The following is a 144179-nucleotide window of genomic DNA, read 5'->3' on the forward strand; positions in this document are numbered from 1 at the left end:
TGTGGAATGGTGATAATGGACCTTCTCAGCCCCATAAAGATTCTGTAAAGATAAACTCTGTAAAAAAGGATAAGGACATTGGATAATTCAGTGAGAACACTAAAAATAAGGTTTCCCCCTGCAGATATGGAGTGGCTGGAGGAAGCTGGCAGAACTGCTTTTAGATGCAGCTTGTACTTCCTAAATTAAAATAGGCAATCAAGTTCTGTTTCCAGCACTCAATTTGGCTTACTTTCAAGAAAATAAGATCCATTAGTTAGGATTTGCACAAATGTGTTTTCACACATAGTAAAAATGGGTGCCTATCCAAAAGCTGCTAGGTGCTCCACTACCACTTACTGAAATGAAAGGAGCAGAATTAGCCAGCAGCAGTTTACTGCCAGCTGCCAACAAAAACAAACCTGCTACAGGAGCTAATGCAAGCATCTGCTCCCCTATGGCTTCTATGTGGTTTCACCCTGTCCAGCTGCACCTCCAGCTGACACCTTCCTGAAGAAAGGCATAGTACTGCATAATACGTGTGCCCTGAAAATCAGCAGGTCAGGGCACTTGCGCACTGGGACAAGGAGGAGTGCTTTGTTCTTGTATATTTATAGCCTTGTCTTAATAGGCTCTCTAAGAAAACAGGAGAACCTTTTAGGATCGTAATTGTGGTAGTGTCAGTTGGAGCACGGGAGCCAAGACTCAGGCATCCAAACTCCTTATGAAATTATCATCTGGAAAAGGAGTGGAAAGGCTCAAAAACTGCTGGTGAATTAGTTGCTTTTAGCATTTGTGTGCATGTGAGAGAAGAAGAAAATAACCAGCAGCCTTAATTCACACGTAAATTACAGTATATTTTATTTTGAAAAGCAAAGCCCTTTTCTGATTTACAGCTATTTTAAATAATTACTTAGGCATAGTGGCTTAGCCTATTAAGATCCAGCTTTATGTGTCGACTCTCTCTCTTCTCAGTGCCACAAGCTTGAGTCCTCAGCAGGGACTTTGGCTGATGAAGTGATAGCAGCAGGTTTCCAGCTCTTAAGCCTGCTGTGTGGGCTACTCCTCCTGATGAGGGCAGCTGCCCTGGGAAACTGGATTTTCATGGATGTGAAAGCCAGAAAGGAACAGTCTAATCATACAGCCTGACTTCATTCTACTTGTAATTCCTGCCTAAAGCCCTGTCATTTGTGGCTGAAATTGAACATGCCTTTTTGCCTTATTTTAAAGACCATAAGTGACAGAAAATGCATTCTATCCCATGTCATGACATTGCAATTGTTCTTGCTATTTGCATCTTGTTTGCAGCTTGAGCTCTTCTAACAGGCTTTCAGCTTTCAGCCGCTGTATTTTGGCTTGCTGGCACCAGCAGTGCTTTGCACAGTGTTCGGCAATGTTAACATCAGCTAACTGACATCCCTGAGGGGAAATCTGGGAAGAGTGAATTCAGAACAATCCTCTACTGGATGATTTCTTATGTATTCAGATATGGTTGTAATCATTTTGTTTTGCTTGCTCTCAGCCAACTCTTGTTTTCCAAAGCTTCAAAGTTTAGAGAGAAAGATTTTGGAAGTGTAGGAAATGCCATGGTTTCGTATTCTGTAGATGCAGAATAACTTTCCTAACGCTGCATCCCTGAGTTAAGAGGCTTCATCTAGATGAAAATTATCTGTGGATTTAGAGCTCCTGCAACTGCATCTGGTCACTGCATACTTCTCGTATCATCTGCAGTTCAGACAAACATATCAGATAACAGAATTTGGTCCTGTTTTGTTTCTAACATCTGTTCTTATACGCACACGGAATTTAACTACTGGATCTGACTGCAAGTTGTGATCTATTATTGTGTGAGAAGAGTTGATTCTATAGATAATTTTATACATTTTGTGTGAAAACTCAACACAGTAGTCAAGGGAGGTATTTTATTAAGAGAGTATTAAATCCAACCTGGAACTATGTTTTATCAAGCTTTCTGGAGCTCACCTCTGAGCTGGAGAGAGACCACTAAGCTCTTGATTCAGTGGTGGCAAGCAGATGGCAAAAGACAGCTTTATGTGAATGTAACCCAGTGTAGGGGGAAGTTCTTTTGTGTTTATTTCTGTCCCAAAAGGGTGAACCATTTGCTGTCTTAAAGGGATTGTTTCAAATCTGCATCAGCTTGTCAGAATGATAGATAGCAAAAGAAAGAAGTCTTTTTGTTTTGTTTTAAAGATGTGTTTTGTTTTAAAGATATGTTTTGTTTTAAAGATATGTTTTAAAGATAAATTCACAATATGTGAATAGTGATATAGATTGCAAATCACATGAGGAAGTCAACAGCAATCAAAAACAGGGTTTTCTACTTTTGTATAAATCCCATTGCTAGAGTAGTAAGATCTGTGGCTAAGTTCACAAACTAAATGTAAATATGTATTTAAAAATGGTTAGAATGTCAAAATCTGAATGCACACCTATTATAGAATCATAAAATCACAGAATCATAGAATCATAGAACAGTTAGGGTTGGAAAGGACCTTAAGATCATCTAGTTCCAACCCCCCTGCATTGTCAGAGACACCTCACTCTAAAGTATAAATAGAATGGTTTGAGTTGGAAGGGACTTTAAAGCTCATCTAGTTCCAAACCCTCTGCCCTGGGCAGGGACGCCTTCCACTAATCAAGGTAGCTCAAAAGCCCTATCTTATCTAGTAGTATCTAATTAAATTCTGTTAACATTTATTTTCGTATTTTATTTGATATTTTCTAGAAACTTTATCCATAAAAAGTTATCAGGTTTGTTTTATGCATAACAAGAAATGTCTTCAACCTGCAGGGGATAGTGGGATTAAAATGACATGAGTTAAAGAACATATTCAAATTTTCCAGGCAGATACAAATATATTTGAGTAGTCATCCGGACAAGTGATGTGACACTCAGTTTGAAGCTAAACAGAGTTGACGGCAAAGAGACTAATGAAGATCCACAAGGCAGAAGCACAACATCAGGACAGATGATTAGGCCTGGGTGATAGCATATGAGATAAGTGAACTAGAAATAAGGTTAATCTGAAAGTATTGATCTGGGTAGCCCTACTTAGGCAGTTATATCTGAGCAACAAATTCTGAAATGATTACCCACAGAAAGCAGCAGCAAAATCCACTCCACAGGAGGGGCAAAAGCATCCAAAATACATCTAGAACAAAAGGAAAAAGAAGCCACTATTACTACCTGTCCCATAGCTTCATAACTTTCAAACCAGTCTTTTCTGGAAGTCTTTCCTACCTTTCAGGACAGACTCAGTACATTATTTCCAGCCAGATTCTAGCAATAATATGATTCTTCATCAGTGAAGGCCAAGCATCTGTTCCACAGCAAAATGAGTTCTGCAAACTACTTTGTGATCAAGAGTGAAGGGGATGGCTACCAGAAAAAAACAAACAAAAACGAACAAAAAAACCTCTACATCTCACTGCATCTATAAGGAAACCAGTCCTACGCATAGCTTTCTATTATAGCAACTGTGACCAGGCTTCATTGGGTCACCAGCAAATCTTTTGTGCAGCTGACACTCCTTCAAAGAGGTGTTGCTGAAATCAATATACGTGTGCCTGGGGAGCTATAAATAACGAAACACCTGATGCTCTGCAAAGTTAACGCTTTCTCCATACATCATATATTCCAGGCTGAATATATGTTGTGACCCCAACCAGTAAGGCTGTAGGCAGACGTCGTTTCTTAGATCCAGCTGCAATAGTTGAAGATATTAGTGTTTCCTCACCCCACAGTTTTGCCAGAAAACTGATTTATATGGGATCTCTGTAATCCAGCACAGGGGAAAAAAAAATCACTGGGTTTAACAGAAATAATTGTTTCAGTGTTGCTTAAACTAATCTTTGACCCTACAAGTAAACCCAAGGAAGATCAGGGAACACCACCTGGCAGGCAGAAATGGAACCATGGTGCCTGCTGGCTGAAAGGCAGTAACTAGCAGCTGAGCCCATACTGCCTTCAAACAGCACAGGAAATAACTTCATGGAAAGACTTATTTATTTCATGTTATTTGCTTCAGCTCTATCTGGAGCAGTTTAGCCACTCTCTGCCCTCAGCTGGCTGCTACCGCCCATCCGATGAGTGCTGGAATGGATCCTGTCTCTCTCCCACCCTGCGTCAAACCCGAGTCAGCTGGTTTGGCTTGAACTACTACTGCTGCTGCTGCTGAAGACGATGTGCAGCGAGCCAGGGAGCTGCAGAAGAAGGAAGCAGTCATGCTGCTTTACCACCTCTGCCATCTCTGTCTTCAGTGCGGGAAGGTCACATCTTAAGCTGCCACAGCTGTTGCGTGGGCAAGGCAATGTTTGTAGGTAGAATTAACTGGAATTATGATGCACCTTCATGGTAAGAACAACACTATCTCTGTTTCAGTAATTTTTTGTGTGCTAGAATTGTACCACAGCTTTAGTTTGCTACAGTTTAATTCTCCTTAAAGGAAAAAATTTCCTGTTAATCCAGGGAGGATCAAGCTACAGAAAATATTGATTTACAAATACAGGATGATTAAAATTGAGCAGCTGATGCAGTTATCGCCTTCCAGCTTCCTGCCTTTCTCCTTTCCTAGAGGTTGGGTCTGTGCCACAAGGACAGCTGAATTGGCATTCAGAGCTGCTTGGGGAGCATCAGTTCTCTGCCTTGCACATGGAGAACAGCAAAGAGGAAGGGCTGGAAACTTCAGTGTTTTGAAAGTGGATCCACATGTTGTTCACCTGCCTACCAAGTCAGAGGTGGCCATCTTTAGGAAAGGGATGGGAGAAGAGATGGGTGACTGCTATCTGACTGAGCATGCTGGCTCACAGATGGTCCCTTCTAAACTGTAGTGGACAGGCATTTAGCACACTCTAACACACATCCTCTTCCTTCAAACAAGGCTGTGCTCCTGTCCGCTTTTTACACTAAAAGGCTTGGTAGATCTGAGGAGTTAGCAAGTGTCTTCACTAAGAGAGACCGCTTGAGGATGCAAGGAGGTAGCTAGTGCACTAGAACTTTGCACCCTTGCTTCCTTTGTTATAATGTCATTGCGGCAGCTTCCCTTCAAGTCTTACGTGATGGGACTTGTCTTTTTTGTGTAGGTCACCATGTCACAGAGAAAAAAGGGAACAGCAGGGGTAGCTAAATATATCCAGGAGACCGCAAACATCTCCTCAAGATTTAAAAACTTCTGGTGGTGATTTGTGGAAGAAATGAGGTCATGAACATGGTAAAAGAGAGGGAGAGAAAAAGCTTAAGAAGGGAACAATAGAAAGAAGAAAAGGCTCAGAGAAGGCAGAAAAACGAAGAAGGTGGAAGAACACTTACAAGGCAAGGCTCATATGCGCAGTAGAAAGAACATCTATAGTGTCCCAAAGATGTGGTATTTCTGGAAACATCTTGTAGCTGGACAGTGCTTTTGACTTCCCATGTTACAAAACTGCTAAAGCACCCTGGTCTCACAAAACACATGAGTGAGTACTGCCAGAACCACAGATAACTGCATTCATCTTACTTTTTCCCCCCTATCTCGATGCATGCTGTATCTGAATACAGAACTTTGCTCTTTAGGCACTGCCTGACCTTGGCAACAGAAGGTTTTGCTTAGTGTTGCAGTGAATGTGCCTGATTGAACATGATTCACATGTTTTCTTAGTGACTGCATGGGCTGCATGGGACATGGCTGTTTTTCCAAACTTGCTGTGATTCAATGGAATTCAGGCATTTTCATGCTGAACATCTGTGACTTGGGGAGGATCCATGTGTTTTCTCAATGAATATGAATGAAACTGGCAAGGTCCTCAGTGTTTCCTTCTTGCTTCTATGCTTGTAATTATCATAGTATATAAATATACAGAGACTTTCTCAGAATGTGTCTAAGAAGGTTTTACAAAAGCTATCTTTTGCTCAGCCCTATCTCTCTTGCAAGGGAGGCAAGTCAGAGACAGTGGATAACATCTTGTGTCTCCCCTTCCATGCATGCAGACACACACATGCGCTAAGACTTCCTGCCTTACTTCAGAACCCAGATCTCCTGCTTACTTGGATACGTGGAATTGTTGGGTCCCAGCAGTGTCGGAAAAAACACTTCTCCCCTGTGTGGATACATCAAGGGCTGTTACAGTGGCTTTGTCCCCTCCTCGGGAAACCAGTGCTCTGGCAGTGGGACTTGGGTAGATCTTCCATGACTTGAAAAACGGCAAACAGCAAACCAGCTGCCCTCCCTAGTGCCCCTTTGTAAGAGAGGAGCAAGCTACAGCAACTTCTCCTGCTACATTATTGTCTTTGCCCTGATTTTCCTTGTCTGTCCTAGGATGAATTTACTTTTTTTTCTATGACCAACTGTCAGACTTTTGCCATAAAGGTGAAATTAAGTTTGGCAAAGGACCAGTGGGAACAGCAAGAGACTGGTAAATGCTGAAGTATTTTACTAAGCTTTCATGGAAAGATGGATGGTTGGTACTTAGCGTTTATATGATGCTGTATATTCTCACTGTCACTGGAGAAACAATAATTCATCCTCAGACCATTCCCAATTAGATATGAGAGTCAGGAACAGTGAAAAGGGAAAGAAATTCTGGTCTCCCTGAAGCTGATGAAGTTTCTACTTAAAGCTTATTTATAGTAAATGCTTCCCTGCCATGCCAAGCACCATTTACTGACCTAATGCTAGGATAGCAAGCAAGCCTTTACATGGAAAGCGAGGACAACGTTATTAAGGTGAGAAAATTCCTTGCTCAATTGGGCATCCCCGTTAATCCTCGCACATTTCTGTCCCATTTAAAGTCCCTACCTTCATGCGGCATGTCACCTGCGCTGGCCACCGCTTTCCCACCCTCAGCAGCTGATTCCCCGAGGAATCAGTATCGGCGAAGCCTCCTCCGAGTCTTCCAAACGCTGCTCGACACGTGCACGCGGGGGTCGCCAGCCCCGGGCGCGGGGAAGGGGCGGGACGGGCGATGTCCCGGCAGCGCAGCGGGGGCGGCGGGGCGGGGGCTGCGCCGGGCGGTAGCGGTGGGAGCCGCCCTCCCCGCCTCCTCGCACAGGCTTGTCCTTCCCGGCACCAGCGGCGGCCTGTAGGATTTCCTCGCGCGGCAGCGGGGCGAAGCCACCTGCCCTGCTGAGGGGAGCGGCGCGGCGCGGGCTGCCCGCGATGCCGGCTTAGCTACGAGGCATGGCGCGGCGGCAGCGGGGCGGCAGGTGCCGGGGCGGCGGTCCCCCGACGGGGCGGGCGCTGGCGCTGCTGGTACCTCTGTGGCTGTGCGCGGCGTGCGGCGGTACGGCGCCGGTGTACAACCTCAGCCTGACAGTGGACGAGGGGCTGCCGGCCGAGACGCTGGTGGGGGACATTCGCGCGGGGCTGCCGCCAGGCGCGGGACCGCCGGGCGGGTTCTTGCTCTCGGAGGGGAGCGGCGAGTCGGCGGTACTAGCGGACTTCCACGTCCAGCCGGAGACGGGAGTTATCCGCACTGCTCGGCGGCTGGACCGGGAGCGGCGGGCGCGTTATAGCTTCGCGGCGGCTACGCTGCGCGGCGAGGTGGTGCAGGTGGAGATTGCGGTCACTGACGTGAACGACCACCCGCCGCGCTTCCCGCGGGACTACCTGCAGCTCAACATTTCAGAGCTCAGCCCGCCCGGCACCGCCTTCCGCCTCCCGGCAGCCCGCGACCCCGACGCCGGCCGCTTCGGTACTCAGGGCTATGCCCTGCTGGAGGAGGGCAGCGCGGCGGGGGAGCCGCCGCTCTTCCAGCTGCGCTACGGGCGGCCGGAGCCGCTGGAGCTGGTGCTGCTGCAGCGGCTGGACCGGGAGCGGGCGGACGCGCACCGGTTGGTAGTGGAGGCGTGGGATGGAGGCAGCCCGCGGCGCCGCGGCCGCCTGCGGGTGTCCGTGCGGGTGCTGGACGAGAACGACAACGCGCCCGCTTTCAGCCGCAGCGAGTACTGGGCGCGGCTGCGGGAGGACGCGCCGCCGGGCACCTCGGTCTGCCGCCTGAGGGCCACGGACCCCGACCTGGGCCCCAACGGCGAGGTGCGCTACTCCATCAACCGCCGGCAGAGCGACCCCGACGGCTACTTCGCGGTGGAGGAGCGCAGCGGCGTGCTGCGCCTCCGCCGCCCGCTGGACCGCGAGGCGCGGGCCCTGCACCGCCTGGTCCTGGAGGCACGGGACGGCGGCGCCCAGCCCGAGGTCTCCAGCGCGCTCGTCTCCGTGTCCGTGTTGGACGTGAACGACAACCGCCCTGCCATCCGCCTGCTCTACCTCACCGAGAGCGGCGGCCCGTGGGTCTCCGAGGGGGCGCGCCCCGGCGACTATGTGGCCCGCGTCTCCGTCTCGGACGCGGACGAGGAGGGCGCGGAAGAGGGCGGCGGCGGCGGCATCGCGCTGGCCCTGCTGGGCGGCGACGGCGCCTTCGCGCTGCGGCCGTCGGGCGTCGGCATCTTCTTCCTCTGCGTTGCGGGGCCGCTGGACCGCGAGACCCGCGACCTGTACGAGCTTCGACTGGTGGCCACGGACGGCGGCGCCCCGCCGCTCTCGGCCGAGGAGCCGCTGCTGCTGCGCGTCGCCGACCTCAACGACGAGGCGCCCGCCTTCCCGCAGCCCCACTACCGAGCCGCCGTCTCCGAAGCCGCCTCCCCCGGCACCGCCGTGCTGCGCCTCAGCGCCTCTGACGCGGACGAGCCGGGCTCGCCCAACGCGGAGGTGCGGTACGCGTTGGAGGGGGACCCGGCCGCGTTGGCCCTGCTGCGCATCGACGCGCGGAGCGGCGCCGTCAGCACGCGCGCCCGCCTGGACCGGGAGCGGCAGGCGGCGCTGGAGGTGCGCGTGGTGGCGCGGGACGGCGGGCATCCGCAGCGCGCCGCCGCCTGCCGCCTCAGCGTCCGGGTCGAGGACGCCAACGACAACGAGCCGCGCTTCGAGCGCCAGGTCTACCGCGGGAGGCTGCCCGAACACGCCGCGCCCGGCCGCTGCCTCCTCCAGGTGAGCTCCTCCCCGGGCCCGGCGGGGTGGCACGGAGCCTTCGTGTGGTGCGGGGTGGCGACCTCGGCGCCCCGCGCGGCTGGTGAGCGCAGTCGGTGCGCAGTCGCTGCCGTAACCTCCGGGAGTGCCACTAAACCCTCGTTCCGTGTCCCGGAGAACTTGTTGAGCGGGCAGTGGGCACAGAAGCTAGGCCTTCAGAGGGACTCAAGCGTTTGCTCTCAAAGAGTGTTAAATTCCTGTGCTCCTCAGGGTTTGAGGACCTGAGGTAGTCCTCGGAGCAAAACCAGTAAGACCCATCTCTGAGGGTCAGTGTGATCCACACGGGAACAGAGAGGAGGCCAGGCAAGTTAACACAGACAGACCTGGATGGGCTTTTTTGGTTGGTTGGTTGGGATTTCTTTTTCCTAAATTTTAAGTGCTTCTGGGACTTGCAGTATTTCAAGAGCTTTCTGCTAATCGTAGAATCATAGAACAGTTAGAGTTGGGAGGGATCTTAAAATTCACCTGGTTCCAACCGCCCTACCATGGTCAAGGACACCTTCCGGTCGACCAGGTTGCTCAAAGCCCAGTCCAGCCTGGCCTTGAACACTTGCAGGGGTGGGGCATCCACAATTTCTCTGGGCAACCTGTGCCAGTGCCTCACCACCCACACAGTGAAGAACTTCTTATTGATAATCAATTCACTCCACCTTCACAGCAATTGATTAATAGAAAAGCTTCCTACTTGTACGTTAAAAAAAAACAACAACAAAAAACCTTTATTCTTTGCAGGTGCAGTTGAATAGAGGCTTTGCAGAGCTAGGAGTTGCCAGATAGCCCTGTTGCTTTTACCTTGTGAGGGCATTTTGGAACTTATACCTGTAAACTGAGCAAAGTCTTTTCCACTCGTAGCAAATTCTCAGCAGTTGATCCTAGGAGGAGGTACCAGTGTTTCAGAGTTCGTGCAGAAATGTACACAGATCTGGGGGAAAAGCATGTTTAACGAGACCTCGGGAGAGCTGCACTGTGTTTTCTCAGTGCTTTTGAAGAAAACTCATTCTCTCTTTAGCTCTGGGTGGCCAGCTTCATTTGTTTTAGATAAGGGTGGTGTGGGTGTAAACATGCGCTCAGGCGTGAATGTCCGTGGTGCTGAAATGCAGCAGGATGGAAGCTATGGGGGTGCATTGCCACAGCCTGATGCATGGCTGGGGTTGGTGAATAGTGATTTCTTTTGATTTAATCAGATGGAAGCATCCTGAAGGATTCCTAGAGCATTTTAAAGAAAATAAACGGTGATTGTGGCTTTACTTTTTCTTGTAGGTTTTGGTACATTAATAATGCAGATTGTCTATCAGGTTAAAGGTGTCATAAACTATGGATATCATCCGTTATGTACTGGATTTTGAAAGTGTCACTGTGCTGCTGTAATCCTGTTTAGAGAGTAGAAAGAAATAGTTAGGTCCTGGTGGCTGAATGAATTAAGGCCAAAGGTGAACAAAATGAGACACTGGAGACGTGCGTAGACAAAGAGTGAATGAGCACCCCATGGACTGACAGGGAAGGAAACTGGTGTTTTTACTTGCAGGTTAATCCTGGATCATCAGAGTAATATCCAGGTTTTATACTGCATGATATAGTAGGGTTAAGTTTTAAACAAACCCACCTTTTTAGATTTAAATGTATAATAGGATCATATGCCAGGTTGGAAGGGACCTTGAGCGTCATCTAGTCCAACCTTTCTAGGCAAAGCACGACCTAAACTAGATATCCCAGCATGCTGTCCTGCTGAATTTAAAAGTGTCCAGTGTTGGGGAATACGCCTGGATAATCTCCACTTCCCTGGAGAGATTATTCCAATGGTTGATTGCTCTCACTGTAAGCAAGAAAAGCTATCATGAAGCAGGTTGTCTTCATTTATTTATCATTCTATATATTCATTTAGCTTCAGGAGCTGCAGCTAATGATAAGAATGAAGAGAATAAGTTTTGGTCCTGCCAAGTCATACTCAGAGTCTGTGGTATGAGTCCTGTCTCTAACTGGGCTCTTGAACTTAAAAGCTAGCATGGAGAGGAGGTAATCACAGACTGTGTTAATGTTGCTCCTAGAGAACTGGAAATAATCCAAGACACCAAAGGAGGCTATTCATGTCTCTTAGCTTCCTCTGCTCCACAACCTGGAGGGTGTTGGAAGAGGTCTGAGGTTGTTATCACATATTTGTGAGAAACATTTCTGTTCTGTTCAGTGCTTTGGTTGCAATCATAGTAGCTGGATGTCTTCTAAAGCTTCCAGTCTTTCCCCTCCGTAAGCAGAGGGACTCTTGCACTAGTGCATTGCTGGGCTCTTGCTCATGAATAACCTTTGCTTGGGGACCAGCTAGTGACAAACCAATGCTTCATAGGTGGTGTGTCCAGAGCTTTCTGTACTAGTGCTTTTGCTGTAGCTTTGCCCAGCCACAGTTTATTCACTCATGTTCTTGACTGCATATTTATAATAGATTTCTTTCCTTCTGGGAAATCTTTTACTCCTGCTGTGATTATTATTTAGTTTACCTCCCCATCCCCCCCCCAGTATAGTCCATAATGTGGACTAGATCTGTGAAGTGGATTAGCTTGCATTTGTCTGTCTTTTACCAGTTTCTCCTAATCTGTAGGAATTCACCTTTGAGAAACATTAGCTGTGCACTTAGGAGATATAGTTTTCAGCACTTCTGGAAATACTACTTCATTCCAGGCATATACGTGTGTTTTTCTGTGTTGACAAAAGCTCTTCTTTCCAGTGCAGATTGACCAGTAAGTGAGAATATGCATCCTGAGAAATAGGTGTAATTTGTTTGGATCAGCTAATACAAGGAAGACATGTGGCAATATAATAATTGCATTAGTGGGGAAAATAATGCAGGTGGAGATCAGAAATCTGAGCAGAAAAATGGGAGAAAGTCTAAATGAAGAAAAGGGAAAATCAATGGGAAAGTAATGAGTTATCGAATATTAGAAACTGGAGCACAGGTGTGAAACACATAAGCAGATTTTTGAAGACACGGACAGCATTTTTCATGTTTTTGTCCATTTTTGGATGCTAAACTTGTGGTTTATTACTGGTCGTTACAGACACACCTTTGTTAAAATTTAGGCTTTACTGCTGGGAGGATTAAAAAGCAGCAAATGAGAAAAAGATACAGGCACAGGGAGGAAAAGATGAACACAGTTGGAAAGAAATTGTAGACCAAGGCAATTTGCAGTAACTAAAGTGGAAGCAGCAGAAGCACTCTGTGTGATGTGATGTTAGCAGATGTTTTATTAACTCTTTGATTTTTGCAGGTACATCAACATCCTGTTTCTTCATGTAAGAGATACTGTATGTTGGTTTTGAGTGGTCATTGGCCTTACGGATGAATTAGTTATTCAATTGTTATAATGAACTTTCATCATAATATGTATCTGTTTCCTGAAGATCTTCAGCATGACCTAGAAAGGCAATAAGCTAGAGGAATGTGTGAGAGCACCTTGGGCTTTCTCCTGTTTTTCTCACTACACCTTTCACCCCATTCTCAAGGACAAACATGATTACAAATGCCTGTGGACTGTTGATCAATGTTATGTCCTATTTCTGCACTCCTTGCTGTCAGCTTGGGAAATCCAGCTGCATTTAGCATCTGATGATGTATACCTCTGTGATGATTGCACCTCTATGACCCAAGAGTGAGGAGTGTGACAGTGTCTCTTTTCTGAGCCATTCCCTTAATCGTATGAGTAAATTAAGGAATAAAGCTTTTCTGTAGACCTGCCTTGATAACATACGTTGAATTCAATAGATTGATTACAAATTTTATTTTCAAGCTTTTTTGGTGATAGCAGTGCTGCTTAATACTCACTGTATAATATGTCTCCAAATTATAGTATTGAGTAGCCAGGTTTGTCAGGATTTTCGGTATTCTACCTAAAGCGGCAATATATTGTATTTCTATCCTCCTCCCTCCCCCCACCTCCCCATTGCAGCAGGCTAAAACTTGCCATAAAGAGAAATAATTCAGCACATAGGTTGGCACCAGTTTTCCTTGTGTGGCAGCTTTCACCCTGATGGGGTGAAACCCCATTCTATTTTGTATCCTCCAGGGATTCCTGAATGAAAGAGTTTTTCTCCCTTACTGGGCTGTGCAGAGTTCATAGTTAGAGATTTGGTGACTGAGGCAGCTCTCAGGTGAACTCAGATTTTAAACTTAATGAAAGTGCCTATTTTGTGTTATACAGTATAGTACTCCTATATCTGTCTGGGGCTTGTAGGTTAAACTTACTTCCACTGCTGGGGTATGCTGCTGTAGCGTGTAAGGTATTCTGTGGTATAAATGTCATTCACTTTATCCTCTGCATGGGTTCTTACGAAAACTATAACAACTTATGTACCTGTAACTGCAACTTGGAAGAGAACTTTAATCCTCATGAATTAGTAACAGTCATGTCTGTAGTTTTTTACTAAATTTATTTTATGGTTTATTAGAAAATACATGTTTATTTGCTTTAGAGTCATCTCTGACAGAGCAGAGGAAGTGGAAAAGCATATGTTCTCTCTCAAATGATAAAGACCCATATGAATTTCACTGTTAGGATAACTTGCACTTTTCAGGTCTGTTAAGGAGGCTGTTTTAACTCACTGGTTAGAGCTCCTCAGTTCCTTTTATTTTAAAATAACAGACTTTCTGATGCTAAGATTGTGGGGCGTTTGAAAATGCAATGCCAGCAAAGAAACATTTTGTTTAAAGCTCTTAAAGCTAACTTAGGTATATCAGAAATCATGGAATAATAGACCTGTGTGGGTTTAGAAGGTAATATTTAAAGGTATAACATATGTAAGAAAAATGCATGGGTTCTGAGGACTTTGTAAGTGCTTAGCATATTTGAGAGAAGTTGTTCATTCTTACATGAAATTCACATTTCCAAGAGGTACTTGCAGCACGAGAGTGTTCTAAATAAGACATTTTAAAATACATATTTTCTGAATTATTCTCTGCCTTCTGCAGCAGTAAAAAGAAAACTAAGAGGATAAAAAGTGATGGAGAATACTGCTGATACTGATGTCCCTACTGTGAGGGATGGAAACTCAGAGACTCATTTGTTATTGAGCTGCTGAGCAGGAAGCAGCATTGGTTGGAGACTGCATTTTCCTTCCTTTTCTCTCACTAAAAGTTGAAGCAATGAGCTAAAAGGATAGTCCTTTCTCTGATGGCTATGGTACTGGATCATTTAGTTCACACTGCAATTTCTGAAATCAGAAATGAAGCCAGCAAACTAGGTTCACGTAAGTTATAGAAAGCTATAAAATCCAACTCATCCTACTTAGAATTAAAACAGGAAGCCAGAAGAGATCAATCCATGCATTCCTCTGTTGTCTTGACATTTCCAGGTCTAATGTTCACTGCATCTGATTTAAAGAAGTCAGCTGCAGAAAAGACACATTTTGTTTGTTGACTTAGAATGCTACCGTGTTTTAAAGCTAATTCAATTGACAACAGGAAGACCAAACACCAGGCTGAACTACAGTTACAGCAAAGAAATTTATCATCTAACCTGTAACTATAATGCAGAGCTATTTATTTGTTCATCCAATTCATGTTATTATTTTACTGAGCCTGAAAGCATTTAACATGTCATCATTTATCTGTTAGGTATATGTATATATTTATAATTTTGTAACAATTATTTCTTTCTAAATTCACAACTAATTTCCCTTTTCACTCCAGAAGCCATTCAGTAGATTCTCAGTAGATTCTAATACCTTTGTGGCTATCAAATTACTTGTTATGGCTGTGCACAACTTTTTGCAATCTGTTAATATGTAGTTTTGGAAGTGTGGATGGTCTGGGCTCAGATATAAATAAATGTCTCTTTGAATGTGTGCAGTAGCTGCTGATTGCATGACAGGAGGAAAATTGAAAAAAAGAATCAGAAAAGGAAATATATTATTTTAATAATTATTTTTTAGTAGCTTTACATGAATGGAATTTCTACATATTCTTTTGCTTAAGAATACTAATTGTGGTGTCCTTCTAGGTTTTTAACAATAGGAAAACCCTTCCGTTTAATAATTGAAATGTTTCTAAGAGTGAGAGTCTGTTCTTTGATGGAATCCTTTCAATACCAGCATCCAACAGTGAATGGATGCTTGCAGATGTAAACACTCTGATCCTGAAAGTGAAAGGATGTGATAAATGGGAGGTGGAAGCCTCTGACATTTGCTGCTTTTAGTTTGTAGTTACTCTTAAACATGGCAAGTGTTAAATTTTCAGTATTCAACACCCGGAAAAAACCCAGATCTCTGGAGGTAAGTAATTCCTCCTCTTCCATGTACTGAATGTACAGTTGTTTGCTAAGTAACCCACCACTTAGAGAACACATGAAACATGGAAACATCAAAAACATTGACATGGAAACATTTGGTTTTTATTTGATGATTAAAAATCATGTGAAAGTTTGAGAACAAAAACATTTTTAAAATTACTGCAGAAAATGACCTTTTTTTCCCCAGTTCTCAGGGAAGTCTTTTAATTGATGTCAGCAAGCTGGGTCTGGGAAGAGGGAAAGTTTGAAGGCTTGTGCGTGACCGAGTCTGAAATTCTGTGTATACTTTGATCTGTAGCCATGATGAGAAAAGAGACATGCATGATAAAGGTATTGTTGTTAGAGAAATCAGATGTATCCCTAGCTTTGGAGTAGTGGAAGAGGAGTAATAATATTAAATAGTCTTAATCATGTGCTTTATATCACGGAGATCTCTGCATTAAAATATAAGCTGGAAGACCAGGGGCAAACAGAGTCCTCGAATACCTTTGGCTGCTAATTTTGTAGAATTTTATGCAGCATAACAAATTCAGTTATGTGTCCAGCAAAAGTTCCTTTATAGAGACTGACCTTCTGGAATAATGATTGTGAACAACCCTTTCAGATGGAAAGCATTCCAATGCAGAAATGCAGGGGTTTTGCTGGTGTTCACCTTTATATAAAAAATGCTGACTTTGGCACTTGTCTTATTAGTAATTTGCTCAAGTGTATTATAAGCTGTAAATGGCTGGGTATAGCCTGTCTGTTCATTTATCAAATATTAATGTCAGTTTATCATATGTATAGATTTTCATAAATTGCTAGATAAGCAGAATACTTAGTCTTTCCTGGAAGGCTTCAAAGCATTGGGAAACAGATGAGTTACGAATCTTTTAACTTCTAGCCTACTGTGCAAACAGATTGACACGCTGCAGAATGAGCCCTTTATTTTACTTTGCTGTTCAATTCATTCTTGAAAACAAGCTTCTAATTGCATGCTGAAAAAACATCAATGATTTACACACTCTTCATTTCTCTTTTAAAATCATGGATTTGATTTAGAACCAAGTCAGGAGCTTTATGGGCTTCAATGTGCATTTAGATAGCTTGGAAAACTTGTGCAGTGCATTAAGGATAGAGTTTGTCTGAGCAATCCTTACTCCACATTCAGTGCAAAACGGTAAGTAATATGAACACTGCTGTAGCAAGCAGTGGGGCTGTCTGTCAAACTGACTATCCAAATCCTGCTGCAGGTGCCAACAGTACGAAGTCACAGATATCAGCTAACAAAACACTTGGGGGAAAATACCACACAACTCACTTGGCACAGCTGTTACATGTAAGAGCCTTTGTACGTATTGTGTCACACCAATATTCCTCCTACTCCCATATCTTTTTTCTCATAGGTGCTAACACTGTATGCAGAAGAGTGTAAGAACAAGGCAAACATGTAAGTCTTTCCCTCATGGATTCTTGGTGTTAAGCTGTTTTCAGCTCAAGGACACCCCAAGCAAGACAGATTCTATGTATTTGCAACCCCAAATGATTTTTTTTTTTTTCAGTGAATACATACCTAGCCCTCAGCTTTTCTCAAATATCATCAGCCACAACATAATGTGGCAAGGGGTGTGCTGATCAGCTACCTGCTCCATGACAAATTGCCCTTTTGCTTTGAACCTGAAGAAAGAAGAGTGATCAGTCCCGACTACTAATAATTTCACACATTTGTTATATCACTTCTCCACCTCATTTCCAGGATTCATTCTTGTTAGCTGAAAAATAAAAAAATAGCATTTGGACAGCAGCAGCTCTTGAATGCCAAATGCTGAAATGTGCCACTGGTGAAAACAGAAAATTAAGCTTTGTTTGCAAAGGTGGTGCAGCAGAAGAAAGTTCACATTTTATAGAATTGATAGAAAACAGTATCCTAGCTCTCAGTCTATGAAGAAAGTTTACCAATCTGTGTAAAAAGGTATTTGTTTTGGGAGAAGTAATAGATTTTTAAGGTACTACTTATAAATCACAGTTCATGCAGTCAGTTTTAAGCTCTTTGAGACTCCTCTCTAAAAAATTGTACAAAATCAGGAGCATTGACACTTAGGTGAAATCATTCCTCTCTGTTGAATGCTGAATTGCAAGGGATTTACGTCATGCCTGGAGACCATGGTCAGCAGTGGTATATTTAACATTGCAACAGAAGTTGTGCAGCTGTTTCTCACCTTTTTGTACTGAACTGCTGTCCTGTATAAATTTGTCTATATAATTTTATATATATATAAAATGTGCAGCAGATTAAACTGTTGTATTCTGTCACATACATGGCCAAATGTAGTAACTGTCAGCATTTACAGTAACTGCTAATGCAGAGAGAAAGTTTGTAAAGACCTGTGTGCTGGCTGGCCATTCTTGGATGCAAACCCTCTGCCTAATCTTCTTGATAATTACTTGGTGTCGTGGTTTAAGCCCAACCTGTCACTCAGAAACCACGCAGCTGTTCGCTCACTCCCCCCACTTCCTCCCCCAGCTCCCAGAGGGATGGGGAGGAGAATGGAAAGAATGTAACTCCCACGGGTTGAGCTAAGAACAGCCCAGTAACTAAGGTATAACACAAACTACTACTGCTACCACCAATAATAATTAATGATGAGGAAAGTAACAAGGGAAGAGAATACAACTGCTCACCACCCACTGGCCGATACCCAGCCTGACCTGAGAAGTGGTCTAGCCCTTCTGGGTAACTGCCCCCAGTTTATATGCTGGGCATGACGTGCTGTGGTATGGAATACCTCTTTGGCTAGTTTGGGTCAGGTGTCCTGTCTCTGCTTCCTCCCAGCTTCCGCTCCTCCCTGGCAGAGCATGAAACTGACGAAGTCCTATGGCCAGTCTAAACATTACTGAGCAATAACTAAAAACATTGGTGTTATCAGCACTGTTCCCACACCGAAAGTCAAAGCCACAGCACTGCCCCAGCTACCAAGAAGGAGGAAAATGCTGCTGCTGAACACAGGACACTTGGTTATGGTTTTCAGGGTAGGTGCAGGAACTATTTTTGAAAGTAGAATGATTAGTGATGAAATTGTGCTGTGGATGAAGTCAGTTCCTATTCCTTACTTAGTCCCATTTAAATGAAGCAGTGTAAAGAAAATTTTAACTAGGCTTTTTTTTTATGTGGGTAAACTTGAGAGTGCAACTCAAAGCCTCACTCATCTGGCAGTGAGAGTTAGCCACACATGGTTTAAGGGACAAAGCTTTTGTTGCAATCTCGTCTTGTGCCTATTTCCTTACTTCCTTCACTTCCCTTGTTATGTTGGTTACTTTAAATGGGTCAAATCTATAGACTTTGAAATAGTGCTTTGTTTGGAAACACTGTTGTACAGAACAGGTTTTTGTTCTGTAACTGAAAGTACAGCATTAGAGAGGCAGCTTTAGGTTCTGTCTCTTCCTCTCCTTTGCAGTGAACGAAAAACAAGCATTACATTTATGCCAGACTTTACTAGCTCGATTTCCTGCTGGATATGACTTAAAATAAAAATCAGGATACTGTCATGCCTATTTACTTGTGCTCACAGGCTGCAGTGCTTTAAGCATTAAACTGTTGCATTACCAGCAATATTTGCTGTAATAAAAGCAAATGTACTAACTTCCAGCCTTGACAGATGTCTCAATCCCCTGCACTGATCTTGTGTAAAGTGTTTATGTCTCCCCTTCCCCCTCCCTGTCCTCAGCTACCTCCCTCATGCAGAGAATTAGGTTGTCATGCTTATGTCTGCTCCACTTCCACTAGCTTGTGCCTACATCTGGTACTGGAAAAGGAGTAACAGGAAGGGTGATTTTTTAACTAATGCCCGACTAAACATATGCGAGACAACTTGTGTATGCCCTGATTTTTTAGCAGCTATAAGCAAACACATATGGTTTAATACAGTCCAAGGAGCTGATGTGTCTTACCAGTCAGAGTAATTGCTGGCAATTGCTGCATTCAGCTTCTGGTACATTACCTTCTATGTGACCTTTTGTTTTCAAACGTGTAAAACCCCAATAAATACAATTTTTTACTACACATTCAGTTTTTTCCTGCTATGTTTTGTAGGTGCTTTGAATTCTGAACTTATGTGCAGGCATACCAGAGTAGTGACTTACAAAGCCTTTTCTCCCAGGTGTCCTTCTGTGGTGTGGCAGCATTGATAATAGACCTGTTGTTTGTATGAAACTGTGTTTTCTGTTAGACTGTTGTCAGTCACAGTTATATTGACATCTTTATCTCTGCTTCCGTACACAAATGGAGTTAGGTATTAAACATTTTCCATAGATGCATAGGCACCTGATTATTTTTACTTAGGGATACATTATTCTTCTTTTGATAGGCTATTGCCTTGGATATTTACCCAGTTTGATTCTGTGAGAAATCCCAACATTTTTAATTAGCTAATTTTATGGATACATTTCAGTTTGGTACTTTTATCAGTATGGTGCTTAAAAAGATTTCTGTAGGAATGATGTTCACTTACGTGGGCATGGACTCAATAAAACGTGTGTTGTGCTGAAAAGATTTTCAGTTGTCTTAAGATGCTTTGGAATGAAGGTGAATAAGCTCTTTGAGGCAAGGATCCCTTTGTTAATGCTGATGCTGTACATTGTATCATAAGTGCATGCTCTATAGATTTTTTTTTTTGCTGTACTATTAGAAAATATTAGAAACATTCTCAAGAATATATCAACACAGAATTTAAACCTAAAAATGTGCAGTGACATTGAGGGGAAGGGGAGCAGTAACCTGAATGTGCCACCTCAGTGCTTGCTCAGTTTTCAGCAGGTTGGTTCCTGTTTCGAGTGTTTTGTGTGTGTACTCTTGCTCATGAAGACATCAACTGGAATTTGATTTTACAGCACATTGAGAAATGAAATCACTGAGAGAACTTCAGATTTCTTGGGGCAGGCTGTGCTCCGTTTGTAGTTACTCTAGTGTGGCTGCGGGGTAGCTTTTTAGCACCTTTAGTAACAAGGGTCAGTTGATGTTTGGAGCCCCATCAGAATCCAGTCTCCAGTGCAGGGTGCAAAATTAGGATGGGGCAAAAGTTGCTTAAATTGAAGATTGGCTTGGAATACAAGATTCAGTAATGCTGGATTTTAAAAGTGACCAAACCTGGTAATTCCTGCCTGCTTTCTGCTTTGTGTAGATCTATAGGAGGGCTATACAACAACATCACACCAGTTGATGGCTGCAGAAGTTGTGAGGCAGTGGGGAACTGGGAAGGTCTTTTCAGAAAAGCTTTTGTTGCACAAGTGTGCAGGGAGCTTAGGAACCCAAGCTGCAATGAAATCAGCCATGACTTGTTCTCTGGGGGGCTTTCACGTTCTCTGGATTTTGAAAATCCCAACTAATTTAATGTGTGTCTGTGGGTTTCTGAGGGGAAGAGAGGTCACGGTGTACATGATGCTGTAGGAGCAAGGGAATGAAATGAAATAAACTCCAATACAAATGTGACCTGCTTTCCCAGAGCACAGAACTTTTTAATGTAACATATTTTAAAACAATATATGCTGCCATCAGTAGTAATACTATAGTCATTATTTCCACCACAAGTTTAATTTGATAACAAAGTCACAACTTAGAAAATTCTTTCTCCTTTAGACTTACATTTGTATACTTTCTAAAGGACCTAAGAGCATTTCATGCTGGTTTTAAAAAGAAAAAAGGAAGGCAAACCTCATATATTTGGCCTCTCTTGTTTGTTTGTTTGCTCTCTTTTGTTACTATAAAGTAAAACTCCGTATTTTGGAATTTGTTTCTTCTTTTCTTTTTTTAGTGTCTTTGAAGTTGATGTCTTTAGCAAGAATTTTGGCAGTGCTGCAGCCTTACAATGATTTTGCTCTGATACAAGGCTGCTTTTGTGTTCCCTTTCCATTGAAAAAGCCCAAAATCTCTTAGGTTTGTAATTCATAGTTCAAGAAGTAAGGTTTGAATTTCATGGAACTAATCAATAATTACTGTCCTCCTTTTTTTTTTGGTTTAATTTTAATCTCCATTTGTGCCTGTAATCTGAGGAGGGGGAAAAGACCTGACAGCAGTCGAAACACACTTTTTGAAAGGCTGACTGCTTTTAATTGTCAGAAATGTTTGTCTGGAGAGAGAACCCAAGCCAATATTTGGGAGATAGACCAGAGCATGTGATATATTTGCAAAATCCTGTGGTCATGGGACACAAGTTTTCCTGCAGTTTCTGAAACTGTTGTTGAAATGCTGTGTTGAAAAAAAGTTTGTTTCCTGGAAGGTTTCTGTTGTCTGCTGTATCTTACGGGAGGCAACTTAAAGCATGCTTTTTGAGACTTCAATTTTTTGCTATGGTATTATTCTTACTAATTGCTCATAACAGAAGCCATGTTTTAGGCCTGTGAGCATGCACTAAACTGTGGTTGTTCTTCCTAGAAAGCGTGGATGAAAGTTAGAAACATTGCTGGGCATTACCAGGTACAAATCTCAATAACGCCATCCCCAAGGGCTCCCAGTGACTGCACCTCCCCTCACAAACACCACATCTCCAGGAAGCAGAGCAGAACTGCTGCACCTTCTAAAACACATGGGCAGGCAGGCGGGCGTTACCATCAAGTTTCTGGCTCTAGCTAGACCACTGGTCCTCTCTACTCCATCATTTGTGCTCAGTATTTTCCAAATGGGAACTGAGAAGTTGTTTGCACAGGAATATTAATATTTAGCTAGTAATATCTCACCTAAATCAGTTTGCACTTGTCTTTGTTTTAGGCTGGATCACTTTGACTCATAGTCATCCATGTATTTTTTATTTTTTTAATCCTCTTCAGTTTCCAAGGAATACATTCCCAGATTACAGAAAAAATACTACTTTGTTTGTATGTAATTTCATATTTTGTCATTCTACATTTATTACTTCAGTCTTCTAGCTTTTCTGTATAAAGATCCTCTTGATCTGCTACATCGACAGTGCTTTCTAGTTTCAAGAACTGGTGAATGTTGAAGGGCTTATGCTATTTTTTTTTCTGGTTAATGAATAGAATTAACAAGCTGGTTATCAATACAACCAAACTATTTGTTACTTCCCTAGGCATGTTTTAATTTCTTCTTTACCTAGTTTCTTACCATATGATCTTTTGACTAAGAGATGCATTGTCTACTAAATAAAATGTAAAGAACTGTGATTTCCATTGGTCGCTTTACTAAATCCAGATTGACTGACTTGTGCATCTAGAAATATCCATTATTGGAAGGATACTGAGGTACTTTGCAAAATGTTTTATTTTATCTTCTTTTCTGTCTTCTCTTTATTTTGTATCTGTTTCAGTCAGGCTGCTAGGATTGTAGTGTTCACATTCAGTTGTTCTCCTTTTCTAAATGTAGTCCCTTCATTTTATATTTTCAAGACAGATGGTTTTGTTAAGGTCTAGAGTGGTTGTGGCTGCAAACTTGCAGTTTTGTTTGTCAGTTCTTTAATAGTTCTAGGTTTGTTCCTCCCACTTTGAATGCTGTTTGAGTTTTAACTATAAGGTGCATAACTTCCATTCCTGTACTGTTTAGTTATGATGGCAACTATCATTGCTGATGGAAGAAGTGAGGAAGGTACCCCAATTTTAACAGTGCGCTACCTTCTCAGCACGCTGATTTCTGCTTATATTCTTCTGTTCATAAACACCTATATATCTTTATCATGATTGACTAAAGTCCCAGACTTCTTTCATTTCCAACCCCCTTTTTTCATGTACAGTCTTTGTTAATGGTTCATTTTTAACAGTATGTATTTATCACTTTAAAATACTGAGATGCAGACTGTTGTTTATTCTTTTTTTTTTTTATTATTATTATTCCTTGTTATGTATTCCTATTTGTCATTTAATTTAAGTTATAATTATATGGTCTGAACTATTCGTCTCAAATGGCTTTGTTACTTTCATTGATTGGTGAGTCTCTGAGAAGTTAAAGCCCCACATAAATAAATGATTCCAGGTGATATTCCTTCTCCAAGAACATTATAATTATCTCTGTCTATCTTAAAGTGTGACCCTGGTGCCAGGGAGGCCTATAGCAGGTACTTGGCTTTATTCCATGTGATTCTTGGAAAAAAAAAATTTCCACTGAACAATGTAGCCTCTGAGCACTTAACAGCACTTAACGGCTGTTAAAATTTGATCTTCTTGCTCTTGAGGACCAACCATCTCTGTTTCTCTTGGCTTACAGGCTTGCATGAGAATTCATTCTGTGTTTTTGGTTTTTTTGTGGAGTTTTTTTCATAACATGCAGGTTAACTGGGGTTGCAAATAGAGTTCCTCCTCTGATAGGACATTTTGCTGGCTGATATGTTAGGGATTTATTTTGTTAGGCCATTCATTCTTTAGCCCCCTGGAATCTGAACCTCTGTGGGGTCTCTAAGTACCTTCTGGAGATACCATAAATCTTCCAAGTGATTGTTGGGATTCAGCCCAGCTCCTCTTGGCTTCTGCACCTTCCAGCTCTTCATAACAAAGCTTTTCTCACATTTTGTTCTCAGCGAATCTTACATGTCTCCATCTAAGTAAGAGCCCATCTTCTTTCTTCTCTCAGAAAATTAATGAGATTGTCTCCTGTGAAGGCCCTTCTTTCAAGTCTTTTTGAGCTCATGTTTTATCCACTTTCAGTGAATTTTTCTTGCTTAGATGTCCTCTGCTCTCTACACTTTCTCCTTGTGGATAAGCAGGAGAAAACTCATTCCTGGCTTTAATCAGCCTCACCCAATGAAGCCATAGTTATTCTTAACGGCCAGCTATTCTGTCTGGTTGGAGTGGTGTGGCTGGAAATGGTGTGTGTGAGGGTTACTCATTGAATAAACAATATTTATAAAACAATTTCCAAATGTCAGACAACGCTCATGGGTAATTTACAGTAAAGATTCCTGGATATTCTCACTGTGCAGTACCAAAACTGCTCTTCTGTGGAATTGTTAATGAAGCCTTCAGAGAGCTTCAAGAGGCATACAGTTGTTTGTTGTATTCCTCATCCTATTTTTAAAAATTTTTTAGAAAATTCAGGACTTCTGAATATTTAGAATATCTGTAATCCCTTTTAGAGGTAACAATTATTGAATTAAATAAAATGCATCCCTAAAAAGCAAGAAATAAAAACTGTGATTGGGGAAAATAATCATCGTCGTTCTATTCCTCTTGTGTCTGTGAAGTTCCTAAGTATGAGTATGAGATCTTTGGTGGCCGTAACTCAGCCTACTTTCATTGATAACTTTGCTGTTGCATATACCAAATGGGAGGAAAGAAGAATACCCAAGTCATTAAAGTATTGATGAATGATAGAAACAGTTGTAAAGTATAAGAGGGAGGCAGACTAATAGAGACAGAGATGAGACTGGAATACTAAGCTGTCATCAGCCAGGGAAAAAAAAAAAGGTATTTTGTCTTTATCATGACTTGGTATTCAGAAGAGAAAGATGACAAGAGCCAAAGGGAATGTGCTGAATTGTCTCTGAAAAGAGTCCTGCAGAGTCTTTAGGTTTGTGTGGGTAGTGTTGCAAATGTGTTGTGATTACTGTGCTTAGAATACTTGAAAGCAAAAAAGAAAGCATTTTAGTGTGGGGATGAATGCTGTTGTGCAAGTTTCACATGGTTCATGATAGGATTGAAGTAGAGCTCTAGAAACTGCCAGAAATTCACTTAAGCTTTCAGAGCAAAACAATGTGTCAGTTTTCCTTTTGTATGTAATAGAACACGGTCAAAGTTGTGTTACAAATAGAACAGTTGTGTTACAAAGTTAAGGATTTGTGCAAATAGTTTTGTAATGAGGTGAAGCTGCATATGTTTAGCGTTAAATATGCTGGTCTCCATACCGATCTACAGGAATAGCCTCCTAGCTGTGAGACAGGGACTGAGCATTGGTTGCAGCATCATCTTTTGGAGAGAGTCACAGTTACAGGCACTTTGTGTGCTCAGTATTTTCTGGTCGTTTAAAACACAATAATATAAGAGCGTAGGTATATGAGACTTCTGTTTGATACAAATTTCCATTGTGGAATTAACTATCATCTAAAAAACAAATTCTTCAGGGAGAAGGAGAATTTAGGGAAGAGATTTCCTCTAAGGTAGTACATATTTTTTGTCGCAAATCATAGAAGGGGATGTGCTGATAAAGTGATAGGCAGGCTGGCCTATTTTTGTTTCTTGCTGTAAAAAGGCCTATTTCCAGAGGTAGATGTTAAGCTGATAGCCCCATTCAATACCATATACATCTAGAACAATTTCTTCTGTTTAAATATCTCTGTGCTTTTTACCAAGTATACAGTAATTTGTCCATTCAAGACTCTTGTCATATCCTTTTGAAAAAATAAAAATAAAGTGGTAGTGTTACTTCTTTAAAAGATAATGAAAATGGGGTTCAGTCAGGTAGAGAAGCATAAGTTGAGCTCTAGTCATTTGGATACTCTTGTTTAAAAAGTAACTTCAAGAATACTTTTGCATGTAACTCCTCTACAATTATTCAGCTTTCTGGAATAGTGCATGTCCTCCTCATATGTATAGTTGTTGTAGACCTTCTTACAAACTGTAATGTACTACACAGATTTAGATACTAGGAACATGATGTGTATTTGTGACAATTCCAGGAGGATTTTATGTCTTCAGCGAGTTAGTAGGCTGTAAGGATATTAATCTCTTCTAGCTACAGCATTGATAACATGGATAATCTCTATGTGATAGATTATTCAAAGACTTCAAATACAAACATTAATTTGGTAGAGCCATCATTAATTTGTTTTTTAGTCTATGTGTTTTGGGATTATTTATCAATTTTCAGTAACTCTAGCACCATCAGTCAGAATGGTGAATTTTTTGGATCATCAATATGGTTTTGACGTTTCAACTAGCAGCACAGAATAAGTAGTAGCAAGATTAAGCTGTTATTGATATCTTCTCTGGGTCACATCCCCAGAGGTTTGGCTTCTGATAGCTCTTTTATCACACTTGTTCTGATTCAGTGCTTTAGATCTTATCATGCCTTGTCTGAGCTGAAAAATGAATACAGGCTTTCAATCAGAATGAATCTGAAATTCATTTTATTGCCTTTTCCTATTTCAAATTAAATATGAAATTAACAAGGTGTTGCAGGCAGAATGAAGCATTGACATTCTTTGGCAATAAAGCAGATTTTTTTGATTCTTCAAGGTAAGCAAAGAAATTAACAAAGTAAATGTTCTCTCATTTTCGTCTCAGTTGTAAACTCACTCAATACAGGGCCTGAGGCAGAAATCAAGCTCCCCTTTCCCATTTTCTGGAAGGAGGTGTGTGATATCTATAAGTGAAGGCTTTTCCTGATTATTGAAAATAGTCACAATTCAGACTGTATTTTCCACAATAACAGATGTAGATGTATGTTTGGAAAACATTTCTAGTCTTGAAGGTGCTCTTAATCACTGTGATATTATTCTGGTGAGATGCTATAGCATACCAGGATGTTTCCCAGGGAACTGATGATAAGAAAACCAGAACATGGAATTCATCTTGCAGAAATGAGACATAAGAAAGGAAAGAGAAAGAAAAGTCCTGGAAACTATGGCAAGGTTCTCTTTCAGGAAGGAGAGGTTGCCATGAATTTTCAGTTTTCTTTGTTTTCACTCCCACTCTGGCATTGCTGTTGGTTTATTTTCCCCAGAGGTCTCTTTGATACTGAAAGCCTGACTTAATTATCTGGAATTAATGAGTTAAATAGAAAGCAGAGGAGATGGGAATGACCTCCAGTGAAGTTGTAGAAATGGCATAAAAGTGAGTCTTCAGGAATGCTTCTGCAGCAGTACTTGCTGGGAATGGTAATGAGTTACTTTGGAGCTTAATTGCTTTGTACAGGTGTTAATAAAGGGGAAAGCCTCAGCTGCATTCACTGTAGTGTGATCTAGTGTAACACTTTCTGCAGTTAATACAATTCCTCAGGAGAGATTATTAATGCATTCATTCCCATTCTGTAGAAATTTCACCTGTTCAGCATTTAATATGCTCCTTGCCTTTGGCAGCCCTTTACTGGAGTGTCACTGACCCTTGTGTAATATGTTAGTCTTTCTTTGGTTAGTATATGTTGTGAGCAGGAAAAATGGATTACTGGAAGCTTAAACCTGTGTATTACAATTAAAACCTCAATAAGTTTAGATAGTGTCCTGAATGTCTGTTGATCACATTTTGTTTCATTAGTTGCATGTAGGAAAAAGCTCCAGTAACTTAAGGTACTTGTAATTCTCACAGACTAAGACTTTGATAAGGATTGTATTTTAGTGAACTCTGCTTAACTAGAGTTCATGTTGCTGTTCCCTGTGATTAGAAATGGATGGGTTTAATAAGTTACTAGTAGATGTCTTTTTGGTCATTTTTGTCTTTATTTAGCTGTTTTGATAGTGTCTGAAAGGTATTTTTAAGATACTGAGATGTGGTGAGTGCATACCCAATTTAAAATCCCCAGGTTAGGCTATTGAGACCACTAGGACAATGAATTATAGTTGGCATGCTACCACATAGAAGTGGTCAAGTATTCTGCTGTTCACAAGCTTTATTATTTGATTTGAAAGTCTTCTTTAACTATAAATATCAGGTTGTGGGAGCCTGCACAGCAAAAAGTTAGGATTTTTTACATCTTAGTAAAGGTACTACCTAGAAATCTTCTGGTAGTCCAGCAGATAATTAAAACAGATCTTTTGGTGAATTTTAGACATTGATATTTTCAGTAAAAATTGTGCAAAAAGATACCCTTTTTTTTTTCTCTCTGGCCCTGATTTTGTAATAAAGGGAATTAAAAATAATATTATTTTTATTAAAATAAATAAAATTTTTATTAAAATAAAAAATAATAAACATTTTTATTAAAATAAAAAATATTAAAAATAATAATTAGTTACCTTTCCCACTCCTACCTATGCTAGGGTCCAGCTCTGACCCATATCTAGATTCATGCAAAGCTTTGGGCCTCTAAACCCAGCGATATACAACGTGGAGTGTATCCGGGTTACCAAGGCTTTTCTGCAATTGTGCCTTCAGATAAAGTAGTGTTTCTGAGCAGTGAGCGGGATAATTGATAGTGCTTAAGTTAGAGTGGGAGGGAGGGTTCTTTGCTCCCAGTCCTCTGTACAAACTACAAAACCTAATCTTGTTTCTTGTGTATTTTTAGTTACATTGGGTTTCTTTTTAATTGATCATGTGAAACTTTTGCATTATAATTATAGTATTCATCAGCTCAATAGAATTATCTTAGAATTTTTCATAGCATGAGCCAGGGTGGTGACTTGTTTTGTCTGCTGCTCAGAAACTTGCTTATATGAAAAATGTGCTTTTAATAATACAGATGGCAGTAGATTATTGAAGAAGCTTTTATGTTTGTCAGCAACATTTGCATTTTCATGCTTTAACAGTCAGGAGCATTTAGTAACATCAATGTGACAAATGCAGAACATTGAGTCCTGTCATGTATTTTTGGTGTGTGGCAGAGTTCCTCTTTTTCTAATTAAGTCAATTAAGTCAACCATGCAACCAAAGACCTTTTTTCTTTTTTCCTTTGTCTCTTTCTGCACTGTGGTTGGTAAGTCCCAGTCTTACCCAAGATAGTGGTCAGTCTGTTTCATTCCTGCAGAGACCGCCTGACATGTATCAGCAAACTTTTCTGAACATTAAAGCTTAGTCTGTTAACCATCCTACTTCTCTAGTTCTGTCCGTGTTGTTATACTTTTATATCAAAAGGTACATTTGCTCCTGTATTCCTGGCCATTATGAGTCTTCATGTCTAGTTCAGTAATTGTGGAGTTTAGTATATAGTCCTATTTCTAATTCCTTGTCCACTGAAGTTGAAAGCCTTAATTGATAAAACTGGAGTGAAAATAAGCATTCAGGGATGGTTTCTCAGCCATTTGCTTCTCTTCCTGCTGTCACTCTTCATTTTTCCTTTTAGTGCTGTCTGACTTGAAAAGAGCAAGTGTCTTCTTTCAAAACTGTTGATTATCCTTCTTGGGCAATGATGTCCAAAGCCTTAGACTAAAAAAAATATCTCTTCCAGTCTAGTCCTGTCTTAAGGCCTTGAAAACGTATGGTACCCAGGGCTTTACCAACACGTGTAAGTACCTGTAGTTACGTAGTCATCTAGCATGTAAGTATAAACAGGAAGACCAGCTTTAATTTTATCACTCTCTGTTCTCTGATGTCTGTAATAGCAATAGTGTTCCTGTTTATTTAGATCTAGCTTTGGATAGTGTACTTGTATAGCAACTTAAGCTGTGTCATTGACTACAGTGGTCCTAGCCACGGAAAAGGGCAAAATTCAATGTGCTTCACTCTGCTATTTATATTTCTATTTGTTTCTGGAACTTGATGGCACTATTTTCATTAGTATTATAGTATAAATTCCTTATAATTGTGAATAACCTTTCAGAGGTTTTCTGCTTGCTATTCGGATTTTTTTTGGTCTGTATATCTGTGATATTGTGAAGAAAGTTACTTTGAATGAACTTTCTGATTCATTGCAGCTTCTCTTTAGATGCATATATGTAAGAGCAGCTTGATTTTGCTGTCTGAGTCCAAGGATTTTTAACTCAAGAATCAAAGCTTGAATTCTTTGATAGCAGGATTTTCAGCAGGAGTTGAAAAACTTCCTGAGGTTATTTTAGTTAACAGTGACTGTTAAATTTCCCAAATTTCTTTACTGCAGAAAAACTCCACCCCAGTTGTGTATATTTCCTATGCATTTCACAGATACAGTTTGTCAACTGCTATCCTAAAACAAATTTAAAGTCACACATTTTATGTCTTCAGAATGACTGTGGGAAGTATTTTATTACTCTCTTCCGGAGCTGAGCAGCTGCAGTGTGTCCAACTGCCCTCATCTGAGAAGGTCCAGAACCAACAGATCAGGTCCTGTTGTGAAAAAGAAACCAACCACCCACTTTTATTTGTAAAACAGGATACTGACTCCTCACTGTGAAATCAGGGCTCACAGGAGAATGAGAAATCTAACAGCTGTTTTTAGTTTATTCTGAGAAGACTCGCATGCTTCCACAAGGCTTGCATCTGTAGGCAGCAAGAAACCTGACTGCTTGAAAACACTCTCATTCCTTCCACTTGCCTGGATGTTATTCTCTGTGCCTGGGTGATGATTGTTTTCATGGCTGCTTATCCTCAGCTCTGACTGTAGAGGTTGGACATGTGTAGACGAGTAGGTGCGAGTAGACTTGTTTTAACAAACAACTTTGTAGTTGAAGCTACATGACAAAAGCAGTTATGGCTTTCCTGGGGGACAGAAAACTCCACGGGGCACTGGATATGTGACAGATGCAGTTACAGTAAGGAAAGAATTGTGTAAGCTTTATCTTCTGGGACAAAAGCAGTCAGTGTACCTGAAACTCTTCATGGAGCATGACAGAGCTCTGGTGCCACCTCCTTTTTCAGACCCTTGGACTGGAAGCTTGGCACTGCCAGATGACAAACACAAAGAAGTTATTGAAGTGTAAAGTAAGGCATTATTATGTAATATTAATGACCAGAGAAGGAGCACACAAAGTCCAATTTGTAAAACTAGTCAATGTACTGGGGTTTTGTTAGTGTAAGAAAAAACATCTGTATTTTTCCGAAGCATATTGAATAACAATACTATAAAAATACTGTTTTTCTAATACATCCTTGTGAGATTTTGATTTAGTAGTTACATAAATGCTTAGCTTGTTGAAATGGCCCAATTGAAAAGACACGCTTCTTACCTTCTGTGTAGTGAAGTAATGTCTTAATAAGCTCTAAGATCTTCTAAACGGGGGAAGTTTAGATGGATATAAGGAAGAAATTCTTTACTGTAAGGGTGGTGAGGCACTGGAATGGGCTGCCCATGGAAGTTGTGAATGCTCCATCCCTGGTGGTGTTCAAGGCCAGGTTGAACAGAGTCTTGAGTGACATGGTTTAGCGTGAGGTGTCCCTGCCCATGGCAGGGAGGTTAGAACTAGATCATCTTAAGGTCCTCTCCAACCCTAACTATTCTATGATTCTATGTCATCAACATCTTTTCTTTAGGCCCCAAATAACACTAATTCTTTCTTTGGCTGTAATTCTCCAATTCTGATCTTTCCTTTCCCTCTCCTTGGTTATGTTCTTGTGTTATCCCTGAGTGTCCCCCAGACACTCCAGAATCAACCAGTGCTTCTGGAAGCCTTCAGCCTTGCATTGTAAGACCTGACTGAATCACAGCTATAGATTCTTCCTGCTTGAACGGCTACTTCAGTGTTCATTGCTTTGTTGAGAAGGGAATTTCTGTAATCATCTGGAAGGAATTTAATTTTGTTCAAGGGAAAGACTTGCATGTCTGTCTCTTTCAGAAACCAGTGGTGCCTTTGGCCATGGTGCTTGCTTGCCTAAGAGAACACAGATTTGTTTCTTTCTCCTTTGTTTTTATGGTGCTGACCACATACTGCTTACTTGGGGAGGAGGATGATTTTGGTTTAGCTGGTTTTGTCAGAAGAGTAGTTTAAGGAAAGGGGTTTTGCCTTCTGTTTTGATAAAGCTAAGCTTTTTGTTGTCCTCATCCCTCATGGAAATGGTCTCTGAACTTTTTGTGTCCATCATGGAAAAAAAGCGTTTGAACACGTAACTTGAAACTGATGTTTCTGTCACTTTAGAAAAGCAGTTTCTCTTGTAGGTAAGCCATTTCCACTGAAGAGTTCTAAAGATGAGGATGGGAGTGTTGAATTTGACCTGTTATTTAATGGAGAGTTAGCCAAAGGAAGACAAAGTAAGAGGAGATGTGGTGACTGTGACCTTGTCTTTCAGTCTGGTTGGAGCCTTGAAGTTGTAGTGTGTTCAGTTATCTGCTCCATTTGAAGTGATGAGGCCTAAAGGTGAAAAAGCTTGTGATCATTGTGTTTAAGTCCAACAGGGACAGGAATGGGACCCTCTGAGCTGCTCTGGCCTTCTGAGTGTTTGGGAAGGATGATGAATTCAAATGAATACTAAAATAGGTTGTCTCATGTTCTGCAGGGAGGTTATATTTGATACTGGTGATACTTGAATGGCGATAAATTTTTTTAACAACTCTTCTTTTTCACCAGAGCCAGTTTAAGATTGCTAGGGTTCAGCCAGCTGTCTAGTATCCACATGCAAATCTTATTTACATCTTGGATACCTAGGAAATAACTCTAATGTTTGATAGCAGAGAGGGATGTTAGCACACATAGCATACATCCCAGTACATAAACCATTATATTTAATTTTCCCAATGGTTTTGTGGAGAGGAAGAGCAGGATGTTTTAGGATTTTCTGAGAAGAGCTCTGAAACCAGCTCAGTGTAATCTCCATAACCCCTGTGAGGTGTTTATGGCAGTAACATCCGCAGTCAGGAGGAATTCCGCTTCTTGGCAGTTCCTGCATGAACTTGGAGGCAATTCTCGTCAAGTCTCTTATTTGGCTTCCTCAGGAATTGGGAGGTTATGTTACAGATGGTAAGTAAATAGAGGAGTTGAATAAATGGAGAGCCAAATACGGTGTGCTTCAAAGGAGACCCTTCTCATAAGAGTTTTAAAAGGGAATATATCATAACTGAAAAACAGTGAAGAATTTGTTTGTCTTTATCCTACAAACCCAGATTATTAGGAACAGCTCTGTAGCATGTGACTAAGGAATATTCTTACTCTTTATTCCTTAGCCTTCAGGAATTAGACTGAATGTCTTGTGCTGGTTACTGCTGCTTCATTTGTTTTTATCACAAAAACTACTGTGAAAGAAGCTGCTACTTTTGGCAGCCAAGCAAAAAAACCAGAAAATCCAAACGTACACATAGTGAAATCTTGATACTAAAAGTGTGTTGTTTTGTGGTTGGTGCTTATTCACATCAACAGGAACTTATCCTGTCAGAAGAGAGAAGGGGTTTCATTTTGCCAGTGCTGTTGGTTTGGGGCTTTATGGGAACCAAATGTATCCTATGGAAATATCTGAGAGTTTACCACAAAATTCATAAAGTCTTATTACACTTGTTTACATTAAAAGGTCCAAATGCAGTTTTTCACATGACATTATCTGGTTGAACACAAAGTGACTGCTGTGTGACCTTTTAAATTAGATAAAAGTAGTATGTAATTGTGGACAGGTTAATCCAATAGACAAAATAATAATAGTTACTTTACTGAGTGATTAAAGCCCCCCAAAGAGGAAAAATATATCTGTTTAAATACTACCCAGCCAAAGAAAATAAGGACTGAAACCTCGGCAGTAGCTGAGATTTATGGGATTCTGATGCTCACTGAAGAAAAGGGCTTATATCAACTATATACTAGCTTAAAATTAATTCAACGTTTATAATTTTATGTCTACATTGTAGCTGTATTTATGTGCTTAAGTATGTTAATGTGAGACAGCTGCTGCAGCTTTGTTCAGAGATGAAGACCACATGAACTGGGTTTGCATGCAAGAGAGAGACTCTACTACTATTCATACTTGAAAGTGCTATAGAAAAATGCTGTTTCACCGCAGAACTTTGTCTTGGCACTAAGCAAGCAGTAAGTTGTATCTCACTGCAGGTTTTTTTTATTTCCACTTCTTTAAAGGTCAACACTGTAGATGCTTATTGCCTGCAAATCAGCAGAAACAGCTTACTTGCAGTAACACATGTGAAGATGAGAAGCTTATAAAGATTACCAAGGTGTCTATCAATGTCCAATTTGTCCACCGATGAAGTCAGATGATCTTTGTAGTAGTAGTACGAATTCCTCAAGACTGCTGAGAAGCTGCATGTAAACTAAAGTAGACAGATATACTGCAATGACATTCATCACAAGATTTGTGCACTAAAGACTCTGCTTTTCCACGCTTGATCTTTTGAGTCGTGTCATTTGCTGTCATGTAATTCTTGCTTTCTGAATTAATGAGTTTGTTTTCATGGTGACAGACATGCGTATATGATGATCAGGTATTCATTAAGGATTTAATATTTCTGCTGAGTTCTGTGCTAATTTTGTTTGCTTTGAAGAAGCTTTTAACCACAGTATTTTGCAAGAGACATTTATCATGTCAGTCATGAAATTGTTCCATTTGGTATTGGCATAACCACTTTGCTTTTCTTGATGAAGTCCAGAAATAAATAACCATAGAATTGACTTTTACAAGGTGAGTTTTTACACTTAATGCATGAATCCTACACCTTGTTTATTTCCTGAAATGCATTTTTCTTCCCTATTGCATTCCATATTTGGGCATTGGTAGTCTGATCTCTGGGCAGGGCTCTTTATCTATAGTATTATCATCCGTCCCAGCAGTTGTGCCTGCTTGCAGCTGCCCGGAAGCAGAGGGCTCTCTTGAAGCTGCAGTCCAAAACACCTGATTGTTACAGGCTTCCCATGATTTCGCTTTAACCACTTATTCTGCAAAACATTATCAATATTTAGTAATTTATTTTCATTGTCTTTGGGAAAGTTATCTTGGTGCTATTGATTTGGGCATGGATATCAGATGAATGCATGCCAGCATGACTGCTCACATTTTATCACTGATATTAGTGCTGTGGAGTGATGTTATTTTCTATACTAGGTGTGAAATGAGCCTTGAAAAAGGCATAGAGTCAGCATTCCTTTTCCTTTAAATGCCAAGGTGATGACATTATAAAACTAATGATAATTTGACGGAAATTTCCTAGTCTATTGCTAGCATATTAAAATAGAGTAGAATTCTTTGGAAGAGGAAAGATTATTAAAGGAGGGTAAATATACCATGGCACAGTTTGCTTTGAATTTGGTATTAAATATATTTTTATAAATTCCATAAATGAGAAATGGTATCGGAGTGCTTATTTGTGAAAAATTTTAGTTTAAGCATTTTGAAATACTGAAGATGCAATTCTCCTATAATTCAAGGAGTCATTGAGACTGCAGGGAAGGTAGAGCAACTAGTAGTTGTTTGTTTTTCATCATGTTGTAGATGTTACAGATTAATTGGCAGGACAGAAAGCAAACACTTTATTGGAGGAATATAATGCTGAGAGAGAGACCTTTCTCTGCATGCTGGCCTGCATAATGGGCTTTTCTTTTGTCTGGAACCCACAGGTGGTGACAGTGGGGTTAGTTCCAAAATGTGTTTGAGTGCATTCATGGTCAGTTCAAATCAGTCTCTCAGGATTTCATGCTGTAATAGAGAATACTGCCTATGCTGGGAAATGGATTTTGACATACATTTTACAAATGCCTTTGTGTGCTACTGTGACAGTGTTACTAAACTCGTGGATTCCTTGTGTTGCAGAACAGTAGGAATTCACGACAATGTTGCCATGGGTTTTTGTCTTCAGCACAGAATCTATCGCGTTATTTTATAATTTTTATCTCTGTAGTATAATTTTATATTCATTTTATAGTAGAATTTTGTAACTTCTTTCCTGCCCTTTGAATTGGGTGAAAAAAATCCCACCTTAAACAGTTTTTCTGTCCTATCTTGTCTCATGGCTTTAGAAATTGTTTTGGTGGATTTGTTTTTTCATCAGAGAGTTTCTACAGTTTTTTTTATATCCTTTCTTTGGTCTCAAGCTGAGGCTAGGAAGCACCTAAAGCTTTCTCCTAGTTGTGCTAGCAGCACACAATTACAGCTGATGGAAGTTGACTGCATCAACTCCAGCAAACTATTTAAGCCATTTCCAGTAAAGCTAAAGGAGACAGATTGGTTAGTTAAACATAACTAACCCTTCAAAGACCCTTCACATCATCTCCTGGTACTTCTGTCACTTGTCCAGTGCCTATATCATGGTCTCATGTCTCACAGCCTTCTCCCTTTCACCCACTCCTCCTCTGCAGGATTCAGTTTGCTTCTCCACAGTTAGCCACAGAGTAAAGGTTTGCAATCCTGGCTGTGCAACTCTCAGTGACGGCACTAGTGCACTGCATGCTGTGATTTTTGGGTCACCAATCATTCCCACCCCTCCTGTGTCATACCCTTACTTATCAGCTTGGATTTTGTATTGCAAAGTATAGTAGCAGTAGCAGTGCATATATGAAGCGATTATTTTCGTGATATTTTCTCCTGATAATGGCAATTTTTTCTGAGTAAAGAATAGTACAGGTCCTATGGACAGTTTCTAGACAGAGAAAAACCATTTTAAGTTGTCAGTAGTGAGAGAAAATAATTGTAAATCTTACTGTTCTATCTTACAGTGTCTGTGGAGATTGCATCTTTGGCAGATGGAGAATGCATTGTAACTTCAAAGAAGGTTTTGCCTCTTAATAGAACACAAAGTATAATTTTTGTTGTTTGTTTGTTTTTTTTTCCTATAAATCTCTTTACCTTGCTTACAAATATTTTGGAGCGTATTGCACAGCCTAGCAGGTAATTATTGCAATCAAGTACTTGGCAAACATTGTCTGCTGTGTGACAGCCCTGTCAGTCTCTTTTTTCCATGTAGGCTACTTATGAATGTACATTAATGGTAAAGTAGCTCTACCAAGAATTATTAAAGACAGCTCACTGTTCACGAGCTTTGGCAGCTACTGACATGGTCACTGTATTCAGTTATTTCTAGATAACACTTCCAGTCCATTCTGCATTAACTTCAAAGCACACTGATTTTATGTCATCCCACCTGTGCTCCTGGTGCATGACACTACCAGATTATTTGTTCAGGCAGGACTGCTGGAGCGTTAGATTACAGATGTGAAAGCAGCTCAAATGGCAGAGTTGTGAGTCTTAATGGTGCACAGAGCATGGTGGCTGCGTGGGGATCGTGTTTCTGTTTCCTGTCACAAAAAACGATGTCTGCAAAACACAGCAGTTGACTGCTAAAGTGTGTGGGCTTCTCTAACTGTATGTTTGGAAGAGCTGGTGGGCCAGATGGACTACACTTACTTTGTGGTAGAGCTGGTGCTTTCCCACCAAAGCCCATCACTATCAGCATAATTAATTCTTACATAAATTTTTGAAGTGTCTTTTTAATACCTCATAAGAAGAGTCACATTTAAAAATGTTATTTTCCTCCTTTTTTCCTGCTCAGATTGCTTTCCCCTCTTTTTATTCTTAGTTTTCAGCTCTTTCTGCAAAGTCCAGCTCCTTGATGGGTTTTTGTTTGTCCCACCCCCTCTCCCCCCCCCCCCCGATGTTTTTAAAATGTCAATTTTTAACTTGAACTTTTGCCCTGTGTTTCCTCCAACGGCATTTCTCCTCCCCTCATCACTTCTCTGCTGGAGTTAATTTGAGCTGCACAGGTGCTTGCTTAGGCCACACGTGTTCTTCCATTATTCCCTATTGTCAATTTGTATTCTTTAGCCTATCAGTTGATTTCAGTCCTGCTCTCTGCACCATTATTGCAGCCTACCTTTACATCTGCATACAGAATGAATCTAGCATTACAGGAAGTGACATATTTCCAAATTTGAAGCATCTGCCAATTAAGCAAGTTCCATACTTTATGGTGAAGTGAATCTCCCTGTCAGACTTTATTGTGGAGGTATACCACAGTGGTGTGTTTTGATGGCAGCTCCCATGATGATAAAGGTCTGAAGAAGACTGATCAACCAGCTCCATGTTCCTTCTTGGTGGAGGACTCTGGCATATTTATTGGGGAAATTCTTAAGAGACCACCTCATGCCTTTTCACTTTTCATGAGTAAGTGATCATTAGCGATGATTAGTTACTAGTCATCATCAGTGTTCCCATTACCTCAGGAAGTAGATACCTCAATCATCATCAGTGGAGAAAGATCTTTACTGGCACTGCATCACTATTTTCTAGGACATTGTCAGAGGCTAAGGTTTTTCTTTACTACAGTGCTGACCAATACCAGCTTCATACTGGGTCAAGGGGATTGGGCTTTTCTAGTGCTGAATGATGGGAGTCTGCAGATCCATTCACCCAGCTTCACAGTGCATGCTGTTACTTAATGTCAAATGTTTCTCATTTGAGAAATGAGAATAGAAAGGAAAGATTGGTATTGTTTCTCTTGGCCAGAAAATTAACAAAGGGGCACATTAGAATAATTATGAAATAATGAATAGTTCAGAGTAGATATGAGGAGCTTTTCATTCCTTGTCTAACAACATAAAATACTCCATTAAATTGAAAAGACATAAATTGAAAAATACGAGATAAAATTCTTACTGAGTAGGGAATTTGTAGCCATGACTTGTCTTGGTTATTAGCCTATTTAACTATTATGTTGAATCCTTTCAGGGAGAGGGGGAAGGAGAAGAAGGGAGAGAGGTAGAGAGTAGTTTTATTGATTGTGGGGTTCTTGCATCTCAGTCATCAGGCTCTGGCACCGGCCATTGTCTAGGAACAAGGTCCTGGACTAAAGATTCAGTTGTTCTGCTACAGTCTGGAAGTTTTATATCTTCATAATGTTCCTTCAAAAGCTACAGTTTCACTTGGGAAAGAAGGAAGGGGGGGAGGGAAATAAATGAGGTTTTAATGTGGCAGGACAAACTAGAAAACAAGCTTTGATTCTGTACAGTGGAACAAGATCTTGAGAATAAAATCTGCTGGTGTATTTACAAGTGAAGTGGAAACCAGTGGTGCAAAGTGGAAAAAGCACATACTGTAGCCCCGATATCCCCATCTCTCTACTGAATGCTCTCCAGTGTGTCTTGTGTGGCTGAATTATAATAGCTCTGTTGTGAAATCTTAGCTGCTGTGATTCCCGTTTGTGTAGTTTAACAGGAGCCAGGTCTCTTTAAGAAACTGTTTGTTTAAAAAGTTAAATGAAAAGCCTGTTGCTATGTGTTTGTGCTATAGCTGCTGGTGAGGTGGAGCTGCCCCTCTCTGTGGAGGTATGGGAAGGATGGGACCAGAGCTAGGAATGGAATGACATGGCAAGCTACTGGGAAAAACAAGCTATTTATTTTGTCCAGATGGTGAAAAGCTCAAGTAAAGGCAGCTGAGAACTGACTAACATCATGGACAGGTACCAATAATACACATGAGAGATGGAAGCACTTGAGAGCAGAATCTATATTCAGCAGTTCGCTATTCTAATGTGTCTTTCTAGTTTCTCCAGAAAATGGAGAAACATTACACAGCAATGAAAATTACAGCTACAAATTTAGCACATAGATGGGACAAAACTGCTGGGATCCTTTTGGCTTAATAAGAATATCTGATCTGTTTATAGTTTAAATACCATGCTACAAATGGTCTCGTATGTTAGTTTGAGAAAAATGTAATGAGGAAATAGGGAATGGATTGTCTAAAAGTAGCACATGTGATAAAGTGATTTAGTATTAGAGACATACTGTCTGAATATCCAGGGAGGCCTCAATCCTCTCTAAACATATGGATACACAAATTCTGCATACACCAAGTTGGACATACATTTCTTTTTGGAGTTGCTATGTTTTCAATTTTTGTTTCTGCAGAGCAGGTAATGAAGAATGCCTCTACTTGCCAGCACCATCTTCTGATTGCTGAAGCTGAAATTCATTCCAGTTAACTGTTTTGGTCACTGAAAGGGTTACATCCAACATGTTCAGAACAAGTCCCCAGAACACAGTATTTCCTTTTCCTAAGAGAAAACAAAAGACTTCAGAGAATTCTAGAGCTGAGCAAATGGACCTAGCCATCTGATTTTCATCATCTTCCACTTCAAAACAGCTCTAATGCTCTGCAAGAAGTGTAGGAACAGTGGACTCCAGTGTCCTGTTTATGGGAGAATTCCTTATCAGAAAAAAAGGGATGCTTCTGTTTGTGTCACTGATGTGGCCAATTTATACCCTGTCAGCCCTTCTCATTTGCTTCCTGGAACTTAATCCATCTGTTGCTTTTACTAATTAAAATTCACTGCTAGTACACAGTGAGCTTTCCTTGGATGTTATGCTATAAAACTCAGCCTCATTTTGTACTTGTAGACGTGCTTAAGCTGCACCCATGTATGATGTTCCTTTCGTTATGTGATGTATTTTGCAAAGGCTTAAGGTTCTTCAGGCATTAGATCATGCTATTTAAAAGCTTTCAACACATGCAGCAAAAGGTATTGCTGTATAAAGTATATGGAGTTTATAATACATCAGATGTAATGGGCCGTGATCCACTTGTGCTGTAGGTTTGTGGCTATAGCACTGGTTATTCTCTCCCCTTTCTCTTTGATTTGGCTGTTTGTTGGCTCTGGACTCTTCTGGCATGCAAACTTCTGTAACTTGGCAATTCTCAACTTCTCAGCTGTGAAGCAGGACAGTCTGCTCCTGGGTCCCCATCTGATGAAGGTGCATCCATCACATTGTCAAATGAAACTTGCAGGTAATGCACCATCTGGCTGTGTATTCTGACTTGCATGCGACACGCTGGTTTTGTGGTCATCATGTAATTGGGGTTGTGCACAGAAGCTGTATGAACAGAGATGGATCGAGGGAGAAGGAAGGTTGAAGGACCTCACATCAGGTGCACCTGATGTCATTCAGACATCTAGCCTGGTCATAAAGGGGATAGAGGTACTTCTAGCCAGGTAATTCTGAGATGGTATAGTTAATGGTGTTACTGGGTTCATCTGAAGAGCTGTAGCATTTAAAAGGGTTTTAATTATTGATATGTATGGCTTAGTTGGCATAATATGTATTGGGTCATTTTTTGCTCACTCTTCACTGAATGGAGTTTTCGTTGTACACATAAGTGCAATTCTCATAATACTAATTAGGATTTGTAGTTTAGGAGCAGGAAGTAATTTATGGTAAGCTCTGATTTAGATACTGAGAGTATTTTTAGAACAGCTTGTGTTAACTGTAGAGTGGTGGTGACTTTATGATGCTTCTGCGTATCATTGCTTAGACATCATGGCTCATAGGTGATGTCCTTTAAATTTTTGGGAATGGCTTTGCCACGTCCACATACCCAAAACTGGGCCGTCAATTATATTTGTAAAATTTATAGCTAACTTGAATTGAAAAAATTGCTGGTTTAGTTACACACATTTATTGTGCACTCGGTGGGTTTTGTATTTCAGATCAAATGAAGTACTACAGGCTTATGCTTTTGTTAGACAGTATCACAGATATTGCTTCATGTTGTGCAGTTGAGGTTAAGATCTTGCATGTTCTGTGTCTTTTGATCTTTCTGATGATTGCTTATTTTTGCACACTGTAGTCTGCTAGCCTCTAAATTGTGAGTGGAGACTCTATAGAGAAAATGTAGACATGTAGTGTTGGAGAGTAAGAAAACAAAATTGTGTGTATATGAAAAATTCATTTAGAAGGAAGGAGAGGAGAAATGTCTCTACATTTTGTGTCAGGCTTCATTTCTGCACTAGATAATGCTAATGTTTTTGTCTACAATGAACAAAATAAAATTTTTTTTTTTTTTTTTTCCAAATTATATGATTATTCAAGCTGTAAGTTTGGCCATGTTTTAAATTTTCCATAAAGGCAGCAGTGAACTAAGAGAGCCCTTATCTGCTTAGTTCCAAATATAAATTTGCTATGATTTATAAGACTCCAGTCACTCAAAATGTATGCTTCCCTTAGGAGAGAGTTTATTCTTCTTTTTAATGCTTAGGGACACAACTTCTACAGGAATAGCTGAAAGTAGTGCAGCATGTAAGTGAGCAGTGCCTGAAGACTGAAAGGCATTTCATATTTGTTAAAATTTGACTATTTGAATGAGCATTCAGATTCTGAGTGTTAGCGGCGCAAAGTGATAGAAACCTTTGCTTAACTATGCTGATGTGACCTGAAAAGCCTGTCTTGAACTAGTGCTGTTGAACCTTACCCTGCTGATCAAAACGAGACAAACAGAATGATGATAATGATATTGCTGTTATCTGACCTACATTAGTACCATGGGCTACAGTCATTACAACATCTAAGTTTTAACAGATGTAATAAAAATACGTGTTTTACAAGTGTGTGTGGATGAGAGTAGGTAAACAAACCCATTGTCACTTAACACACTGACTCAGGCAGTGGTCAAAAGGACAAATACTTGTAAAAGAAGTATGGCTAAAAGGAAGCCCACCACTAATTGAGGAAATAAATAAGCTGAAATGGCAGGTCAAAATCTGGTGTCGCAAAGAATGCAAAAGAACCTGTTTAGCTTTGATCAACTTGCTTGTTTTGGGGACTTTTTTGAGGAGGACTCCCTCCTGATTTATGGAAAGGTAAGGACCAGCCAACTCACTGCTTCAGCAAACACCCAGGTGCAATGCATAGAATAGCCACAGCTGTAATACAGGAAGAGGAGGGATTGGGCTCTGGGTGGACCCTCTCTGGGGCCTTCTCTGGGCTTGTGCAAGCTGTACAGTTTCTGAGGTAACCTGCTAGGGCTCTTTGGGCCAGTAATGATAACTCAAAGGTTGCTTCTCCAGTGACAGTTGGCCTGCCATACTGCCCTTTCCCCTACATTAAGCCACCGCATTTACCCAACGAGTGCCGCAATTTACAAGTGTAAGTGCCAGTTTGGGCAGCTCATCCGTCATCTTTGTTTAATACAAAGGTGCATGAACAAACCTTTTTACTCTGACAGCAAAATCAATTGAAGAGATTTGTACCCTGGCTGCTCATTGATTCTTGCTAGTCTGACCCTGGAGTAAACTAGGAAAAGATTTTTTTTTTTTAGATAATCTGACTATAGGCCAATAACTTCTTGGGTTTTATTTTGCTTTCTGTTTCTTTAAATGGAGGGATTAAGCTCTGCTCTTAGACATCCTGTTCACAATGTAGTTCCATAAATAGTTGTATCAGTCTAGCCAGAAGCCCTAGTTGGAGCATTGTAGTTCATGAGCAGGAATTAGCAGATCAAACTGGTTTGGGAGCTTGGAAAATGTTTACACGAACATGTATAAGTGTGCAGTTTGATCCTGTCTTAAATCCATGCCACTGCAAGACCACGAAAACAACATGTTCTATACCAAATATTCCTTTGTGAAATAGATATTCTAGATTATTAAACCCATGACTCCTTGCTTTGTGCAATTAGCCCAGAATAGGGAAATTTTTGTGTTCTGCTCTTGCTTGGCGGAGCTATTCAGTCTTGGAGCTCTGTAGCATACTCAAGTTAATGAATAAAAATGGATTTGTACTTAAACTCTTCACAGTGCTTTGCAAGGATGTAGGATGTTATAAAATCGAAAATTATAGCAGCATTAATGAATAGATGGAGTTGCTTTTACTGAAAAGTAGGGTCTTAACTTTGATGATTAAACAAAGCTTTAGTCCTGCAAATATTTGCTAGTTGCTACAAAAATTAGTTTTCCTTCTTCAAAAATATGTTCTCTTTTAATTTCTGTTCTTCCAGTTTATGTAGGCAGTAAAAGCAGATGCTGCTCTATTTGGTTATATTTGCATTGTAAGAAGGAAGGCAATGTAGACCAAATAGACAGAGTAATTGGTCCTTTTAGTAGATATTTTTGATGCTGGAACCTAAGCTTCCTGCTCCCAAGACACATTTTTTAACCACCTCTCTACCATATAATAAGAAGGCATCAGCAGCATTGCTGCTTGCTATGCATTCAGACATCAACAACTGTTAGTTATTTTGCAGTGGTCCAGGTCCTATTGGTGTGTTAGGAGTGATAAGGACATGCCTTCCAAATTGGACCTGCCTCCCACACTTCTGTATCCTGGCTAGCATCAGGAGGATTTAGATGCTTGTGCTGTTTTGCAGCAGGTGTAGCAACAAAACTGAAGGCATGTCAGGAACTTTTTGGTTAAGTAGGAGCGAACGCAGGCTCTGGATAGCATCAGAACAAGAATTACAGATTACTATAAAGGCTGAATTGGCCAGTTCTTCCTGGATCTGGGCTTGGCTTGCTGGATGATGTCTGGTTTCCAGAATGAAAGCATAATGTACTAATGCTGTTTTCTCCTTTGGTGATTTTAATCTTTCTTTTTAGAGACTAACTGAAAGCAGTAAATCAAAGATATGTCAATATTTCTGTTGGCAGGTTTGTTTATTGTCATCAGTTATATACTTAGAAGCTCAGAGAAGGCTAAAAGCTAAAATCTCATAATCATTCGTCAAGTAAAATATGTTTACGTTCAGTTACTTGTATCGGGGAAGATACAAAATGTTAAAAAAATCAATGTGTTATTAAAAAGATAAAAATCAGTGGGATCTTTTATGTGAGATTCATATGTCAAATGAGATTATTCTTACCTCATTTTAAAACCTTGTTGTTTATTGGGAATTTCTATACAACTAATGGGCCACCCACAAGCAAAAATAAAAAGGCAGGTAGCACAAAATGCGTTTGCTGAACCATTTAATAACTGTTTGAAAGGCCAAAACCAAAAGCTGTATCATTATTAAAAAATGTGGTGCTTACTTGAGGTTACAGGGAATCGTACATTCCACATGCTGTCACTGAGTACAGTGCATGTCCACCCTCTTTTTCTTCTTGAGCTTAGTCTTCTGTACTTTTGCTTTAAATGCTGTTGAGATGGAGGTGGGACTTGACTGAAAAGGTTATGAGCAGCTTTGGAAAACTGACAACAATTCTGGAGTGACCTGGGGAAGTGTGCATCTGCTGCAGGCGAGGTTAGTTAGGTCATGTATGTGTTGTGCTTAGTGTCAGTGTTTCAGCTGTTGTAGTCTCCATGCTATAGCAAATGAAAAGAATGCAGAAAGATTGACGTTAGTCAAGTGGAGATATTTTGCATCAGAGCAAAGATGAGTGCTATCAATTTTACTGTTTGTTTTCTGGAGTATGTGGTACTTGTAGTGGTTGGCAAAGCGATCAACAATGCCAGTTGAACGTTCAGCTTAAATTCCAGTTATTATTTTGGCTTGTGGCTTTCTAGATGGGGCCCAGTTTGAGGATGAGTAGTGGGGCTTTTTGTGTTGTCAGTACAAGTTCTCTTTCAAGTACAGGCTGTCAAGTCCTCAGACAGTTCCTGTTGTTGAAGTCAAAGCTTATGCCCTAGGACTTCAGCAAGTAGTTCTGAGGCTTTATTCCTGTTTCTGTACATTAAACCTCCCTTATGAGGGAGATGGTGACTGAGCATACATATTGAGACAGACAGATAAAAATCCAGAGACATAATGTAGTTACTAAAAGTCTTCAGGTTTGGTGTTGGCATTATTGTGCTTACTCCCTCACGAAGCTATGAGGTCAAGATCATTTGAGTGTATTTTATATACTGTTTTCTTGCCAACCAGGGTTATAAGTGAGAACACTAAATCGAAGACATCTGATGATGTGTGCTTCTGGCTGCTCATGCGCTAATCTCACAGGTGCAGTTGCACCTGGATGACCCTTGAGGAGCATCGACTACCAGTAGTTTTACTGTTGGTATTTCTGCAGTCTCATTTTACTGACAGCATGCCACAAAAGCAGGTTGTTCCCCTCCTTCCCTGTGGCCATGGACTTGGCATGAAGATCTGGCTTAGCAGATAATTCTGCAATGTGGTTGTCAGCCATTTGGGTTGTGTTTGAATTGGCTGCATGTGAAATTGCAGTGCTTATTTGGTAAGGGTCTGCGATCAGGCATTACTGTATTGCCATAAACGAGCCTGCTGTCCTTTGACCCTTTGATTGGAAGGATGTTGGCTTTTGTGTTAGTCATGTCTGCAGACAGGAATATGCTTACACTGTTCATCAGCAAGGTAACTCTATCATTGAACAGTCTCCTTTCAGTTGCCTGGTAGTTTCCCTATGTCTTCATCCATATATTTTGTCCTTTCTTACATTCTGATGATGAATATTTTGGAGTAGAGGAGTATGCTTTTTGTTTACCCTGTATTCCAATTTTCTTTGAAACTGAGTGCTGGAGACTAACTTGTTTTTCATGCTATCGGTACGACTGACAGAATTAAATACACTTTTTATGCACAAAATAGAAGTCTGTCTTATGCTCTGGCACTGAGTCCCTCCAAACAGATTTTATGAGCTATAAAAGCTACATATTGGTTAGCTGAAATTAAGTGGAGTAAACTTGACAAAAATGTGTTATGGGAGCAATTCTTAAGTCATAAAAAAATTGATCTAATATTATTTTTAGTCTCATTTAACTGCTATCTGAGATGACCACTGTCATAAGTTATTTGGCAAACTGTCTGCTCTTTCTCATCACAGCCTACTTTTATGTTGTCTAGCTGAAAGCCATAAAATTAATTCTGGTCACTCACATGTGAAATTCAGTGTTGCAGAACAGTCATCTTTCAGGCTGCATACTCTAAATCCTAGAAATAGTCTTTGTATAGATTCTTAATTTTTGATCTGCACAGTTAATAAGATTGTTTTTTCTGATGTGGTTTTGTGTGCACAAGTGTTTTCTCCATTTTGCATATAACACAAAATATTTGCTCTGCTTTTCAGTGTATGTTCAGCTAATATAAACCAGGAAACAAATGCCTAGAAAAGAAAGTAAAGAAAGTAAGATCTGTAGACAGGAACTTCATTTTAATCTGTTGATACTGAAGTGGCCCTGTTCAATATATGCTTGAGGATTTTTAAAGAGTGGAAATGAAAAATAAATTTAAAAGGGAGGGGGGATGACTTTGTTTTAAACACTAAACCAAACCATTTAAGGGAATCTGGGCTTTAGGAGCTGATATAATTCTTTATGATCTTGTTTACTAATCATTTATTGATAACACTGTTTCATGCATGTAAAATAAAAGGACATATTGCCCATTGCTGAGTTGTCATTGTTCTGCTGAAGTGAAGGGAACCAGCTGAGGATCTGACAAGCGTTTGCTTTCTACAAGCTCTGAAGTCTCTCCTTCCTTAGCATAGCACTGAAAAAAATATTTCTGTCCCCTCCTATTTAAGTGTATTGTCAGCATTTTGTTCACCATTCAAACCTGTACAGGTATTATAGGATTAAATGTACATTTAGGTGATGTTAATTAATTATACAGTGATTCCCTTTACTTTCTTTTCTCTGAGATCAGCCTCTTTTCCCATATGCAAATGGAAGGTTATTTCTGCGCTTCCAGCACTAATTTTCTTTCCTTATCTTCTTGCAACCTTTGGTGTCTACCAGTTTCTACCATTTATTCTTCTCATGGGCTGGTCTGTTTGAGCATCACATAGACTGATCAGCTCTTTTTTTAATTGTTTTCCATGGGATTTCTCTAGGTCCCCCTTTTTCCTCCTCCTGGGAGAATGTCTGCATTCTGGCCATTTGTTACCTTATTGGTAGTGTCAGCAGGACAGAAGAAACTTTCTTTTCTATAATGGATTTGCTGTCTAGACAGTGTAAAAACTGTCTAAAGGAGTAGGCTACAGAAAGCATGACAGAAGTCCAGCCAGTAGGTGGCCATACCATGACTTTTGTTGGCTTTTAAAAATGATTCTTTTGGATATACTTTGTCCTGTAGTTACTTATTCCTAAGTTTACACTCTTTAATATGACAATCTTCAACTTAGTGTACTGAAAACATATTTAGTGAAAGAATGAGAAAGGTCCTGTGAGCATAGCCCTCTTTTTTATCCCCTTCTTTTCTCCTAGATCTCAATCTCATATTCAGCCTGTCAGAAAAGATACGTTACAGATTTGGTACTCTCTTGCCTCCCACATCTTCAAGGCATATAAATCCTTTCAGCTCTATCACCTCTGTGATGTTGTTGACATACAACACCCTTGATTAATCCACTGTGAAAATTCCTGCTTCTTCCTTCATTTCCTCCTGTTTGAACTGCTATAATTCACAGCTCTTTGGCATTTAACTACTGCAATACTCTGTAGGATTAGTACTTCTTGCAGTACGCTGTGATAACCTGATGTGTTTTGGACAGTGACTGCTGCAAATTCTAAAATCTGTGATGACTTGGTCTCTTAACTGTGTCAGAAAACTTGAATTTGTTACAGGTTTTCACCTTCTAAAACAGCTTTGATGATCTTGAGGGTCTTTTCCACCTAAATGATTCTATGATTCAGTCATAACAGTTAATTGTTTCCCTGACCTCAAGTGTAGTGCCGTTCAACATCAGCTCTGTCTGCTACTGTAAACTTTTAATTCACTTTTAATTCCAGATTCTTCCCTCTTCAGATCAAAGGTTCCACGGTGAGTGATTAAAAAAGGACCCATTTAATGTGGGTGGAAATTGAATGGATGTGAAGGACTTTTACAGGGAGAAAGATCATATTTTTATAATGCAGAAATTGATGCCACTTTGTTCTGCTGCCTGAGAGGTGATTAAAGTAGTTGAAGGTGAACCCAATTAGACTCTCAAATTTGTATTACTTTGAACTACAGCATTTTTATTCAAATTTGTTACTCATTATGCCTTTGCATGTGCTGTTCAGTGTCTGAGCACTGCATAATTTACCAGAAATAAAACAAGTTGGTGGGTTAAACTTCTAACAATACCCTTGAATTTCACACCTGTAATTAATCACTCATGCTCAATTGCAGACATAAATGTTAGCGTACGTAACCGTGTGCAGGCACAGGGAGACAGAACATTTCAGTATTGTCACCCATATTATATTTCAGGCATGAGAAATAAACTGCAATACTTTTCTTATAAGGGCCAAATGGCAGAGTACCAAGAGCACACTAGACTTATGGTTTATTATTTTTTATGATAGAAATAACAAAGTACAAGGCTGGTGAAATACGTGTGTTGTAGATTTGATTTATATACAGCTGTAGAGAATTTTTAGGGCCAAATCTTTGTTCTGCTGAAGTTGAGTGTGAGTTCTGCTTTTGACTTACCCAGAACAAGTGGTTGGACTGGGGTCAGGAGTGACTGCACGTTGCACCCTCTGCTGAAGCCATGGGATGCAAGCTGCAAGGGTGTGAAAGGGGCATGAAGGGCTCTGTAAACTCAGGGCTCCCCTGGAGGAGCTTTCTATTTGCAGCCGCAGCAACTCTGCTATAATGGCCCTCAGTGCTATGAGAAGACATTTTTTTCTTGGGGGAGGAATGCATTGGAGTATGTGGTCCAATTACAGTCACAATGATACCTCTTCTGAAAGACAGCAAATCTTAAGCATCCCATGCAGAAGTGGAGAAGTCCACAGGGTGCTTAAAAATAAACAAATAGTAAACCACAACAAGCAAAAAAATAATTGAAATAACATGTGCATCTTTTGGGCTAGCTGTCATTTTTAAATTCTGACTGAAGTAACTGGTCTAGAGTAACATTTAGCTTTATAATTTGCCTTGGCACTTTTTACATGGTTTCCCTTTCCCCACTTCTATGATTTTCAGACTTTCCAAGGCATGTTTCATTCATTTGGTTTTAATTCAGTCCCAGTTCAGTATCTTCGTGCCAAAACAATTCCTCTGTGGGCAAAAAAGCGAGTGTGCGATGAAAGCACTGACTGCTCTCTAAGTCCATGTTTGTACTACTAGGAGAAGCAGACAAAGGGTGTTCTGGGGCACTAAGGCCATATGACCAGGCACAGCTTGGGTCTCTGCAGCTAAATTAATTTACATCCCAAAACAGGATGACCTCATCCAAACTTACTGCTAGCAATAGTCCCTGGCCTGTCCTGCTTGGTCTTTTTTGAAACCATGCCTAAAACCATGCCAGATGTTTATCTTTATGGGCAGTCATGTGCAGACCTCTACCTTTGCCCTGTCTGTGGTAGATGCCTGTGAGTCTCACTTTAACAGACCATGTGTAGGCAATGGCTGGCACAGGCCTCCTCTTTGAACTCCCAGCTGTACTAACTCTTGGGCTTTGCGACAATAAGGTTTCCAAAGCTCTCTTAAGGCATTGTACTTCAGTACTTTGTGCAAGTAGGCTGATGGAAAAAACACAGGATTTATCATCAAAAAGTGAGTAGAAAATTAAACCAGCTGAGAAGGAGAAAGCCTTTAAGTATCTCCAAATTACAGAACTAAAAATACTGTCTCTCTTAATGTATGCATGTTTTTATAAATTATTTTCTTCCAGGTTGTTTGCAAGTGTAAGTGAAAGCTTTCATCATAGAACATGCCAGAGAAGAGCCAAACTCAGCACATAATGTTTTGTTATCAGAGATCTTAGAGCAATAAAAGTGAGGGCACAATATACAAAACTGTTCTGTTTATCAAGTACGTATTTAACCAATCCACCTCTCAGCCAAAGAGCAAGAGTTTCACACTCAAGCATCCTGCTGACTTGACTTTTGGTGGCTGGTGAAGCAGCACTGCTGTGTTGCAGTGCTAATGCAGCTGGGCAGCATTTTATTCCTTGGCCCTGCTGTGGGTGTAGGGATCAGCAGGAGGTCTTTGCCACAACCCTGGCTGCTCAGGGCTGTGTTACCTTTGATTTCAAAACTCTAAGGATGGAGACCCCAGCCCCTCTGGGCAGGGAGCCTTTTCTAGTGCTGAATCATCTTCACAGTAAATACTGCCTTAGGTCTAGCTGGTACCTCGGCAGCTTAAGCTTGTGATTACTGTTTCCTCATCTGCTGCCCTGCAGACAGACAGTCCCTGAGAACAGAGCCTAGTGTTGTCTTTTTGATAATCTCCTCTAGGGCACAGGAGGGCACTTATCAAATCCCCCACTCCAAGCCTTCTCCACCATGAACAAGCCCACATCTCAGCCTTGCCTCATGCAGGGCCACATGTATATGGTATTGGCAAAATATACTGCTACGGTAAACATTTATTAAACTATCTAAGAGGTATGTTGATTTCTGTTTCCCCCCATGTCTTGTAAAAAGGAAAATATTTCTGTTAGAAAAAAATCTTTGGGTAAGTTCTGTATTAAAATTTATAATCACCTGATGGTTTTAAACTGTTGGGGTTTTGTACTTTCTAGACTAGTCAGTGCTTTAATCATTCATTCAGTTAAAGAGCATAACCTCGTACTGTTTGTGTAACGCTGTATGAGTCCTTCAAAACTCAGCTGAAGGAAGGCAATACAGCATCTTGAAAGTTACTCTGAGTTTTCATGTCTTGTTTGGGATTTACAGCAGAATTCACGCTGCTTTATAGATGTACTTAATATAGCTGAAAAGGTGTTAGGCTTGTTTGTCAGTCAGCAGATACAGCTACATGCAAGTCTATGCTTGCAAGGTAATTAAGTCTCTCACAGGGACTTGCTGTAGTCTGCATCTCTTGCTTTGTTCTGTGCATACATGCAATGGTCACGTTTAGCTGTGTTGATAGAACTCAGGTTCCTTGGAGAGATGACTGGAGATTAAAACACCCCCTCCGGTCCTTAACTTGTATGAATCACTGTGCCACCAAGCCCTCTTTCAAATGGAAACTAAGTTAAGCTCTGGGGAGTCTTTTAGAAAGAATAAAAAAGGTAAGAATGTCCCTTTTCTGACCTAAGTGTGTCATGGTTTTTGTAAGAAGTACCTCCATGGGTAAAAATAATGTGAAGGGAAAGTAGCTTAAGGTATGGCCTCCTGATACGGTTTAATATGTGAGGCTTTTCCAGTCACAGGAAGTTCACTTGACAGATAATTATTGACAGATAAACGAATCATGTTACAGACAGGTCTAATCGATCTTGTGTGCTTGTTGCAATAAATATGCTGTCAGTAGCTGAGTCATCATTTTGCAAACTGCAGACAGACAGCTGAGGTAGCAGTGTGTTTGCATTTCTTTTGCTTTTACAACACAAGCGGGTAACTTTAAAACAAAGTATCTGTGATTTTTTGAATGAATGAGTAATGGTTTCACTGTCTTAATTTTTTATCTCCTTTTAACCTGCAGGTCAAGGCAACAGATGCAGATGCCAACCAGTTTGGTGAAATTGAGTATTTCCTTTATGATGGATTTCATTATTACGAGAAATCCAAAGCCTTCCAGATTGACCCACGTACTGGTCAGATCTGTGTTTCTCAAGACATTGACAGAGAAGGAGATCCAACCACTTACGATCTCTTAGTAAAAGCTACAGATGGGGTAAGTTTAACCTTTCCACACTGCCAGACTTGTGAATGCATTTGCAAATTTGGATGGACTGTATACTTCTAAATGAGAATGTAATGAGTATGTGAAAGTTGCATGAATTCGAATAAAATTTCTTATCATTGCAGAGGGCAGAAAGTGATACTTAGTGAACCATAAATTTTTATCAACCCAAATTGAGAAAATTGGCTGTGAAATCCACATTTGCTCCTAAAGAAGTTGTTGAAAACCATTTCTAGGCTGTGTGGATTTTTCTCCTCTTCTCAGGACTGGTGGGCTCCAGGTAATCTCTGCCCTCTGCTTTCAAGATGACTGCAGCAGTAATAAACCAGTGTCTTGTCCTAGAGCTGCGTGGCTGCCAGTGATTTTCTTGGATAAATTCCTTGTCCTTTGTAGCTAGCTTGTGCCATTGCTGCTGCTGTGGCTGAGTGCAGCCTACCTGCAATGGCGTGTCTGAGTTTTCCCACTTTACAAGATCTGATGCTTGGAAGTAGGTATTCATGATACAGACCTGTCTCTAATCTTTACAGTAGAAGTAAGTCTATGTGACCATTTTGGAATTTCTCTAATTTGTGATTTTTGTCTTCAAAATTCCTTTCTGGGCAAAATTTTGTAGCATACAGCTGAGTACAGATACCCAAGCCTTGAAGAGTAAAACACTATTACAGTGTATGGCAGCAGAAAATTACGTATTCTGCTGTACTTGATCCCTTCATTTTTTCTCTCACTCACATGTTTTGAAGCTGTATTAGCATAAAGAACATGTACATGTATCTGGAATATCCAGATTAGTCTTATTAGTAAAGGCTGTGTGAGAGCTGGACAACAGCAGTCAAATTCTGACAAGTTTCTAAGATATCTGGTCTGGGACAGAAAATTATTTTGAAAATGTGAAAGAAAATAGGTTCACACGAAGAAAGCTTGATGCAGTTTTTGGTTAAATTATTGCTCTTGAGATAAATCTTATGTCAAAAATTAAAGGAAAACAGCCAATGCATATTAAATCCTATATGCATTAAATACTATAGGCTATTTATTTTATAAACTGATCTGTCATTTATCTTCATTTAGAGACCTTGTGTTTTCAGAAGCTCAATAATAGGAATAGGGGTTCAATTTTCTATTGCCTTGTCTGTGACAGGCAGGACTTGATCTTTTATTGGAAGTCAGCACTTTATAGATCCCATTGATTTCTTTCTAAAAATTTGCTTATCTGACACTTAAATACCAAAGCACCTAAAAATTTAGTATTAGCTTTCCAAAATTTTCAGTATATCTGAATTTTTGTAGAGCCACTTTCCACCTTTAGTAGGTATTTTAGTAAGATATTTTACCTCCTGGCATTCCACTGCTGATTTTGATGGATCAAAGAAGTTAGGTGAGGGGTTCAAAGTAGATTGTATGTTCAGGGGAGAAACGTGTATGGAAAAGACAGAGGAAGAGTTGAAGGGTCACTGTTGACAAAGCAGGGAGGAGAGATGGAAAGGAAACAAAATAACAAAGTTAATTAGAAATGAGGAGGAAAAGGAAGTATTTTGCAGTTGGTGCTCAGTTTCTCTTACGGCAAAACTATTAGTTTCCTCCACCTGTTCATGCCTACTCCATTACATGGTTTTGGAACTTGTCGGTCATGTCTTTTATGTATTGTGTAGAAAATGTAATGGGAGAACTAAAATTGCACACAAGAGCCCATGGAGAGGCAAGATTCTGTTAAACTGGTGTTAAATAAACATCCCGTTGAGAACTTTTGGGAGCACCGATTAAGTGGAACACAACTGATGATAATATTAGCATTAGCCTTTTCAGTTGGCAGCACCAGTTTTAGTCCCAGTCACTTACTTCACATGCATATTTGTTATTCCTCCTTGAAACGCTTTTATATGAAAATAAATTACGAGGCTAGGTTTATAGAAGGGTGTTTGCACTGAATCCCACAGCTTCTGCATCTAGCCTTCTTCCTGGGTCTCTGAACGGTGGCAGACTGAGAGCTGTTCCAGTAGTGAGGTGACCCTTTAGTGATCCACATGCCACCTCAGCCTGGGACACCCAACATTCAGACTGCACCCTTGTGCACTTGTGACAGATCAGAAGGAGTTTCAGTTGGCATTTGGGGAGTTTTTGAATTTACAGTCTGCCAAAAATTTCTTGTAAAGATGTTAATGTTGTAAGTTTTTTTTTTCTTTCTCTGGAAAAAGCCAGTTAGAAGAAGGTATGTTGCTTGGGGAACCTCCACACGCAGTTGAGAGGTTTAGATCAGATGTACCGTGAAATAAAGACCTGTGAAAGGAAAATATGGAAAACCAGGGATTGCAGTAAAAGTATTTGCATGTTTTGAAAGCATTATAGAGGAAAAAATCAGTACTTCTTTTGTTCTTCACTATGTGAAAATTAGGTCTTGTATGTTCCAATTCCTCTGTTTGGCTTCTTTTGTTTCCCTTCACAACATGACTGAAATGGACACTCCATTGTATGTTCTTCCCTATTTGCTTGGCGGTCTCCTAACTATGACATACATAAATTCATGCTTCCTATCATGCTTGTTTTATATATTCCTGTCTTAGTGAGGCTTAATGTGAATTCATTTTCATACTGTAAACATTTTTTTTTTAACAACACACATTTATGCTGCTGGATGGCAGCAAGTTTTATTGCTTTGTATCCTGCATAATTCAATCATCTTGTTTATTCATTTGCATTTTTTATGATGCCCATCACCTCTCTTTTTCTTCCAACCAAATAAACAGTATACTGCAGCTGTTAATCTGTCATAATCTAGAGAAATTTAATTGGAATAATGCTAATATATATTCTGTCTAGCAGCATCTATACTATACTACCTGCTTACAGACAACACTTGTCTGGCCTTCAAAGCCAAAATCTGAGTTGCATAATCTTGATGCTGGTGAACAGTGAGGGGTGTTCAGGAGAGTCCCACCTTGCATCTGTGAGCTGGCACACACAGGTTTTCTTCAAAGGCTGGGCAAAATTAGATGACCTAAGCCTATGAGAGCTTCTACCAGTTATGGACCAATGCCAGCAACAAACACCTCTGTACATAGCGCAGTACATGTGCCAGTGTACCAACTGTTTTCATCAGTGGGGCAAGAAGTTCCGAAAACTGCAGAGCACAGTCAGGGTATTCTTCCCATCTTAATATTGAATTTGATTCATGTGAGAGAATACACCGCTGCTTCAGGAAAGAACGTTCTGTCTCCATAATAAAATTTGGTCTGTCTTCTGAGAGATTTGATTCCCCCAGATACTTAATCAATTTCTGAAGACTTTGCAGTCTTTACATAACACATAGGTCCCTCAGGGATCAGTGTTGGGACTGGTCTTGTTTAACATCTTTGTCGCTGACATGGACAGTGGGATTGAGTGCGCCCTCAGCAAGTTTGCCGATGACACCAAGCTGTGTGGTTCGGTTGATACCCTGGAGGGAAGGAATGCCATCCAGAGGGACCTTGACACACTTGTGAGGTGGGCTGATGCCAACCTTATGAAGTTTAACCATGACAAGTGCAAGGTCCTACACCTGGGTTGGAGCAATCCCAGGCACAGCTGCAGGTTGGGCAAAGAAGAGATTCAGAGCAGCCCTGCGGAGAAGGACTTGAGGGTGTTGGTTGATGAGAAAATGAACATGAGCCGGCTTCAGTGTGCGCTCGCAGCCCAGAAAGCCAACCGTATCCTGAGCTGCATCAAAAGGAGCGTGAGCAGCAGGTCGAAGGAGGTGATCCTGCCCCTCTACTCTGCTCTTGTGAGACCTCACCTGGAGTATTGTGTGCAGTTCTGGTGTCCTCAACATAAAAAGGACATGGAACTGTTGGAACAAGTCCAGAGGAGGGCCATGAGGATGATCAGGGGGCTGGAGCACCTCCCATATGAAGACAGGCTGAGAAAGTTGGGGCTGTTCAGCCTGGAGAAGAGAAGGCTGCGAGGAGACCTCATAGCAGCCTTCCAGTATCGAAGAGGGCCTATAGGGATGCTGAGGAGGGACTCTTCATTAGGGACTGTAGTGATATGATGAGGGGTAATGGGTTCAAACTTAAACAGGGAAAGTTTAGATTGCATATATGGAAGAAGTTCTTTCCTGTAAGAATGATGAGGCACTGGAATGGGTTGCCCAGGGAAGTTATGAATGCTCCATCCCTGTTGGTGTTCAAGGCCAGGTTGGACAGAGCCTTGGGTGGCACGGCTTAGTGTGAGGTGTCCCTACCCATGGCACGAGGGTTGGAACTTGATCTTAAGGCCCTTTCCAACCCTAACTGTTCTATGATTCTATAGGATAAATACAATTTGGCTGGTGAATGGTAGGTGGGGTTGGGTTGGTTTGGTTTGTTTTTTTGATGTCTGTGTAGCATAATGAAACTTGGCAGAAGCAGTTTAACACAAATTCTGATGAGCTCTTGCAGATTGGTTTCATGCTGTTCCAACCATCCTTTTAGATGCTTTTTGCTTTTGACCTCACTTCTTCCTTTTCCCTGCTGCCTTAAAAATTCCGTGGAGCCACAGAGCATCCTCTGACAGTTAACAAAGCACTCCCCCACTCTCACCCCTTAGCTCCTGTGCAGGTTTTCCTTCCTATGGAAATCATGGTATTGGGTAAGGGACTTGCAATGAAGTGGGGTTGATGTCTTGGCCATGAGCCTGCTATGTCTTCACATCTCCATATCAACACAGGGTTCAGGATTTTATGGCTGTTTCAGTAGTTCTGAGACTGAAGGTAGCCCTGGTCCCCAGGCATGTGTCCTGGCTGCTGGATGCCTCTGCAGCAGTGTGAGCTCTGGAAGCATGCCTTATTTTCTTCATAAGAAAACCCAAGTGTGCCGGGAGGATCTGGACCTGATCTCCTAGTTTGCAGTTGAAGCACAGACATGTGATGCACAGGATCTTGATTTTCTACATACTTGAGCCTTCATGGGCATGTTACTGCCACCCAGCAGATATAATATTACAACATGGAATAGAAAAAACAAAACAGAACAAAGCAAAAATCCCAATGGAAATGTGGAAGAGAATGCTGATAGTATTTTTAACCCCAGAGTAAGTCTGAACCTGTGGACATAAGAACAAAATCCTCAAAAATACTTTTTGGGAAGATTGTCGCCTCTATAGAGCAAGTCTAAAGGAGTAGCATCCATCTGAATCATTGGATAGTTTCCTGAAGGTCAGGTTTGAAAATAATTGGTATGAATAATTAGACTGAAGAAATATGCAGCCTAGTTATTTTTCTCGTATCATAACTCCTGTGACTGCAAAATTAAGTTTGGGCGAGCTCAGCATGACCTGTTATGTATAGCCACCAACATCTGATCTGTGTCAGCGGTTTCTGTAAGTGACTAATTGGCATGAGTACAGCATGCTCAGTGTGACTTTGAAGAGCACAGGATTCTTCCTCCATCTGTATCTTAATGTACTGCATACAGCACATGCAGGCTATATATACGTGTGCAGTTTTGTGCCTCCATTGTACATGTCAGTGCCCCACTACATTAGCTGTGCCACAACAGAGCAGATTTCTTGTAAAAATGTTGGTAGTTATGGCTATAAAATAACCTTGGAAATATCAGACCCTCGAAACTGATGGAGGGAGTCCACAGGGAGTGCGAGGTAGTGCCTCTGAGAAGTAAATTGTTGTTTCAGTGCTTTGCCATGGCCAATTGTGATTTTGCTGTGGCATAGTTTGAGAAGCCAACTTGCAGTTGCTCCTTGTTTCTCTGGTTTCACTGCAGAGCAAAGGTAAGTATTGCCCTGTGGCTGCCCAGGTGGTATTTTAGTGCGCTCTTGGTGGGCATATCAACTGTGTGGAGAGCAGCTCAGTGGTTGGGCTGGGATTGGAAAGAAGTATGGTGCTGAAGCTGTGACCAAGGCTTCACTGTTTTCCCAGCTCTTTGTGTAGGGAAAAGAAACAAGAGCAGGGAAGTTGAGCCAGGCCCCCTAGAAAGCATGGTGAGATCTCTTTCCCTGTAAAATCAAAAATGTGCTGGAAATAATTTTATGGAATCAGTTATGAATTTTACATTAACAAACTGGTTGCAGCTATGTGCTTTAGTCGAATTTGGTATTTGTTTTGTCTCTGTGTACACAAAATGAATGTGGGTATATAGACAAGCACATGTGCATATATAGAGAAATATATATGCGCACACTTATGTATAAGCAAATAAACATATATGTATAGGCACACACATTGCATGAGCAGTACTGCTTGAACCTCTCAGGGTGGTAAATTGAGGCTGGCTCTTGCAGGCAGGAGCCTGACAGATCAGCTTTTGACTGTTCTACACTCTCTGTGTTCCTAACCAGCAGTTGAAAAAGCCTCAAATTTGCTGTCATGATGCTCATGCTTTTAAGTCAGACTCAAAGATAAAAGTTATTCCCACTTTACTGGAGCAACACAATCACCTGAGGGGCATGTGTTTCTGGGGCAGAAAGCCCTGACTTTTATCTGTGAAAGAATAAGTGATGTGTAGGTGACTACAGTAAAAACAAGTGAGGTTAGACTAGTAAGGGTTTTAACCTGTGTGCTGCTCATTAGTATTAACAAAAATAACTTTGTGTTCAGGCCTCGCCAATATAAGAATTTGAATTTAGTGTAGTCTATCAGCCCACTGGAGTTGTTCTGAGCATTTAGCTTGCCTAAATGTAGTATTTTGGGGTATTATAAATACCAGAAGTTGCTTTTAATTGACATTTTCATTGCTCAGTATTGCAGCATGTTCTGTTCCTAATGATGGGCTGAAAACAGATGTGCAGCATCTTATTGTGTACACTTTTAAAATTGACCTTGTGTTTTTGGTTTTATCTCTTCTGATTTATCCAACAGGGTGGGCTGAGTGCCCAGGCTTTTGTTCGCATTGAGATAGAAGATATTAATGATAATCATCCTGTTTTTGAACAAGCTGTCTATGTGACGAGCATCAGCAGTCACACAAAGCCAGGAACAGAGATCATCAACGTTGTTGCTACAGACAGAGATTCGGGAATATATGGTGCTGTCATGTACGAACTGGTCCCGGGAGAATTTTCTTCTTTTTTCACAGTAGATGCATCCACAGGTATCGTATGAGTCTATGTTTCACAAAGGCTATAAATATACAGCATGTAGCTTTTCCTTGCTGATGCTTTTTTTATTTGGAGTCAGGTCATACAGTTGAAACTTATATCCTAATCGAAAATAATTCTAGAGGAAGTTGGAGGATTTAGGTTTAAAATAAAACCTTTGCATTCACTGAAACAAATAGGAGAATGGGAAACATAGTACATGCCATTACAACACAGAACAAGCAGTATACCACTTACCCTCTATTTTCAGCCTTAAATATATTCAAAATTGTAAGAAATAATAAAAACTTTATTTTTTTGTAATAACATTTGAATTCCTGAAATGTTTAGGTCTTACTCTTGAGGAGCAATGAAAGACCCTTCAAAATGCTTTCATTTCATCTCTCTCTTTCTGTCATAATCTTCTTTCCTCACACTGTGCTAGAATAAGTCCCCATTCTGCTCAGTCATAATGTCCAGCTGCCTCCCTGCTTGACTCAGTGATTAGCTTTGTAAATATCTTTTTCTGTGTTTTGCTTCATGATGTGGCTCTTTGTTCTTCTGGTTTCTGGAGAGATTCAATGAAGGAGTGATGAAGAGAGCAAGAAAACAACTATGGTAAAAGCAAACCTGGTTGAATGGTTTTGAAGATGGGTGAATCTCACAGATTGAATTATTTTTCCCAAGGCCATAAAGCAGCCCCTGTAGTCTGCTTTCTAACTTTAAGATACTTATCAAGATCAGCTAGAAAGAACAAGAGCAGTGTATTTATAAATGTCCACCACACCTTTCAGAGAGAGGGTATCTAAACTGCGGCTACCATTTTACTTGAGAGCCAGCCTTTCCATATGAATGTATCCTAATCAGTGGTTTTGTTTTGTGATGGTCATGGTACAGAGGATTATTTTATATGTTATAAGAATATTTAGGGCTGTCGTATGTGTGTATGTATTAGCTGTTTGGCATACAAAATGTTGGAAGGCTCTATTCTTTCAAAATGGTGTCTATTTTCACTTTCTTACATGATCTCCAAAATATTCTGATGAACAGAAGAAACTAATCTTCTTAGGAAGTCGGTCTGCTTGTCTTGGCTATTTCAGAAGTTACTTAACAGAGGACTTTTAACTGCTTGTCAAATCAGATTCTCGGGGGCATAACTAATGCCAAAAATACATAGGTCAATCAATAATTAGGGAGCTGGATCTCCACAGGCCTTTAACTGGTCATTTTAAAACTGCCCCAGCAGACTTGTCAGAGAGAGCCTGTATAGATCATGCTGGCAGTGCTGGCTTTGCAGCAGTCCTCTCTTTTGAAAGGCTTCTTCCTCAGATTGTGACCTTATGGCCTTTTTTTCTAGTTTTGGCACTTTGTATAGGAAAAAATGTCATGCTCAATCATGAAGACCATATACGTTTATAAGTTGCTATTATCTGTGGATCAGTCATGGTATTTTATCAAAGGCAGGCCAAATTCAGGGTGAAGTTGCTTGAGGTCATTATTGCTGACATTTCATGATGAGAAGAACATTTAGGTCAGAGACTATTCCCGACATCATAGTGCTTTGAATCTGATTGCACTTAATCAGATCTCCGGGGTAATTCATGAGGTCAGACTGTGTCTATTATTTTTAACTTATTAATATTAATGGTGTGTGGAGGTTTTTTTTCTGAAGAATACACTGTTTCCTTTTATATTCTTCCACATCTACCTACAACAGTGCTTAGGCTCAGTCATTGGCGAGCAGAAAGATTTTTAAACTCTTAAAAAAATACACGTTATAAACATTAAAATTGCCTATTTGTCACACAGAAGTTCTGCCATCTTTGTGGGTTAAACAGCTGCGAAACCAGTTCAGTATTCATAGTGAGGTGAAGCAGGTGCCTTGCTGCTACGGGACAGAGATTTTGAGCTCTTCCTCCTTACTTCATGCTAGGACAGTGACATTTCCCAGTTCTTGTTGTGCTAAGGCTGTCTTCATATTCTCTGATATATGGCTTGATTTAAAGGTGTCTCCAGTCTGAAGGTTATGTAAGGAACTTTATCTAATTATGTGGGCTGCGTTTTGTGAACACAGGACAATGGACAAGAATGACAAGCAACAGGAATTCTTCAGGGCATGGATCCCCAAACCCATAAGCCAAATAAGATCATATTACAGCTTTTGTCTTTGGTTTTCTGATCTTGTGGACGTGCAGTTTGTTACTGATGTGTTCTACGGGGGGGGTTATTTGCATTATGATGTATTGTGGTTTATCAGCTTTTTCATTATTACAGAACCTGAAAGGATATGATGGTGTTGGAGTCTTCCATGAACTTGCCTTACTGCTAAGTTTTATTTTTTAAACAATTAATTTTTCTCACTGATAGAGCATTTAGAAATGAGCAATGAAATCCAGTGCATTAGACTTTTTTGACTTATGTTCACTATAGCACTTAGCATTATATATAGAAGTGGACAGAGACATTTTCAGTATTATGAGATATGGATCAGTCAGTAGCTAACTGTTTGTCACATTACACTATGATACATTAAAGTCATATGCAAGATGATGATGTAGTCCATGGCATATGTAATTCCTATTTTATGGCATCCAGGTTGCGGATTTGAAAACTTGTGTCACTGTAGTTTTCTTTGTGGGTGTTTTTGGAGTTCTGCACTTAGAATTCACTTTTTTGCCTCATTAACATTTTCATTTTTAAAAGAGAAATGGATAAAAAATTAAAAAACTGAACACAAATTGTTCAATGCTGTGGCTTGCTTCTGGCTGTTCTGTTAAAGCAATTGTATGGTTGTAGCAAGAAAGCTTTTAGCTTTGCATAGTGAACTGAGTTCACAGTATAGGATATATCAGCTGGTCAAGCACTGAATGTACAGAGTATATGAGTGGTACTTTTGATACAGAAATATTATGAGGTCAAGCCACATTCAAACTCCTTGAAGGGGCTGCATGATTTGTTTCAAGCCCTGTGATCTGGATGTTGTATATCAATAAATTCAATGGGAGTGGGAAGGAAGAGCCTTTCATAAAGCAAATAGATATTCCATTTAAAAGTTTTTTGAATTCTAAACAAGTCTTTATTAACAATATTTGTTTGCTATTTTAGCTTTCATATCGTGCATTTATTATTTTTATATGCCCTTGTACAAATAAATAACATTTGTTGTATTTTCCTTTGAGAAAAAAAATGAAATGAAGTATTTTTAATTTGATTAATGATAGAATGTCCACAAGAAAAAACACTCAAAGAACTGTGTAACTAGAAAAATGTATGGATAGGAAACTAAACCAGTTCCTCTGCTAGTTCGTGACTCTTGCTATCGTTTGTTTCTAGTGTTTGTGTAAACAACATCTTGGCTTCGTTATATTTCCTTTTGTAGATATCTGATCCATGCATGATCTATGAACAGCACTCATGAATTGATTAGAACAGGGCAAGTTGAAGAGCTCTTCTGGCTAAGAAACTGTTTGAGCTATGTTTGTTTATTTTCCTGTTGTTACCTAAAAAGCTATCTGAAAGACAGCTTTTTATAACTATTTATAGTTATAGCTCAGCAGGTAATTCAAAATGTAAGTCACAGGATACAATCACAAGTGTTGCAGAAAACCTATGCAGTGCTAACTTTAAGAATTTGAGATTAACAGCTGAATTTATAAACTTTTACTATGTTACAGGCATTAATATTTTCCTTCACTCAAAGGCACATAATTAATTTTTACATTGATCTTACTGAAGGCCTTCATGAGAGCTGGATAAAAAAAATTGTTATCATCTTATTGTAGCCCTGGTTCAAGGAAGCTCTTTTACCTCCACAAAACTAATAGTAGTCTTTGAAAATTACTTTAGGCCAGGGTGACTTCATGTGTCAGTCTTCAGGTAAATGGTCTGTTTCATATTCTTAGAGCAAGTCCCCTAGCTAGCCACTGTGTGCAGAGAAACTTCCTCTGAAGGCTAAGTAAAAGGCAGCAGCTATTGGTTTATGTTTGTTTGAAGGTGTTGATGATTTAAACCTTGTATGAAAAGGATGTGGAGAAGGTAGCATTTACGTAGTGTGTGTTACAGCAGTATAAGCATTTAATTTAGCTTCTCTGTTTCTTTTGACTATGTAAGATATTTAGGCTTGTGTTTCTGTGTATCCTATCTAAATTAAATGCTATACCCTTCCTCCTTTGTATTTTAATGAGAATGTTCCTGTTGAGTGTGGTGGGTTGACTGTGGCTGGACACCAGGTGCCCACCAAAGATGCTCTGTCACTCTTCTCAGCTGGCCAGGGGAGAAAAATTATAATGAAAGGCTCATAGGTCGGGATGAGGACAGAGAGAGATCATTCACCTTCACGGACAAACAGACTCAACTTGGGGAAATTGATTTAGTTTATTACCAATTAAATCAGAGTAGGATCATGAGAAATAAAACTAGATCTAAAAAACGCCTTCTTCCCACCCCTCCCTTCTTTCCAGGCTTAGCTTAGAATCATAGAAAGGTTATGGTTGGAAAGGACCTTAAGATCATCTTGTTCCAACCCCCCTGCCATGGGCAGGGACACCTCACATTAGACCATGTCACCCAAGACTCTGTCCAACCTGGCTTTGAATGCTGGCAGGGATGGAGCATTTACCACTTCTTTGGGCAACCTGATCCAGTGCCTCACCACCCTCACAGTAAAGAACTTCTTCCTTATATCTAATCTAAACTTCCCCTGGTTTAGTTTATATCCATTACCCCTTGACTTACTGCTTGGCCTTGGCCAGCATCAGGTCTGTCTTGGAGCTGTCTGGCATTGGCTGTACTGCATAAGGGGGAAGTTTCTGGCAACTTCTCATAGAAGCCAGTCCCCTACTACCAAAACCTTTATACACAAACCCAATAAAGTGAGGAATTTGGAGATCCTTCTGTTGACTTGAAGATACTTGGATCAACCTTTTGTCATAATACATCTGTTACTTATTTATACCAAAAAATACATACTGAGTACAACAGACACGCCTTGTTACAAGAGCTGCTTTAGCAAGAGGATTTTTAATGCTAATACTTTAGCATTAAAAATTTATTTTTGACACAGAAGTACAGCTTTTTCTACAAAATGAACATCCCCCTGAGGAAACTTTAACTTGCTAAAAAATAATTTATTGCCTTTAGGATGCATTCTGATTTCTTTTTAACTAAATAGCATATGGTATCATGCAACTAAAATGTCCTGTAAAAGATACAGAGCAGTCTAGGAGCTTAGTCCATTGGAGAAAAACAAAGGGAGGGATATATCTGATGGACATACAAATTTAAGAATGTAAGAATTATTAACTTAATTAGCCAAACCACAGATTTAAGTCCAGCATCTCATCTTTAACAGTGTCTGACAATGGATACAAAAAGACAGATTAAGTGTAGAGCTTGTGCAGAACAGTCCTTCCATTGATACATTTTTCTTGCTTTGGCAGCGTGAAGTTTAGTGCTGTACTGCTTCCATTACTGTACTGTGGCACCATATGTAAATGTGGTTTAATGTCAAACTGACTTAAAATAAACTTTTGGGTTCAGAGCACCAGAATAGATTCATTCTAGTTAAAGATGTTGACAAGTTTTGTTGTATTGAAGAAAATGGAAATGTTGTTTAACAGTCATATCTTAGGATATTTTCCATGCATGATAAAGTTTTGTCTTTTTTTTTAGTACAGTGCAGGTTGAAAACAAAAGCTGAAATACCAAGATTTCTTCTTGGAAAAAAAAATCCAAACTTTGCTTAATTCCAAACTTTGCTTAATTCCATGTATTATAGAACGTAATATATAGCAGATTGTAATGTGCATCAAAGTAAAATGGGGATGCATCTTTTCTAAAGAAAACAAGGCAATTTTTATGATGATTTATGATGTTCTTGTATAGTATCGTAGGAAAAAATAGTTTATTTTTAAACTATTTTTGACATTTTCATACAGCATGTACTACATTTGCTAAACATATGAAGAGGTTTGCATAAATAACATTTAAATTTAGGAATGTTTTATTTTTTAATGTTTTGAGGCCACTTTTTAAAAAAAATACAGTTTCTTCAGTTACTGTATTTCTGATCTTTCATATGGAATGGGTAGCATATTCAGAATGCTACAAATCAGAGGAATATGTCTGAGGCGTTGTTTTCGCTCACTAAGTTTTCACCTTTGAAGGATTTTGTTTGAGTTAAGTCACAAAGGAAAAATTAGTGGCCTTAGCTGAGTAATTTGTGGGCATTTACCCTCACTGAGATCTCATCTAATGAAAAACCTAACATAAAGAATACAGGAAATGGTATATTCTCCTTGAAGCACACAAAATTTTGTGTATTAAGTGCTGGAGTGCAGATTTTGGCCTTGAAAGTAAGTTGTGCAGTTGAACAGCACAATAAAAACACCCATAGTGCCAGCTCTTAATGTATGCATCTCTTTTTTCTTTTATGAATAAAATCCAATAGAATTGACCACCAACAAAGAGAAGAATTCCTACAGGCTATGTGCCAAAAACTCAACCACGCGATAGTGTGGTGACATGTGTACTTGAGTTTCATTGTACAAGATATAATGCAAATTATTTACAAAAATACTCTAGCCCACCCCCTTTTCTTATAGTTAAGTCAATGCCAGATCTCAGAAACACAAGCACACACCAGATGAGACAGAGACTGAACTCCTTTGGCATTGCACAGATGATGTGGGCTGCTAACAAGAAAAATGGAAAAAAGCAAAAAAAAAAAAAAAAATGCCCAAACCTCCCCTTTTGGAGGAGACAAGTAATGTGAGATTTGTACAGTAAAGTTCAGGCAATCAACACTTTCCTGGGATAGAGACTATACGAGTCTTAAATGCAGATGTATTTAATGTACTTCATGTTCTCAGTTAACATAAAGAAAAGAAAGCGGCAGGTCACACAAAGAGAGCAGACAGCCTTGGCAAAATGCCTTCATACTGTTGGACTGTTAAAATGAATGTAGTAGGGAGTGGCAGAAAATCAATTCACGAGGATTAAGATGAGCATGTGTTTTGTGATGCTCTTAATATGAGAACAGCAAATGTATCTTACTGGTCTTATATTAGGCTTCATTCTGTATCTGTGCTGGAAACGTGCATCATTTGGTACCGTGTCTTCAAAGAAATAGCATTTCCAGTTACATTGGCAGTCGAGTTGTGCACTGAGCTATTTTTGGATCTGCAGGCTGTCAGCTTGATTGAAAAGGTCCTTGGTTAAAAAGATGTTTTAGGAAAACTTCAATAAGCTAAGCAAGCAAAGGTGACCTAGTGGGATGCTGTGGCAGTGTAGACTGTATTATGAAAGCTCTGCCTTTGTCTTTGAAAATACAGCAGTTCAGCTGACCAGAGTCCTGCCCAGTTATTGGTGCATGCTTTGATTTTTGGTTGGGGATTTTTTAAAACTCATGTTTTATGTGGAAGCATTCTCTTTGTATGCAGTCAGACAACAAACATGCTCTGCATTACTATTATGTTATTTGGTTATATGCTGCTTTACTGACAAATTAGCATTTTGGCTGGTGTCGGTTTTTTTTTGTTAGGGAATAATTATTTAAACATGTAATAGTTAATATAGAGAAAGCTACATCAAAGTAATACTTGTTTTTCTATATTAAGTTTTAATTTTGATGTCCTATGGTGAGCCATAAAAACTCCGTTGTATTATTAACATTAACATTCTACTAAGCAAAACCCCCACCAAACCCTAGTCCTGTCCTGTGAGTTTTGTGGTAGGCTGAAATAATGAGACAACAGTGGATTATTATGACAATCAGTTGGTTCAGTATCTCCAGGTTTCTTTAAATATGTACTATGGAAAATTAGTTTTTGGGAAGCTGTTAGATTTGACAGTATTCTGAAGGATATGTAGCAAATACGAATTCATTCAGAGTCTGAGGCGGTTTTATGTTGAAATTAAAAATGGGAGGAAGTGGATCAAACAAAATATTTAATTTGACTTGAATGTTAAAAATATAGGAAATGAAGCAATAGATTTACAAAGTAAGCTAGAAACTGAAATCCCTCAGTTTAACAATTGCTGTGGTGACCAGAAGGACCCAGTTGAGTTCATAAAAGGGTCTGGGTTGGAAGGGACCTTAAAGACCACCTAGTCCCAATCCCTCTGCCAAAGGCAAGCAGGTTGCTCAAAGCTCCATCCAACATAGTCTTGGGTAATGGGTATAAGCTAAACCAGGGGAAGTTTAGATTAGATATGAGGAAGAAGTTCTTTACTGTAAGGGTGGTGAGGCACTGGAATGGGTTTTCCAAAAAAATGGTAAATGCTCCATCCCTGGCAGTGTTCAAGGCCAGGTTGAACAGTGTCTTGAGTGACGTGGTTTCGTGGGAGGTGTCCCTGCCCATGGCAGGGGGGTTGGAACTTGATGATCTTAAGGTTGTTTCCAACCCTAACTATTCTATGATTCTATGATAATACAAAATCATTCAACATGAGAGGCTGATGCTCAGGTGGATATTCTGCTTGTGAATAACGGAGTTGCCTTAATTAGAAATTAATGTTTTGTGTGTTGATGAATATTTATTTGCTCACAAAAGTTATTTCTAACCTGTAGTATTTAAAATAACAAAAAATGCTCTAAAAGTAGAGAGCCGCAGTGTTAAAACTGTACATTAGCTTACAGATCCAGATACTGGTTTCTTATATTGCAGATTACCAACCTGGTCAGATTTGGATGAAGTACTCTTGAATAGACTTTCATACGCTAAGTAAAATCTTGCTCTTAAACACAGTATCTTTATATAGTATTGATTATAGGCACTAAGCTATTTTATTTATAATTCCTTTTCTAAGAGGAAAACTGTGGGTTTAGCAGAGAAATCTGCTAGCAAGGGGCCATTATCAAAAGCATCCCCGGTGCAAGGTATAAGGCTTCTGTAAAATACAAATGTAGAAAAGAGATCGATACCAGTTGAATCATTAAATTACTAGAAAAACGTTCAAATGCCAAATACTTTTGGACTTGAAATGGTCTTATTCACTGAAATGCAACACAGTGTTTATTCCATCAAAATTAAGTTTTTAAAGCTTTTTGTTATGAGCTGAAGCTCTGTGTATTACAGCAGGTAGACTATAAATAACAATGTAATTCCTCATTAATTCTTTCCTTTCCCCTGACAGTTATTAAACCAGCTCTTCAAACAGTGCATTTGGCAGAGTGTTGTTATGGTTACCATCAAGAATGCAGCTTCACTTAAAAAGGTGCATTTTAAATACAGGTAGATAGCTAAAACAGGAACCTAAATGGCAACCTAAGATTAGAGCATAGACAATGAGTCGGATAAAGTTCAATGGAAATGTCAAGTAGAAACACTGTTGTTCTTCCCTAGAACAATGCTGGTTTTAATGTTCATGCAAGGTCTATACCTCCTAACTGCATGCAGCTCTCAGACATATAGTATTAAACAGCAGGTCCAGCTGCCAGCTTTGACGGTGAATTGGGGTGATGAACTGTGCATACTTTTTGCCATCTGCTCACTGTCTGAGCTGTGTCAGGTCACGTCAGCTGACCCATCATAGAATATTTGGTGAAGAAACACTGATGTTATTTAAAGTTGTTAGGGCGTTCAGTTTCGTGGTCTTAGGGGACACTGTTGATAGTTGCTGATTTTGTTCTTCTTGCTGTGTTCTAAAGTGCCTTCTTATTTCATGAACAATGAGAAAATACTGGAAGCTTTTTAAGCAAGAACACATTTCTATGCAATCCAGTGTCCTGAAGTTAGTATGTCCTGATTTTTATCTTTGCCTCTGCAGTGCTTGACTAATGGAAAACATTTTGTTTACCTACAAATAGCTATAAATGTAGGTCTGGTTTTTGCTTTGGTTCCATGAGGACCCTATGGAAAAACAGGTTTTCAAATTGGTCAGCTAGAGGCTATGTGCAGAAATCCTATTGGGATAACCAGTATTATGTCTGCTGTACAAAAAGTGCTTATGCTGAGTGAACCTACTTTGGTGGTAGAGGCTGTTGTAATGTTAAGACTGAACACGATCATGAAGATGATCAGATACATATTTTAAGAGAATCATTAGATGTGTACCCCTGTCTCCTGTCTTTAACTGTTGAGAAACAGCCCTTGGCAGCTGACTCACCTGTGGAGTAGGGTGCATCTCCACAAAAATAAGAACAACAAATCCCATCAGAATTACCAGGAGATGGCAGGTGCTGCAGAATCCTGTCTTTCACTAATGTGTTTGCATGTTCTGCACAAGCACTGGCTTCTTTTATCTTTCATTGTTAGTAGGCACAAAGTGGAGAGCAAGAACTTCTTGGAAGTTAGTACTGTAGCAGGTAATAGTGACTGAGAGAGCATGAAGGAGATCAAAGATTTGACAGTCATGATTTTGCCTTTTATTAGTACTAGCTCTCACCGTACATTGAATCCCTGAAACCACTGTAACGATTTATGCTAGCCAGTGAGCCCAGATTGTTCTGCAGCAAAACATCTGTAAATTCCAGTGTGGCTGTGCTGAGCTAACCTGCCCTGGAGCAAGGCCTGCAGTGGCAGTTTCAGCAAGCATTGCAGATCCTATCTAAAATGTGTATGTAAATCATGATGGGCAGTCTCTGTGTCATGTTTTTGATTTGTAAAGGTTGGAATCTGCAGTTAGTTATACCCATGCAGATCTAGTCAAGAAAATGAGGTTGCCAAGGTGCAAGTGAGGCTGGATGTTAATGCTTCATCTGGTATGTAATTATATGATTGTTCACCTGTGACGCACAATTGATTCCAGCTCTCTCTTGTGCACAATGAGAAATTACTTGAAATTACATTTTCAAGGCACTGCAGTAACATAAACAATAGATTTTGAAAAAGGGAATTAAATGTTATTAAAGGCAGCAGATAAGATTGCCCATATATATATATGGGGAGCCAAGCTATAAGAAAGAAAGTGGCATTTTTCACACAGTGCCTTCTTAAAGTGGAACCACATTTGTGTCTGTTTGGTCTCCTGCTGAGAGCTTTGGTCTTGGTAAAATGTTCTTCACAGAGGAGCCATCTCATTATTCCCTTTATGTTGTCAGCATTTCTAGAAACTGTTGTATGAACTGTTATATTTGTAATAGAAGAATATATTCTGTACCACAGCGATCTAATTGTCATTTAAGTTTCCTGAAGCCACAGATTGCAGGCTGCAAATGACCATGGTAATAACAATAATAAACACCGTATTTTCTTAATTACAGAACAGGAAAGAAAAAAAACCTGTGACTCGTCTTCAGCCTGTTATTTAGCAAGACATACCTTGAGTTTTCACACACCAAGTGTGTGACTTACACAGTTAGTTCCTGCCACATGCTTCTTGCAGTTAGCCCTCTGTTCCTGCCTTTGCAATGTAGTCCTGGGGAACTCCTACACTGTACATTAGCAGATCAAATATGCCTAGCCAGCCTGCTCCGAGGTATGCTGGCAGCTGCTTTGCACCCAAGCAGTCATGGCTGTTCATTTTAGTCATAGTCTCACATTGTTACCTAACCACATAGAAAGTAGGATCCCAGATGCTGCTTAGTTCTACAGCTTCTTTCCCGTCATATAGTGCCATAATAGAGCCTAATGTGTCATGTTCCTCAACATACAGTAGAGCTGTCTCAATGTCTGTATGGGTTATATATTGCCAGATGCAAAGCTAATGCCCAGTCCTACAAATGTTGGAAGAAACAGAATATATATAATTAAAAGTCAAACTGGGTTATAAACTTTCCTGCATACTACAGTTTTGAGGCTGGAAAGAACTATATGGAAGACAGATACTTTTTACTGTCATCTACCACTGTTCTTAGGGCATCCCTGGTCCCGCAGGAGAGGGCTAAGTTGGTGAGATGTGCTTGACTATTGCCTTTCCTCCCTAGGACACAGAAAAAAAAATGAATCTTTTACCAGTATTTTTCCCTGTCTCCTCTCTGTAGCTGATCTGGCATGGACTGTGCTGTAATCTGTCTAGATGAGCAGAGAAGGAATTTTGATTCTGAAATATGTCTGTTCCACCAGGTCACCATTCCTGGAATGGAGCACTATTTGCTCCCCTCTTTGCTAAGGGATATTCTGAAGTTAGTTACTGCTTTGAGAGTAAGAATTTCAACATGATAATTTTCTGTAGGAGATTTCCCACTCTTCACATCTTGAAGTATCCAAAATGGGAATGAGATATTTTTTGCCTTGTTAATAGAAAAATACCCAATTAGTCAAGTTACTAAAAAACAGTCCATTTGATTGGTTTCACTTGATTTGACAGCAACGGTGTTTAAAATCCACGTTTATATGTTTAACCTCTGGAAAAGAAAAGGCAAAACCCCTTTTTCCTTCAAGCTACAGTTGCTCAGATTACCTCAGGAAATGCGAAAGTATATATCTAACTAAATGTAAAACCCAATCATCAAAAGACAAAAAATAAAATATTTAAAAAAGGCCAAAATAAGGTTGAGTCTTGGAAGTGCATCTGTTATTGGAATAGGAGCTGGATCAGCAATGAATTCTGAATCCATCTGTAGCTCTGTTGGTTTTTTACTGTGGTTTGTCATACTGGAATGTGACATTTGTTGGTAGTGGAAAGTATTCTTCCTTCATCCTGAAGCCCCTTTGAATGCATTTTAAGCATGTCAAGACACAGTTTGTTATCATAATGTCCTGGCAGTGTAATTGGAAAGTATACCACATGCGTATTTGAGTATTTATAAGGATTTTATATATTTTCCATTATTCTGCTTAAGAATGTATTGTAGCAAATTAGTGTTGTGGCTTCACCAAAATTTTGAGAGGATATATTGTAGTTGAATAATGCACTGATTCTCCTAAGGCACTTTTGAGTTAAACCAAATTTTTACCCTGTCTGACAAATAGGACAATTAAATGTCTGACTTGAATACCAAACAACATTCCTAATAAACCTGTCTCAGGAGCCAGGAAATTACAAAGGTAGCTCAAAGTTTAAAGGCTGGGTTTTACTGAGCTGCTAGAAGTTTTGTGTCTTCACCAGTGTCTACAAAACTGTATGAACTGTAGGAAAAAGAGTAGGTGAGTTCTTAAAAATACCTGTTGGTATGTAGAAATTGTCCCTATTGAATCACTTGAGTTTACTGTGACCTTACTACTTAGCATACTGCAATTGTAGTGTTTAGTGTATATTTAGTTAAACTCAGTCATTGCTGAGAATTTTCTTGCATTTGGTCACCTCCCATCTTCATTTTCATGTTCAAAACCTTACTTTACAAATAGTACTGCAACATTTGTGACCACCAAAGAATGTTGATGGATTTTTCCCACCTCAAATAATGTTTAAGTGCTCTTCCTTCTGGTGAGTGATAGGGAAGATGCTGGAATGGATAAGATAAACCAATTTTAATGCTCTCTAGGGCATAATTACATTTCTTTATTCCATCTTTTACCTGGCTGTAAACACCTGGTCTTCAGCTGTGTGCCTCACGTTATAATTTGTAATATTTAATTATAAATTAATTTATAATTTAGGTTATAATTTAGTTGTACCGTTTATGAAATCACAAACATACTGTGATCTGCTGTATTACCCTTCGATCTAGTGTTTACCCCTAAATTTTTAACTAGTTATGTTCACTTCACCTGGACCAGACATTTAATAGTACTCTGAAGGCTAATGATTTATTTTTGGGTTTATATCTTCATTTACAAATCCTTAATTTGCTTGCAAAGGACAATGTATGACTGTCACAGAACAATTAACAAGTATCAGTTTTGGATAATTGTTGTGGACCGTTATGAACATCCCATAGAGACCTGTGGTTTGAATATAATTCTCATTGCTGAGTCTGATGTCTTCACTCAAACAAAGCTTTCTTTGAAGTTCATGCAATTTTTACTCATAGAAGAAGAATGGGACAGGATTCCTGCCATGTTCATTCTTTCTACTCATACTGCCATCTTAAGTAATAATAGTTAGATGTGGGTTTCTGTAGTTATATGGAGAGTATTTGAAAATTGGGCATAATTATCTAATATTACTAAAGATTTATTTTAGCAGTCAGAAGAGAATGTATTTGGAGACAGCTAGTCTCATTCATCACAGTTAAAGGATGAAAAATATATTTATCTTGAGGAAGGGACATCCAAAGTGCTGTATTTCTGGACAGAGCATTGTATTCTCAAATAATTACTTATCTCATATAGTTTATATAAAATGTAATTGCTAGCAGCTTGCAAATTCATCAGATGTTAGGATTTACTATTAAAGGGTATTTTATGAGAAACTTGTGATCAGACAGCAAGTGACTGCTTCCCAGAAGCCGCACAAAAAGTGCCCATTATCTGGCCTTCTCTAAGAGTAGAAGTTCATGTTGAAACTGTTTTGTCAGGCTGCTAAATTTTAACTTATTTCATTGCTCTTGCATTTCTGTGTACTTTCAGGAAGTATTTACCTGATCTCAGCTCTTGGCCACCTGACACATTCTGTGCTCTTCCTGACCGTTTCTGCACGGGATGGGGGTGGCCTTTCCTCTGCCACCAATGCAGCCATCACAGTAAACATCCTTCAGACTGCTTTGGCCCCTGCCATATTTGAGAGATCCCGGTATGCGTTTTCTGTTCCTGAAGATGCACCTGAAGACAGCCCAGTTGGCTCTGTAAAGGCCAGAGAGCCTCCAGGTAAGTTGCATGCTCAGTCAGAGATTGCATTGAAGTTAGTTTTTTAATGTGACCATTAACTGTAAATACCTGCAGGTAATTTTTTTTAAGCTTTCATATTATTCATTCAGGCTGCCAAGCATTAAATAGTATTTACTGTTGGTGTTTACAGCAACTGGTGTAATCGCTGCTGTATCAGGATGTCCTTTTGAAAAGACTGAGATTCATGGTACTCTCCTTGGTGGTTCATGGGGGTTGGCAACTGCCTCCAGTTTCTTCCAGGTGGATTTCTGTAATTGCAAGTGGGGAGACTGGGAGCATGTTGTGAAAGTGTGAGGAAGGATCTGTATGATGGTGTGGCTTCTGTTAAATCATTAGCCATGTGAGAAAAATCTCAGAGCAATACTCATGCCTAGAAAGTATTCAGAAGCTTCAGAGAATCTTGACAGCCATATATATTTGTTTCCTATGCAGAACAGTGGGAGCCATAAGTCCACATACCAACTTAATGATGGATCTATACTTGTAAGGTGGTAGAGGCAGAGGTTTTATGTAAGTTTAATTAGTCAGGTCCTCCTCACTAACTTTCCTCCTTTTGGAAGGACAGTGCATTGACCACTGTCCTCAGGGTGAGGTAGCATCTGCAGAGTGGCCTTTGTAATAAGCCTGAACCTTTAAACAGCTTTTGCTTTAGGTAGCGTCTGATGTATAAGAGTAATAACAATGGTTTTCCATGAACAGTAAGTTCAGTAAAATTAAGTTTGTTCAGAGAACAGCCAGCTGTTTCATTCCTTCATATAGTGAAGTGTGTAGTGAAATTAATCACATAAGACTAATTTATAGATGTGGGTTACTCTCTATATTTTAGATCAGAGAAAACCAAGAGGCTATTATACTATTTTCCCTCTAGAGTTTTATCATACCAGTGAGATGAAAATCAAATGCTGCATAAATGGGCAAACTATATACAATCACATTTTACTGAAGAGCTCCAGCAGCAGGGAGAAGGAAGCGTAAAAAGGCCAAAGAAGTCAAATAAACATTTGTGTAACTTATATTTATTCCACTGAATTTAACAGCATGCATTCTTTACAGATATGTTCTTACCAATATTAATGTTATCTCTTTCCTCTTTTTTTTTTTTTTTTACGTTTTTGTGTTATTTCCCTTTCTAGATTCTTTAGAAGCCGTTTCTTACAGAATTTCCTCTGGTGATCCACATGGAAAATTCTCTATTGACCCCCAGTTTGGTGTCATCCGCACCCAAAAACAGCTTGACCATGAAACTCAGTCTGTTGCGGTGCTCACCGTTCAGTCACAGCTGGGTAACTCCCCTGTCTACAGTAGCACCCAGGTCAACATATCTGTAATCGATATTAATGACAACCCCCCAGTATTTCTTACCAGATCTGATAAGGTAACTATTTCACATACCCAGCCTCCTGGCACTGCTGTCTACATTGCTCATGCAGAAGACAAAGACAGTGGCTTAAATGGGGCTATCAAATATAGTATTGCAAGCAAGCAGTCAAATCCATTTAGCATTGATCCAAGCCTTGGAGTGGTAAACCTCACCAGGACAGTGTTTGCAGATAAGCAGAGGGAATATACTCTGCATATAGCAGCTGAAGACTGTGGAAGTCCTCCTCTGACTTCTTTCCTGATGTTGACAGTGATTATTGAAGAGCAGAAGATGGGCCCTACTTTGGTTTTTCAAAACTTGGTGTATCAAGTAGAAATCAGTGAAGCTACCTCTCCAGGAGCCAGAATCCTTCAGGTTAAAGCCCACTCACTTGATCTACACAGTGTTACCTCCAAGCTGACATATTCCTTAGAGCCTAGCACGGATTCTATTGCATTTGAAATCAACTCTGATACTGGTTGGCTTTATCTTCGGAAACATTTGAACTATGAATGTACACAGATACTAAGTTTTAGAGCCCTGGTCAGCACCTCTGAGGATGAAAACCTCAGGCAAAATGCAAGTACATCGGTAATAGTTAATGTCCTGGATGAAAATGATAACCCTCCTGTGTTTATGCGTGAGAGCTTCTTCTTTGAAATGGAGGAAAATCCAGTTCCTAGGGGTGTGGTTGGCACCATTACAGCTGTTGACAAAGACTCTGGAAGAAATGGACAACTTTCCTACTTCCTCTTATCTGATGGAAAGTATTTCAAGATGAATTCCAACACAGGTAGCATTTTATGATTTGTGATCTGCTTCATAGTGCTTTTGGAAAGCAGCCTTCCCTAAGGGAATGGGAGTAAAGTGTAAAGCTTTCAGGAACTACTGTGAATCTCTTGGGTTGGTATGTGAATATCCTAACTCAGAGCTTCACAATTTGGGGAATGAAATAAATCTAATACATGTTCGTGGAGAATGAGCTAACCCTTAGGATTTGATTTTTTCATTACTCCATTCTGGTGACTTGGTTGTAAGTTTTAGTGTTTGACTGTAACAAATTAAAAGAAGGAGTTTTGAGTTACAACTTTAGTAGTTCATATGAGGAAATTAATTGCCTGTGATCAAGTACAGTTGAAAAGTGCAAATCAGCCATAAATAACTGTAATGGTAACTATGACATTTGACAGTTACAGTGATTTAAGATATTTGCAGAAAGTTCTGTAAGTTACCTCAAACCTGAGTTCATGTTGTACATGGCACCACAGAAATCAAATTGACTGAGAAAATTTTTTCACAGCACAGGGTGTACCCCGCAGTGAATCCCAAATGTCTTAGTAATAGGTACTTTGTCCACATGGCTCAACACCACTGACCACAGCATGGAGAGCCCAGAGGAAGGGAATCCTGGAAGGAACCCCAGCACTGTAAATAATCCTGTTTAGCAAAATGATATGTAGCAGCAAAGATACGCCATTTAAAATTCCTGTTCACAAATGTCCTGTGCTCAGGGGAAGTGGATAGGCTCTCCCAGAATTTCTCTGTATGAATCTCAAAATAAAATTGCCCTTTCAAAGCAGGTTGCTGTTGAGTACGTTTATGGAAGTTTAAAGGCAAATAGAGTACTAGGGGTTAATGTGGAAGATTTTAAAATAATACATGGTTATCTGTGTGAAGGACTGTGGTCAACCACAAATCTACAGCTATATCGAGTATGGCTGAGCAAATGGAGAGAAGTTTGGGTCAGATTTTTTCACTGGGTTTTCTAGAACATATAGGAGACATAAGGGTTCCTGATTAATATAGAGACATTGTGTTGAGAGCTTCCTAACCTGTGGGTGTAATAAAGGCCATTTGTCAGCAGTTAAAACCCTGTGCTGCTATATTGTCTGCCCTGAAGTGTGGTGAAGAAAAGGCCAGATGAATTTCTTTGGAAGGTCAGCACAGTGTTTTGTACTGTTTTATACCTTTGCTCCGGGGCATCCACTGTGCAGTAAAGAAAGTAATATGGTGCTAAAGTAGAAGGGCAAAGTGACTGACAGGGTGCTTCTGTGGAATGGAGCTTGGAAAGCTGAATTTTTAATGTCAGCCGTAAGATATATCAGAAGACATTTACCATTGTTTCATGTTAAGTATGTAATTGCACGTAGTAAGATGACTGCTAGCATATAATAAATACCCAACTCACTTTCTCCTTCATTTTTTTTTGTTCATCAGGTGAAATCATAAACTGGGTTGCACTGGACCGTGAAAAACAAGCTCACCACCAGCTGACCGTGCTAGTGACCGACCACGGGTCACCGCGGCTCAATGCCACAGCAGCCGTGTACATCACCGTGAGGGACCTCAACGACAACAGGCCCTTCTTCCCTCAGGCGGCACCGGGACACGGGCTGCACCTGAAGGTGGGTGCTGCAGGCGGGATGCGCTGCCTTGCTCCGAGCACCACCCTGTGGCAGGAGCCCAAATCCCCCGTGCTCTGAAACAAAAATCCTGCACTGAGACTCGGATATATTTGGGAATTTCAAAATATGAATTAATGATTACAAAATGATTACAAAAGATTTTATACTGTTAGATGTAGAGGATATATACATGTAATTTTATTTAGTTGTGCTCTAGAATCTCTTTTAATTTCTGACCTCTGAGTCTGCTCAGGTAAAGGCTTTGAATTGGCAATATATGCAGACTATAGATTGCTAGAGCTGGATTATTTACCAGTTCCTGAAACGCTCTTTGTACTACTGTAAATATTAATGAAATGGAAAACAGAGCAACAGCTAAACTCTTGCGTTATGGCAAGGGATTTATTTTAAGACTCACTGTTATCCATGTGTATCTCCAAATTATTTATAAACCGCTTGATGACAGGTTTTGGAAGGTCAGCCACCAGGGACACTTATTACCACTGTCTTCGCAAAAGACCCTGATTCTGGAAACAACGGTGTTGTGTTATATTCAATAGATTCAGGTAAGAATTTAAAGTGTTATCCATAAGAAAAGATACACTGAAGTAGAGTTTTAAAACTAGAGCTTTAGAGGTGCCATGTATACATACAGGATGCTATGTCTGTTTTGTGTCTGTTTGAATAAATGTGGCTCCGTAAATAGGAATCAGGACATCATATGTCTTATGAAGTATTTAAAAAGGTGCAAGCAGTTATCTTTTCTCCCTCCCTCTCTGCCCCATCTTCCCAGGGGTTTGATTGCTTAATTGACAGCTGGCCAGAGAGCACTTAGAAAAGATTAGGGCCATGATCTTGTACTGTACAGTTTAGTATTTCAATTGTTAACATCTTAAAGGAAAAACAATCTCCCTTTTCCCATGACCAATTGAAAATTTTCTAAAAGAATGGTTCATGACAGTCTGAGACAGGGATTGGAAGGATCAGCAGATAATCTGGGCAAACAATGAGGCTTGTGGGTTTTAGCTCATGTTTCACCCTTTGTTTAGCACTGTGTTAGCCTGACATAGGGTGGCCACTTAAAAACACTTCCCCTCTATAGTTTTCCCTGTAATTGCTGCATGTATTGGTTCACTTCTGGGGTAAGCTATGGTATCCAGTTTTGTGTGCAGTGGAATCGATAACAGAGCAGTCCTAAATTGGAACATTAGTGGGACTGGGCATTAATGCTGGTAAGAGATATAGATGTGATCTCTGGTTTTGCCACATACCACTTGCTACAGTTTTACACAAGAGATCTCCATCTGTAACCAATGAGGAAAACGTCTGTTACTTCTGCCCTGCTTTGCTATTGGTTCAAGACAGCAAGAGGTGCCAAGAACAGAACTATTTATTTTATTTCGGTACCTGCTCTATTTACCAGCTTAATGTAATCAATACCTTTTAAGCTTGGTGTTTGTAGTCTGTGGTAATTTGCTCACAAAGTATACTGTTTCATCAGAGCAAAAAAGCATTTCCAGTATTTCCATCCACTCAGTGCATTTCCTCAAGTGTTCTTTTCTGTGTAGGCAAAGCTCGAATATGGACTCAGTTGGTAAAGAAAAAAATATTGCAAAGCTACCTTACTCCTCGCTCTTAAAGAGCAAGGGTATCTGTAGTCTCTTCTTGCCAAGGCTGAAATTACCAAAAGAATCCCATGGATTATGTTATACTGTGTATTTATGCACCCTTTTGACTTCTGTGGAGTAATGGAAGGACTTTAAGATTCAAATCCACAAGGGCCAGGGAGCTAACTCTGCCGTCTTCCAACATGAGATGCTTAAAAAAATGAGACATTTAACAACTCTATTGAAAATTTTGCAGTTGAAAATATTTAGATAATAAAATACTGTAGGGTCGGTTTATGGCTGTGCTATTATTCCCTTAATTTGGATACAAGTGACTGCCTCTTCCAGAGAGAACTGGAGAGAATTATACTTTTCTGCTTTGTGAATAACAATATTTTGCACGAAATTATCTCCCTTAAGAAAAAGGGAATGAGTAATGTGCAATCCTTTGTTTGAAGGATGGTGGCCAGGCAACATGGGAAGTGTCCTTCAGGGGTCTCTGCCTGTCTGTATATCTAACTATATCCCCTTTCTTCAAACAGCACATTGGATGTTTTTTACTGGCTTCACTGTAGAGCCCCAGAGGGGAGTAAGTAAGAGTTCAAATTATAAAAATGACTAGCAACACAAAATATGACTGGTCTTGTAAATGCTGTCTCTAGAAAGAGCAAAAGGATAAAAACAGCAGCAAAAAAAAAACCCACAAACCAACACTAGAAGAGCCCTCCCAGCCTTGGAACGAGATATTTTCCTGATAAACAAATCCAGAAACAGCTGAGCTCCTCTGATACTAATTTTTGTTGTTGTTGTTGTGAGTTGGCTCACAGCCTTTAACATCTGGTCTTGTGTTTCATGGTGAAGTTCTTGCCTGGTTTATATTTAAAATAGTATTTTCAAGTTCTGGGACATTGTTCAGTACTAATATATGAAGAAGAAATATGATCTGATTTACAGCCTTATTTGTTAAACACAGAGAAACCAGGTTAATTGGAGGACTGCATGCAGACCAGTGCTCTTTTCAACAGTTGAGGCACTGCCACAAGACTAAGAGCTGTGTCAGTGTCAGCTGTTGAGCTTGTAAGAGTCGCTCTGTAATTCTTAATGTTCTTGAGACCTTAAAGAAATGCCAAGATAGCAGCAATAGATCAAGCTATGCAGGAGGGCTGATGACTGATGCCAACAAATGACATAAGGAAAAATCTGTTAAAGAACTCTGAGATTTACACAACAGATGAATTTTAACATTCACAGGAGAAGTGTTTCCTTCAAAGTACCCCTCCCTCTTGCCAGAAAATTAAACCAAATCCTCGTTAGACATTCGTGTGTATGGGAATGCATGGTCAATGGCCATACCTCCACTTTTGCATTATCAATGAAAGAGCAACTGAATTCAGAGGGAGGTGGATCTCAGCTATGTGTATTATTCCTTAGTGACACTGCCAATTGCAAAGTGATTTGCCTTCTTTATGACTCTCAATAGCTTGTACTATAGCATTTATAACAAAAAACATTCTGTATTTGTAGCGCATCATAAACTATTCCTTTGTATGTTAAGACTGGCACTGGCAAAGTAGAGGCTTTTACAGTTTTATTTGGACCAATTCTGTGCATACATTAGTACGTGACCACCAGAGTGTTAGGAGAAGCCTAGTTTGCCCTGCTAACACACACAAATTGACAAGTGTTGAACGTATGTCAGTGGACAAGTACTTGTTCTCCAGGGTGATTTGCAAGCAGCATGCAGAGAGCATTTCTAGACTTGCAAAAGGCTGTGTTTCTGCAGCAGCCCCCTGGTATTCAAGCTCTTTGGGAGACATGGCTTCTTAGTGCAAAAAAAGAGATAAAAATTGCAAACACTTTCACAGTGGGAGTCCCAAGGAGTTCTGGTTTTACACAGTATCTCTTTCCAGAATTATCAGATTTTTCTGTCACTTTTGGCGCCACCAAAATATGCACAAAACTGACTGTTTCATGCAGTATTAGGATTTTAATGGAGTTGTGGACTCTGGTGAGTAACACTATTGGTAATTCCTGACCAGCTCTCTTTTATTCAGAAAAGTAGACTCTGACCATTCCTTTTTCCTGTCAAATAAGCTTCAACTGCCTAGAAGTTCCAGCTCTGTTCCACTACATGAAACAAAAAACCAAGTATCAGTCTTTATGCTAAGAGTTACTGACTATCCTCGTCACTCCTGAAACAAGGATGAATCCTCATAGCCTCATGCTCAGATTGCAATTACACACTGGGAATGTTTTTGTTCTCTGATTATTATACTTTAAGTGATTTTTTATTTTTGGTTCAGTTTGGTAACTGAAGCTTTATTTTGGTAGAAAAATGAAGGGAATAGTAGCCTGTTAACTGTTTTCTTGTTCTTGTTAGTTCTCCCTATCGGTTATTTTAAATGTCAGTTTTAGCAAAATGTTAAAATTCTATGCATGCAATTCACATTATGTGTTCTGTTTTTCATATCTCCTCTGCCTTTTGCTTAGCTGGGATTTTGTGCTGTGAAACTCTATATGGAACAAAATAGCGTATCTATGAATGTAGACATACTGTTGGGACCTAAACCAGGAAAGTAACCAAAAGCTATTTATGAAAACAGTAATATAGCACCGTTAATATTTCGAAACTATCATGAAAAATGCAGAGTGCGGGACTGTCTCATCCAATATAATTGTGTCTACATATTATTTCCTTTGTCGGCAATTTCCTTGTTACATTCCAGACTGCAAGAGTCAACCCAGAAGGGACTCATGGAGCATTAGGAGCCGATAGTTAGTCAAAAATAGCAGAACAATATTTGAAAACCCCTCATGTTTGTTGATTGTGAACCCCCTGTTTTGTAGCTGGTGTACCCAGTATTGTTTTCAGATTGCACAGGTGCAGATATTTTCCAGCTGCAGGTGAGGTGGTTGTCTACAAAACCCAACATCTGTATATGCAGCTAACTAATTTGCATGTGCAGATTTGGAGACCATAAACAACTTCATGCTCACTTAGGTGCCTATGGAAATAAAGTTCTTTATGGATGTTTTGTGTACTACATCTGCACTGAATTTATTTTTACCACAGCTGCTTATTAGAATTGCAGCTGTTATGCTGCATGACTTTAACCCACTAGCACACCTTATTAAAACTCCACATAACAAAAGGGTGTTTGCATAGTGTTCTAAGAGAGAAGCAGTAATGACAAATTCCATTTTCTCAGTTTCTGGTAAGGTATACCAGGTAATAGACACTTTCCCATTTCACTAAAAATTTGAGAGTAATTTGTGTTGCATTTCTTGAAAATGGGGGAGATGGAAGTCAGTCTCTTTCCCCAGTAACAAGTGATAGGATGAGAGGAAAGGGCTTCAATTTCTGCCAGGGGAGGTTTAGATTGGATATTAGGAAACATTTCTTCATGTAAAGGGTTGTCAAGCTTTGGAACAGGCTGCCCAGGGAAGTGATTGAGTCACCGTCCCTGGAGGCATTTAAAAGACATGTAGATGTGGCACTCTGGGACATGGTTTAAAGGTGGACTTTGTAGTGTTAGGTTAATGGTTGGACTCAATGATCTGCAGGGTCTGTTCCAACCTAAATAATTCTGTGATTCTAAGTCACAAAGAGCTGTTTACTCTTCTATGGTAGAATTTTTCTTTGCAACTCTAGCCTAAATGTAATATGATGTACCTTCAAGTAGTAATTTTAATTAGAAGTCGCTTGTTATTAGCATGCAGCCAGTCTTTGATGAAGGATGTAAGCATAATTTCCAAAATTCACAAGTTACTCTGCAACAATGTACTGTAAGATTTTAGCTACCACCAGTAACCTCTCGGTTCAGAGCACAGACAGGGCAGGTGGCATCCCTGCAGTTATGGTGTCTTAGAGGTGGCTAGGGCTCTTTTCTGACCTGTAGTCTATGAGGGACATGAGCCAGCTGTATGCCCAGCATTACTTACTTGACCATTCATGCCAGTGTAGGGACTTAGTTTTTATTCTGGCCCTGCCTGCAGCTTTTGTTGGAAGTAGGAGTATCAATCCTGAGGTGTCTGCTGCTCTCAGTGGTGTGAATAACAATGGTATAAAACTGAACAGTTGCTTTAGTACTCCATAGTGTTTCTCTCTGTCGCTCTCTAAATCCTGAGTGTTTTATAATAACTATTTACTCAAAGGAAGAAAGGTGATCCAAATGAGCCACAAAGAGCTGCCATGAGTGCAGCGGGTTCTCTTTCCTCTGTGTCCTGCTCTTTCTTACTAATTACAATGTTCAGTACTGTAGAGGAAAGCTGAAGAGATCTGCAGTAACTCATACCCATTTTATCCCCTAGAACAGGATAAAGGATACTTCCAGATTGATGCTGTCAGTGGGGAGATAAGAACAACCTGCTTTCTGTCACATGCTGAGAGATCAGACTACAGAATTATGGTCACAGCCAAGGACCAGGGAATGCCTTCACTTCAAGGACATGCTGCTGTTTATGTCCAGGTACTTATTTATGCTGTACAGATAGAAGAGTTATGTTAGATACTTAGTTTCTTTGAAAATAAAATAAAAATTGGGGGGGAGAAGCTAGGGGAAAAAGCTGAAGAAAGAAAGAGGTTCAAAATTACAAGCACCTTGAATCATGGTAGTTTAGCTATTTTTCTGTTGAGGGAGAAAATGAGGGCTGACTCATTTTGATTTGTTAAGAGTGCACAACAGCATTCTGGATTGTCTTGCAAGTAGATGATGTTTGTGCTTTAGTAGAAGGTCATTATGAACACTGGAAAAGAGTAGGAAAATACTTTGTCTCTGTAACCCGGTATAAAGATAGCTCATTCTTTTGTGCTGGTTTATACAGGGCTGCTCTGCATGGGAGTGTGAAATCCAGCGTGTGCTCCTTCCACAGCCAGCCACCTGCTGTTCATTGAGCCGCAGTGGGGCTGCTTTGTCCAGGCTGCCTGTGTGCTCCTTTATGAGAGGTTGAATGTCACTGAGGCTGCTATTTTCATGTCACCCAAAAGCTGGTTTGTTTTGGATAGCTTGGGGAAAAGAAAAAAAAAAAGCTTCAGTCAAGACAAGGCAAATGCAGTTCCCACAGTGGAAGAGATTCTTTCATTTTGAAGCATTAACTTGGAACACTGCAGCAATCTGTAATGAATGAAACCCTGTAATGATATAAACAACCCTCAAAAATCCCCAGCTATCTCTGTTTGGCAAGCTGCATAACTACTGTGCCTTCTTTGTCACATCTGTCCCTGTCAGGCTGTCCTATGTCAAAGGCAATTGAAGTGCTTCAGAGTAGGGGCAGAGATAGCAATATTCAAGTCATCTCGTCTTCAGACCCTGTTATTAAGGGGGTGAGAGAGTCTTATTAGTTCTTTTAATGTAGGAATGCAAAACAGTTACGAAATGACATGGAGCATGTTGAGCTTGTTTTCTGGCTTTGAGGCATGCTTAGGATCAATATAGTCACAAAAAAATAAACTATTAAGGAAAAAGAAATAATTATACTATTTGTAATAACAATGGGAAAGTATTGAGGTCTTTGTGCTTTTGTTTCAGATAATCCCACTTCCCAATGGGAGATCTGTCTTCTCTCAAGATTTCAAGCACTTTATCATACCTGAAAATTTTAGACCTGCGCAAGTGTTGAATGCTCTGAAGTGGCCTGATAATCATCTAACTGCCAATAGGAAACTGCATTTCAGTATTGCCAGAGATGATGATGACGATGATATTCATTTTGAAATAGACAGCTTGACAGGAGACCTTTATCTTTCCAAGGAACTTGACTATGAAACAGCTTCGCACTTCCTTTTGCAAGTTATTATAAAGGATTATAATAATAATCCTCCACAGAATAACACTGTTTTCCTAAGTATTGATGTAGAAGATCAGAATGATCATTCTCCTTTTTTTCAAGATGACTTTGTAGTGATTGGCATAGAGGAAAATGTACCTATTGGCACTCTGGTTTACACATTCAATGCAAAAGATGGAGATGGCAGTTTTCTGAACAGCAAAATACAGTATTTCCTAGAAATTAGTAACATGGGTGAAAATCTATTTCATATTCACCCTTTGTACGGCACCTTGACCACAGCTTTTGCACTGGACAGGGAGATTATTCACTCTGTGGTCCTTACAGTGTCTGCAACAGACCAGGCAATAAATCTGAGTGATCGCAGGCTTGATTCTCTGGCTGTGAAAATTGTTATTTTAGATACCAATGACAACAGTCCCAGTTTTACATCTTCACCTCTATCCTATGTCATGGAGGATGTGGAGGTGGGCTTCCTTGTGCACCGCATAATTGCAAAGGATCTTGATGAGGGAAGAAATGGACAAGTTACATTTCACATTGTTTCAGGCAATGAAAACAAAGCATTTGTATTGGATAAAATCACAGGTACTGTAACTACTGTTCTCTGGAGTTTCTTGTGTGCTTTTCACGGTAATATTTGGGAGTACATACAATGCCATGTGCATGAAATACCACATTTTGATGGTACTTACTGTCCTCAGGGGTGATAACTTTGGGCAGAGCGCCACACAAGCATGGCAGTACTACGTGTAGTAGGCAAGCTCGATGATGCTCAGCTCAGAAATTGCCACATGACACTGTTATTGTGTTGTGTAGATGTTCTGGAGCACCTTCCAAACAGCACATTAAGGAATGTGGGAAGAACGTGTGTGCAGTGAAATGCTTCATCCTCATTTTTGCATGCTGCTCACATATATTGCTATACATACACACAGGGAAAGGCAAAGTCAAGATCAAGGAGTGTGCATTACACTGTGGTGGAACATGGTTGGTGGCAGCTCAAAGTGCTGATGAATTTCATCAGCCCTCTGAAATTTTCTCACTCCTGAATGAATTGTGCAGCTATTATACCATCTGCGTGCAAATGCAGATCTCGCCCTAATGGTTGCAGTATTTTCTGGTTCTTACTCTGGTTTTGAATACATTAGGGGATATAGCTGAGGCTGATTTGTAGAGCTCCTAATTGCATAACTTATGTACTAAAGAAGACAAATATTTAAGTTAAAAATATTTAAGTTTAATATTTAAGCTAAAAAGTTGAGACCGAAGTTAAATAAAAAGGAATCTCTGAACTTCACTTGAATATTCTGTGAATCTTAGTTTTCCCTGATGTCAAAATGAGCATTTCTGGGCAAATTGTCAGCCTAATCACATGTAATGATTGACTTCAAAGTCTGGAAGCCGTGCTGCAGTGCCACGGCATGCACAGTGATGCTACCACTGAAGCTGTGAGTGCTGGAACAACTGGGATCCTAACCTGGATCAGAATACTTTTTTAATACCTTCAGAATACTTTATAAATAACTTCTTTCTTTATAATAGGACTCTTAACTACAGCCCAGCTTCTGGACCGTGAGACTCAGGAGTGCTACAATTTGACAGTCATAGCTCTTGATGATGGCAGCCCAGCTCTCTCTGCCACACAAGTTCTAACCATCATTGTTGTTGATGTTAATGATGAGACCCCGATATTTCTGAAGCAACTTTATGAGACTGCAGTTCATGAAAACCAAGATCCAGGGCAGTTTGTCATAAAGGTGGAAGCTGTGGACAGAGATGCAGGTAATTTCTGTCCTTTTGCTATTAATTTCATTGTGGACTGTAGTAGATCTATCAAATCTTGCTGCCTGTTCTGCTTGAGCATACAGCTGTTGTGATTTACCCAAGGTATATATCACTTTTGAGTGATACATACCTTGATATATTGATCTCAAAACATGGCTTTTGCTTCAGGCCCTCAACCTTTATTCAGGTCTTGGAGGCATTTGAACTTGCACACTGGGGTAGTTTCAGCTGTGACTGGTAAATTAAGTGTAAACTGTACACTTGCAAGATGCAGAGTAACTCAGTGTACTATGCCTTTCATGTGAAGGTAGCCGGCGTGCTCTGGTTATAAGCCAGCAAGCAATGCTTAGCTGAGTTAAAGTTAATATTTGAACGTTTTGTTGCTCTCAATCAGAACATTTTGTGTAGTTATAAAACGGTTTGCTAGACAAGAATTCTGGTTTTGTAAGAGACCCTGCAAATATGCATTAATCTTTTCTGACCAGAGAGGGGCACTGTCATCCAAGATTTTCCAGCTAGTTGCGCTCTGCCGGGATCGTGGAACCGCTCTGGATTTCAAATGGGATTTTACATACATAATGATGTTAATGGACTGCTTTTCAAACATATGCAGAATAGACGAGTAAGAAGAGGTGGTTCATACGCTATTTGAATCACAGGTAATGACTAAAAGTGAGAGAATCTTTGCAAAGCAACAAAAAAATCCATCTGGCTCTACAACTACCTGCTCTTTTGAAATATCTAAAATGCAGATGATGTTATAGGTAGTCTGTGTGCTGGAGAGAATCTTATCTTAGTAATACCACGCACGGCACATACAGTTGATGTAACATGAAGCAGTTACATGGAGCCTGTAGTTTGCAGGAAAGATAGAATCTGGAAAGAGAATTAAATATTACAGTACTGCTGCAGCTGGCCCAAAGGTGGTCTCAGCTCTGTGAATTACTTTCTTTTTGCTGTGTGTTCACTTTCTGCACATCCTTATAATTGTTTACAGTTGTGCTACCCAAGAAATAAGTAAAACAACAGATCTCGTTTGCAAAATAGTTTTCTGTATTCAGTAACGTTTGTCATTTTAATGTAGAGTATGTATTGATTGCAAAAAGCTGATGTGAGCTCACTGGAGGTGCTGTACAGAAGAGACATTTCCCCACAAGTATGTAAAGTATTTAGAAATTAAGAAGCGGGGGGGGGGGGGGTGTAGCTCTTCAATGAAAATCCTTGTGACAGCTGAGCAGCATTACAGTCTACCTCTGGATCTTGCTCTTCCAAGTATTTTCTTTCTTTTGTGGATCACACTATATATATAAAAATTTGCAAGATAATAGAGAAAATAAGTAGGAATTTGCTTTATTTCCTTTCCCTCCTTTCTCTATCCCTTATATTTATTTATTGCACATCTTGTGGGAAATACAGCAGAGGAAAATGTGGGGAGCCGCTAGGAGGAGGGCCCAGGGCCGGCTTGGCTGGGTGGAGAGGAAGGGCATTCCAAGTGTACTGGGTGGCACAGTGTGCGCCTGCCTGTATAGACGCTCTGGGCTGCAGCACTGTTGTGGCTGATGGCTCCTTCCTGTCTTTTTCTAAATGCATTTTTCAGTAACCACAGTCCTTCTGTTGACTTTTTTTTTTTTGCTCACATTTGGCTAATTTGGCCCCTGTCATGTGGATGTAACAGCATAGTTCCAAACAAATGCTGAAGTGATGCTCCTAAGGTAAGAAAACAGGGTTTATGTAGGTGTCATATAAGTACAATGCTACTCGCTTTTCTTACATTTTTGGAACTGAATTTTTGAATGAGATGACTCCTCTCATGGTGGTCTTTATTTTTTTACATCATATTTTTTACTTTATTTGCTCTTTAAATTGCAGTTCACATCCCGTAATGTTTGCATAGTTTTAGTGGATGACTTTCCTGTTATCACAGACCTTTCTGGGTTTTTTACTTCATATGTTCCTTGACTGACCACAGGGAGGAATCATTTTTACTGACAATATCAGCCTTGTGCTATCACTGTGTAATACAGGTAAATAGTGGGGTAAAAAAATTGCATGGGAAATCAAAGATATCTGCAGCATATTAAAGATAGTTCAGGGGTTTGTCTTGAGATATGTCTTTGCAGAAGCTCTGAATGGACTGAAATAGCATTTGTCAAGGTCTGCTTTTAAGCTGATGTGGACCTCTGTGGTTTAGTAGTTATGTCTGGAGCCTTAGGAGGAAAGTCTCAGAACGTTAAAAGGGACTGCTGACTTAGAGTTATGGGACAGGGCATGCTGCCATTCACTAGACATTTTGTCTTGCTCAAATTTATGGATTAGTGTAGTCTTAAAAACACTTGTATTATAAAGATGAGACTTGAGCCTAGATTTGGGACGGGGAGACCTTGCTCCCATTGCTTCTTCACTGGTGTTGGAATGATGTAATGCCACAGCTGCTGCTTTTGAGAAGCTGTGGGAGCACAGGGATTGCTGGTGCTGTGGCGAGGGAACAGGAAAGGGGCTGAAGCTTTTCTCTGGCTGCTGCTCAGACACCATGCATCCACCCTGCCATTTTGCCTGCAGGGAAAGGGGTCCTGCAAGGAAGGGGCTTAGCTCCTCTTCGAGCTTGTAATGCAGGGTAAGAATTGTTTGTTTCTAATTTCAGTGTGTAATTTTAGCCCCCAAAGGTGACTAGCGTTACTGAATAATTTACCAACAGGTTGGACCAAGTGCAGACTTGTCAGCTGTTATGCCGTGTTATGTGAATGCATAGAGTTGTCATGCTCCTCTCTTGGGCAGGGTGTGCAGGTTTCTCCTGCTGCTAGGTGTGTGCTCCTAGCAGCTGACTATGGGAAAGAAGGCAATAAGTGCTTGGTAGAGAAATCTAATTAAGGTGTCACATATCTGTGTCCTTGAAGGGTTAAAAGTTTAATTTCAATAGCATGTGAATAGTCAGCTTGGGTGGCACCTGTGTGTTTTTTGGCACTGTCTGTAAATAATGGCCATTGTGAAATCTGCAAGTGAAGGCACTGGGTTGAAGCAGTTCAGTTGCAGCAGACCAAAGGCTAATAGTTAGTATCAGCTCTGCAATGTCATGTGTCCTATTTTTCCCCATCTGTAGCATATTGGTGAGTAATAATAGATAAATGCAGGCAGAGTTCATAAAAATAGTTGTTTCTAAATTGTTTCTAATAGTTGTTTCTAAAAATAGTTGAATGGTATCCAATATGGGCAGATCAAGGAGTGTGTGTTGGTAACCTTAAACTTTCAAGATGTTCTCCTTGATTGTCGTTACTGCTGTGATTTTTCTCCTTCCTGCTAGAAAGCTGGAAGGATTTCTGTAACTTATTTTTCCTTCTGCTGTGTCTTGTATGAGTATGTCCTTCCTTTGACTTCATTTAGGTGCAAATGCATTTACAGTAGTAATTCTCTTAATCAAATTTTGTCAACTAGTTAGCAAAGCTATTCAAAGATAAACAAAGGAAATCATGGATGTTAAAAACTGTAGGCTCTGTTTCTTCTCTCATGCTGGTATTTCTCCACCAATTCCAGCACAGATTGTCCTGGTTTTGACTGCAGCAAAGAACAGGCAGGCAGTGTTTGACTGAGTAGCATGTTTCATATGACTAGAAGTGGTGTAGTTTTCCAGGTGCGCCAACTGTCCCTACCCTACTAAAAGACTGATTGTTGGTTGGGAAAACACAGAGTGATTGAATGAAATGTAGAAAAAATTGAAAGAAAAATAAAAACCACAATAGTACAAGCCCTTCAAGTATAATGTAGGATTAAACTCACTAAAATTAATATTCTAAGTGTGATGGAGATGACATTGTACTTTCCTCAGGAGGGTGATGAAACTAGAAGAAATATGAAAGAAATTATTTTATAACCATAATAGGTAAGAATGTGGAATCATATTTCTTGTTCAATTCAGGCAACTTTGAAAGAAATGTTTTCAAAAGCCTGTACAGTTTTACCCTATTTCCTAGAGAAAGACAGGAAAGCTAATATCCCTGTGCTATGTACAAATGGTAGGTATGATTAAGAACTGAATGGAATTGGCATTCAGAAAAACTTGGAGGGAAGGAAACTATTTAAGCCTCCCCTTCTGGAAATCCTGCACGACTTTATAAACCCAAGCAGTATCATTTCAGAGACTGCTACAAGTGGGAGCAGTCTAAAAGGTCTGAGATGAACATTCCCATAGCACACCAAATTGGCTTTTCTGTTGCAGACAGCTAGGAGCTGGCTAGCCCGTGAGACCTGATGGGGCTTAGACATCTGCCTGCTCAGTATAATGAATACTTAGAACTGGTGGTCATGCCAAGAAGTGGATGTTTTTTCAGAATATTTATACTATTCAGTGTTGTACTGTATAGAGGTTCTTGTGTTGCCTCCGAGTGAAGTTAAGTGGAGAACCAGAGCAGCCCAGTACTCTGCCTGACATCCTGTTGAGAAATAAACTAACTACCTTGGGAAAGCAGACGACAAATGTATCAATTGCGCTAAGTTAATGCTCTCTTGCATCATGTTAATATGTCAGCTTCTTTGGAGGCATGCCCTGAGTGCCTAGAAATGTTGTTGGGGTCACTTTGAGTATCTGGAAAAGCTAGGCACAAAGCAGCATCTGGACAAAGATTTCGAAGAACCAGGTTTTGAATTTGTATCTTGTGTGCTAATGAAGAAGCAGTTACTGTATTAAAAATAAGATCATACACATAACCCATGTCCCAGGGAGGAGACGAAAAAAGAGACAAATCTGTTGACCTGAATGTGTGGCTGTGATCTACTAAGACTTCCATTCTGCTTTTAAGGACTGAATTCCCTGCTTCAATATGAAATCTTACCAGGAAATGATTATGAGAATTTCAAGATGAACTCAGATAGTGGAGAACTCGTAACAACTGCATCACTGGACAGGGAAACCCAGGAGGTTTTCCGTATTAAAGGTAACAGTGTGAAATGTCTACAAGTGCCATTAAAATGAGAAGTGAGGATGGGTGTGGTGTCACTATCAGCATTACCCTTTTTCATGCCATCTGAATTAGATGGAAATGGTAAGATTTTCAGGTACAGAAGAGCACTTTTTGCACAGCACAAAGAGCTCTCCTATTCTGCCATTATTAAGGAACATCTCTTGCTGAACCTGCAACCACTGTATAAAATTTGCTTTCTTTTTATTAATCTTAGTTTTGGTTCGAGATAGTGGAACCCCATCACTTTCGAGCACAGTAACAGTTATCTGCACAGTGCTGGATGAAAATGATCACTCTCCCACATTTCTTCTTCCCACCTCTGAGATTTGTATTCCAGAGAATCAAGAGCCTTCTGTCATTTACATTATGCGGGCTGTAGATATGGATGCTGGCAATAATGGAGCTCTGAGATACAAAATAGTTGGTAAGTTATACTCCATCATTTTTGTTAGCATAAATCAGAAAGTATATAAACAGCAGTATCCAAGATTTAGATTTTACCAGGCCTCCCTAGCTCCCATCTTGTCCATATGCTTATTTCGTGTGGAAGAAAAAAAGATTCTTCACCCCTTTGTTAGCATTAATAAGCACTTGCCAGGCATACTTTTAGTCTGCTTTCTGGATTTGAAATAGTACAGAAAAGACAACCAAAAAAACCTACCAAATGCTGGAAGGAGTCATTAATCATGGGGGCATAATTTTGTCCATTTGTTATAGTTGTGGATTTTCTGAATGTCATATGCCCTTGCAAATAAGTACAATAATCTAATTTTATTTGTTAGTTTTATCTGTTTTATTTCATGAGAGCTGCTTTCACTGAGCAATTAGTAATGTCATACTTGGGTTTCATATTGTCAAGCTCTTCCCATGTCTACTGTGTCAATGTAAGCTCCACAGCTGTTCAAAGCCTCCTGCAATATCTTTGCACAAATACAAGTTTGCTGGTCTTACTTTGGTTTGTGGCCCTCAGCAGTATCTCCAATGCAGGCAAATAGCTACTGTGGTAATAGCCAACACATTTTTCTTTGAAGAAACAGTTATAAATTCCTTTATGTGTTCTTGGGTTTAATTTCACAATCTTTTGTGATCCTTAATTGTCTTTCTACATATTATAAAGTAGGTATGCCATTCACTGTTACCAAACACCCTGACTTTTCTGTTGACTGCTTTATTATATCTATTTATACTTGAATAAATGTAAGTTATTTTATATTATTAGTTCTATTTACCTCTCTCTCCCACACCCCCCAAATCAAGACCTTGTACAACTATTCACTTCCAAGAGACAGGTTTGTAGAAGAGAACGAAGAGCAAGTAATTACAACTGTCAGCAATGCTTTATAGGTTTCTGGAATTTGTAACTAAGGTTGGGAAGAGGTCACTTTATGCAGCAGCGTAGTTGCAGGAGATTTTTCTCAAAGCAGCACACCTTATAAGAAGATGCGTACCTGCCAAAATAGCCACTCTGTAAAATGATACGACATTCTGTATTTACTGTCATTGCCACCCACTGATTTAAATGAAATGCAGGTTTTAATTCATATAAGAGGAATAAAAAATGTAAAAGGCACATGAGTGCATCAGCTGTATGAGCAATCTCATCATGTTATTGCAATTAACATAGAAGTATTCACAAGTGATTCTTTTTTTCAAAAGCAATTGTTTGTGACCAGTTTGTTTTTAATGTGTTTGAAAGGTGGAAATGTTGGAGAATACTTCACAGTAAATGTCACTTCAGGAAAACTGCTTGTCACTCGTAGCTTAGACAGAGAAGACATCAGCAGCTTCACTCTTGTAATTGAATGCCGTGACCTAGGAAGTCCCTCAAGAAGCTCCACTGCACAGCTCTATCTAACAGTCTTGGATGAAAATGACCACAACCCATTGTTTGCAAAGACCCAGTATCAAATCTCCGTGAGAGAAGACCTAGAGGAAGGCTCAGCCATCCTGCACCTCTCTGCTTCTGATGAAGATGATGGTCTGAATGGTGAAGTTACATACTCCTTCATTGATGACACCTTTGGAGCATTTGCTATTGACAGTGTAACTGGGTCTATAGTTACTACGAAGGCATTGGACCGGGAGACCAAATCCCAGTATACATTTAGGGCTGTGGCAAGTGACTGTAGCGCACATTTGCCAAGAAGCACCACTGTCAGTGTTGTGGTGCACATTGATGATGTCAATGACAATGATCCCATTTTTTTGCAGAATCCTATCAGGTCCTTTGTGCCTGCTGAAACCCCTGTGAATGAGACAGTAGCCACTGTGCGAGCAGAAGACATGGATCTGGGGTCAAATGGAGCTGTTGTGTTTAGTTTGATGATAGCAGAAACCGCGTTTCAGATCGACGTGAAGACCGGTGACATTATTCTTCAGGAGCCCTTGGCTTCCAAAGACTTCAGTACCCAGCTGGTAGTGATGGCTTCAGATCAAGGTATCTCACCTCGAACAGCCACAGCTATGGTCATCATCTTTACAGAAGAACAAGAGGAGGAGATATCGTTCAGCCGTAGCCTGTATGAAGCAAGCATGCCTGAGAACAGTGCAGCAGGTGGGCATCAAATCCCAATTTGTGTTCTTGAAGTTGCCCATCTCCCCTCGTTTTGGAATCGTAATTGTAATGAAAAGTATAGGGAAGCCTTTTCCCTGTGAAGCAGAAGGGAAAAGTTAATTTGGATGTAGCAAATACCTGTCTGCCCTTTTCCAGTGCACAAGCATGAAAAAGAAGTTGGAGACATTGTTTGGCGCTAGAGTTTGCTGCCCACGTACAGCAGCAATGCTCACAATAAACAGAAGCTCCTTTGACAAAGGTGGTGTGTTTCCACCCCTCAGCCTGGGATGCCCTGAGCATCAGTGGGTTCACTCTTTTAGCAAAATTTCGCTAGCGATCTCAATGCACATAAGCTCAGGCGAGATGAGTGGTGTGTACCAGTTGCAACATGACATTTCTTGGTTTTGCAAAACCCGTCATGAATGGTAGTAGCTTGCAGAGATACTGTAAAACCTTACTGAAAACCTGGACTTTCCAAAAGTAGGAGAATAAGGAGTATGAGGGGTGAAGGGGAGAGGAATTTGGAGGCTGTAGTACATTGTCACTTGGACAGGCTTCTACAGTGTACCTCTAAGTAGAGTCTGCACTGTTGAAAGCTACCTATAGACAAACCAGCTTCAATCACAAGATGCTTACAGACTTATTTTTGCTCCATATTGTGATAAGAATTACTGCTCTACTTTTTATCATTCTGAGACTATTAGTAGTTATATCTCCTGCCAGTTATATATGGCAAGTACCTTTTCCTGCTTCATCCTAATAAAGGGCAGAAAGGAGCACCTTTCACATTTTTTCTGAACACAAATCCCACTGTACAATCGACCAGAAGTATTGTGAGATCTGACCTGCGCTGTATTCTTGATTCAAGCACTGCCTCATAAGGCTAACCTTGAGCAAGTCATTTATCCTCTTTATAGTTCAAATTTCCCTCAGTAAAACAAAAGCAATATTCCTTTGTATCCTAAGGGTATTGTGAGACTAGTGAACTCTTAGATCTTGACTAATAACCTGTATATTTGATTAGGAACTAGTAAAAAAGAAATATGTTAATAAATTTGAAAAACCAATCAATATTCTTGGATAATTATAAACAGAAAAAAGGATGAAAGGTAAAGACTGCTGTTGCGGTAATTACTGCTGTGGTTACTCAGCTGTTGCTTCCTCTGTGCCTGTTTGGGACTAAAAGCCTAATTTTCATCCTTGTATTTTAAGGTAAATATAATGCTGTGAGTATTACTGATGTTTCAATTAACACATCAAAAATAGGCAATAAGGTGAGGTTTGATTATTTATTTTTTTAATTACATTTTTCTTTTATTTTTTTTATTTTTTTAAGCATAGGTGAAATATTTTGGTTTCAGGCTATCTTGAAAAATTTAATCAATCAAAGCACCAAACTAGAGCATCCTTCTAGCTCTTCCCTTGTTTGTCAGAAAATGTGAGATTTTGAAAAAAGCAAAAGGCTTCCAATAGGAAAGAGTAGAGCATGCAGTACACGGGTGGTTAAAACACTACTGAAATATGAAAGGTGTAGGTTCAGGTCTTCTTAGGCAGAGGAGTATTTATTTCCCTTTCACTCTATACTGAACCCTCCGAGTAGGGAGCCTGAAGGATAAATTCTTTAGGGTGCTTTATTTGTTGCTTCTATTACAAATGCAAAAACAAAATTAAAAGAAATTCCCTTAACACATTTGTCCTGCAATTTAAAAAATATTGCTTTTATTCCATTAATTTGAGCACAATTTACAGGTAGTTTTGGACACCATAAAACTGTTTTTTTTTTTTGTGTGAGTGTAAATCACCAACAACCCAAGGCCTCAAAGCCCTGTTTTGCTAGAGTCAACACTGTATAGTGTTTAATTGTGTGTCACTTTGCAAATGAGATTCTGCCCTGGGAGAGGTGCTGCTTCCAGAAGCTACAATTTGGATGCCACAGCAATGTATGTTAAATCTGTCATTTTCTGTCTTTTTTGATAAAATCCATTGAGTGTCAATTGTGGTGATGTCTGGAGCCCTCCATCCTAAATGTCCGGGAAGCAGAGAAAACAGGGTACTCCATAGGTGAGCTCCAGGCTCTCAATTTTGTTTCTCCCTTGCTGCAGCAGCTTATATGCTCAGAAAATATCCTGAGAACCTGTTTGTCAGGCTTCCTAGCAAAGTAAAGACAAGGTCCTGGGGTTTCAGTCTTTTCAGGAGAGATGGGATTAACCTGCATTAAAATTTCCTTCTGGTTAAGGAAAAAATAGTAAGAGGAAAGACAGGTTTTGTTAGGTTTAAAGAAAGAAAATTAAAATCAGGGCTTTATGGCAATAGATAAACTGATCTGATCCTAAATTTTCCTAAGTGTAGATAAAATCTGAGGTCAGACTAGAAAAATCAACCCTGGAATTACAAAATGCCCCAAGAAGCTGAGGTATCAGAATGCCATAGTCACATGTTGTCCCATTCAATCTGTAGAAAATATAAATAATACCCAATTTAAGATGTTTTGATTAAAGAAAATTGAGCAAAGCTGCAGGGTAAACAAGAGGGTTTCATTCCCAAATATTAGTTTGTATATTTAATAAAAGTTTATTTGCTAAGAAGATCATACTTTTTAGAGTATACTCTAAAAAAATGCTTTTTAGAGTATGAGAGATTTTACTAAATACTAATAATTTTTGGCTGGTTTTTTTTAGTACTTTCTTATTTATATAAGCATAAATAAATATCAAATATTTTACATTTCAGGGGAAAAATTGTGATTATAATTAAAACTCTCACAGAAGTTAGCTTATAGAATATATGTGATCCTGGGACCCCTATAAATATGAATGGTACCAGTGTATTTAGTCCAGGGGAGATTTACATTGTGCACTGATTATTTGTAGACCTGGTATTAATAAATGTGACTTTTCCTCCTAATTTTATTTTTCTACCTTAACTAATAGAGTTAAAGTAGAAAGTTTATTTTTAAAATAATCAAAAATCTGAATAGTGTAATCAACAAAAGCCAGAGCCAAGGGTCCTTAGCCTTAATTTAGTCTGGACTTGTCAACTGGTCTTAATTTAGTCTGGACTTGTCAACTGCGTGAGTGCCTCAGGTACTGGTCCTTGTGGTCATATTTTTCTTTAAGTGTTTGACCTCCAAGTTTGACCTTCAGAAAACCACATTCTTCTACTTTTTGTTTATTATTGAATATTTAATGTCTTTAAATATTATAAACTGCATTATAACAGGTACTTAGAAGCCAGTCAATAAATAATCAAGTCACTGCAGTCTCCAGAGGGTAAGAAACCTTTATTATTCTCCAAGCTTTTACTCGAACGGTTGTGTGCTTCATTGGAGACAAATTCACGAGTAAAACTTGTTAAGTCCTCTATTTTTTTTCTATTAGATATCAAATATATAGCCTCTCTGTAAGTAACCTCTTACTGTTTGTGCAGTTAGCTTTTTCTTTCGTAAGCAATTAAGGGGTTTGAAGAAATAATGACAAGGATGAAAGGGGGTTAGATGGCAAAGGAGGAGGAAAGAGACTACCGTAATTGGTACTGAGGAGAGAAGGAAAACAATAATATAGTGATACATTAGCTCAGTTCCAGTGTATATGTTATGGCCTAACACCATGGCCAGTACTTGGCCAGGTAGGCAAATACTGTCTGTGCTGCCATGCTTCAGTTTCAAGCAGGCAGGCATAATGCAAAGGTTGGTGTGAGGCTATTTAAAGCAGTTTGAGGTACTTTCAAATGCAGTTAGCTTGTCTGTAATTGAACTGAAAAAAGAAAACAACCAAAAAACCTAAATATAAACATTTTAAATCACTCTTCACTTCCTTTGACATTTTTAACTAATTCAGAAGTCAATTGCATAGTGTTTCAAGCCAGTTTTCATTCTTCTATGGTCCTGATCTCCCCCCTTCTTTGCACGAGCTTCAGTGTTGATCTCATACACATCATGCCATTTCTATGCAGCCAGAAAGCTACTTTCCTCCTAATTTTATCCAAGCTAAGTGTTATTTTTTGTGACCTCTACTTCAAGCAGTCTTTGAATCATGTGTATTTGAAATTGCGAGCTTCATCAGATGGGTACTATCTTTTGTTATTTACCTGTATGGGACCTGTTTGTGTTACGATAGGTCACACAACAAACCTCCCAGTTGGGTCATATTTTTTTGACAATGAACTACAAAATTCACTATTTGAAGGAGTAATTTTCTGTGAAAAGTATCAGAAATGAGAAGTTTCTGCCAAAAAAAAATGTAAACAATTTTAACTATGTGAAAAATAGGAAACTTTAAGGATTAGGATTTGAAGACTTAGAGCAACAGTTTATTAACCTAAACCCTGAAAAACAGGATTTCAAGAAGAAATGATGCTGCTTCCTTTACTTCTGGTAGTTTTTGTTCTTAAACACGCAAGCAAAGAAACAGAAATGCTGTTGAAAGCATTAGAAGATAAATAGTAACGTTTTTCAAAAGTTGAACTTTTTTCTTCAAGTCTGCTCTGAGGATGCTATGAATGATGGTGCTTGCAGGCTCTTGTAGTACTTCAAAGTTCCTTGGCAATGAAAATTCATCCTACAACTCCCTATTTTAGTTTCTAAAAAAAAACCCAACAGTGCAGTCTTTACCCATTGTGTGGTTATTTTACTTCCAGAACTTTTTTATAAATATCTTACAATATATTGACTAGTACAGAAAATTGTGTCTGTTGAAAGTGGCAAGGTTTTGCTTTTGATAGATTTTGGGAGCAAGTGACAAACCACAAAACAAAACTTCCTGTGTTTAAAAATTAGTAACAATGCTTAAAAAAAAGGTAGCAGATAGATAGTTGTAACAGCAATGTTTCCTCCCTCTCATTTTTACACTAAAGATACATGTCTTTGCCTCTGACATCCAGGAGACTGAGTGTGAACAGCATGCCCTTTGTAATGTAATAAAATATCTAGTTATCTGTGATGCTGTTTGGAAGAGTTCAGGTTGCACAGTAGTCTCACTCCATCACAGTTATATGGAATCAATTACAGTTAAATTACATAATTAAAATCCATTAAAAGAAATTGCCATATATGCTAAAAAAGTTCGTAACTCACTTGGAAAGAATAATTATTTGGAAATCTTGATAATGGTTTTTAAACTTGATGCATTTTTGTTAAAACAAGATAATGTATTCGGTTCCCCATTTTTCCTCTAATCTCGTTTCAAACAGGATTTTTATTTCATGTCCCTTGTTTTCTGTATTAAATTATTGCTCTTTTCATGGAATTTGGATTCTGCTAGAATTGACACATAATTATGCATGTAGTTTCATCTCTTGATTCCCTCTGTTAAAAGATGGCTAATTAAAAAATTAAAGAATATTTCATTTATAATATTGTTTAGGAATCCCAATAGAATTCAGATAAATGAGTGAAAATAAGCTTTTTATGGTGATTCAGGGGTATTATGCATTCCTATGCTGCACAAAAAAAGAAGGGATTAGTTTTCTTAAAAGAATTAATGAAAAAGTGGGATTTAAGCGACCACAAATGGCATAACCTGAATAAAAGGAATACATAGGATCTCAGGTAAGTGGTAATTCATGTAGTGTGAAAAATTAGGAAATCTTTGCAGTTCAGAGAAGTTAAAACTCATCATTTTATTTGGACAGGTGATGAAATTATGATCTGATGAGTAATTTACTGGGCAAGGAGGGATAGGCAGTGCCTTGTCTATGAAGTTATAATGCAGTGAAACTCATAGAAGAATTGTTGTTATTGTCTACTATTTTAATTCATGAAGTAGCATCTCACCTAATACACAGATGTTTGGCTGTGCACCTGCTATTAATCATAGTAATACAAAATTAGAATGAAACCTTCTAAAGTGGTCATGATGAAAATGTTGCATTGCTTTCATAGGTACATCACTTCTAACCATAGAAGCATATGAACGCAAATTTACAGGAGAAAGCATAAAATACAGCATCTTCAGTGACAAGGAAAACATATTTTCCATACACCCCATTACAGGTACATTTTTATAAATACATATTTTTCTTCAAGTGTCTGTGTGTAGCTTAATCTCTAAAATAGAGCAAGCTCCTACCACAAGAGCAGGGGGTACATGCCTTAAGAATATCACTCTCCTGTTACAATGAATAAATCATTAGTAAAACCAGGAATGTTTTACTGCAGATGAGACCTGTAGTAGTGTAAACTTGATGTGGAAAGAAGTTGAACACCAGTATACCTGTTTAAAACGCTCAGTTCTGATTAACTATTGATCACCAGGTGTTGGGAGTTGATAAACTATCGGTTTGTGATCCAAGGCCGAGATGCGGCTTTGTTTCTCATCATCAAGCTGCCCAAAAACTCAATAAACATAATCCTTCAAAACACTCTTAATGTAAGAAGTGTTAGACCCTTGTTGAGTTTAATGCTCTTTGTTTCAGGCAAACCTTGACAAGTCTGACAGTCAATTTTGTGCTTTCTTTTTTTGCAATTTTATTTGCGTTCTGCAGCAGATCTGCTTCACCTGCTCTTCAGTCAGGAAATTTGGATGGCAGGAGAGCAGGACATTCCCCGTGTGCATTTACATGCTCTTACCTAAGGCATGTAAGAGAGCATAGCTACTCTGGTTGCCTCTCAGCTCCTAAACATCTGCAACAAAAGAATTTGCCTTCTGAATAGCTGTAGTCTTTCTGAGATTGCATAGACAGTGCAAACAGTTTTCCTCAGAAATAGTATAAATAGTTGTACCCTTAACAGTTGTCTTTCTCCCTGGCTTCCTGGAGGCTTTAGTCTCTGATTATTCTGGTGTCTGCAGGTATCAAGTGGCTTTACTCCTGTAAAGCTAGTATGTTTGATGCTGATGGACAGTTAAGATTGGTTTGGTTTGTTTAGAAGAAGGGCACTAAAAGTGCATACGCTTGATCTCAAAGTCTTTCTTTCATTGAAATGAAGATGTACTTTAAGATTAATCTTAAAAGACTGAGATAAATTTATCCTCAAGAAAGTGATTCTCAAATGGGATTTTCGTTTTTTTTACCAAACCAGGCTGAAAAGTGGTTACATGGTGTATGTAAGAGTCTCAGAAGCGCTCTCTTCACAAACAATAGTGGAATTTCTACAGCAGTGAATGTCCTAAGTCTTCCTTTGAGAAATTTGAGCCACTGTGGTTTCTTCTGGTTTCTTTCTTTTGTTTTTCAGAAAATGTTAATTGAAGTGCAGCCTTTCAGGACATTTTAAAAGCAGTTCTTACCCTCAGCATTAATTATGACACCAATAGCTCTAGCCATTGTTTCTACAGCAGACATATTTTGAGCTGTATTGATGCCGTTTCTTTGTTATGTATTTTTGATACCCGAAGGTCTGCTCTACTTGTCTTTATAAGCACTGATGTTAATTAACTGCACTTTGGAGATTTTCTCCCATCCTAGGAGGATTCATGTATAAAGTATAGTAGGAAGTGATCTAAACACAAATTCTGCAAACCCCCTCAGTAGTCTGTCTAAGCAGTTGGAAAGGTTTTATTCATACTTATCTGAATGCTTGTTGAAATGATTTAAACTTAATAATTCTTAACCTAGTAATAGTAGACATAAGACAAAAACCCTATTCTTTAGATATTTGGAGGCTGCTACCCTGTTTCTTTTTTATGTGCACTTCGCTAGAATGAGCAACTCTGGTTCTTTCACTTGTTCCTCCTAGGTGGTGTACCTCAAACTTGGTTATTTGCTCCACTCTACACTATAGTCTTCCAGTTACTCTCTTGTCATCTTGAAGTGTATTCCTTCTGTCACTGCCTACTTTACTTTTCCTGTATATAGAATACAGTAATTTTTAAGTGTTGTACTTAGGAGAGATAACCTGAGAGCTTTGAAATCTTTATGTTCAAGACGCAATTCTTGAACACTGGGCAGATCCATAAGCAATAGCCAATAATTGCTGCTTATCATAGAAAATAAAAACTAAAAAGCACTAGCTTGGAGAGGCACAGTAGATGAGTTCTTCTGCTATCACAACTTGGGATATAGATATTTATGGCATTATTTTTGAAAAATCTATGCAAATCTGAATTTCAGTTCTAATGAAATTAACATACAAATAATTATGTTTGATGTTTAGATGTAATGATGAATTTTGAGTATATTACTATATTACCTAGAACATCAAAATAGTGACCATGGGTTTTCAAAGACATTGCAGAAGTTGATACAGCTACTGCCCAGTTTGGATATAGATGGGGGGCTGGATGTAGCCACTCTCAGATGAAGGACAAGAATCACTCAAGAGGCACAGCTGGCTCATTGTCACATGTCAAGAAGCACACATCATGCAGCCACTTTCTTCCTGTGTCTAGTCCTCTACAAGTAAATCAGCTTTGTTTTAGGAAATTGCCAATGTGGTAGTTGTTCAGCAAAAAATCCACTGTCCAAGACTTGTACAGTACTTAGCATGTGAGGGTGATGTTAGGTAGAAGAAGAACATGGTGGGAAGGGAGCTTGCTGGAATTTGGTCATGTGTTCAGTAAAGGAGACCCTATATGTTAGGGACTTCATAACTGCATTTGTGCATGATTTTCCCTGAATACTTATATCACATCTCCCTTTTTTAATTCTATTTTTTGTTTTAATAAACCAGGTGAAATCACAGTAAAAGAGCCAAAGTTTCTTGATTATGAAGTTAAGAATAAAATACGTTTGTCAGTTTTGGCTGAAAATAGCTTAAACTCAGCACTCTGTGGAGTGACAGTTTTGATACAAGATGTGAATGACAATGTACCTAAATTTGAGCAAAGCTATTACAGAGCATCAGTATGGGAAGGCCAAAGTCCTAAAACAGACATCATACAGGTAAGTGGAAATACACCTTCCCAAGCCCAGTGCCGTAGTTAAAAAGACGTTTGGTTGATCCATTCATGATTACAATCCTGTTAAGTCTGTTCTGGACCACTGTCTCTTAAAAACTGAAAGATGGATTCTTGGTGTTGCTACTACTTTGTTTAAATATCTAAAATATTAAATGATTCTTTTTCTAGACCACATTTCAGATTTAAGTTGAAAGATAATTCTTTATATAATTCTTTATCTTCTTAATAGTTGTGCAGCTGGACTTGAAGTACTTTTTTTTTGTTGTTGTGGTTTTTTTTTGTTTTTTTTTTGTTTTTTTTTGTTTTTAATTTTCTGTTTCTCTCTTCAAGTAGTTGAAAAACACCATTCAAAGCCGTGGCTCTTGTTACAATATAAGGCTGGGTCTTGCATAAGGCATCTACTGAAAGGGCTATAGCAATAAAAAGAATACTTTCAACTCATCAGAATAGTAGAGTCAGCCCAAGTGTTCAATTTAAAACCTGATGCCTAAAGAGCAGCTTGTCTCAATTTAAATGTGTAAACATTTCTTCCTCTGAATGGATCTATTCTCCGAAAGTGTTTCCAGCTGGCCGTGTTAGAGCAAAAGAAGACATCAGTTGGACTAGAAGAACACATTATTTCCTCAGTTCATGTTCTTGCATTGCAAGTCAGGTCACAGTGAGGGTCATGTTAGGTACTAAAGATATTCCTCCTCTAGAGAATAAATAAATGGAAAGCTACAAATGCCTCCAGGGCAAAGTGATTAGAAACTGATGGACGTTGTATTTAGAGAAACATATGTCCAGGAATGGAGAAAAATCACAAAGCAGTCAACACAGATGTGTAGTCAAAATTTTATGACAGAACACATTCTATTTCCTTTATTCAATCTGTCTTGTTGCCTCTGCTATGGTTTGGATCCTGTACTGATTATAATGCTTGTTCAGCAACCAGAAAAATGCAAAGACGGCTCTTCAAAGAGCCAGAGGAGTCTTTGAGAAACCTGTTCACTGTTGCTGAATGTTACTTATTCTGCTGGTTTTATAGCTTGCCTCTCCCCTTTTTGCATTTTCTGGTTTGTATTTTAAAAAGTAATCAATGAACTGTTCCATGAAAGTTATCTGAAAACTTCATCTAATTATTTTATCCTTTTTCTGTTAGTATAGCAGTAATATGTTAAGGGCTTGTTAGTAATATAAGCAGTTTCCAATTATTACGTTCAACCCTAGTGCTTTGTGGAGTTGAATTTCAGATTACTCAGGGAAAGAATTTGTATGCTTCCTATAATGAGCAGATTTTTGTAACCTCACATGACACTCATGTTGGGGACCAGTATGATTATTTGCTTAAATCTGTGCAGTCAAAAATAACCAGAAATACATGACCTTAGTAAAGGGGGTTTATTTCTGAAATTGCATTCTGACATTTTGAATTAAGTTTCAGGTTTGCTCCCAAACAGGTATTTGCAACTGACCTTGACAGTGGGATGAATGGGGAAACTGAATACTCAATTTTATCTGGTAATGAAAATGCAGCATTTCTAATTGATTCAGCACGAGGGATTTTAGCAACTAATACAGTCCTAGATCATGAAAACACTTCATCTTACAGGTTTGTATGCAAGGTTCTTATGAAAATGTATTTTTTTCTTGTTCACTTTGAGGTTGCTCATGTTACATGTTTTATAGTTTTCTGTTGATATCTGTTGCCCACAAATCCTGTGTGCAAGCCAGACAACATTGAGAACAGCACTGAAGCTGCTCATTTGTATGATGAATTCTTGCATACTTCTTAAATTTAGGGGAAGAAATAAAGTCTTGTTTAATCAATGGGAACACTTACTGATACAAGTGAGTGGGATGATTCACTATAGGAATGATCGCAGTTCCTGGATTTTAGTTGATTAAGAATTGTACAGCTATTCCCTGTCTGGAATGGTTTTTTTAAGTATGTAAAGACACAGGGAAAACATTTAAACTGAATACAAGAAATAGACACACGTGTTCTGTTCTTTAATTAGAATATTGTTCCAACTTCCTTCACCATAATCTGATAAAGATGCTTCTGAAGGCTCTTTCCACCTAGAAGCTGTCTTGTACTAAGTATTAGGGGTTTTCCCGTTTCCAAGAAACTCTGAGTAAATATGATCAAGTGGACATGGCAATTTTTCTATACAGGTCATGCCATAATTGGAATTAGGAAGCAAATAAATCATGCCTTGAAGAGAAAATATGAGTATGTGGATTCATACTCATATTTTTATCTACTGCAATTTATATAAAAAGTAGATTTCTGTGTATGTGTCTGTAGAAATTACCTTCTTTTCTTTCTTTCCATGTTGTTATGGCATCAGTTAAAGTATTCACAAGGTTTCCTATCCTCTGGACCCACAAAGTTTTAAACATCCAATCGGAATTCTTAGGAACCAGAATACCTTTTCTAAAACCACATCAAAAAGCTCAACAGAATATGTTGGGTTTTTAATATCAGCGTAATTTGACAATAGTGTCCTAAAGGAAATACTTTGTTTTAACTTAATATACAGAACACTTCATTTGAAGTTTATTTCTTCAGTTTTTCACTGACTCAAAAGTGTCCATTCTGATTTTTAGTCATTTAAATAGTGTAATAAATTTTATTTGTAACCAGTACTTTAAAAGAATGCCTGCAATAAATCCTTGAAAGGAAGGACGTTTACTGTTGGTGAAACATTGGATATGTAAGCATAATAATTCTCCTATCTGTCTTTAACTGACTGCCTGATCTATTTCAGTGTTTAGGTTGAAATTCTAGCCTTTTAAATTGACAGTTTGTTCAAGGAATTCGAAGTTTTATGTTCCTTCTCTTTATTAATATGTTATTAATCTGTACATTGTTAGGTGAAATGTGAACAGCAACAGAAACTTTCAAAACCATTTTCCTGTTTAATTTCAAAATGTTACGAAACAAAAATGTTTCAAACTTGCAAGGAGTTGTTTATTTTATCTATAAATTGAACATTTTCATTTCCATAAGTTCTAAGTCCCTTATATAGGAGTTATAAGGAAAGTGTTGACAGAACCTTAATTTTAATGCCTTGGCTGAGATTTTTTTATGAGGGTTTTTTTCCCTTAGAACGTGATTTTTTTTTTAGTAAAATATTTCCATATGTATACTTTACCAATATTTATTCTACAAAAATTCACTTTCTATATGGAATTATGCATGGTTATTGTTTGAATACTAGCCTGCAATTTGAGTTATATGTTCAGTTGGCATCAGAAACCGTGAGGAAACACCAAACCACAGCTAGTGTGATTCTGGAATGGAAGTGCTGCAATCCACTTAAGTAACTGCCTTGGTATTCCGTATTGTCCTATGAACATATAAGAAGTAACATCTATTTGACACTTTAAACAGAAACTGAATTAGAATAAAGAAGGAGATACAAAGCATTCAGGATATTTGCAGAAAGACACAGAAAATATCATGCAACATACAGGCATTTGCTAGTACACAAAATACTTAATTCAGATGCCAAGCTCTGACTTGTATATCCTTTTGCATAGCTGGGTGGTTGGTTTTAGGGTTTGTTTAGCCCACTTGTTGAGCTTGTTGAGCTAGATTTAATTTTTAATTCCCTTCTGGGTAATTTTTAATATTGAAGAGTGGTCTTCCAACAAATTCCTGCTTACACTAAACATTTGCTCTTTGCTGTTCAGAGGATAGTTCTCACAGAGAATAAGCATCCTTTTACCTAAATTTATCAGTCATTACTAACCTTTTTTTTTTTTTTGCTCCACTGTTTGTGGAAATTTTAAGGTTGTTAAGAGAATCTACAACCCATCCTTATGCAGGTGTAAAATGGAAGTGTACAGGCAAACTCTCTCAATCTGACAGTGAGACTGTGGTCCCACTAAAATCAGTGAGAACTTTGCAAATGTCAAATGGTGTATGTATCCTGTTTTTTCACTTTATCACTTATATTTGTAATTTAAAAGGGGGACTATTCTGTGTCTCTGCAGATGTTTGGCTGAGTATTACTTTGTATGTTTTTATCTTACCCAATTTTCACATTCCTGTTGTCCCTTTGTAAACAATGAGGACAGTCAGGTTCCTCCAGAGGACAATTTAGTACTTAAGTTTTAATTCCTGCTCTGAATTACCATCTGGAGAAATATGTCTTATTTGAAAGAGTCTTGATAGCTTGTTTTATTTCATTTGGTATGAAATTGGGTGAAACGAATACAAATTAATACTTTCTCTTTTTTGTATTATTTTGTCACGGTCTTGCCATCTATAATCTCCTGGACATTTTTCCTGCAAGACAAAAAAAATAAAACTCCAGACAGTCAACGTCACAGAAAGATGGAATTGAAGAGCTGCAATGAGGGGCAGAAAGGGCTAACCTTTTAGTTTTTAATTTTTCCCCTGCTTATAACATCAGTGGGTAATTCAGTGATTTCTGACCAGTAGTGAAAATTACTGCTTCCTATAATTGTAGGCTGGTTGTACAAGCTGCTGATAAAGGAAACCCCAGACTTTCTGCTACAACTATTGTGCAGATACAAGTATTGGATGTTAATGACAATGCTCCAGTTGTCCGACCACTGAGTGAAGTGGAGGTCCCAGAAGGTAAGTATGATAGTACAGCTAAGTTTTGTTAGGACTGGGAGTTCTCAGGTGATAGTGCTTTTGGTGATTGGTGTAACCAAGCAACTGTAGTAAAAAGCATAATGGATCGTATTAATACCAAAATATCTGCTTTTGTTCTCAGAGGCATTATTCTTAATCTTCAGACATTGTGTTTAAGAATTGTTTGGAACAAAACCATAGGCAATTCAGAAAGAGGGAAACAAACTACAAAATTATGTCTGTAATCTCTTCGTTTTGGACTCCTGCATAGTATTCTTCAGATGTCTTCAGTTTCTGCTTTTCTCCAATGAAAATACTTGGTGTTAAACCCAGCATTGCTAGAAATTAGACATTTTGGACTTCATTGTCATGAAAGAAATAATTTCTGTAAATTTGAATGGAGTATAAAAATGTTCTATAGCTTGATCCAGTTTATGATCATAAAGAAGGGGACCCAGTACCTCCTGAGTTCCCACCTCATACATCTGGTATGTTGTGTGACAGTAGCTCAACATTTGCAGACCTGGAGTCTTAAGCCTGGTATTTTTAAATACAGGCATTATACCTGTGATGCATTAAGATACACCACAGAAATGCTATAAAGATTTAGGTGCTGAAATTCCAGTACTCCTGCTAACAAAAAACATCAAGGCTATCTTTCTATTGATATTTTTTTAGCCTTTCCTAAATTCAGCTGCCAATGATAATGACAAGTATGGAAGTCATGGGTGCACAGCAACTGAACCATTTGCTACTTATTCAGGTTTTTGTATTCTGTTTAAGAATACTTACTGTAGGACATTGCACAGCATGTTTTAGGCTTAACGCCCCAGGCATGCAAATGAGAAATGGTTCAGTTTCTGTTAGCTCCAGGGTTTTTTAGATGATCACTAATAAGTTCAGTTTGCAATCCCTGGTACTGTCAATTTGGCACATGACAAAAGCTGTCTGTATCCAGTTTCTCAGCCAAGACTATACCTTGAGCTCCTAAAATTTTTATGCCACATAGGTTTGCTGGAGATCTCATTTCTCTCTGTCAGCTTTCTCCTTTGGAAAAGCTCAAGAATTGCATCACTGGTTCTACACAGACCAGGAGACTCTGAGGCCCCAGTTAAATATTCTTGTGGAAGTCTGTAACACTGTTCAATAAATTAACATCACCTAAATGCTTGTGGAAGACCATGCAAGTGCCTGTTGCTGGTTATGTCTACACTGGATCCGCGGAAGTCTGAAGACCTGAATTAAAATTGAGATAAAGTAGATGTATTTGAAGAAATCTACTGCTGTTTCCATAGTGTTTCTGGATATTGCTGTTACTCTAAAACACAAAGTCAAAATACACCAAAAGCTAATACGCAAAGATTACATATATCTAAGATGCAATATTACAAAATTGGCAAAATCTTCAGAAACTGTAACATCATCTTTTAACTATGACTTACTCTGAAAATTATTGTTTCAGATGCCCTACCTGGTTTTATAGTGACTCAGGTGTCAGCAAATGATGTGGACTCAAGCCCAGCACTTCGGTTTGGTTTTATTTACGATAATAGTCTTGGAATGAAATTTTCCATGGATCAACACACTGGTGTAATCAGAGTGGTGGAACCATTAGATTTTGAAGAAACTGCTGTGTATAAGCTGAGAATTACAGTTTCAGATTCTGTACATCAAACAGAAGCAGAACTTACCATCCTTGTTTTGGACGTCAATGATAACCCACCAGTGTTCACTCAGGATTCATATCAGGTGGGAACATGGCAAATGGACAACAAATATGTGATGTCTGTCTTTATATGATGATAAATAGTAGGAGTGCTTATATTTGTCTTGTTTATGTTTGTGTTATAAACATTTGAACACTGAGAAGAAGGGTCTCTCCAAATTATTACTGAGCAGAAACAGAGCAGAGCTCTTCTGGGAAACTCCAGCCCCTTCCTGGGAATTCTGCTAAAAGGACTGAGGGAATTGTTCAGTTTTCATGTTTGTGGTTTCTGACTTCAGAAGAAAAGTGGTGTGTATGCTAGCTGTACTCCATTACCACTCATTCATTACTAGAAGTTACTAGAGACAATTCAAACCAGTTTGGGGAACAGGGTGCAGTGCTCAGAACTCCGTCTTCTGAGACAATGGTAAACAAGTTGGTACATTTATTCTGGCCCCTTTACTATGTCATGAATTTCTACCATTTCAGTTAGACGGCTCCACAGAGGTGTAGCAAATGTCCCTGTGGTAGATTATGCACATGTAGTTTGTAATATGTAACCCTGCCTCATCACAATGGCACTCATCCAGAGATTGAGGCATGTGAATTTTGACCTCCCCAACATTCCCTACTAGACTGAGAAGGGTACAAGGCTCAGCTTTTAGACTTCTGGACAAGCATTTGAAATGCTAGACTGTTGTAGGAGTCGTTGTCCAACAGTGTTTTGAAACAAATCTGGTTTAGTGACATGGACAACTATGGGCCACTAAGACAATTAAGGGAATTGCAGCATGAGTAGAATAGGAATAGTATAGAGTAGAATATAATAGAATATTTAGTTGGAAGGAACCTACAGCAATCTTCTTGTCCAACTGACTGACCAATTCACGGTTGACCAAAACTTAAAGCATGTTGTTAAGGTCATTGTCCAAATGCCTTTTAAACACTGACAGGCTTGGGGCATTGGCCACCTCTCTAGGAAGCCTATACCAGTGCTTGACCACCCTCTTGGTAAAGAAATGCTTCCTAATGTCTAGCCTCAGCTTCTCCTAGTGCAGCTTTGAACCATCCCCATGTGTCCTGTCAATGGAACACAGGCAAAAGAGATTCAGCACCTCCCTCTCCATGTACCTTCCTCAGGAAGCTGTAGAGAGTGATGAGGTCACCCCTCACTCTCCTTGTCTCCAAACTAGACAAGCCCAAAGTCCTTAGTTGCTGCTCGTAGGACATGCCTTCCAGACTTTTCACCAGCTTCACATCCTTATACTGTGGGGCCCAGAACTGCACACAGTATTTAAGGCATAGGCTACACCAATACCGAATAGAGTAAGATAATCATGTCTGTTGACCAGCTGGTTATACTGTGTTTGATGCACCCCAGGGTGCAGTTTGCCATCTTGGCTGCCAGGGCACAGTGCTGACTCATACTGAGCCTGCTGTCAACCAGCACCTCCAGATCCCTAAAAAAATAAAATATATGAAATGCTTCATGAATTTGGGTGTTGTCCTTGCACAGGAACCATGCTAATCTGTGTCATTTCAATTTTAGCATAGGTGCTGCCGAAGCAAGCATAATATCCTACAAAGCTCTGAAGGGTAGGCTGCTAAAAGGATTTTGCCCTGACTTCATCAGTCCTAAGGCTGTGGGGCTTGAGCTAAGTCCCAGCACATGTAACAGCTTGGAATTGTGGTTAGGGATGGGAGACAGACAAAATCTGGAGCTCCAGGTGAGGTTAGGCTCCATAGGAAATGTGAGGCTGCCAGAGGAGTTGTTTCCTTAGGACTTGTGTGGGGCTAAGCTGTGCGGCTTGGGCTCAGGACCAAGAGAATCTAGAACATGGATAATTCAGCCTAGAAAATAGAAGGGTCATCTAAGATGATCTTACCAATGTGTGTAAATATTAGTGGGGGGAGTAAAGAAGACAGAGCCAGACTCTCCTGTGTGGTGTTCAGTGACGGGACAAGAGGCAGTGAGCACAAACTGACATACAGGATATTCTGTTCAAACATCTGGGAAAACTTTTATGTTTCCTTTGAGCTCTGACAGTGACTAAGCAGTGGTACAGGTTGCCCAGAGAGTTTGTGGATTCTCCATCCCTGGAGGTATTCAAAACTCAACTGTACATGGTCGTGGGCACCCTGCTATAGTGACCCTGCTCTGAGTAAGGGCTGGAAAAGATGCTCTCCAGAGGTGCCTGTCAGCCTCAGCCATTCTGTGATCGTGTGAACTGAGCTGTTTGCTTGACTTGGTGCTTTCTGTGTGTGGTAGATGTGCTCAGAGCCAAAAATATGAGGCACCACAGAAGTGGTGGATTTACTACTGCTTCATTTATAAATCTCAGACAGATTTAGTCAAGAAATAAGTCTAAACATTTGTCTTAGTAAGGAAATTTCAACCTTTGAGCATGTGAAGTCACAGCAGTTTAGTCACTTATCTAAGTATAGGGCAGACTGTAGGCACCTGTGAAACTTTCAGGTGCCTGAGTTGTCAGGATTTGTGTAAATTGCCCACTTAAACTCATAAGTCTAAGTTCTGGAAAAAACAAAAAGAAGCACTATTATTGCTCAAGTCATTTTTAGACCTTGCCTTAAGTTTTCCACACCCCCATCTGTGTCTGATTTTGGAGAATAGTTTAGACAAGTACGTGCTTGTGCAAGTGCTAGGAATTTTTCTGTAGATCAGAGCAGTCATTACAGGCAGGATTATTAACTGATGCAAAACAGTGCAGCTCTATTGACCATGCTAACATAAACAGCTGAGCTTCTCTCCCCACAATCCTTATGTTTTGATGTGTTGCTTGCAGGGTAAGGTACACTGCTTCTTTTTGGTCGATGGTGCATATAATTCTCTATTCATCATCCTGTAATTTTTACCCTTTTATTGTCCTTTCAAGTGTTTTAATATTTATACTTTTCTATATAGTTTCATATATGTTTATGGCTGTTATATACATACACACTCTCTGCTAAAATGATTTAAACTAACACTTGAAATTATGACAAAGGTAGCTGCTGAATCATACTGTTCATTTGAAACTGGATTTATAAGATGGAAGGAAACTTTGGACACAAAAGTACAGTATCTAGATTTCAAATAATGGACGCTCTTAAGAAGGGAAAGGATTTTGCTGGTTTTCTACATTACATGAAGAGAAAAAGGGAGCATTTTGAAAAACTAAATTCTGGGAATAATCCAGTGATGTTTAAGTGCTATTATCTGCTGGAATTTTCAGGGCATGCATGTTGTTTTTTGTAATGGTCAATCATGTACTAGAGATGGTGACTGCAGACTGTATTCTGTGTACAACAATCAAGGTGATTCTACAAGTAGGGAGTAAAGCCAATTTTAGTTCCAGTCTATTGTAGGTATTCTTTCCATTACCCTCTATTGAAAAAAGAGATTCAGTGAGTCTCTGAACTTATTGTCATAATGAACTAGAACTAGATGGGTTTTACTGCTGGTTTTAGTTTACTATAAGATTTGGCTGTATTGTATGCACCATTTTCAATATCTCAACTCTTTAAAGTTTTGTCCCAGAAGAAAACAGGTGATTTTTTTCCAAACCTGGGAACTGTGTTTGGGTTTTTTTTTTTAGTTTTCTCCTAATGAAATCCAAGTGAAGGAAAACACATTTTTTTAATGTTCAAAATCTTTTATTAAACTCTATCAAAACTGTAATTTTGCTTTATATGTCAGGTGAGCTTGCCAGAGCGCATTTCTATGGATGGCACTGTTCTGATAGTCTCTGCTGTGGATAGGGATTCAGAGCAAAATGGAGTGATTTCCTACAAAATCCTCTCTTCTACTGAGGGATTTTCCATTGACCACAAGAATGGTGAGTCTGTAAGCATGGTTTATTACTTCAGCTTTTTCAGTGCGAATTGAGCAGTCCTATTGTACGTCCTCATCAGTTGCCAGTGATCACATGTGTTCTGGAAATCTTTGGAGGCAAAAGTCCACTATATGTTTTGTCTAAATCTGCCATTATCACTGAAGAACTGATTGCATTGGGGGCTGGAGTTCTCAGTTTGTCCCTGAACCATGCAGAAGGCAAGCAGCCACAACATCCTATAGGTGCTATTCCTTTGGTGTGCTTTGATAGAAAAGTTACTGTATGTTTTGCATTGATTCATAACATTTCAGCTCATGTATTAGATTTAATTCAATTTAAGTTCATACTTCCTATTTTTTCAGTGTAAGTTGAACCTGTCATAATGGAGCTTCTCTACAGCTTAGTATTTTTTTAATATTGCATCTTTACAGAGCTTATGTTATCTTGTAATCTTGTAAATGGAATATAAAATTTTTCTAAATTGAGAACACTCTCTCCAAAGTACATAATTTTTTCTTCAGTGGTTACAAGATTTAGCAATTTGAATTTTCTGGCCTAATACCATAGCATTCTGGGAGAAGGAAATATGTGTGTCTCTTTATATGTATATGAACATAAGATTTTTGGGAATATCAGCCTCAGAGATTACTAGATGCTGCAAAAATTATGTGCAACTGTTGTTCAGTGAGCAAGTTCTTATCTCTTATTTGCTGTTCCTACGTGTTTACATGAGGTGAATTTTTGAACGCAGTGTTTGTTGGATGATGGTAACTGCAATCACTGAAATACAGATGTTTCACCCAGTTAAAACAGATTTCATTTTTACCCATTTTTTTTATTCTGTAGCCTGCCTTTATGTTTTGCGAGTGGCTGTTTTCCACTGCGATCAGAAAATTGTTGTCTCTGGTGCTTAGCTATACACAGTGAAGGGTGAAGTAGAAATAGATGGCTTATGAACGTAAAGTCATTGAATGGTTTGGGTTGGAAGGGACCTTTCAAGATCATCCAACCCCCATGTTCAGATGAACGATTTGAATGAAACATGTTTACATAACTTATTGGCAAACCTATCTAAATAACAAACAAGCCCATAAGGCTGTTACTGGGCTGCAAGTAAAACAGAACTAATGACCTTCAGTAATGAACTTGCACAGCATAGCTGCCTCTAGTAAGGAGCCCCTATTTCCTTAGCTTTGTTTACTTTTTTATTTTATGTATTTTGCATCTTCAGTCTGTTACTAGGAAGAGAAATTTTTGCTGGTCTAAATGCAGTATGTGTGTTTGATACTGCCTCATTATGGATAGGCCTTGGCTTTACAGCATAAGCTAGGATTTGTAGAATCAGAATCATTGAATAGTTTGGGTTGGAAGGGACTTTTAAAGATCGCCTAGTGCAGCCCCCTGCAATGAGCAGGGACAACTTCAACTAGATCAGATTGCTCAGAGCCCCATCCAATCTAACCTTGAATCTTTCCAGGAATGGAACATTCACAACTTCTCTGGGCACCCTGTTCCACTGTTTCACCACCCTCATTGTAAAAGATTCCTTAGTTATATCTAGTATGAAACTACCCTCTTTTAGTTTAAAAACATTACCTCTTGTCCTACTAGAAGAGGTGCTCCAGCCCTCTAATGATTTTTGTGGTCCTCATCTGGACCACATCCAATGAGTGTTTTCTGTGTTGAGGACTCTAGAGGTGGACACAGTATTCCAGTTGGGGTCTCACCAGAGTGGAGTAGAGAGGGAGAATCACCTTCCTTGACCTCATTTGGCCTGCTGGCCATGCTTCTCATGATGCAGCTTTCTGGGCTGCGAGTGCACATTGTCAGCTCATACCCATTTTTCATCCAGCAGTACCCCCAAGTCCTTCTCCACTGGGATGCTCTCAATCCCCCAGCCTAGATAGATACTGGGGGTTGTCCCAACCCACGTGCAGGACCTTGGGCTTGTTAACTTTCATAAGGTTCACATGGGCCTACTTTCATGTTTGTCTAGGTCCCTCTGGATGGCATCCTGTCCATTAGGAGTGTTAACTGCACCACACAGCTTTATGTCATCGGGAAACTTGCTGAGGTGCACCTGATCCCACTGTTTATGTCACTGATGATAATATTAAACAGTACTGGTCTCAATACAGACACCCTGGGGGACACCACTCATCAGTGTTTTGTACCCAGACCTTGAGCCATTGACCCACTACTCTTTGGATGCAAGAGAATTACTTTGGGGTATGCAGACATTATAGTTGAGTCATTTTCAAGTACAATTAAATAGCTACAGCTTTTTGAATCACATTTACTTGCCTTAGAGAGTGCGAAGTGTTAGCTTTTATTAATTTTGTTTTATTTTCAGGTTCAGTGTTTGCTACGGGACCAGTGACACAACTGGAAAAGATTTCCATTATTCAGCTCCTGATAGAAGCCACGGATGGTGGCAGTCCGGCTCTGAGTGCAGTCACTTCTGTAGAAGTGCATGTAGAAGATGTAAATACCCATGCCCCTCAGTTCACACAGGTTCTGTACAATCTCAGTGTGAGTGAGAATGCCACAGTTGGAGAAAGTGTCCTCATGTTTTCAGTCATTGACAATGACTGGACACATGAAAACACGTATGTTGAATACTCTATTATTGATGGCAACGACAAGAATTTATTCACTGTGGAAACAAGTGTCATGGAGTCAGAAACATCCTACAGACTTGTTGGCAGTCTTGTTTTGATCAGTGTTCTTGACAGGGAAATGGCTTCTTCTCACCGTTTGGTCCTTCTTGCCTCTGATCATGGAACACCCTCCTTGAATTCAACTGCTATTGTGCTAATAACTGTCCTGGATGTTAATGATAATCCTCCAGTATTTAGCAGCCCAGAGTACCATATTCACGTCAAAGAAAGCATCTCTGTAGGTAGTCATGTCACTGAAGTCTCAGCAAATGACTGCGATGCAGGCACAAATGCAGAGGTCACTTACACTATCATCTCTGGAAATGACAGGGGACATTTTCGCTTAGATGGGAAAACAGGATCAGTGGATTTGATGAAAACGTTGGATTATGAGGATACCGTAAAATTCACTCTGATCATACAAGCCACAGATGGAGGAGCTGATGTAAAAAATGTGGCTTTTTCCATTGTCCTTATTAGTGTCCTAGATGACAATGATTATGCCCCACTGTTTTTGTTTCCCAGCCTGAGCTGCACTGTCAGTGAAAATCTGCCTACCTTTTCTTTTGTGTGCTCTGTTAATGCACTGGATTTTGATAAAGGCTCCTATGGACACCTTACCTACTCCATCCAGTCATCATGTCTGGCTCATCGTGAAGCTCCTAGAGACCATGACATGTTCTTCATTGATCCTTTGACGGGAGATATTCATACAAAACAAATATTTGACTATGAAAGTAAGAATAGGTACTGTCTCATAATCCAAGCAAAAGACAAAGGTGACTCACTGGCTACTGTTACAGTTCAGGTAGATATTGAGGGGAGGGATGAATTTGACCCAGTGTTTACACAAGATCGGTATTTCTTTAATCTCCCTGAGAAGAATGAAGCAGGCCAGTTGCTTGGTAGAGTGACAGCATCGGACAGTGATGGTGGACTGGATGGAGTTGTTACTTACTCTCTGCTAAAAACTTCTCCATTCTTTTCAGTGAATAAAACCAGTGGTAATATTTATTTGACTCAGACTGTGCACAGGAAGAAAAATGGCAGCAAAAGGAATGATGATACCCTGGAATTGTTGGTAAGAGCTCATAGCCCCAAAACTGAGTCCAAGTTCACAGTATGCACTGTTTTGGTAAATGTTTCCAATTCTCCTCAAAGTTACCCGGTAGTGTCAGCATACAACCTAACCATTAGCATTTCAGCCTTCTTGATAGTGTTGCTACTGCTTGCAGTCAGTCTTTCTGCGCTTACTATGAGATGTAAGCAGAATGATCTGATGAACTCTTGCGTGAAAAAAGAAGCATCATGCTCCTCAGCTACTGATGTGAATTTAGCCAGCAAAGAAAAGGACTGCCAGAAAATCCATAGTACTGAGAGCAGTATGCTTCCCATGGGTGCCATAGCAGAATGGCTGAGCCTAGCAGGAATTGGAGAGGAAAAGGATGATAATGTCCCCTGCAGGCATTCAGACTCCAGTGGCCATGGTTCTGCTGAAGGAGAAACAACAGAGGATGAGGAAATCAAACGGATCAATGAGCGTTCATGCAGAAAGAGTGACGGCTCAGCGGTGAGTGTGTGTGGCTCACGGGTACCAGATTCGGGGATCCCAAGAGAGTCTGATCAGCTCTCCTGTCAGTCTGGAGAAACAGATGTTGTGGCTAACACACAAAGCATGGAAAGCATGAAGGCCATTAAAAGAGGGGGCAGAGAAGAAGCCTGTGACACAGCCTATGCACACAAAATATCATCCCCAACATATAAGAAAATTGGAATAAAAGAGAAGGACATAATGACAGACCTCACAAGAGAGTATGTCTTAATGTCAGATAGGCAGGACTCTGGGTATGATTCATTTGCAACACTTGGCACCTGTGATGAGGATCCTGGAGGTGGTTATAACTGGGATTATGTGCTCAGCTGGGAACCCAGATTTCAACATCTTGCTTCAGTGTTTAATGATATTTCAAAACTGAAAGATGAAGACATGTACACTCATAGCTTCCCTAATGAGAAGACATCTCTTGTTTTCCCACCTCCCTTGATAACATCAGTAGCTCAGCCTGGCATAAGGACAGTGCCACCACGAATGCCAAATATAGTATCAGGACAAGCGTTTAAAAAATACCCTCACACTCCCCTTATCAGTAATCTTAGATATCCTCCACCAACCATGACTCCAAGTTTTTCTCCTTCTCTCTCTTTACTTACCATGCAGACACCTGCTGCTTCTCCAGTAATGTCCGATGGGAAAATTATAGGAATGTGTCTTATCAATCAAAGCCATGAACTGGCAACAGAGGAAGAAATTCAGGTCTAGATTATTAACTGACAGTAGATTATGGTATAAAAAAATAAGGCTAAAAATATATTTTGTTACTGTTAAAAAAGCAAAATATGCCTGTCAGAGCTATATCACCAGTATTATTTTTGTTTTCATGAGCTGAAAAGTTTAAAATACAAAATAGCTGCAAACTTGGTAACTATCCATCTTGTTCTTCCCAGAATTCATTGTGAGGCCATGAAGCTCCTCCTCTTTCAGCTCCAAAAACCTGTGGTAAATCATGCAGCCAGTTGCCTGATAACCAACTTAACCAATTTTACTGTTTTTCTTATAAAATATGTCAATAACAAGTAATAGTAGCAATTCTTTTCTGTGGAAAAACTTTATTAGCATGCTGGTGGGTTATGACCACCTCTGTGGTGGTACTAGAAGAAGGTACTAAAGGCATGTGTAAGTACAGCAGGTTTGGGGGTGGGCAAAGAATAAAGCAAGGATTCTTACTGAGCTCTTTCTTGAGTGTTTGCCCAGGCTTTCCACATCTTAGCCCCTGGGTCACAACAGCCTGTTCACCTTGGTGCAGTTTCATCATCTGCCATGGCTCCCCAGTGGGTTTTCTAAGCTGTCTTTGTGCTGTGGAATCCTATTTAGCAGTTTCTGTGGACATTTTGTTTATCTCCTGGTGTAAAGCCAGCGAGTAATGTTTATCTGAATAATAATAGATCACCCTTGGAAAACAGATCAAAGGTAAAAGCAACCATTTTCTCCATTACTAGATCTAAAATAGATACCTACTGTCAGTCCTATTACAGAAGTTGTCCTGGTCCCCAGGCATCTGTAAGAATAGGCAATGTTACAGTTCTGAAGGGCCTCTATGCCTCCACCCTTGGTTTTGGTCCTGGGCTGGGCATATCTCTGCAAGACCAGATAATCTGGCCTTTTTTGTTGTATGTATCATACATATGGCAATTTGTGTATGTATGTATATCCAGACACATGCACATGCCTATACTGCTGTGTATGCTTGTATCTTGTATCAGATCAATAAAATACACAGAAAATGCATCTAAAGTAACTCTTGTTTCTCTTCGGTGTATATTTAAAAGTCTTTTGCATCATGTGTATGAAAACTGGTCTGTAGGGAAGGGTCTAATTGTTGCCTGGGAACCTGTTATATGTTGGATGTGTACAGAGGTGTATATTATACAGGTCACAGCAGGAGGTGGAGGAAAAGCATACTGTGCTGTTTGAGTGATTCTGTGCTATCAGCATCATGTGTGCAGTGGCTTTTGTCTTTTCCTCAATCATGCATGTCAAGATTTACAGCCTGCGGGCTCATAACCTGTGTTTGAATAAGGTCCCGTTTCTAAGGCTGCACCTGCACTATCCTATCATGTGTTAGGATCCATACTGCTCTGCCTAAGTGCTTCTTTTAAAGCTGACATTTGTTCTTTGTACTTTGTGGAGTATGAAACAAGACAAGTTAGAAATTCTTCAGGACAGACAAATATTACTAAGAAAGGAGACAGTGTGATAAGTTTCATAGTCAGACAAAGCCCCATGACAGGAAGAGGAAAGCAAAGAGGAGGAGTCATTCTCAGTTTTTAATCCGAATGTGAAATATCAGTTTAAGGCCATTGTTTCAGAATGAATATTATTATTAACATTATGCGATCTACAGCCTGTTTGGTTTTGACTTGCATGACTTGTAAAGTAATTTCTAATAGAATGAGAGGTGTTCTTTGTGGTGGCCAGTTCTGTGCAGTTGCAGTTTCAGGAGGCACACATGGCATACAGAACTAACTTTTCTATTTAGTCAACAATTTAGCTAATCTGATTTTAGTTTCAGGTGGTAATGGTCAAGTGGTAGCTCTTGCCCAGAGGAGCAATGATCCAAGCTGTCCTGAAAGGGGTCAACTTTCCAATGGGTGATTGGTGGAAGAATAAATGCTTTACACAAGAAAACTGTGTTTGGTCTCTCACAGTGATAGATATGAAGTGGCACTAGGGCCTCATTTCATGCATAGAATCTAGGCTAATGGATAAGTAACGTTTTCCTCACTAATACTGCTGTTGCAAATGAAATACTATTAGCATTAGAAGGCATTCAGTCATCACATTTAGGACAAGATTTGGAGCTCACCATGCTAATGTGTGCCCACTTCCCATAGCTCTGCTTGAAAAGTGAGAAAACCCTGTTTCTCTTTGTAACCTTTTTGCTACTTCAAATGCAGCTTGTTTTCAATGTCTTTTTGAAAATATTAGATATTATTTGCATTCTATTTATCAAACACATGACATAACCAATGCATACCTTGTGCTCCTTTTAAGTGTTACAGCAATCTTTTCCTTGTCTCTTACGTATTTGTTCATTCTGTATCAAATGAGAAAGAATGCTTAGAGAATATATTGTTATTTCATATATAGTCAAGCTTAAAAATGTGACCATTTAAACAAGTGTCTGCAATAAATCGTGTAGTTCTTTTAACCTTAATGTTTTTTTCCCTAAGTAAACAGTATAACTTCTATAATTTACCATGAGTTTAATATTAGCCTGACTCGAAGAGGCTGTATTACTTTGCAATACTGCACACAAGTTTTAGCACTTTGGAGAAGGTACAGAACTTGTTAGTGGAAAATCATATTAAGCTCAAAATGCATAAGCTATAAAATAAAAGACAGTTGTCTCTTCTGGAATTTGGCTGCCTGCCTTCTGGATTTTCTTGTTGGCAGCCTTGAAAACACTGGTGTAAATCACTACCAAATGGATATAAAAATTCCATCTACCAGTAGTAATCATTAAATTGATGTTCAAGCAGATTCCTGTACAAAGAGGAAAAGCCTTCATATTTTTAGGGAATCCATAATTTACAGGTTATAAAAATATATATACTTATTTCCTAGAATGATACTAAAAATGCCAGTTCCCTACACAAGTCCATATTTAGTTTGTATTTTATCTTCATCTACAGTCAGGAATTGTTTGTTCCTAAAGAAGTTTTAGATAAAAATGAATCATCATTGCTAAGTTTATGGCACCACCAATTCTTATTATCATTTACGTTTGGTTGCCATCAATTTTTTGTGCTGTATCTCACTTGTTTTCTTTAACTGCATGTAGTTTCCTGAAGAACTATGTTTAACTCTTCTCTTTGAGACACCTATAGGCCTATAATGTTGCTAGAATACCAGACTGATGATTGTGCCTGTATGGCCTTATACTTCTACACTTCATGGAGTCAAAGGTCAGTTGGCAATCCAGTTGGCCATTGTAGGTGTGCGCGGCCATTGGGATTAGACCTCCTCCCAGTGCGTGCTGGCTGCATTGCTCTTTGAAAACCACCCCCGAGGGTGAAGGACACAGAGGAATCCTTGCAGAGAGGGAACTGGCACTGGCTGGCTGAGAGTGATGGGTGGTGTTCCTTAAAATCCTGTAAAAACGCTGATTGGAATCGGAGACGGTTGCCACTTTGTAATTGAATATACTCTGGTGGGAGGTTTATATTTAGTGTTTGGCTTACTTTGCAAGTGAAATGGCTTTACAGCTTCTTGCTCTTAGTATCTGGCGCAAAAGAATCAACTTACTATGGTGTTATGTGGCGTAGTTCCCTGTAGATGATCTGGTTGAAATAACTAAGGTGTTGCAGAATCAAATTGAGTATACTTTTGGGTGTTATACAGCTGTAGCTCTGCTAGCTGTTCACTAGCAAGTATGCAAAGCCTAATGTATATTCAATATGTATATGGATTTGGATGTTCAGATCTCATAAGAGGAGCTGGAGTCTGGCATCCAGATCCTCTCTGTGACTTTGAAAATTCCATGATAAGTGCATACAACATTTTTTAAAAGTTTGAGAAAAAGGAGGATCTAAAACTTACTTTAGACCTGTACTTTTGGTGCTAGGGCTATTCCTCATAAAATGTCAGATGCTTTTCTTCTAAAATGGTAAAATGTAATAGAAAAGCATCTGTAAGGAATATAGAGAGGCATAAGGGTAGGGTAGAATTGCAAAACTGTTCTGTTTCTGACATATTTGAGTTACTTGAGCAATGTAGAAAATACCAAATCCTTTAATTGATGATGGTCATAAAAATAAAAATTGCTGCCTCATTATTGTATAAATGTTTGACTGACCCAAACAAGTCCTGTCCTGACTGAAGCATGGGATGCCAGACCACATGCCTGAAAATGCAGCTGTCATGGTAAAGGACCATCCACCATGGTATTCAAAACTTCAGTTGAAAATCTAATTATAATTACAAAACTCAAATTTCTTGAATATCCTGTTAAAAAAAAAAAAAAAAAAGGATTGCCACACTACAAACTGCATTAAAACTGTCAGCCATGTCCATGTCACCGTATCTGCTTGAACATAATCTTATGTTTAACTTTCTTTTTAGAGTATTTAGCACAGTCCTGGCCACCTTCCCTAAAACTGCATGTTAATTGCCTATGAAAAGCTCTCAGAAGCTCAGGAAATGGACGTTGAACTGTTGATTGTGAGAGCTGGTCAGCCAACAGTAGCTGTTATGTGAAGGTGGCATTTGCGAATGGATAGGGCAGATGATGTCCACTCACTATCCCAACCTGGAGGAATACCTTGCTGTTACTCATATATGCCTACAGTGTTTCGTTGAAAACTTTCAAATGGGAAACCTGAAAGAGTTTCTAAAATGGTGTTACTGGTGCCAGAACCAGAATAAATGAGTAGCAAGCCAAGCTTGCTTGCATTGACCTCAGAAATTCCTGTCTCAAGCCCCATCTAGCTGGGTGTAGACTCATTTCCAGCATCTCCCTTTTAACAAACTGTAGGGTTCATTTAATTTCAAAAGGTTTGAAAATACCGAGTTCTGATCCAACACCCCAAGACTTCTTCCACTTATTTCAGTGGGACTTGAATAAAATATGCACCTGGAAGAAATGGACAACATGTGTGCCTCCCTGGTACTGTAACAAGAGTCACTGGCAGCAGAAAGCTGGCGCCCCAGTGTGCAGGGCTGTAAACCAGCAGGAAGAAGCATTAAAAGAAGGGAAATCAAGAGCCTGGAAAAGAGAGTAGAACCAGCATGGGGTGGTGGGGGAAGTGGGATTTAGAGGGGAGGTTCCTCTATGCTTCACAGTGATTGATGCAAGCCTTGCTTTATATGCTTATTTTGGAGTGACTTTTAGAAAGGTCTGAGAAGGTCTGTAAGGCAAAGGTCACTTACTGTTTCCTCATTCTACTTTTATGTAAACTGCAGTCTGCTGGTTGATTTGCTACTGCTTTTACTGAATGCATAGAGTAATCATGTCTTCAGACAGGGATTCCACTACTTGTTTTTGTCTTGTAAGCACTTCACCTGAGGTCAAGTGCTGGGTAGCACTTGCCTTCAGAATGATCCTCGTAACTGTTAACATTAAGGTAGCCGGGAACGGTTTGGGGTTTGTTGAGTGGCTGGGGTCTGTGGGTTTGTTTGGGTTTGGGGGGGAGGTTGTGGGTTTTTTTTCTGAGGTGCATATGTTTTTTTCCAATTTTAAGCTGAACTCCGCAGTCATATAGCTTTTGCAGTTTGAATTTGGGCTTCTGTCGCACTAATGGAATATCCTGTGCCATTGTCTGATCACACATTCACTGGCTAGAATGGGTAAGTTTCAGCAGCATGCTCTGTTTGCTGGCAGCAGAATTACAGAAAACTGCATATAACTTTGTTGCTGAATATCATACATTGTACTTGATCAATGATATATTTGAACTCACATATCCTCCAGATTTTTTCCATATCTAGCTAGAATGTTCCAGTGTCCACCATTTCCATCCTTCGTATATGTCTGATAACTTAGATTTAGTAACTGAAAATACAGGATCCTGATCCCTAATCAGTTAAGGTGTGAAGACAGGATGTGAATGTTTCCTATCAGATGAATGTCATGTTCCTTTAATAGGAAATTAGAGATACATGAAGGTTTAGTAGCACAAGCCTCATATTACCAACAGTTTTGGGATAGGGTTTAGTGAGGTATTTTGTGACTTAAATTTAGCTAAGTAGTGATGTTTATACCATAGAAACCAAAAGCAGCAAGGAAATTTGATTACTGCAAGTAGTGTAAAGATGAAATGGTGAAGCAAAGAGGACATCTTGATAACTGAGTTTTAAAAAATGAGACTGAGTAAAAAGCTCATCTGGTTCATCCACTTGCTTGAGGCATTAACTGCTTAGGAAGATCTTGTGATGGTCAAGACTACTAGATCTGGGGCATGTAAAGCTGCTAGTCTTTTATTACAGCTCTTCTCTTTTATAGCAGTGATAATGCTCACATGTATAAACAAAAGTGCCTAGTATTGTATCCTATGGCAGGATCAGCAATGCTTTGTGGCAAGAGTGGAGGGTGGTAGAACACCACAGAACCTATCATCCACTCTGCTGCTTAACTAAAAAAAAAAATATATATATATATATATATATATATATATATATATATATATATATAAAAGACAGATGTGGGGGTATTTTCCTAAAAGGGAAGTGAATTATGAATAATCTGAGCACAGTCCTTCCAGTGACTGCTGACTGCATGTTTCTGAAATGTATGTGCTTTTTCTACTTTGTGTATCTCCTAAGCAGAGATGTTGTTGAGTCTCAGCACTGAACAAAGAGGGTGATATGTGAAAGTCTATGACAGAGAAGATGGGATAAACTACAGTTGAAAGGAAGAGCAAAGATACATACAGACATGGGGCAGATCTCTGTCAATGAGGTCTGCCTGTTAAGAAGAACTGAGTACTTGCTGGTCCAGAAGAACAGAGTTGTGCTGCCTGCCAAGGACAGTTACATGTTAAAGACCTGACATGGAGAATTAACTTCTGAGGAATAAAAAAAGCTTCTTTTGCTCACCTGTAGTCTCAACAAAAGAAACTGTCTGCTAGAGTCCATCAAGGATATTCATGAGAGGTGGAAGTTTCAAGACCTTGCAGCTTAGATGACCTTCAGTAGAGTTCTGCTGGTCTGTCAAGAAGCAGAAAAGAATCAGGGAAGACAGTGTGGAGAAAGTCAGGGAGAGCATGTAATTTCTCAAGGCTGGATCTATTACAAGGAAGAGAAGAATCAGGTGAGTTGGGAAGGGATAAGGGAGAAAGGAATCACAGAGGCAAGGTGAATGGACAAAAGATTTGGAGGTTTGCAAAACCGAATGGTACCCTGATCAAATTGATATCTTTGAAGCTTGCATGGCTTTGAGCAAGAGGTATAATTACAGATTTCAAGAAGTCCTTTCTGACTTAAATTATTCTGTAAGTCTGTTATGTTAAGAAAGAAGTGTTACCACCAAGAATACGGATCACGTAGATGATGCAGTGGGTGATGAAAGGTTAGGTCTGATATTGAATGAGGTTGGACACAACTGAGGTTCCTCTGTTTCTTGAGCACTGTACTTTGCAGTATGGTGAAACTTCAGCTGTTCATGCAGGATATGAAATCAAATATAATAATTACAACTGGAACACAATTATAAAAAAAAAAAGTGGGCTGGTCAGGGAGAGCAGAACTAAATGCAAAATGTGATGTGGTAGCACCATATATTACTAATGTGGTAGACTGTAGAGAAATGGGAAGGGACAGCAAAAATAAAGCTGATCTGAATTACTGTCACTTTGGCAGAAAGTAGCCAAAGAACTCTTTTTGGATTTGGTTGGTTACAGAGCTGACTGTTGTGCCTAAGTTTGGTTTAGACACTAGTATATACATACACATAGAATTTTCTGTGATTGTATTGCTGGGATGTTTCCTTGTAGAAAACAAGCTTATATCTGTAATCAAAATTTAGTTTTGTTTAAATTAAAAAAGTTCCAATAAAAGGAAGAAATAGGTCTGTAACTAAGAACTGTGTCTACCCAACATTATATAGCCAGCAAAGAGAACCAAATTAGTTCTGAATGGGCTGATTTGAATATCTAAAGCTGTACTGCCACATGCTTTGCTCTGGCTAACAGATTCAAACTATATTAGCTCAAGTGGAACATCACGCTGACATAGCTACACTACCCAAAATAGCTTTGATCATATTCCCTACTGTGTCATGTAAGCTAAATGCTAGGATTACTTACTTCAAAGAGCAAACTTTCATGAATATAGAGGTGAAGACATTGGGACACAGCAGTCTGAATGCTGAGGAAGTTTAGAATTTTATCAAGCCAAAGATGTGAACATTTGCTGGAACTGTCTGGATAGCAAAGATTATCCAGAGAAAAGAAAATAGGACATGGACTGTCTAGTAAGGAGCTTTTCTGTTTTAAAGGGGACAAAGTGTAAGGATTGCAAAAACTCAGTGAATAGATTTAAGAAAATTACAACAAACTGACAAAGTTTCTTTGCTTGTAAAAAGGAAGGAAAGAAGTAGGACCCATGAAAAATGAGGTGGAGGTTAAAAATAAGGTCTTCTGGCTCAAATGAAAGCATTTTTAACCTTAATTTGCAGTAAAGCTAGTGGCAATGTTGACCATGGGATGAATGGTAGGACAGACCTAATAGTAAGGGCAGGGAAGGAAGGGAGACCACACACAAAATGAAAATAGTCCTTTTCCTAAGACACTGAATAAGTATGTGTGCGTGGAGTTAACATGCCCAAGACATGGCGTGACATTGAAATTATTTCATCAAGGAAGGGATGAGAGCATGCTACTAGAAAATCGTGATGGAGTTCCCCCTAGTAAAGAAGGGGAAAATAAAGTGATTCACACAACTTCTCTTGGATTAGAATCAGCTTTGAAGAAAAATCACGACACACAGATGCAATCACATTGTGCGTGGGTTTCAGTGTAGGTAGGTCATGTGCCCAAACCCTGCAATCTTTGGGAAGGTAACTTCTTAGATAAATTCAATGGAATTTTTGTATTTGAGTTTCAGAAAAGCATTTGACACAGTTCCAAGTAACAGTTAATTCTAGAATTCCAACATTATACATTTATTGCAGATTATATTGCCAGTTAGATGAATAGTGCAGTGCTAGAGCAGGAGCAAAGGGTGACCTTTGAAAAGGGAAGAGCAGACCTGGAACAAGGTCATTGGTAGAGACAGATTTTTCTGGATTGGTTTTTACAAATAGGTTTTTCTGGCTTGTGTAATATTTTCCAATAGATCCAGTGACAGAAACAAGCCTGACCGGAAGAGATCTTCATCAGTTTGTAAGAGGGAATATGGACTAATTTCCAATATGAATTTGTCAAACTTCATTGTCCAGATATTGGTTCCTATAATACCTTGTTCTGCTCTAGATTAAGGAGCACCTGAATTTCTAATATGATTGCTCACTGTAACCAAATCAATTTTGATCTCTTTTTTTACCTAGTAAAAATATTGACCTTTTTTACTGTCACACCATGAGTCATTTTCTCTAGTCCCTGAGCAATTTTTGCAACTGTCATCAGTACTTTTTCAGCATCTTGAAATAAATTGTTATTCCAGTATTCTTTTACTACCAAAAATTATTGCGACTTAGCATTTGCATACCTGAAGCATTTGCAGCCAGTTCTTACTTGATTCTTGAATGCAGAATACCCTCGCTGTTAATTCAGACATATCCATCCTCTTATGTCTTTTCTGACCTTAGTAACATTATCATTCCCTTCACTTATTAATGAACTGGGTAATGCTTGTTGTTCCTAAAAATGGTGAAGCTTCTTTATATTTCTTCAGTAGTACAAACCAGAAAGAGGTATTGACTGCTTTTTGATTAATAGCACTTCACACGGTTGTATTTGAAGAGAGAATTTAACCTGATTTGCACAAAGAAAATACTGTCATTCAGAGAAGTTGCATAAAACATGAATGCAAATACAAAAGAGAATGTGCTGAGATGGTGGTGTCCAGAATCATGAATATTGGCATGGACCTCAGTACTCTTAAAGGCACCATAACTCACAGAGCTATGTTTAATACATTAGGCTATCTAGAACTGCCATTTCTCGATGCAAACTTTGGAACAATAGAGTTGTATCAGGTTTTGCTCAGGGATTCAAATATTTCAAAATGTTTTGTTTGAATTTTCGTCAAGATATTTTGAAACATAATAGAGTTTATCACATATAATAAATAATGCATGAACATTCAAAAGCAGGCACATTTAATTTAAGCTTCCAATTGCACAAATCTACCTCTCCTTCCTTTTCTGTTTTCCTGCCTCTTTTTCCTCTCCCTCCTTCCCCAGTATCTCTTCCTGCCAAAAATTGTTTGGGGAACTGAACTCAAACTGGGTAGCTGTAGTAAAATGACTGCAAGCACATTTATCCATTAAATGTTGCATTACTGAATCATCTCACTGATTTTAGAGATGTGAAAATAAAAAAGATGTATATGGGATATATAAAGATTGTAACATTTTTGGAACGTGGTCTGAAAAGGTTTTGCAGCATGTATTTGGAAAGGTGCACTATTTCTGAGTGGAGATGCTGTTAGTGAGTTATGTAGGTCATCTCCAAGAAGCAGCAATAAGACCTTTAGAGTATTTGACACCAATGTGTGCTCTGTGGATGCCTGATATTCTACAGCAACTTATTCGTAAAGTATTTTAGTAAGATTTAAAGTTTTATTGTTGCTATTTCTGTCTCTGCCTGTAAAGCCAAACTCCATTAATGCTACAATTCCAACTGTAAAGAATTTTGGGAGAGGAAAGGAACTTATAAATAATGAATTTAGAAACCTCTAAAATTGATTTGCAGAAATTTTGACACACTTCTTAAAGTGGAATATCTTGTGATCAGCCACAGGCAGAGGTTTGTTTTTTAACCATGGACAGGTAGGAATTGCTTCCTGTTTTTTTAATGAAATGAAGTCTCTTGTTTGCAGCCTAGGAGGGTCATTAAGCTTATCGGTAGCTTCTATTTGGATCAGGCTAATTCCAAGGGGGAGATTCATAGTTTGTTGGGGGGGGAGAGGAGTCAACTTGGGGATAGTGGCACCCTGCTCACAGGGATTAGGGCCTCAGTTCTCTGTGAAAATGAAACTGCCATAGCTGAATCCCAAGTTCCTGGTTGCTGAAAGTCTGCAGAGTGTCATCTATGGCTCAAAGGCTGAATCAGTCACTGGATGTTATGTATTAGAGCCTAAAATCTGGATAGTTTTCTGTGGAAATTTTGGAGGAAGTTTCCCAAATACAACAGTAGTATCTCTTTCCCAAGAATTTTCACAACAGGCTTTGTTGTTGTAAATGGATTGTTGGGGGTTTAATTAACTGTTTTTTCCTATGGGTATTGCTCCTAGTCAGAGTGCTGCAATACAAACAGAATGCAAACAATTCCCTTCCCCAAGTGGCTTTCAAGCCAGGGACCAGTTTATGTGATGAGCCACAGGAGAGAAATGTCCTACTCTTTTTCTTGTCTGTAACATGTTTTCCACTTCTTGGCATTATCCACGAAGTTTCCCGCTTTTCAGTATCTGTAAGTATAAAAACCGTAACTTAGCCATCAGGGATTGATCTTTTCCAAGGTCTTTTCCAACCTAGCTGATTCTATGATTCTAATAATTCTGTTGAATCCAATTCTCCCTCAGGGCTTCAGTGGGATTCTGACACAGGGAAGTTATCTTAGATACATGGAAGGGTGCTCACAACATGAAAATAACATCATTTTATGCTTCCCTCTACAATAAATCTAATGCTTTATGATTTTCTCAAAACTTGCTGCTCGGAAACCAAATTTGCAAGTCAAAAACAACTTCAATGAAGACACTGTAGAAGATATAGAGAAATGAGAAGAAAAGAGGTAGCCCTCCTGTGGGAGCAGTGTTAATTGCCAGTGGTTGAAATACCTTTGGAAGCATGTGCTTAAATCCTGTGCAGATTCATGTTTAGGTATAGAAGGTGTAGCAAAATGTAGTTTGAAAAATTGCAAGAATTCCTTGCTGGCTTTCACCGAAGGAAAAATAAATCTTTAATTTCTTTTATTTCCTTCTCTCTATTTTATTGTGGACATTCTGAATGCTTTTCTCACTTTTTCTTCTTCCGATTCCTCATTTTTTAAGTATTTCAACGCTGTACAAGCATCCTCAGTATTTAAGCTGCCTTAAGGAAGGGAGGGCCAGGTTCTTTTGTCTGCTACATTCCCATAAATGTTAAATAGTTCCTGTTGTTTGCACAAGGTACAGGCATAACAGAATACAATGCAAGAAATAACTTTGATATTGTTATGCTGAAGAACAAACCTGGAGATCTTAAAGGGGAAAGCTGGAGGCTGGACAAACAGATAGAAAAGGAAGTGAGCTGAATGCCCTCCCAAATTTTGTGGTTGTCAGATGGCTTGGCACAATTTTCAGGTTTCTTTTTTTGGTGAAGTTCCTGAATTGCAGCTAGGAGTTTTAAGCCAGGTTCTGCAATTTCTGCCGTTGGAATGTGCTTTGTTCTCTGGTCGGTTCCCGATGTGATCCACCCGCTGCTAGGATGAACTTTAAAGTTGTAATCCGGTCTTTGTGGGATCAAAGGCAACCCGTCAAAATAAGAGACTCTTGAGGATGAATTCTTTATTCCCTATCTTGCTACTTGCAGTCCTATCCATTTACTGTAAAACCATTTAGCACATGATCAAAGTCTTTTAATGGCAAGCGACGAAAATTAGGAACTCAACTAGTGGGATTGGGAGCCCATAAAAGAAAAGATAATTTAGGGTTTCTAACAGAAACAACTATATTACATTGCCAAAGGATTTCAAAGCTGACTCTTTCCTTGGGTCTGACTAGGTTTTTTATTGTCTAAACTGAGATGCTTCATATATTCCAGTCCTTCCTACAGTGGTAATTAAAGGTTGATTAACCCAGCATTAAAATAATTTTTTTATGTTTGGGAAAGAATACGTAAGTTGCTTATTTTGATTCAGATGCTCATTATACTTCGATCTGGAGTACTGCTAAAATTAATATTGAAAATAATTCTTCATTTTGAAAGAAATAGGAATTGTCATGGATTGTTTCTCTTTAGATTTATGTTAATAGGTTTTATTCAGTTGTAGCTGCATCTTTGCAAAAGGGTTGAAACTTGTAATGCAGTGGAAGCCTAAGATTGTACAGAATTTAAGAAATTTTATTTTATTCATACCTAACCCTGCCCCAGGTCATCCATTCTAGTGTTTTGTATATTAAAAGTGATTCTAGCATCATGTTCTTGCGTAATCTTCTGTGGCCAACCTTTTTGGCACTTCCTTTTCTCAAAGGGCATTATATATGTTGATGAAGGACAAAATAGATAAATACATTAAATGAGAAGAACAGATAAGCATCTGAAAAAAAAACCAAACAAAACCCATGTACAATAAGTGTAAATCATCTAAATAACTTCTAGAGTTCTGTGTTTCAACATTGCATGCCGGGTAACAGCGTTTCCTGGGGGTGCATAAATTCAAGGTAGTAATCTGTCATGCATCATCCAATTTCCAAATAGGAAAAAAGCACAATAGCAATTTCCGATGAGTCAGAATGACGTTATCTTTCTTTATTCTAGCATTTATAAAATTTGTCCAAAAAAAGGGTTGCTCTTTTATTTAGTTATCCAAGGAAATGATTCCCAGAAGAGGAATCTTATTTTAAAGGGCTATAAATTGATACATCAGAAATTGCTTCATCAGAATTTCTTTGAAGGTTAGTGACAGAAGTGAAAACTTTCAGACACTGTGAGAACTGTTCATTCATGTAAAGGTGTGCAAATAGGTGGTGCCTAGGTATAAGGAAATGTTTCAGGAGAACTCTGGTTTTTGTTTGTTGCTTTGCTGGATGTTATCTTATGCAATTTCTTGTGTTGTTTCGAGCACAACCGAAAAATAATCAAATATGGCCACCATTAAGGGAAATATTCATTCTAAAACTCTGAGGGGGAAGCTCAAGTAGCCTGACATGGTCACTGACCTATCAGTTTTATACACATTTGGCCCTACTAAGGTTCTTGCCTAGTTTAAATTTTACTCAGTGAATTTCTTATAGAGGCAATGGATGCCTCTGGGAATGTCGCACGAAGCAGTCAGGTGTTTAACTTCCTAAAGAAACTTGTCAGGCTCAGAAAATGACCCAGCCACTGCCAGGGTCCCACAGACTTCACAGAGAAGAGCAGAAATCTCCAATTGCCCCTGTTTACCCAGGAATCATCCTGTTCCCTGGCTGCAAATGGGTCAAAACGTTTGTCCAAGAAGCAAGAGTTATGAGGTAAGACATATCTTAAGGCGTCCTAATCACCACGGTTTATATCTCAGGGAAGTTCCAGTGGACCACTGGGTTTTCTGAGAAAGGACTCTTCCCATGTAAAGGTGAGCTGCTGCAAGGATTTCCTTCCCAGAAAGAAAGAGTGAGAAGCTGATCCTTTCAGACTCAGTAGTGCTCTTGGTTTATTGATTCCTTCTCGTTGGTTTATTGATTCCTTCTTGTTGGTTTATTGGTTCCTTCCTGTTTACCTCTCCTACCTTATTCCATCAGTCTGAGGATGCACAGGGCCCTCTCACACCTGCTGGAGGTTAGAGGAAGTTCAAGGGCTGGATTGGCTCAGATCTTGTGAAAGCAAGCCCTGGATGATTTTTTTTTTAACATCACACCCATAAAAGAGAATTACTTTTATACAGGGTGACTTCAGTGAGTGGCAGGTTCTGCAACAACATAGGGTTCTCTATGAAATCAGTGTGTGTGCTCACTGACTCCTCAGTATGTCCACCTGTAGACAATATCTCAGCTGTCAGTATGTGGCACATTGTTTTTAAAAAGCCACAACTTTACTAAATTAAAGCCAATTCATTTCAAAGCATGCAAGAGCACTAATTTTCATTGATTACGCAGTCATGGCCAAGTTTCAGATTTCATCTGTTTTTACTGTAGCTCTTCTGGAAAAAGTTTGGTTAGAATCATTCTCCCATAACCTAAAAATGGTTGCAGGGAGTTTGCTTTGACTTTAAGGGGATAAGAAAAAAAACCCTCTCTTTAGGCATGGAAAACTTCAGCCTGAACAATGAGTGATTCAGAAGACTGTGGTTGTGAGAAAAATAGGCTTTTAATTGGCTTCATTTTGCTTATGTAACCATTTGGCCCCTATCAAGCAGCTACTCTAATAATCGTTTTGCTTATCAATGATACATAGTCTACTCTAGACTAGTGTATCTATGACAACAAAAACGTGCCACATACATATGCCTGTGTTTGCATGCAAGGTTTAAAAAGTCCCTGCAACAGTTTGTGGAATAAAAGTCCGCTCAAGGGTCTTACTAGAAAGAAGTTGCTTCTGGCTCAGGGAATCCTTCAGCCGCAACCGGCTGGAGCCTGGGAACGTATTCTGGAAAAACTAGATTTGCCGGTTTGGATGAACCTTTGATCCAGTACTCTTAAACTTGGGTGAACAAAACAATAGCAGCATGAAGAGAATCTTCCTGTGAGAAGATGGAATGTTTACTGTTTTGTCCTGAGTTCCATAGAAGAACCCAGGCTTAGCCCTCTCCCTGCAGCTGCTGTCACTGTCAGTTAGACAGACATGCTGAGTTTGTTCTCAGTGAGCTCCTGCTCAGGATGGTTGGAGAAAGGTCTTGCTTTCTTGTGGCTGTGTGGAGACGATGATCTGGGGCTTGGTTCTTGGGTTTGTAGCTGGCTTTGCTGTTGAATGACTCAAGCTGTTAATCCCACTGGGTCAGCCACAGTAGATGAAGCTAAGCAGAAGGATTTAGCACTGAGGTTTCTGTCAGGCAAATACTGGAGATGACAGATGGAAAAGGCAAGCAGGCAATGCTTTTATGCTGGTTGATGCTGAAATGCCTTCCACTAACACAGTAATCAAGCAGGTTAAGCCACAGGTCTCGATAATTAGATCATAGGAGTTTGTAATGAGCTACCTGAGAAGGGGCTGGTTTTTAAACGTGGTGGTCCCACACATCCTGGGGAATTAATATAGATGTAAATAGTAAGTCGGTATTTAAATGGAGACAGTTGGAGTAATCACTGTGCACTTGTCAGCCTGACTGAACAAACTGCTGGAAAGGCTGAGGTGTCACTTAAGAGGGAATTTAGCAGCAGTAAAATACATAATGCCAGTTTGCAAAGGCTGAGACAGACTTAAGATGAGGGAAAAGAGAACTTACCAGTTAAATTTGATAGAGCTGTGCTAAGGTTGTGGGTTTACTTGGTAATGATTGTTGTGCTGATGTGAGGTTCCTGGTGTTTTATTTTCGCGGCTTTTTTTCCCCACTATATTTTACTTTTGATGTAAAAAAAATGCAAAATCCATATGACCTCATCAGGGGAATGAACAGGATAAGATCTTGGACCAATACAATTTCCTGCCTTTTATCAATAGCCTGAAAACATAAGTTGCAGTTAACCTAGAGACCAGTGAATGAAAAGTAGTCAGGGGATGTGTTACAGCAAAAAGGGCAGATACTTTCTGTTCTGGTATGGCATTCTGTCCTGGTGCAATGCTGGCCACATTTGTCATAGTACTCTGCAATCCAAGGAAAGCACTGGGAATCATGGTGCTAATGGATTAACTCCTGGTCCCTGTACAGTCCTCTGGCTAAAAAGGTGAACTGAGCCTTCAGCATTGTATCTAAAATCAAGGAGATATTAGGTGGTGTGGGGGCTTTTTCATGTTTGTACTTGGCACAGTGACTGCTGTGCAAGCTCTCCTTTTCTGGCAGCCATTATTCAAGAATATGTTGAATATGGGTTGGATTTAGATGTGAACAGTAAGACTGATAACAGCATTGCTAAATGACACTGATTTTCCTCTGCTGAAGTTGTATTGCTGAGCACCAAATAAATCCAGATTTGGTTAGATGGGAAAGGCCTTCTGAGAATGAGCCTGACCTTCTAAACTGCTGATTAGGGCCTTTACCTCCAAGGTAACTGCTGACTTTAAAACACTGAAGTTCTGGGAGGAGGCAACAGCATGACCCCATTTCACAAGTGAGAGGCTGCTTCTTCTGGCATAAGAAGTAGAGCCAAGAGGGCATTAAGAAGAATAACTTCCTTTGTGAGATATTTAAAGAACCTCCAGGCACAAGGTCTCACTAGGTAGAAATAGACCCAACTCTAGAGAAAACTAGGAAATTGTGCACCTCGGTTTGGAGCATAGTGCCATGCAGTGATCATAAGCTCCCTGAACATTTTGAGCGCTGCCAATTTGCCTATGAGCTCTCCTCTGGTTGATCAGCTGGGTTAGGGAGTGTTAAGGCTTTGCAAAAGCAAGTCTCACTGGGAAGGCATTTCTGAATTGCAGTAAGCAGGAAAATAGTTATTCCTGACTGCCTGAATGGCAGACATGCTAAGACAATAAGCTTTTGGTTTTGGTAGACAACCTGAAAACTGGAGTAAAGGGTAAAGAAGGTTCAATGAATTAAGTTATTGTAAAATCATCACAACCACCAAGAATGGATTTAACTGAGAGCTGAATAAAAGTAATTTTTATTTTAAAAAGTCCTTAGTAAAGCAGGAAGCAAACCAGTTCAAGTGAATGACAAATCAAAACTGAAGTGTTCTGAAATGTTTGAAGGTTTAATTATTTTTGGCCAAAAAATACCAGTCAAATTGCAAAGAATTTTGGTTGACTCAAATAAATGTTTTTTAGAGGAAAAGCATTTCTTCCAAAGAAATGTCACCCTTCTTTAGTCAACAGAGCATTAAGCAAGCCAAGTAAAATCATTTATCTGTTATGCAAAACTACATAAAGACCCATCAGAGAATGATATTGCCTCTTGAGTATATCTGCTCCAGTTGATCAAAAATGTGAGCAAGAGCTTAGATATGATAATAGAGTTTTAAGGCTAAAGTTTCTTCTCTGCCCCACCTTACGAAGTTGGGCAGTTTAATTCAAAAACTTTTCACTGGTCTAGTGTTCAAATCTCAGCACATATCTACTGATCTGCAAGACTTCTACATATTCTGTCTGGGGGCTCTTTTGCCATGGAGTCTAATAGGATATTTAAGTATATGACCATGGAGAAGATTGTTTAGGATTACAGCATGTGGCTGCTTGCCTTCTCCATGTGGCAAGAACATTGGGCTCAAGTCCTTCAGCTGGCTCTTAGCTCTGGATGATGGGTTAGGGTCTTCCCAGTCTTCCACCATGTTTATCAGTCAAGTCCCAGCTACACTGAAAGGTTGACTATCAGTTTGCATGCCACCAGCACAGCTGTGACACTGCAGACTGGCACACCCAATTGCGTTGTGTGATGGCTCAGGTACAAGTGCCTGAAAGGGATTGGGCAAGCATCGAGTGGATGCCTTGAGGAAGCACAGCAAAACCTCCATCTTTCCTGCCTTCCGAATTACCATTTGCAAAACTGACTGTCTCCTTTCAGTTGCTTCCTCCCTCCAGCTCTTCTCAACCAGATTTTCCTCAAAAAAGAAACAAGTCAGAGATTGTAGAAAAGTCCTGGTGGATTTTAGTAATTTAAACAATGTGTGCTCAGATTTATTTATTTTTTGATGATGGACATCATTAGAAAACTCAAAATTAGTTTGGGTAGGCTGAGAAGAGTTTGGAAAAATGCAGAGGAAATTAAAACAGTATTTTAAAGAGCAGCAGTTTATTTCACAATAAAAATGTCATCTTTGGAAATATATTTCCTTTTTATTGTATTCCTTTTATGTATTTTATACACAGAGAAAGGTAGAGTCCAATATTTGGCACTTCACACTGTAGGTATTTAGATTAAGAAGGAAGAGCAAAAAGAAATACTGCATCTCCAGTTTGCTGTCTCTTCAGATGTGGCTTCAGTTTGAGCACAGAGGCATCTCTTAGGGAACTGCCAGATACATCAATGTCTTTGTGAAAATGAACAAAATGGAATTGTCAATTGTTTGAAAGTGTAGATGCAGCAGCTAGTGAGCAGTTTGCTGTCTGGCATTCCTTGCAAAGAAGGGTGCCAGAAATTTACTGGCAAAACACTTTAGCTAAATGATCTCAGATGAAAAAATGACAGCTTCTGCTAATGAATACTCAGTGCTGTGAGCGTAAACATTCATCAATAGTCCCAGAATGGAAGGGGTGTGGTAATATTTGACTTTGCAAAGACTCTCATTTTCTTTGCACCCATTTAGCCCAATCTTACTGTGTGATGGCACCAGAGCTGGAACACATACCACCAGAAGAAAGAACAAAGGGCATCTGCTCCCAAGAGCACAGCTCAAACACCTTGGTGGTCTCATCCCAGAGTGTCATAACTTTGCTCCAGAGGCAGCTGCAGGAAGATTTGCTGTATCCACAGCTCCTAAGGGAGGCAGAGAAGATCATGGGAACCATCCCATGTCTTGCCCCAGCCTTGGCCAACAGCAGATGCCTGCAAGAAGAGTACAAAAACCAGCCCAGTATGGTCCACCAGGGGCCTGGCGTCTGCCATGACACGTGGTAAGCTGCAAGCTGTATGGGCAAACTTGTCTTTGAGAGCCATTGTGCTAACTTGTTTTCTATTAACTGCCCTAATCTCTCTTTTAATCCCTTTAAACTTCTGGTATCCATAAGGTAAGGGTGACACATTTCACCATTTAATTTTGCACTGTGTGGGAAAAGGCCTTTCTTTCTTTATGGCATTCAGAATGAAATGTTTTGGGTGACGTGTATGTTTGGGAATATTTCTGTACAACCACAAATGAATTACTAAGACTGATACAAGTGTCAACTTGATTTAAAACCTAAAGCATTAGATCAGCAGTTTATGCACTGCAGACACTAACAAACACTTTAAAATGTTTTATAGTCAAAAACTGTAGAGAAAGAAGTCAGCTGTGGCTACGGTGCTAAAGACTTAGTGTCTTTATTTGTGGGAAGCCCATGTTAAGTGGCATAAATAACATCCTGACATTGCCAAAAGGGGTCTTTGTAATGCCTTTCCCTCACCTCCAGATGACAAACACACACACAGATGTGTACAGCGTTTGCAAATTGAATGCAAGCCTGGAAGAGGTTGGGTGTTTTCAGAAGGATTTTCTACAGCATTAGTGGAAAAGAAGTAGGAGTTGTACATATCAGCGTGGTGTAAGAAAACTTGCAGAAATGTCCAGTCTCTGAGAAAGTACAGGCTGTTGTGGCCGGTCATGGCATGGGGTTGACCACCCACCTCTCACCTGCCCCACTCAGGACTTCTTTAGAATGCCTGATAGGTTATTCCTTGGGCATGGAGAAAAGCATATTCAGAACCATAAGTTTAGGCCAATTGCAAAGTATAAAACTGAGGAAAGGTATTTCATTCTTTCCTTGAAAGAATAGATGATCACACATGCCAAGGATATGTACCCAGGCAAATGAAAGAGTTACTGTCGGTGGCCAAGAAAAATTCCTGCCCCTCAGAGGGGGCAGAGGTGAATCAAGATCCTGCCAGTTAGTTTACATTTACTGCAAAAGCTACATTCTCATTTTAAACAGGTATTGTCAGTGCCTTGCAATAGTCCCTTAGTGTAATCCACCTGCTAGAATGGACTGTAGCGAAGCAGAAATAGGATGCATTTAGTCCAGTCAGGCATAACTCAACAACTTATCTTTTATCCTTAAATGTTATCCCCTTCATATTTAGCCTTTGTGGTTTTATTGTACTCATACAATGCTTTACATGTCACTTTTCAGGCAGGAGGCATGCTATTAGCCAATTCACCGCAAAGTGCAGTTTTGTTTAGGTAGCTATTAATCTCTGCTGTGCTCAATTCACTTCATATGGGAAAATGTTAGTAAACAATATAATGGCTCCTGGAGAAAACTGCACAGCCATCTGTCTGTGTATCTATCTGTACATGTTTCCTGGGTTCAGCAGTAGCAGTCATTTTTCTCCTTCTTAGCAGCTGGTGCAGTGCTGTGGTTTTGACTCAGCCTGGGAAGAGCACTGATAACACTGGTGTTTTTAGATGTTGCTCAGCAATGTTTACTCTGACCAAGGACTTTGTGAGTTTCATGCTCTGCCAGGGAGGAGGGGAAGCCAGGAAGAAGTAGAGACAGGACACCTGACCCAAACTAGCCAAAGAGTTATTCCATACCACAGCACGTCATGCCCAGTATATAAACTGGGGGCAGTTACCCAGAAGGGCTAGATCACTGCTCAGGTCAGGCTAGGTATTGGTTGGCTGATGGTGAGCGGTTATATTCTCTTCCCTTGTTATTTCACTTATCATTCTTATTATTGATGGTAGCAATAGTAGTTTTGTGTTATAGAACCATAGAATAGTTAGGGCTGGAAAGGACCTTAAGATCATTAAGTTCCAACCCCCCTGCCATGGGCAGGGACACCTCACACTAAACCATGTCACCCAAGGCTCCATCCAACCTGGCCTTGAACACTGTGAGCGCACACTGCAGCTGGCTCATGTTACATTTCTCATCAACCAACACCCCCAAGTCCTTCTCCACATGGCTGCTCTGAATCTCTTCTTTGCCCAACCTGTAGCTGTGCCTGGGATTGCTCTGACCCAGGTGTAGGACCTTGCACTTGGCATGGTTAAACTTCATGAGGTTGGCATCAGCCCACCTCACAAGCATGTTAGGGTCCCTCTGGATGGCATTCCTTCCCTCCAGCGTATCAACTGAACCACACAGCTCGGTGTCGTTGGCAAACCAATGGGGGAATTCTGAGCAAAATCACAGCCTGTGGATGTAGGCAAAAATCCACATTAAGACAACTACAGAAGACCTTCCTCCAGATGCAGCAGCACACCTGAAAAGTGAGTTTTCTATGAAAGAACTTGGCTTGTGCACCTGCCAATCAGGTAGGCACCATAAAACGCGGAGTCTGTGAGTTAAATAATATTTTACCAGTCTTATGGGCTCTTTACTAATGTTCACATAAAAATGTTTTATAATCCTTGCTATGTTTCTGGTTTTATTTATTTCCCACCCTCTATTCTTTGTCTTTTTAACTCTTTTTCCAGGGCTTGCTTCTCATCCTTCTGCTTGTTTATCTTTTGGAGCAGCCCTTCCCCACTCCTCCCGCACTCTTCCCAGTGGGCTTTTCTCCCCTGGCTTTACTGAGCTGTAGTATTCTTTCCCATGCATGTTTTAGATCTGTGTGGGTACTTATGCTGCAGACTTTTCTTTCTTATTCTATGAATGTAGTTGGTACTTTGCAGGCTTAAGCTGATTTGGCTCATCTCAGTGGATTTTGCGTCTGGTTTTGCACACTCATTTTATATGCTGGTGCAGTTGCTTTAGTGTAGGGTACAAGAGGCTTCTTGGACTGGCACTAAGCAGCCATTAAGCAAGGAGCATGGTGGTGCTCCTTGCTCTTTCCTGCATGAGAGGGAGGAGCAGGGAGACAAGAAGTGACTTGAAGTCACTCAACTGTCAGATGTGACAGCAGGAGTAGAAGTGGGGCTTCCACCTTCTTCTTTCTTATCTCTGAAAATGCCATGAACTGTCATTCCCACTGTACTGTCCTTTAGGGACCTTTAGATATGAGCTGGAACTGGTGCATAGAAACTGTGCACTGAAATTGGTCTGTTAGGAGTTAAATATAGACATTTCTAGCCAATATGACAGAAGGAGACTAGTCAATTTTCCTCGCATCAATCACTTGCAAAGTTGTGTTTTCAAAATGCATGATAAATACAAAAAGATTGATCTGAGCTGTCTGAGGTGATCCATTGCATCTCTTCTGTAGCTATCAACAGCAAGAAAGTTGGTTCGCTGTCTCACATCCAATTAAGTAACAAAATTAATTGGCCGTATTTAAGACAGCTACTCCCTACTTCTGAAATTTTTTGGGAAATCACTGGGAGAAAAAAATAGGGTTTGAGTATTATCGAAGATAAATCTGGTTTTTTAGACAATGAAAACGTTTTATTCTCTAAGTTAAAACAGAATGTATGCAGCCTGTTTCTAATTCACATTGTCCATGAAATTAAAGCAATGTATTCATCTTGACTTTCATGCTTGTTGTCCCTAGTAAAAAATGTTCTACATCAAATAATCATTATTTGCTGAGGTTGTTTACTGTTAAGTTTGTGTATGATTGCAAATTAAACAAGCACATTGAAACTCCTCAGCTAACATATGCCCGCTATTCATATCTGGCAAGGCCTATTTTTCTCACTGAGTATTGAAAAACCACTGCAGATGTAATATTTTCCTTGATACTGAAACAGTGCCGTGTATCAGATCTTCTGCTAGACAGAAAGTACAGGAGATAAGCATGAAGGGGTAGTATAAAAACAAGCTGACATATTATTTCATACCTGAAATACTAACTAAACTTATTCTATGCAAGTGATTGAATGTTAACATTAGCTTAATGAAAGGTAAGAAAGTAATGATTTTGTCAATGGCTCTATGTACAAATATCCAGCAGAACTACACTGATTAATTATTGCTACATCAAAATTACAGTTGAATGGGTTATAGAAACTTTTTTTAAAATATACCGGGGTTTTTAGGGTCAAATTTCTTGTATGCCTATACCAAATATAACTTAGAAAGGATTCATTTTCAGAAGATTACTGCTTGATGCTTTCTGAAGAGCTGGCACTTGTGGAGCCTCCCGTGTTGAATACCTAAGAGGTGATACGCTTAGTACTATTATTTTGTAATTTTACCCACTTTCATTCATAAAAATGATTTTAAAAAATCTTCAGAAAAGCAGCAGATTTACTAAAGGAGAAAAAAATCTACACCACCACTTTTTCTTTCTGATGGATGACTACTTTCTAAGCATCAAGCTGTGCAAGTACACAAAAACCAGTATGTTCTCTTCATTATAGTCTCCTCAAGGCCATACTTTCAGAAGCTTGTGAGTCGGCCAGGAGATGCTCCTGGCACCACACTTGGCTGGTGGTGGACATTGTCTCTGCTTGTCATGGATGCTTCATGTGGCTGAAAACACCCTCCCAGCTACAGCTGCCTTACATGGACTATTGCTGCATGCTGTAGGAGAGCTCACTGGCTGTTTATCTTTTCTTCACCTCCAGCTGCTACAACCCATCTATCATGGTAACTGATTTCTCTCCCTCACTTAAGAACCTTCATCTGTTTTCTCCTGTTTGGAGCCTGATCTCACAGGAGTCTGGGAAGCCATAGCCTACTGACATCTGTGATGGATAAAGAAGTAAAAGTGAAGGATGAGGCACTGCCACCCTCAAGCAAAGCCTGTCATACTGCTCTTTCTGATTTCTTCCTATTTCCTTTCTGCTGCTGCCACTCTTGGAAAGATGGAGCCCTGCGGTGTCGGAGACAAGCTGGTACAAAGGCAGTTGTCCAACAGTTACTGGCTAAGGATACAAGAAGCTGTAGCCTCAAGTTTGAAAATTAATGATGGTATCACATTGTCAGTGCTGCTGCTCACCATCAGCCCTGGATCTTCCTATTCCCAGTGGCCCACCAGTGGTCTTTGCAACAGGGTGATCATCAGCTGTATCAATGGGGTAAATGGCACTGGGTCTTCCCCATGAGCTACGGTTGTGAGTGTGCAAAATCACAGCAGCCAGGCATCCACCACTGGGTAGATGAAAGCTGTATAATCTAGGAATGGCATGTGACAAGCTGCTGGGGGAGAAAGGGCTGACAGCAAAACAGGGAGAGTAGCAAATTTTATCTTCCATGTGGCAGCATTTGGTGATAAAACAGCACTAGGATTTGTGTTCCAGAATCGGACTTGTCACTGGCCAAGCAGAAGCGTTTCATGGGACAAGTAGCAACATCAACAGAACATGCATGTGCAATTTACATTTCTGAATGACCCAAGAATGCCAGCACAAGGTAACAGCTGACATCAAACCACTATTTCTTTGGGCCTCTATACCTTTATCTCGGTCTCATACCCTGCACAATTTAACCCTTGGGTCTCCAACTCTTAAAGTTATCTGTTGTAAGACTATGTAACTGAGCCAAAAGCATTGGAGAATGAGGTGACCCATCTGAGTTAACTAGAAATGGAGATTGATAAGCAGCTGTGGAGGTCAGGCTGTAAGTGCTATACAATTGCTCATGAATGATACAGAATTTTGCAGTAGCGCATTTGACACAAGGATTAAGTTTCTTAAATTCTACTGTTAAAGAAGGAAATGATGCATTTTTTATACCATAAGGAGTCATAGACAAATTTACAGGAACACGCAGGTACCCATAGCTATTGGCAGACTTCTTGTGAAACTGATAAATGGAGGGAGCAGCCTGTTCTTACCCAGCGGGAGCCCTGTCAGCTTTTCTTCATGGGCTCCACCTGCAGCAGGGAGGCACCAACTTGCAGGTGATTTGCTGACACTTGGGCACAGTCCAGCACATCAAATTAAATCACTGGTGAAGGCAAAAGGGAGACTTTTCAACTCATACTGAAGAGGACCTGCCCTCTGTTATTTAAAATCAGATTGTTGCAGTTTCCTACTGCGGTACGTTGGTGAGAAGATGGAGATCATATGCTACCATGTCAAGGATGGATACGAAATCTTGCTTCAGAGAAAGCTTGTCCTTCTGATGCACTCAGTCCTACAAAAAATGATTGTTTGCTACTTTCTACAAATTATGATTGCTTGCTGTATTTTTTTCACTGTCACAGAGCAAAATGTCTTTTAATGCTTCACCTCCATTCGGTAGCTCTGTGTAAGGCTGTGGTTTGGAGTAGGGAGGAGAAAGGCTCCAGGCACAGGAATGAGACAAAATGATCTTGTGGTCATCCGTGTAGCTTGTCACCAGCTCCAGGGGAGGTAGCAACAGCTCTTGTGAACCTGACAGCCTTCACAAGGCCCTGAAACCACCTGGGATAGCAGGGAAAATGCAGAGGAAGAAAAGTCCTGGCATGACGAACCCGTTACTCTTGTGGAAAAAGACCACCACAGAGTGTAAAGCTGACCCAGCAGTGCCATCACTCTGGGGGGATGCAGAGGGGTTTGAGAGCACATTAACACGAGGTCACTGATGCTTTTTCCTGGCACTTTCTGCACCCTCACAACACAGATACACAAAAAATACTGCTTCTGCAGGGGTGGATAGGAGACCTGCTCTTTGCTCTGAGCAGTGTGCGGACAGTGAAAAGGACAGTGCAAAGGACAGTGCTTACCATAATGGGCAGGGGGAGAGCCACCATTGCCCCATGGCTCTCTGCCTGGCCTGAAGCATGGCCCCTGCAGCCAAGGGACGCCTTGTCCTCCAGACGATGCACTGTGCTTTTCCTGACGCAAACCCAAATTATCCACGTTTCAGCTCCATGGGGGTCTTTTCCAAAAGGAGGGAGTGCCAAAGGGAAAAAATGAAAATGACACCCTTCTCATTCCAAAGAAAACAGCTCT

The 144179-nt window shown here is 39.6% G+C and overlaps 1 protein-coding gene and 1 non-coding gene across 4 annotated transcripts; one reads left to right on the forward strand and one right to left on the reverse strand.

Annotated features, from left to right (window-relative positions):
- The first annotated feature begins 6708 nt into the window (after positions 1-6708).
- Positions 6709-119079, forward strand: DCHS2 (dachsous cadherin-related 2). 3 transcript variants are annotated; one of them, XM_061476177.1, is made up of 20 exons: positions 6709-8960; positions 51755-51946; positions 58779-59010; positions 73390-73626; positions 74781-75800; positions 77225-77412; positions 77879-77978; positions 83331-83488; positions 84548-85394; positions 86352-86591; positions 91385-91519; positions 91761-91970; positions 93243-93983; positions 99979-100089; positions 102703-102914; positions 104371-104522; positions 107395-107525; positions 108988-109274; positions 112928-113066; positions 115417-119079. In XM_061476177.1, exons 1-20 carry the CDS (start codon positions 7155-7157, stop codon positions 118041-118043), a joined length of 9765 nt encoding a protein of 3254 aa, XP_061332161.1. In that variant the 5' UTR covers positions 6709-7154; the 3' UTR covers positions 118044-119079. The 3 variants fall into 3 exon arrangements, with proteins under 3 accessions (XP_061332161.1, XP_061332168.1, XP_061332154.1); XM_061476170.1 differs by having other exon boundaries at positions 6710-8960; positions 93243-94100; XM_061476184.1 differs by lacking the exons at positions 84548-85394; positions 86352-86591; positions 91385-91519; ... (7 more) ...; positions 112928-113066; positions 115417-119079 and having other exon boundaries at positions 83336-83447.
- Positions 110702-110803, reverse strand: LOC133265009 (U6 spliceosomal RNA). The gene has a single exon (XR_009741836.1). It is a non-coding gene; the product is annotated as a U6 spliceosomal RNA (small nuclear RNA).
- Positions 119080-144179: the final 25100 nt, after the last annotated feature.

This window comes from Pezoporus flaviventris, unplaced genomic scaffold (assembly GCF_033815535.1).
Source record: "Pezoporus flaviventris isolate CSIRO_AGI_PZ_B2104156 unplaced genomic scaffold, CSIRO_AGI_Pfla_v1 ptg000002l, whole genome shotgun sequence".
NCBI classification, from domain to species: domain Eukaryota; kingdom Metazoa; phylum Chordata; class Aves; order Psittaciformes; family Psittacidae; genus Pezoporus; species Pezoporus flaviventris.

Excerpts from the sequence above, each read along its gene's own strand:
- DCHS2 (XM_061476170.1), top strand. The coding sequence starts at position 7,155 with ATGGCGCGGCGGCAGCGGGGCGGCAGGTGCCGGGGCGGCGGTCCCCCG. Across the intron at positions 91,520-91,760 it reads GGAGGTTTTCCGTATTAAAG|TTTTGGTTCGAGATAGTGGA; the intron begins GTAACAGTGTGA and ends TATTAATCTTAG. Across the intron at positions 91,971-93,242 it reads TCTGAGATACAAAATAGTTG|GTGGAAATGTTGGAGAATAC; the intron begins GTAAGTTATACT and ends TGTGTTTGAAAG.